The 118262-nt window shown below is 33.4% G+C and overlaps 1 protein-coding gene across 1 annotated transcript; it reads left to right on the top strand.

Moving 5' to 3' along the window:
* The first annotated feature begins 29099 nt into the window (after nucleotides 1-29099).
* LOC127725594 (cleavage stimulation factor subunit 3-like) lies at nucleotides 29100-94123 on the top strand. The gene is made up of 21 exons (XM_052232680.1): nucleotides 29100-29300; nucleotides 31430-31531; nucleotides 31901-31996; nucleotides 63646-63678; nucleotides 65231-65328; nucleotides 66498-66599; nucleotides 74367-74493; nucleotides 75237-75395; nucleotides 75754-75835; nucleotides 76660-76769; nucleotides 77920-78036; nucleotides 78589-78663; nucleotides 80252-80395; nucleotides 82948-83050; nucleotides 83483-83552; nucleotides 83759-83855; nucleotides 84103-84207; nucleotides 85253-85397; nucleotides 85664-85758; nucleotides 86251-86311; nucleotides 91770-94123. Exons 1-21 carry the CDS (start codon nucleotides 29280-29282, stop codon nucleotides 91958-91960), a joined length of 2133 nt encoding a protein of 710 aa, XP_052088640.1. The 5' UTR covers nucleotides 29100-29279; the 3' UTR covers nucleotides 91961-94123.
* Nucleotides 94124-118262: the final 24139 nt, after the last annotated feature.

Genomic DNA, 118262 nt, shown 5'->3' with positions numbered 1-118262 from the left:
TAAACAAATATGTATACTAGTTCAGTGATAATGGACGTCATACTAAACTCCAAATTATACACAAAAAACTAAAATTAAAAATGATACAAGACTAACAAAGGCCAGAGGCTCCTGACTTGGGACAGGCGCAAAAATGCGGCGGGGTTAAACATGTTTTTTGAGATCTCAACCCTCCCCCTATACCTCTAGCCAAGGCAGAAAAAACAAACGTACAACAGTACGCACAGTAAAACTCAGTTCAAGAGAAGTCCGAGTCCGATGTCAGAATAGGAAACAAAAGAAAATAAACAAAATGACAATAATACATAAATAACAACAGACTACTAGCAGTTACTGACATGCCAGCTCCAGACCTCAATTAAACTGATTGAAAGATTATGTCTTCATCATATGAATATCAGGCACAATCCCTCCTGTTAGGGGTTTAGTATTATTAATATACTATATAATAAAATATTAATTTTCGCGAACCATTTAGGTCACAGAAATTCCAAAAAATGGCATCAGTAAGGAGAGTTGTACAAATGATGTGAATACACAGAACCCCGATCCAAATTATCTTTTACTAAAAGTATTCATCATTTTCTATTTTGTATGTACTTACAACATTTCATTTTTCTACAATTTCGATTAAAATATTATAAAACCTGCAGTTCAATAGGTCACATGCCCCAAATAAACATTCCCCGATTGGTCGAACTACTGTGGCCTCGGTGTAAAGCAACGCAAGCCTCGATGTAAAGATCACGCTTCCAAAAATAGAGGTATGTCCCAACTTAACATTCCCCGATTGGTTGAATTGCTGCTCGATGTAAAGCAACGGAAGCCTTGATGCAATGAAGAAAAGGGGTTGACAGGATAAACGTAATCGTTATAAATTTTAACTTCATGGTTCTTATGCAAGCAAATTTAATAAACAATGATTTTATACAGTTGTGTTATTGTTTTCACCTTACATAGGGCTTTATTTCTGATCTTATTTCTGTGTACACAATTCTGATTCTACATATTTCACCTATATCAATATTAGGTAATCCGTTTGGACGATTCCATATACTATTATGTTTTAGGGTTTTTTAGCTTCAGTGTCGAGTTGGCATATCCAGAAATTAACGCCACTTTGCTTATTTGAATATTATACTAAAGAAATCGGATACGGGTCACGGAAATTATATTGAAATGATTGAGAATTTAGAAAAAAATGTCTGTTTTAACTTTGATTTAAGTGATAGACAGGTTGCCGGGGCAGAAAATAAATATACACAACAATATATACCATTTAAACGAAATATAATGACTGGCGTTGCAAAAATCAAGGTTCCTGAGCTATTTTAAAAATCGAAGCGAGAGGCTTTTAACATTGCAGTATAAAATACAGGCTAAAATGGCTGAAACGTCAAATTTGCAAACTTCGTGTTGAAAATTGGCTAACAAGGTCATTACAAAAACAGGTTGCCGGGGTGAAACTTGAAACTTGAATGTCCAAAGAATAAGCAAGTCCAAACCTTGTATGTGTGATAATGTGTATTTCTCATATTTTATAATACATTCATAGAATATGCTTTGTTACATATGAATATTTGATATTTGAATAAAATTATATTTAAAAGTTATTTGACTGATACAGTTCTCTTTTGTTTAAAAAGAATATATTTTATTGATCTACTTGACAAAGTATTGATTTTGTCTTCAGGCTATGATTGATCTTTATAGTACATGTATTGTTATATTTAACTATACATTGGAATTAGGAATTTTCCAGAGGTGTTATGGTCAAGTGAGTTGTGAGTAGTTTAAGGTGTGTCTTGTTTGAGTCTTTCTATTGGTTGGATATTTCTAGATTCCTTTGTTTTGTGGTTGGATATAGTTTTCCCGCCTAAATCTATATTGTGACCAGTGGGTTCTTTGTCTTCATATAGTTAAGACATATTTTCTATCATAGAGTTTGAGAATATTGCAGATTCTATATTCTTGTGACAGATATATATTTATAAGGTAGATATTCTTCCTTATAACCTTTTCCCCAGTTTTTACCCCTTTTTGTGTGATAGATTTATAAAAAAATGTGTGTCTTTTGGTATATTATGGTATTCATTGTTAGATAATTTTAAAGTAGTATTTTTGTAATTGTGATATCCTGCAAGTATAATAATCAGACCTTTTATTTGAATAACTGATAAAGCATATTGTGTTCTGTAGCTTCAACATATAGTTTGATGATTTTAAAGATTCAGACAGTTATAATATTTTCATTGTTCATAGAGGTAAAAATGTTATTACTTTATATTTTTCAGATATTATTTACTACTGAATAAGAATATAGTTACTGATACATATTACCAGTATAAAACCTGGTCCCATAGACAGGTAATTACATGTTCTTGTATTTGTCTTGTGTCATGTCAGTTTTGAATGTATTGTTCGACTGGTTGTATTTTATGTTATTTTTCAAATACACTAGTTTCATAATTAAGTACCAATCGTATTTAGCAGAGACTATTTTGATAAGCTAGATGTATTTTTGTATACTTGATTCAGTGTATTGTATTGTATTGTATTGTATTGTATCGTATTGTATTGTATTGTATTGTCTTACTAATAATGTGTATATGTCTATGTTTATTTGTGTATAACTTAACGTCTATTTATGTCTTTTTGTGTACTTGCAGGGTTGTTGTTTATACTGTCGTAATAAAAGTATTGACATAATCTAGTCTGCTCTACCGCCCACTGTACCCTACTACAAATTGGCGCCCAACGTAAATGGTATGATGTAAACTGTGAAGACCAGTGATTTTGAGGGCAAAATCATTTAGAGGCCAGAGGTGAGACTGTGAGTTCGGAATTTCGTCGACTATCGTGTTTTCTACAGTGCACAAAGTTGGAATTTACCTGTGTCTATTTATAGAATTGACAATCCGTAATTTGACCTTATAGAGCTTCCGGAACAGAAACAACGTGGAATGAAAACAGACAATTTATCAACAAACTTTGGTTAATAATTGGTAAACTTTTACACTTATTATAGTATTAACTGTTTATATTATTTGTAGATATAGTGTGCCAGTGTCACGAGTAACTTACTCGTGTATATTTATGTGTGTTTTGTAATTTACTTGTACTTTTGTGATTGGAAAATATTGTCCATTTTTGTATGTGTGTGTTTTCAGTCTCTATATTGTGTGATATTTGGTTAACAGTAATATTTGGAATTTTTGTGTATATGTTTACTTTATGTAGTGTCTAGGCAAAGTTGCTTAGACGTTAATATATTTTTTGTGATTGACACACATATAATACGAAGATAGATGTGAGATAGTCCTTACCCCCCTGGCCCGTCCCCCCTCATAGTCCACTTCTGGGTCATTATATAGGTCATTCAGGTCATAAGTTAGGACTTCATTGTGCTTTGTTGTTTTCATTTCTGGTTTACACAGTCATACTTTAGCATAGATTTGATTGATATTTTAGTTACTATACTAGTTTTGAGTTTAGTTTTACATTGATACAGTTTTTCTCAGGTTGACCCATTGTATTAATGTACTTTGTTACACTTAGTTATTTTTATATAACATATGTGTATTGTGATCCCTTGAGTGACTTCTACTATTGTCCGATATTTATTACTACCCTTGATATTTACATACATATATATATATATAGCATTCGTGTACATATATGTGACTTTTACTTTAGCGTGCGTTATTTTGTCGTGCGATTTTTGTGTCATATCTTTGCGTGCGCATAGTTTTGTCAACATTAGATGTCTGTCAATAAATTATTTAAATACATAAGAAGACCGTTGAAACATCCCTTATTTAAGACTTTATACTTAAAGCCTGTCATACTTGCTGACAGCAAAGGATCATACTTGCAATCAGAGATTGTTACTCAATACGAAAGAGAAATCAAATGGTATTTTAAAAAAGGAGCTTCAATAAAGGAAGCAAGAATCTTTCTTCAACAAAACATACAATCAATTATACAGGAATTTGGAGACATATCTTTATATGTATGGCTTGGAACATGCAATTTAACATCTAAATCTATTAAAGGACGCATAGCCATTACTACATTTAACCGCAACCAAGTCGTTGAAAACATTTTGCAAGAAGTTGAACTTATTATTAAACTTTTCAACAAATATCCGAAAAGTAAACTCACATTTTTGGAAACTCCTCTATACTCCATTGTTGAATGGAACAGGAATAAGAGACACCCTGATATTACTGAATTTTATGAACAGGATATTGAACTGGAGGAGCAAATAGTTCAACTTAATAAACAAATTAAGCTGATTAACAACCGCATTGGCAGCTATTCGCCAAAATTTTCATCAGATTTAGCTTGCAATACAAAATACAAGAAAGGATTGTGTCATAATAAGTTAACAAAACGTCATCATCATAATTTTAATTTATACAAGGACGGTATACACCCAAAGAAGTTATTAGCAGTAACTTGGCTCAAAAAAATAACTGAGCAGATACTAAAGGATTGTTGGCATTAGACAGACAAACATTATATTGCGTTAAAACTGTATAGTAGTCAGTTTGGGTTTCGCCAAGCTAAACTACATCCACAACTACAGTATAGTTAGTAGTAAGTTTGGGTTTCGCCAAGCTAAACTACATCGCATCACAATTTAAGCATTAAGTTATAATATATATGAGACTGCCTGATATTTGAAACATTTCTACTATTTTGAAATTTTGTTTTTGTGTTGTGGAGATCTTTGTACATTACAACTAGTAACATCAGCTATATATAAAGGGAGATAACTTGAAAATAACAATAGTAAAAGGTTGAAAACAAATCAAATAACAAAATTTAAAGGGAGATAATTTGTCCTTATCAGCTTTATTTTTTTCTATATAACATGGCTAGTCCATTAAAGAACTCCAAGGAAGATACACCTCAAAAAGAGGAAGAATTAACACTGGAAGAAAGAGCTGTGTTATTAAGTGCATTTGATAAACTTGGAGCTAAGCCAAAAACTACCTCCACCACTGGACTTAAGATATGGTTGGCACAAATGGCTGAAGCAAGTAAGCAAGTTGAGGAACTCAAGCAAGCTGAAGCAACCAAGCAAACTAAAACAACTAAACAAGCTGAAGCAACTAAGCAAGCTGAAGCAACTAAGCAGGCTGACACCACTAAGCAACCTGAAATAAAACCAAATATTGAAATATTAAATAAATTAGGAAATACTCAATCTATACCAGTAACTACTACAAATGTAACATCCTCAGTTACATCTAATCCAGATGTAATGTCATCTGGAAATGTTCAAACACTAACATCCTTACCGAATTATACACCAAGAATATCGACATTTTTTGGTGAACCGGGAAAAGGAGAAGCTAAATATGATTTATGGCGTTATGAAGTGGATTCTTTGCGAAAATCAACCTTTGCACCACTCATTGTTGATTTATTAATAAGGCGTTCTTTGCGAGGTGAAGCTGAAAAAGTAGCTATGCGATTAGGTCCAGAAGCTTCATTAGACCAACTTTTGACTAAACTTGAAGTAAATTATGGATTGTCTATACAACATGACAAATTAATGGAGGAGTTTTATAGTGCTAAACAAAAGCCAAATGAAGATATTACTGCTTGGGCTAACCGATTAGAAGATCTTTTATATAAAGCAAGTAAACAGAAACTAGTAAGGCCTGAAGACATTAATGATAAGCTATGTTCTATGTTTTGGAGTGGTTTAGATCCAAAACTCCGTGAAACTTCAGGACATCTTCATTTCATGATCAAAGATTTTGATAAACTTAAGTTGGCCATGCGTGAACAAGAAGTTGATTTTAAAAAGGAAGCTAGACCTCAGCCAGCCAAAATGATGACACAAACTGGAACTGATGATAATACCCAGTCAGAATTTACTTCAATGATACATCAATTAATTGCTGATGTAAAAGATCTTAAAGAGAGAGACACACAATACAGCAACAGATACCAAAACAACAATAGAGGTGGTTCAAATTTCAGGAATAGCAATACTAATTATAGAGGAAATAGATCAAACTATCATAATCAAGGTAATAGATCAAATTATCAGAACCAAGGAAATAGATCAAATTATCAGAATCAAGGACAAAGATCAAACTATCAAAATCAAGGACAAGGAGCAAATTACCAAAACTCATCATATGGAAATAATGCACCAAGTCAAAGCAAGAGAGAATTTACACAAGATGGCATACCTGTATGTTGGAGATGTGGACAAGAAGGTCACAAAGCATATGGATGCTTTGTTAGATTGGATAACAATAGAAGGGCAGGTTTAAACTCCAACAGGTCGGCATTGAGGGGCAAATAGTCGACCATAGACCACAACGTCCCAACCGATATAGTAGTACTTTGGTGGGATCTGCCAATGAGACAGATATTATTGTAGGAGGTATCCATACTCATGGATTATTAGATACAGGATCAACTGTTTCTACCATTTCTAAAAAGTTTTATCTAGAGAATTTGTCAGATATACAACTACAATCTATTCAAGAAGTACTTAGTATAGAATGTGCTGATGGTAATCAGTTACCTTATGAAGGATATATAGAGGTTGATCTTAACATACTAAGTAAGAAAGGCAAGACTAATACAGACACTACTTTACTCAATGGTATATTTCTTATTGTACCAGATAGTAAGTATAATTCAGTAGTACCAGTATTAGTAGGAACTAATATATTGGCGTCTTACATTGATCAGTTGGAGCATACTTATGGTGACAAATATTTACAAAGTGCACAGCTTTATACACCAGTGTACATGGCTTTACGTTGTCTTAACCTTAGAGAGAAACAACTTAAGAAGCAAAACCACAGATTGGCCATTATAAAATCAGCCGAGACAAAACGTATTCTGATTGAACCAAATACTGAAGTTAGAATAAGAGGGTATCTGGATAAGCAACTACCATACCACCCAGTTTGCTGTCTGGTCCAGTCAACCAAGGGTTCTTTAATCCCAGATGATATTGACATTGCACCAACTATAGTGCCATACACATATGGGCAAACCAAAAATGCTGATGTTCACTTATCCAATATCTCAACCAGAACTGTGACTATATCACCAAATGCAATTTTATGTGAGTTACACCCAGTCACTATAGAGAATTTGACAAGATTTGAGGAAGAAGAAAATGTTGATGCTGAAACGTCCAAGCTCATTACAGAAGAGGGAGTAACTATATGTACTGATGATTTAACACCTGAGGAAGTACAACGGGGAAAGAATTTAATAGGTAAGTATGTTGACATCATGTCCAAGGATGATTTGGATATAGGAACAACTAAGATAGTAAAGCACAGAATAGAATTAGTAGATGAGAGACCTTTTAAACAGAAACACCGGCGTATTCCACCTGCCATGTATGAGGAAGTAAGAAATCATATACATCAGTTGTTAGCTAGTGGTGTAATAAGGCAATCATTTTCTCCATGGGCATCGAATATTGTACTTTGTCGTAAGAAGGATGGGAAATTAAGAATGTGTGTGGACTACCGTCAATTAAATGAGAAAACTATAAAAGATTCCCATGCGATTCCGAGAATTGAGGAAATTCTAGAGGCCTTAGCTGGAAATAACTACTTCACCGTTATAGACATGAAGTCTGGTTACCATAATGTGGAGATAGAAGAACAACATAAAGAGAGAACAGCTTTCACATTGGGACCTTTAGGCTTTTATGAATACAATAAAATGCCATTTGGCCTTGCCAATAGTCCTGCCACATATCAGCGCCTTATGGAGACCATACTGATGGATTTGAATTTGAAAATCTGTTTTGTATACTTAGATGATGTCATTATATTTTCAGACACATACCAAGAGCATCTAAATAGAATAGACCTTGTATTCCAAAGACTTCGAGATGCTGGCCTGAAATTAGCTCCAAAGAAATGTTCATTTTTTATGCGGCGTGTGAAGTATGTTGGACATATTGTTTCAAAAGATGGAATAGAACCAGACCCTGACAAAATTGAAAAGGTTCGTTCTTGGCCTAAACCAACTTCACCGGAAGAAATAAGAAAATTTCTTGGATTTGTAGGATACTACAGGCGTTTCATTAAGGATTTTTCAAAAATAGCCCGTCCACTGACAAATTTAATGCCTGCACCTAATAAGAAGAAACATAATAAAAGAAATAAGGATAAAAACAATAAAATATCTTGGAATTGGACCAATGAGCAAAATAATGCATATGCAAGATTAAAACAGTGTCTCATGAAACCACCAATTTTAGGCTATCCGGATTTTACCAAACCGTTTGAATTGCATACTGATGCGTCATCACATGGATTAGGGGCCGTTTTATATCAGGATCAGGATAATCAGAAACGGGTAATAGCATATGCAAGCAGGAGTTTAACCAAATCTGAAAAACATTACCCTGCTCATCGATTAGAATTTTTGGCATTGAAATGGTCTATTACAGAAAAATTCAGTGATTATTTAAAACTACACAGATTTCTAGTTCTTACAGACAACAATCCATTAACATATGTACTAACATCTGCTAAATTAGATGCAACAACTCAACGATGGATTGCTGCTTTATCATCATATGATTTTGAGATAAAATATAGATCTGGAATAAATAATGCGGATGCTGATGCAATGTCTCGTTTACCGGAATTGTTACAAAAAGGGACGTCATGTAGTAAAATTTCATCAGAATCTGTAGAAGCGATATGCAATGCCATTCCTCCTATTCCAGCTATTGAAACTGTGTCATGTTCATCAGATACTTTGAACAATTTAGAGACCGAACCTTCAACTATACAGCAATTGAATGTTCCGTATATACAAAATCATGACAGGATACTGAGTTTTTGGATTGATAAAGTACAAACAGGTAGTAAACCATTAAAAGATAATATACCAAATACAGCTGAACATAGAGCTATACTGAACAACTTTGATAAGTTAGAAATCATAAACAACTGCCTTTATAGATCCACCACTGATACTGTATCTGGAGAAACCAGAAAACAGTTGTTAATACCAACAACCTATAGAAAATTTATACTTCAGAAGATACACAATGAAATGGGTCATCAAGGAAGAGACCGTACCATATCATTACTCCGTGATCGCTTTTACTGGCACGGTATGACAAAAGATGTAGAAAGCTGGATATCAAATTGTGACAGATGTCTTAGAAGGAAAACATCAACAAAACAGAGAGCTCCTATGGTAAGTATAGAGACATCTCAGCCACTTGAGCTAGTATGTATGGATTTTCTAGGACTTGAAACATCAAAAGGAGGCCAACAGTACATTTTAGTGATAACCGATCATTTCACTAAATATGCAATAGCAGTACCAACTAAGAACACCACTGCACGTACCACTGCTGAAGCCTTCATGAACAACTTTGTAGTCCATTATGGATTTCCCAAGACTATCCACAGTGACCAAGGTGCCAACTTTGAAGGTAAATTAATTAAGGAACTGTGTGAATTAACTGGTATGCAGAAATCTAGAACAACTCCATATCACCCGCAAGGAAATGGTGTTTGCGAAAGATTCAATAGAACTTTACTAAATATGCTAGGGACACTTAATCCAAATCAAAAGCATGATTGGAAATCACATGTTGCAACTATGGTGCATGCGTACAATTGCACAAGACATGATACAACAGGAATGTCACCATATTATCTTCTATTTGGTAGAGAACCACAAATACCGGTAGACATTATATTTGATTTGGACAAATCAGAGAAAATTCTGAACACCAAATATATAAAAGCTTTAAAAGAAAGAATGGAATCAGCATACAAACTTGCAATAGCATCATCAAGGAAACAACAAACACAACAAAAACTACATTATGATTTAAAATCAAGAAATGCTATTTTGGATATTGGAGATAAAGTTCTAGTTAAAATTGTTGCTTGGGATGGGAAACATAAATTATCTAATAAATGGGAGGAAGATGCATACATAATTATAGGACAACCAAATTCAGGAATTCCAGTTTTCGAAATTAAGAAAGAAAATGGTACTGGTCGGAAACGAACATTACATAGGAATTTGCTACTCCCAATAGGACACCTTTCTGAACATTCAAATACTGATCAAGGGCAAATTACTCTTGATTATAAAGAAGAGGACGATAATGATTCATTGATATTTGATCAAGTAGAGTACAATGTGAATGATACAGCAGATGTATCAATTAGTGATCCATTGCCTACACAGGATACTGGAAGTGTGGTAGCAAGGGACGCCTTGCATCCTGGTGATCAAAGTGAAGATGATGAACAGGAAAATTCTGTTAGTTTAGAGTCAGAAGTAGAAAGTGGTCAGGAATCAACAATTATTGTTGATGATGATATTGAGCATTCCAATACAGATATTAATCAGAGCTCTGAGACAAATGATATAGTTGTTAATAATCAAGAAGACATTGCTCCTACACCAGCTCCAAGGAGATCAAAGAGAACAACTACTCAGCCAAATTGGATGAAGTCAGGTGAATTTATCATGGCTCAACAGTCCAACTGGCTAGCAAAAGCTGAATTTCTTAAAGGACTAGCAATGTCTGGAATGTTTCCTTCTGCAGAAAAGGATATTGGGAGAGCACTTGTGAAAATAGTGACTGAGAATACATGAACTCTGTGAATTATTTTATCTTTGTGATTCTGATTGTACATTACTTTATTTATTTTTTTATTCTACTCTCTGGTATGTAAATGGTGGGGTCACCATTTCACAAGCTGGGGGAGTATGTGATAATGTGTATTTCTCATATTTTATAATACATTCATAGAATATGCTTTGTTACATATGAATATTTGATATTTGAATAAAATTATATTTTAAAGTTATTTGACTGATACAGTTCTCTTTTGTTTAAAAAGAATATATTTTATTGATCTACTTGACAAAGTATTGATTTTGTCTTCAGGCTATGATTGATCTTTATAGTACATGTATTGTTATATTTAACTATACATTGGAATTAGGAATTTTCCAGAGGTGTTATGGTCAAGTGAGTTGTGAGTAGTTTAAGGTGTGTCTTGTTTGAGTCTTTCTATTGGTTGGATATTTCTAGATTCCTTTGTTTTGTGGTTGGATATAGTTTTCCCGCCTAAATCTATATTGTGACCAGTGGGTTCTTTGTCTTCATATAGTTAAGACATATTTTCTATCATAGAGTTTGAGAATATTGCAGATTCTATATTCTTGTGACAGATATATATTTATAAGGTAGATATTCTTCCTTATAACCTTTTCCCCAGTTTTTACCCCTTTTTGTGTGAATGAGCATGAGTGATAGATTTATAAAAAAATGTGTGTCTTTTGGTATATTATGGTATTCATTGTTAGATAATTTTAAAGTAGTATTTTTGTAATTGTGATATCCTGCAAGTATAATAATCAGACCTTTTATTTGAATAACTGATAAAGCATATTGTGTTCTGTAGCTTCAACATATAGTTTGATGATTTTAAAGATTCAGACAGTTATAATATTTTCATTGTTCATAGAGGTAAAAATGTTATTACTTTATATTTTTCAGATATTATTTACTACTGAATAAGAATATAGTTACTGATACATATTACCAGTATAAAACCTGGTCCCATAGACAGGTAATTACATGTTCTTGTATTTGTCTTGTGTCATGTCAGTTTTGAATGTATTGTTCGACTGGTTGTATTTTATGTTATTTTTCAAATACACTAGTTTCATAATTAAGTACCAATCGTATTTAGCAGAGACTATTTTGATAAGCTAGATGTATTTTTGTATACTTGATTCAGTGTATTGTATTGTATTGTATTGTATTGTATCGTATTGTATTGTATTGTATTGTCTTACTAATAATGTGTATATGTCTATGTTTATTTGTGTATAACTTAACGTCTATTTATGTCTTTTTGTGTACTTGCAGGGTTGTTGTTTATACTGTCGTAATAAAAGTATTGACATAATCTAGTCTGCTCTACCGCCCACTGTACCCTACTACATATGTGTAGTCGTTGAACTCTAGGTTCCCACGTAAAGTTAAAATGCCTCTATTTCAAGAAGAATAAACTCACGAAAACACGAAAAATTCACTAAATTCGCGTTCATTGTTTTGATTTTGACCGCCTGACAACTTTACGGAAATATCAGAGTGATTATAAACAAGGACTCTGTGACGGGCAACTTATAATATCCGTGTTTTAAAGATTTTAATGATATCAAGCCAGTCCAGTTCAAACTATTATCACGTGGTACAATTCTTATTTACATATTATGAATATTAATTAGCAAAAGTACTACTAATTTCTGGCTATGGTGTATAGTATCAGATGTCTCTGATAGTATTGAGGGCTATCTGCGAGAAATAAATCTTTTTTTCTGATATATTAACTAAATTCAAAACCAATATAAAAATAGTTAACACATATATTTTATGTAACTGAGTAAATTTATCGGAATGTGAATGATACATAAACCTAAAATTCGTTTTGATCTATCCCAGTGATGACATTTGCGCGGGAATTTAGTCCATTGACATCGTAATATAATTTACTTTGGATTATAATTATCTTTAGATGTAATGTTACAGGATTTAATGTGAAATCATTTGTCTCTTCTTTTATAGTATACGGGTTTGACGTCAGGTTTGTACACATGGAGTCTCTAGTCTAAAAAAAGCCGGTGACAGAACGATAAACAGATATTGAGATAAGCAACTGTCTAGGGCCAAGTAAGGGAGGTGAAAAAGCCAGTATTACGCAGAACGATAAACAGTTACATAGACGGATCCAGGGGGTGGGGAAAATTTGGTTGATTTTATAGGGAAGCAGGGGCGGATCCAGCCATTTTATAAAAGGGGGTTCCCAACTCAGGACAATTAATGGGTGTGGGGGTTGTGTTCCAACTATGTGTCCCCATTCAAATGCATTGATCGTCCAAAAAAAAGGGGGGTTCCAACCCTTGGAACCCTCCCCCGGATCCGCCACTGGGGAAGCATGACGGGATTGGGCAACCCTTAGGTCAGTCAGCGGCCACCCCCCTTTTATGAAAAGTTGTGGATCTGCCACAGATTTATATAAGCAGGTTTTCTTTGTGTAGATACCTTAAAATATCACCAACTGTGACTGAGTACACAATTTGATTCATTTTAGCTCATTAGCTGGGCTCACTCGCTAAAAAGGTTCATTGCGGGCCTGCTCACTGGCTAACATTTTACGATATTCATGACTCATGTAGAAAAGCCGATAATCTATACATGTGTGTGAGGAGTAGTTATCAAGCTTCCTTTCGTCTGTAAAAACTGTCTAAGGCCAAGTTAGGGAGGTGAAAAAGCCAGTAATAGAACGATAAACAGATGATCAGGTTTTCTTCATATAGATCCCTTAAAATATCCCCCACTGAGGACACAATTTGATTCATTTTTAGCTCATTACCTGCGCTCACTCGCCATAATAGGTTCATTGCGGCTTACTGGCTAATATGTGTAGAAAAGCTGATAACCTATACATATATGTACATGTATATGGTCAGATCATATATTTTCGTACGTCATATGAATTTGTACTATGCATGCCTTTTCAATGGAAATTGTGACGACAGTATGCATTCTTAATAGCACGAAAAATGATGAGAAGAGGATACATATGTCAACCAAAATTTTTCAGCAACGTCAAAATATGTGAGGACACCCTATCAAGATCTATCAAGCTTGTGTTCATGTTGCGTTAAAACTGTTTTAGGAAGGTGAAAAATACCAACAACATAACAATAAATAGATAATCGATATTGTAAAATATCAATGTGTTGAAAAGCCAATGATCTACATATATACTTAAATATGTCAACCATAAAATAAAACTGATTTAATTTACACCACAACTGTTGAAAAAACCTTTATGTTTATATAACTTATCTCATTCTAGTCCATTCAACTGACAGAATTGGTGTACATTTCATGAACTCTTTAAGAACTCAATTTCCAGATCAAAGTTAACATTTTCTATATATTTTGCTGTGTCAAAAAGACCTAATAAATATAAAGAACAGTACCAATATAGACCCAAAAATGGTATATCACATTCTACACATGACATTTTAGCAGGAAAGACTGCCATTGGAGTATATAACTTTTAACCTGTGTATATATAATTAAAATACGATAATAAAATTCATGTCTTTTTCAGGACCTCTGATCCAACCATGTAGTATGGCATGTTTGTGAGATATGGTTTTGGTGGATAGGATGTTCATGAAGGACCTGTAGTACAAAGTATATCACTGGATTGAGCTCTTTGTCTAAGTGTATTATTAAAGTGCTTTGCTTTGAGCTCAGTTCATTGTTATGCAATTCATTCTTTGTGAAATAAAGATTTGATAGACAACTCTCATGTACAAGGATTTGTCAGGGTAGTATCCATTCTATGTACAATGTAAGTAATAAGGAGATAAAAGCATTTTATTATGATTTGAACCAAACATTTTTTGTCCATTAACCAAATTTAAAAAAAAGAACAAATTTACCCGACAATGCTACACTCGCTACTAGCAATATGATGCTAGGTTGTTTTAATACATCTGTACTGCCTACTGATGACTCGGTCCTGAGTGTAAATGGTCATTCAGTATGTTAAAAAAAAAGGGCAAAATTTATAAGGCCTATCTGGCCTAATTGATTTCTAAAACTATATTTCATTGTACATGTTCAACATTTTTCATTCATTTGTTTATCTCTTAATTTGTGTGAATTAACATTGTTACAGTAAATGTTAATTACTACACTTTCATACCACAACAAATACTGTATTGGTATCATTTATATTTGTATCCATATAACAAAAAAAAATTGAAAAGAGAATAATTTTGCAATACCTTTTTCATATCGAATACTATAACTTTTTTGATATTTAGACATATTAAGTAGATTTTCATAATACCCACTTGACATGCTTGAAATTCTATCAGATTACTTTTGGAGCAGTTATGAGTCTTTGAAGCATGCTCACAAAGGTTTTTTTGTTGATATCATTTTCATATTGGTCAAAACTTTTTTTTGCTTCTGCCAGCTTTGGAGGAGATGTTATCAAAGAATTGATAAAAAACAACACAGAAGTTTACTTTCTAGCTCTTCTAGCCCCAAGCATCATGTCAGGCATTGTCATTACTAAAAACCAATAAATGTCTTCTAATCTGAGAAACAATTTCGACATTTTAACAAAATATTTTACTAATGATACTTCAAATCCACCACAAAGTAATATAAATAGAACCATACAAATATTGAGCAAATACATATAAAAAAGATGTGGTATGATTGCCAATGAGACAATTCTCCACAACAGACCAAAATGACACAGAAATTAACAACTACGGGTCACCGTACAGCCTTCAACAATGAGCAAAGCCCATAACACATAGTCATTTATGTTATTTATGTACACAAAATAAACGAAAAACAAATATTATGTAACACATAGACAAACGACAACCACTGAATTACAGCCTCCTGATATCATGTTCTCAGATATCATCTCCCATTTAAAAAAAAATCACATGAAAAAATGAACCTATTATGTGTTGCTCTCCTAGCTACAAAATGTATCCAAAATCAAAGATGTGGAAAATATTCTATCATAATCATTTGGTAATTAATGCAATTAGTGTCTCTTCCATGCCTGTCTTGAACATAAAATCTAAATATTAAATAAACAACACTCCTCATGCTCAGGTTGGTTGTCATCGTGCCATACAGTTAATAACAACATGTAGGAAAAACATAGAACTCCTTTTGTCATATAAAACACTGTCAAACATCCAAACATACTATCCACATTCATCTGTGTCCACACTTGTACCATCATAAAATATATGAGAAGAACATAACCCGTGTCATGCCAACAACTGGTTTTAGAATAAATATGTTTAATTCCGATGCAAAGACCCTATAAGTGAATCAATATTAAATTAAAGCCAAAATATGCAATCTTTAATGACCTGACAACAGTATCGTAACTATATCCCTTCTTAATAAGTCTGTTTAAAGGTTTTGTTAGCTTTTGAGGTGAATACTGACATTTTTGTGCTTTGTAAAGAACATTACCATAAAAGATTGGATGTGAAATACCCGAACGTATAAGATGTCTGCATGTTGAGTTATATTTACGAATGATGTCCTTATATCGATGATAAAATTTAGTAAATGCTTTGACTAGTTTATGATATCGAAAACCCTGGTGTAGTAATTTTTCAGTAATACATAAATTTCTCTCGCTAAAATCTAATACGTTGTTACATACACGAGCGAATCGTACAAGTTGAGATATATAAACACCATAAGATGGTGACAAGGGAACGTCACCATCTAAAAATGGATAATTATAACGTCCCTTTCTTAACTTTAATGTTGATTAATTTAAGAATGTCTTAAAAAATGAAATTTTAAAGGGACTTTTTTTCATAGAAAAAAATGAGAATACAGATATATAAATTTTTTCTAGGAATTTAAACCATTGTTGTGACGTCATCTATTCAAGAAACAGTTGATTATTTTTCAAGGATCCACTGAAGTTTTGACCTATTTGTAATGTAACACTACTCACTATGGTTCATTGAATTAAAGAGATGAGTGAGTAGATTACATTACAAGCGAAGAAATGACTGATGTTTACCAATAAACAAATTTTGTTGACAATACAGAACACAGAAGAATTGTACGGAAGCGTATAAGCGCCACACAATTTATTAGGTCTTTCCACCTTTCCGTGGAAAGACCTATTGGTTTTCTTCTGATTATTTTTTTTTCTTCCGCCTAATTTTTTTCTTGCGGTGTATTTTTGTTTCAAAAGATGTCGCTTAGTTTTTTGGTATATGATATCATACAGTATATACGCTTTTGAAACTGACCCTGTTTAACCGAACACTTTTCTTTGTAAGAGTTATCTTCCCAAACACTGTTTTTCTTGTTATGAGATCTCCTCCGCAACCGTAAAAGAAAGCGACAAATTGATTTTTCCAAATTGCTCGTTATATCCTCAGGATGTTAGGTTTTATTTAGACCGAAGCTTTACGAAGACTCCATATGAGAGTTATTTCCCCTTTTGTATTTGATATATGTGAAATGTATTTGTAACTGGAAAACCATAAGTGATAGAGGCCTAGGGTCTTTTGATTTGAGGTCCTTGGTCCATAAAAATGAAAATGAGGTCAAGGTCAAAGGTCAAGGTCAAAGGTCAAGGTCATGTTAAAAATTTTGATTTTGGCTTGTTATCACTAATTTTCAGAAATCTTATAAGATATTGACAAATTTTTTTACAGAATTGTTAGTTGCGACATGTCGTTACACGTAAATTTGAGTTGAAAGGGTACGGAGACATTTAATGGGAATTTTCTCCCCTTTTATATTCAAAATTACTTGTATGGTGATATAACTTATTCATCTTATATAAATGAGACCTAGGGTCTTATGATTTGAGGCCCTTGTTTCATGACCTTTAAATTGGGGTCAAGGTCAAAGTTAAATTTGACGTTCTTTTTTTTTTTTTTTTTCTCCCCCTAATTTTTTTCTTGTGGTGTATTTTTGTTTCAAAAGTTGTCGCTTAGTTTTTTGGTATATGATATCATACAGTCTATACACTTTTGAAACTGACCCTGTTTAACCGAACATTTTTCTTTGTAAGAGTTATCTTCCCAAACACTGTTTTTCTTGTTATGAGATCTCCTCTGCAACCGTAAAAGAAAGCGACAATTTCATTTTTCCAAATTGCTCATTATATCCTCAGGATGTTAGGTTTTATTAAGACCGAAGCTTTACGAAGACTCCATATGAGAGTTATTTCCCCTTTTGTATTTGATATATGTGAAATGTATTTGTAACTGGAAAACCATAAGTGATAGAGGCCTAGGGTCTTTTGATTTGAGGTCCTTGGTCCATAAAAATGAAAATGAGGTCAAGGTCAAAGGTCAAGGTCATATTAAAAATTTTGATTTTGGCTTGTTATCACTAATTTTCAGAAATCTTATAAGATATCGACAAATTTTTTTACAGAATTGTTAGTTGCGACATGTCGTAACACGTAAATTTGAGTTGAAAGGGTACGGAGACATTTAATGGGAGTTTTCTCCCCTTTTACATTCAAAATTACATGTATGGTGATATAACTCATTCATCTTATATAATTGAGACCTAGGGTCTTATGATTTGAGGCCCTTGTTTCATGACCTTTAAATTGGGGTCAAGGTCAAAGTTTAATTTGACGTTCTATTTTTTTTTTTTTTTTTCTTCCGCCTAATTTTTTTCTTGCGGTGTATTTTTGTTTCAAAAGATGTCGCTTAGTTTTTTGGTATATGATATCATACAGTCTATACGCTTTTGAAACTGACCCTGTTTAACCGAACACTTTTCTTTGTAAGAGTTATCTCCCCAAACACTGTTTTTCTTGTTATGAGATCTCCTCCGCAACCGTTAAAGAAAGCGACAAATTTATATATTTTTCCAAATTGCTCGTTATATCCTCAGGATGTTAGGTTTTATTTAGACCGAAGCTTTACGAAGACTCCATATGAGAGTTATTTCCCCTTTTGTATTTGATATATGTGAAATGTATTTGTAACTGGAAAACCATAAGTGATAGAGGCCTAGGGTCTTTTGATTTGAGGTCCTTGGTCCATAAAAATGAAAATGAGGTCAAGGTCAAAGGTCAAGGTCATGTTAAAAATTTTGATTTTGGCTTGTTATCACTAATTTTCAGAAATCATATAAGATAACGACAATTTTTTTTACAGAATTGTTAGTTGCGACATGTCGTAACACGTAAATTTGAGTTGAAAGGGTATGGAGACATTTAATTGGAGTTTTCCCCCCTATTATATCTAATATTAGTTGTATGGTAATATAACTCATTAACAATATAAAGTAGAGGCCTAGAGTCTTTTGAGTTGAGGTCCTTGGTTGATGACCAAGAAATTGAACTCAAGGTCATAGGTAAATTTAACGTTCTAGATTTTGACCTTTGCTTTAATCTCATATGTGTACATGATAAAGACATGGGACTTTTTGCATTAGGTTGCAAGCAATGTGACCTTGAAAAAGACAACCGGAAGTGACCTTTTGTAAACCGGAAGTAGCTATTTTTTGTACTAAATTAATGTAAAAGTATATAGAACCAATGATTTTTGGAATCTGTGTCAAGTAAATTATCAAAAAATACCGGAAGTGACATTTTTCAAACCGGAAGTAAAAAAAAATCACCCTAATTTATATATTTTTGTGTAGAAACCATATATTTTTGGAATCACCGTACAATAAGCTGTATTTTGACGCTGGAATAGACATTCAAAACCAAATTTTAATATTTTCATATCAAAATAGCTCCTTTCTGGTGGAAAGACCTTCAATTGTTCTCTGAACAATTGGTTTTTAATTTTTTTTATGTTTTTTCTTATGTTTGCGTTGACGCAAACCTTTGTGGCGCTAATATGCTTCCGTAGAATTGATAACAAAAGCACCCAGAATTTGTTTGGTTTGAAACTCAATTGAATAAAATGCTTGTTTTCTGCTCTTTGGTCGGGTTGTTGTCTCTTTGACACATTTCCATTCTAAATTTTATTGTGTGTAGTAAAAAATGTGATTGATAACATTTTAACGGTTCACGGGCAACATCCAATGAAGGCATAAGCACTCATACCACATATTCTTATTCATAAGTAACTTTCAGATATTTGTACACGTACATAAATTTATTTCACATGATAGTTGGTCCACGACTCAGTTGTATCTTAAACAGCATTGAAATAAAAATCCTTTACACGTTACTTTGAATTCCCAAAGTTTACTTGAAGCGTTATGTTGATATTATTGCCATCCACTTGAAAGGTAGACGGTGCACTGTTTATTTGTAGTTCTGAACGGGGTTTCTTTTGTTCTGACGGCTTACTGTTGATCGTCTGGTTGGCCTTTCGTTTCATTTCGGTGTTTGTTCTTTTATATTCGCGAACTGCCTTACTTTTGTGGCCTGTTATTTCAGATATCAGCTGTTCGTCCTGACCATCTTCATATAACCTGGTAGCAGCCGTGGCACGAAGCGAGTGGTTCGACCTGAATCCCTTTAGTCCGGCTTCTTTGCATAACCTTGCAATTGTTGCTGTCAGCATATTTATACCCACGGGCATAGCAGCAAACCAAACTTGTCCAGTCGATTTTGGTATGGGTTTCAAGTAAAAGGCATTGTTTGGTCTTTTTTCTGGGGTGAAAAATACAAAACACTTTATAATATCTTTCAAGTATAATCCAAGGACTTACTAAACCTTCCCCTTTCTTGGTTTTTTATTTACTTTTATGTGCCTATCCCGTTAGGAGCCTATAGATCAGTGGTGGTCGTTGGTTCATGTCTGTCAATCAAATTCTTTTCTAAAATTGTTTTGTAATAAATTAAGACTTTAGTTTTCTTAATTGAATTGTTTCATATTTTTTCATGTTTAGGCCTTTAATAGCCAACTATACGGTATAGGATTTTCTCGTTCTTGAATGCTGTACGATTGTCTAATTGCTTACATCCACTTTATTTGAACTTTGGTGGATAATTGTCTCATTGGCATCATACAACATCTCCTTATTCTTATTGTATAGGTTCCTGTGTTTTTTTCAAGCTACAAGTTGTGCAAAATTTATTCATGAAAAATTACTTGTTTTGAGAATAGAACATGTAGGAAGAAATCTAAAAGCTAGCATTTTAAGGTAAATTGTTGACAATAAAAACAAGAGTGCACACGCGGAAATGTCTCACCTTCTTCACTAATCATTGATATTATGTTGATAGTCCTAAATATAAAGCTTTATTTCAACTGTCACATAAACTTAACATTAACCAAGTAAACTAAGCATTGACCAATGAACCATGAAAATGAGGTCAAGGTCAGATGAACCATGCTAGGCAGGCATGTGCAGCTAACAATTTCTTCCATACAACAAATATAGTTGACCTATTGCTTATAGTTTAAAAAAAACAGACCAAAACACAAAAACTGAGCAATGAACCTTGAAAATGAGGTCAAGGTCAAATAAAACCTGCGTGACTGACATATAGATCATAAAATATTTCCATACACCAAATATAGTTGAACTATTGCATATAGTATTAGAAAAAAAGACCAAAACTCAAAAACTTAACTTTGACCACTGAACCATGAAAATGAGGTCAAGGTCAGATGACACCTGCCAGCTAGACATGTACACCTTACAATCATTCCATACACCAAATATAGTAGACCTATTGCATACAGTATAAGAAAAACAGACCAAAACACAAAAACTTAACTATAGCCACTGAACCATGAAAATGAGGTCAAGGTCAGATGACACCTGCCAGTTGGATATGTACACCTTACAGTCCTTCTATACACCGAACATACTAGACCTATTGCTTATAGTATCTGAGATATGGACTTGACCACCAAAACTTAACCTTGTTCACTGATCCATGAAATGAGGTCGAGGTCAAGTGAAAACTGTCTGACGGGCATGAGGACCTCGCAAGGTACGCACAAATATAGTTAGCCTATTACTTATAATAAGAGAGAATTTAACATTACAAAAAATCTTAACTTTTTTTCAAGTAGTCACTGAACCATGAAAATGAGGTCAAGGACTTTGGACATGTGACTGACGGAGACTTCGTAACATGAGGCATCCATATACAAAGTATGAAGCATCCAGATCTTCCACCTTCTAAAATATAAAGCTTTTAAAAAGTTAGCTAACGCCGCCGCCGCCGCCGCCGTAGCCGCCGGATCACTATCCCTATGTCGAGCTTTCTGTGACAAAAGTCGCAGGCTCGACAAAATGTACACTGGCAATTTAATCTTTGTCGCTAAAGGAAACCTACCAATGAGATTTGTAGTCTCTATAAAATTGTACAATACATCTGTTAGGATTGTCTTTGTTCTCATAAGCAAAAACCACTTTTTGCTTGCACTTCCGAGATTTCAGTCCGCCTTGGTTTGACTTGGAAATATCCTCTCTGTATACAAGGTAGGAGTCACCATTTGTATCCGTGTGCTCTGATATTTGACTGTTTTCCCATCTAAGATCTCGATGCTCCTTTCCAGCACGAAGAGCGAAATTTAAACCAAATAAATAAATAGTCGTATCAAGGAGCTTTTGCGGAGTAGTATTTCCTAGAATTCCTTTCTCCCATAGCATGTTTTCTTCGTCGTAAGTAATTTCCTGTGCTTTTTTCTTGTGAGTTCCTAAACCAGATCTCGCTCGTTCTTTCATAGTGTGATCGAGTGTATTCTTTATTTGGATAAAACAATCTTCGTTTAGAAATTTGAAATATTTCCCCTTTCCCTCTAAATATAACTGTATGTTTATTAAAATTTCATAAAGGGTTTGACCGGGATATTCTTCTCCGTTTTCTTTTTTGATCTCACAGATGAACCTAGAAAGAGCAAAACACAATTCATCCTTTGTCATCACTTCTAGATCTGGTGAAATAATACTTATATTAAGACTGAGATCAGCTACGGCTATGGCATTTCTTTGTGTTTTCCATGTGTTGAAAAGGTCCAATTAATTTTCTTTTTAGTACTCTCAGCTAAACTGAAAATAAAATATTTTGATGGTGACATATTTATCTTATTAGATATTTTTATTATTATACATTTCATATTATACATTTTATATTCGAATTTCAATTTGAAGGGTGGTCGTTTCTTTTTTGTCGGGTATAATACTAGGTACAGTTAAAGTGATAATTATTATTCGAACACACCTACGATGTTCCAAAATTTTAAACAAGTGTATATTATGATACTATAACGTGGACTACATTGGTGAGTACGATTTTTCATATTAAACGATTAATCGTTTAAATATAATAATCATCATATTTTATTTCAAAAGTTTATTCGAACGTTCTATCGAAAAAAAAATATGACTAAACTTAAGCAGTTAAGAGCTCATGTTCCTTGTTATGTTATATAGATACAACGGATAAGCGTGGATTCTTGAAAAAGAAACCATGAGCCCGGAGGGCGAATGGTTTGTTTTTCATGAATCTACGCTTATCCATTGTATCTATAACTTAAACTATTGTGTTAATTTCTTTTCAAAATTAAAGCCTTTTCTTAATTAGAAGGTATTGTAAGTGAGTTTAAATAACCATGTTATCGTGTGCAACGATGCATTGATAAATCTCAGATCACAATTAATTGGTTAACAAAATACAAATATAACACTTCTACCTTTAAAGATCTTTATATTACCAGGCATATGAATATTATCTGTTTATACAAAATAAGACATATTCGAAATTATTTCTAATAAAATTGAAAATGGAAATGGGGAACGTGTCAAAGAGACAACAACCCGACCAAAAAGCATATATAAAGTATATATAATAAGTATGTTATCGAAACTTTTCTAACACTCTAGGCACATCACGATTTTCTCGCATAGGAATTTGCGAACAAACCTTTGTAAAATTATGTAGTAAAACAGATGAAATCATACTATATTTATAAAACAAAAATTGACAAATAGAATGTAATCATTTTTGTTTCAAACATGTGAAATAGCCGATAATAATATATAAAAAAACGGTAAAACTCGCTATTATTACAAAAATATCCGCTATAACTTGCAAAATTAGAAAAAAACAAGGATAGCTTAAGAATTGGAACAACAGAGAGAATACAGGGATTCGAACCTAAACCGACAAATCCCGATCTTTAACGCATTGATTTTAACCATGCTAACCTCGCGGCTACCAACTCATTCTATACGACTGCCTATTGTGTCTATATAAAGGTACAAGCCCTGTGTGTCCTATGAACCGATGTATATCAGGTGTTCATTTAAATATATAAAATAAACATCTATAGTGTAACCCATTGGTAGCCGAGAGGTTTCGTCGGTGTGTTGATGTCAGTCACACATAACAGATTTCAAGGAAGGGTTCGATTCCCAGTGAAGGCATATAAAAATTACAAAAATTAAAGGTAAGTTTTTAAATTAATTCCATTAGTTAGCAGAAATCAGTAAATTAGCCAATTCAAACTTAATGAAATTAAGCACACAAAGGAAACAATTGAATATAATTTGGTGAGTCAATTTCAGCGGCAGATTTAGGAAGCCTTGATTCTAGAAAAAGAATCCACGGTAAATGAATAGGCTGACGTCACCACAATGGTTTAATATGTATATATGCAACCCGACTTTAAATAAGATTACTTTTACTTTACTTTGCTTTACTTGCTTTGACTTATTGACCAGGGCTGATATGCATAAAACTACTTAAGTTTAGATTTATCCCGAACGAACGGATTTGGGTTTTTTTGGCATGTCATAAGATAAATTATTACTACGATTGGATATGTTAACTTGAGAGGTTTTATACATATCAGCCCAAAACTTTTAAAATCACAGACCTAGATTTGAATGTTTACAACGGATGCCTAATGAACGTTAGGGAAAACCATTTAACTCCAAAAAGGGGGGGGGGGGGGGTATGTTTTTTTTTTCTAAAAAAAAAAATATTCTGGTCCCCAATTTGATGAAAAAAATACTTTGGTCTAGCAGATGGCAAAGAAAATATTCTAAATCTAGATTTCCCCAATACCTTATGGTGTAATATATTAGAAAAAAACAATTTGATTGATAGCGTCGAAAATCTAGAAAAAACTGTTAACACAGAGATATGTCTCGCCTATTTGTTATTTTGATAATGCATATGTTGAAATTAAAATAGCAATACTTTAACATGTAAGTTATGCAAATATTTAAAGTCAATGAACCATGACTGAAGGTACAGGGCTAAACAATATCCATGGAAATCAGATGTGCCAATGCTAATACAACTGCATACCAAATACCATTGACTTTTCATGTGTCGTTCTCTTTAAACAAACCTAAACACAAACATTAACTTGTAAACTATGCAAAAGTTTCAAAGTAAATAAACCATAATGATGGGGTGGGGTTATATAATCTCAGTGGAAATGAAACTTGCAAATACCAATACCTTTGCATACCAAATATCATTGACTTAATATTAATGGTTCATCTTAAACTGACCTAATCACAAACTAATACATGTAAACTAAGCAAAAGTTTCAAAGTCAATAGACCGTGACTGAGGGGTAAGGACCAAATATACTCCATGGAAATGAAATCTGCTAATGATTATACAACTGCATACCAATTATCATTGACCTACCACTAACAGTTCCCCTTAAACTGATCTAATCACAAACTAATACATGAAAACTAAGCAAAAATTTAAAAGTCAATAGACCATGACAGAGGGGGTGTGGCCAAATAATCTTCATGGAAATGAGATATGCCAATGCTTATACAACTGCATACCAAATATCATTGACCTACCACTAGTGGTTAACCAGAAACTGACCTAATCATAAACTAATACATGAAAACTAAGCAAAAATGACAAAGTCAATAGACTATGACAGAGGGGGTGTGGCCAAATAATCTTCATGGAAATGAGATATGCCAATGCTTATACAACTGCATACCAAATATCATTGACCTACCACTAGTGGTTCCGCAGAAACTGACCTAATCACAAACTAATACATGTAAACTGGGCAAAGTTTCAAAGTCAATAAACCATGACTGAGGGGGCGGGGCCAATAATCTTCATGGTAATGAGATGTGCCAATGCTTATACATCTGCATACCAAATATCATTGACCTACCACTAGTGGTTCACCATAAACTAGACCTAATCACAAACTAATACATTGGTGACGCCGCCACCGACGCCGGAAACAGCATACCTATGTCTCGCATTTTGACTCCGTCAAGGCGAGACAATAAAAATGTTCTGACTCAGTAATTTCATTTACAGTTTCAGGAGCCAAAGGTGTATACAAAATTTTGAGAAAATTTGACAAATTTGTAGCTTTTGAATCATATCACATCTCCATCTTTTATATCTATTTTTTTTTTTAATTAATAAGAACTTTCTCGTTTTCGAATTTTTAAGCTATTTGATTCGACCGTGGCTTGCTAATATTATTGTTTAAAAATTAACATGTGAATATGGAAAGGGTCGGATTTCATGTCGGACCCTTTTATAATCAACTATACGGTATAGGTTCTTCTCATTGTTAAAGGTCTAACAGTTACCCATAATTTGCTTACATTCACTTCATTACATTTCTGGAAGATAGTTGTCTCATTGGCAATCATACCACATTTCCTTATTTTTTATACGGAACGGTGTTAGAATAACAAGTTGAATAGGGTAAATCTTTTTTCGTGTTAAATACAATCATGCATTTCCTTTTGGGCTCGGTTAATGTTACCAATACATTAATCTTGGTTAGAAGTAGTAAAGAATTTATAAGAAGTAGCTAGTGGATTCGGAAACGATAATCGAACAATCAAAATCTAATGTTTTGTTTTTTCAGTTATTTGTGGTACTTTGTTAAGTTTTTCTCATACTATATTTTCATATTTCTTTGTAATTGTTAAGTTAAAAGAAGAAAAAATACACGTTAAAAATTCAGTTTTAAACGGACTTTGTTTTAGCAAACTTATCAACCCGAACTTTTCATAACAGTCATGCAACTAGAAACTTATCGAGAGTTCTTTCTGTAACTTTTTTCATCCATTTTCCTTCATTTGTAGACATAAGTATCTTGATAATTTCCCTCAAAAAATGAATGCCAAACATATTTATTTCACTTACTCTGGACTCGTTTTCTCAAAAAAATTCAATCCTAATCAGGTTTAGTACTGAACGGGGTCTATCAAGCGTAATCTTGTAATTCTTTGTATAAAGGCAAAAAAAGGGGGGTGGTATTTAAAAATAATGTATATAACACAATAATATTTCGAATAAATATAATACTGACCTCCTAACAGAAAGTTCCTCTATTTTGTTGTCGGACACAATCTTGCTTAACCTTGCTGGTCCTGGCTTACAGCGTAAGTCAGAGTCTACACGATCTACTAAAGTACACATTAATTCTTCATCTGACGCAGACGACATATCTTCATAAATCGGCTTTTTGGGAAGAGTAGCTTCATTTTCAGAAGCAGATGATATATCCTCATACATAAGAAGAAAATTTCCACTTATATCCTCATCACTTTTCGTAGAATTATCACAAAACTTTGACTGAGTTATAAATATATCCTCATCGTCCGATTCCATTGTCATACAATTTTTGATGAGCTGTTTTTACTCAAACTTATACATTTATACATTTTCTTTTAAGGGGTGAGTTCAAAACTTTTTAATTCCAATTATCTTTACATAGTGATGAATATATTATTACATAGTGATGAATATAGCATCATTTTTAAATATATTTTTGATATATATGCTTATTATTTGTATCTTCAATAAAATAAATATGGTTAATATTCTGTTCTAGAAATTCGTATTTTTTTAATTCAGACCATAAAATTAATTTGTGAACAGTTTTTTATTTTCAGCTTTGAAATAATCCATCCATGAAAGAAAACAAATCAGTTCGAATAGTGAATATTTAATCACTTTATGTGAAAAATTGATTGAGAATTTGTGATTCGTAAGGGATACGTTTTACTAGGTTCCGAGTAAAGAAATGTTGAAATAATCGTAGGGGGAGGATACTGTTCTTAATCCTAAAAAAGAAATGTACAAAGAATCCATAGCAATGGTTTAAGTAAGAGAATTGATAAGAAGTAGTGGATTCGGAATCGATAATCAACCCGCGACTGACGTCGCTCGTTGATTATCGTTTCCGAATCCACTACTTCTTATCAATTCTCTACTACATAAGTGCCAGACATATTTTACTAGCTATGGACTTATTTTCCTAGGAAAATTTATTCTGGGACATATATTACTTGCCTAGTAAAATAATGGTCACGGACTTGATTACCTAGGAAAAAATGTCTGGCGGACAAATTTTACTACCGGACCGAATTTACTGTTAAAAAATCACATGTTTGCATGAACATGTATTGTTATGTCTTATTTTTTTGTCGATAAAAAGCTCTATAGAGCCAGAGACATATAAAACAATGTATTATATATCTCTGATAGAGCTTATTTTACATATTTTTGATGCACCGACTAACATGAAACTTTTATGCTTTTCACAAGCAGTGTGTCATACTTCTCCTTCGAACCCAAGTTACACAAAACTTGGTCAGAATGATCCGTAGGGTATCTTGTTTATAAGATGTAACTTGACGGTACCCAAATTGCACGTATTTTGACAGTTTTTTCACCTACGTTTATTTATGATCAAGACAAAGTTTCCATTCTGTTTTTATTTTGTAGATGTGTCATTATTTACTATATGGTTCCACCAATTTAAATTTGAATCCATGATGAATCATAGAAAAATGGGTTTGAACCCACCTCCAAATGGTCCATGATTCTGTAATGAGGAGTACCCAAATTGCATCCATGCTTAAACATGTCAAATTCACATCCTTAAAAATCGAATAACAGATGTTTTGTTTTATTTCTTCAAATATAGAACAATTTGACACTAGTCCATGCTTACTTTTCATTTTTTAAGAAATGGATGCTTGTAACATATTTAATTTGCTCATTTTTAAAAGATGACTTTTTGTGAACGTCGCATGGCGACGTTTTCGAAGATTTACTTTTTCCAGTGAATGCTTCATCTGTTGATATATACTGTGAACGTTTTGTGTATATTTAAATATACTTACCTTTGTTGATAGACGTGTATATATATATAATGTCAAATCATAAAAATACAAATTATTTAGTCTCAAAGAAAATTTGTAAGATTTCCGCAGCGATTTTTGTTGAATAGGTGCAATTTGGGTACTGTGACGTTATCAGGGGTACCAGTGAATCTCAAACGCGTGCTTTATGGTTTATGACATATATCAACTTGATATAGAGCAAATTTTATTCTGGTGATCGTTCAGATTTTTTATGTTCTAGTTGTTTTTATTTATTTTTTTGGGGGGGGGGGGTAAATAAAATTAGATAAATTTTGAAACTCACAGTGTAAATTATGGCTCTTCGCTCGCCCTGTCATTTATTCACGGGTATGAGATCGAAATGATGTCGTGTGTTCTATGTATTTCCTAAAAGTTTTCATAGCCAATCATATTGCAGCTTACATACCATCTGATGACGAGCAGCATGTCGACCGGTTAGCCAAGCACCATAGGAAAAACTGAATATGCATGGGAACTCGCGATGTCTACCACAAATAAATAATTAACATGATACCGTAGAAGTTTTCTTGTTATTTACGTGTTGTAGTTATTTATTTGAATCATGGCAGCAATGCCACCGGAGGTAAGAACGTCAATGCAACGCGACATTTTGTTTTGTTACTTACCCACGCTAGATGTGAAGCGAGATACGAATCGAAGGATTCTGCATTTAAAAATGGGAGTTTGGAAGGGTTTGACTAAAGATGAAACTTAGATATGCTTATGCGGTGGCAGAAATTCCTGCTGTATTTCAGAAGAAGATGGGAAAGAGCTAATTACAAGCAGATTATCTTTGTATTTCAACTAGTCATATTTTTAAATCAATGGCCAATGCTTAATATTTGCATATTTTAAATGTAAACGGCATCATTCAGTTAATGACAACCTTTCAGTTTGTTTGGAAAAAGCAGAAAATGCACCATTCCACATGTCTATTTTGTAATAAGTCAAAATTGTGGTCGAAGGGAAATAATTTGTATTTTTAAGCAGTCTGTTAAAGCACTTTTGAAGCCCCCTTCCACAAATCATATAATTTTCATATGACATCCCCACCCTACAAAAAAAACACCAGGATACCTTAAAGTTTATGTTTTTCAATTGCTGCTTTGTGAATTAACAGATTAACATAAGAAAATAAGTGTTGAAAAAATAAAATGTGTGGATAAAGTTTTGATAAGCCTAGGATACTATGGTTTACCTCTGTTTGTCTGTCTGTCCATTCATATATCCTACAAAAAGTAGAGAATGCTTTGATCAAGCATCTTGGAAGTTGTATGATTTATTAGAATTGGTCAAAGAAACCTCCTTGGTTGTGTTGTAACTTGTTCCAGAGTTACCCTAACCATCATATTTTAGGCAATTTTCACATATGAGGGTCTGGATGGTGGTTTACAGCACAGATACGAGACGAGATTTGAAAAAAATATATGAATTACATGCATATTGTATTTACTATTTAGAAAGTACATGTATGTCAGTCAGGGGTACTACTTGTACAAGTAATCTTTATTTACTTGAAGAAGTGAATAATAATATACTTGTATAAGTAAATTATAATGTTTGAATAATTTCCCCTTAATTTTCTAAAAAATTTACTTGTATAAGTAATTTTTTTTTACAATCCTGAAAATTCTCAAGTTTTGAGATGTAAAAACATGCCTTTTTTTCTCAGGTTAGCTCATAATTTTTATTAGAGTTCAATGTTTCATCTCATTAATTCAACAAAGAAACTAATTGTGCAAAGATCTAAAGTATTTGCGCAAGGCCTTCAAAAATTGCCTCTTGGGGGCTTGTAAATGAGCAGTGTTCTGAAGATAACAGACAAATGAGATTTTCATTGTTCATGAAATTACACTTAAATGAGTAGTAAAGACATCTGCAATGGACAGACAATTAAAAATTCTATTAGAGCAAAGAAGTCCTAAGAAATTCAAGAAAAGAAGATGGGATGAATTTTTTACTTGTATAAGTAAAAAAATCTGAATGTCTAAGGGACATAACTGAGCCAAAAAATAATTTACCTATACAAGTAAATAAAATACGCCTGTATAAGTATCCTACAAATTTACTTATATAAGTATATTAATATTTACTTCTTCAGGTAAATAAAAATTACTTGTACAAGTAGTACCCCTGACTGTATGTATCATCTCTTATCTGTAGTTCACAGAATAGAGAATAATGGGCCAAAATCTACAGAAAAGTGGAAAAAAAATAAAGAATAGAGAAAAATTACCTAAACAATTTAAGAGTACAGAAATGAAATATAATAATGATCAGCAAAAATGCCAGCATGAAAGAAATCCTCTAAAGAAAATGTTTTACTAACTTCTGAGTTGGGTAGAAATTGAAAACTATATATAATATGAGTTATTGTCCTTGAATGGTAATTTTTTACTATCACTTTTTGTCAAGCGAGTGATTTAGGCTCTTAGGAGCCTCCTTTTAGCGATAATGTTTAACTAAACTCTTATTCAGCTGATATTGAAAGTAATATTGTCAAATTACCTTAATTCCTGTTTATTTGTGCATTATTGTGCTTTCTACATTTGCAAGCCTTAAAAATTCAAGTTTTTTTCTGCTATTCATAATACATTGTACGTAAATTTGTATGTACAAGATGATCATGGAACCCATTTAATCTTTTTAATTGTTATACAAAAATACAGCAGTTAAATGATTAAATAAAATATTTTATTGAAAACTTTTCAGCAAGTGGGATATGTTCCTGACAAATTGAAGAAAGCAGAAAAGAGAATTCGTACACAATCTTACGATACAGAAGCATGGAGTGTGTTAATAAGAGACTCTCAGGTACCTACAATTATAATTAATATTTGGAAGCTGGAATTAACCATGTTTATTTCAGTAGAACTAATTTGGTCAATTCAATGAATTGGTCTCTGGTGGAGAGTTGTCTCATTGGCAATCATACCACATCCTCTTATTTTTATAATAAATATTTTCATGATTATCTTAATAAAATCTACCATTTAAAAGATATACATGCACTGACTACTTGAAACTTTTGTTGTAATACTTGCATACTACATAGTCAGCGTTTCCTTTCAATATCTAGACAACATTACCTCCAATCAGAAAATTAAGACTATACATTTGTATGTTTGTTTTTTTTTTACTTGTGAAAACTGTCCACATTTCTTTCAATTCTTTGTGTTTTAGATGAAACCAATAGAGAATGCAAGACCAGTTTATGAACAGCTTGTAGAACAGTTTCCGACTTCTGGAAAATATTGGAGGATTTACATAGAACAAGAGGTTATTTAAATTTTGTTTATATTTTTGAAGTCACATGACCTTAAGGTGCTGAAATTTATCCATATTTTTATTTTATTTTAAATCATATTACCTTTTTGAACATGATGTTTTATAATACATGTACTGGTACTGAAATTTATATGAGGTGCTTTTGACTTTTTGCAATCATTATGGTCATGTGATATCATTGTTACTGAGGGTACAAGGTCTGTTAAGTAACTTTACATTGTTACTGTTGAATATAAATCATTTACAAAGTCTTTATAGTTCTTGTTTTATATGTTGTTGACTTATTTACTTGTGAATGTGATTGAATGAGAGAGGTGATCAACCATCTGCTGAAATTTTCTACAGATCTATATAATATGAGATATAATGGACTTAGAACCCTATAGGTTGCACTTCTGTAAATATAAACAGTGCAATTTCCCTTAGAAACTCCTTTTATGGCTAAAACTGTGCCACTTTTACTATGAAGTTTCATAAAAAATTATATTCTAGAATGGAAAGTTCATTTGCACTACTATTTTTTTCAGAGTTCAAAATATAGGGAGGTGCTGCATATTTTCGACATTTATATGCCTCAAACTTCTAAGAGTTTAAACTTATACTAAAATTCTGTATTGCCCCTCCCTTCACTTTGGGTCTTCCTCAGAATTCAGTTTAGCCACTATCCATATGTATTTATACTTGTAACATTCCCAAGTCATGTCTCTACGAGATGAAACAAAGAGATCATATCCAGGAACCAGTGGGTAAACAAAACAAAATATCTATGAATATTATATATCTCCCCAAAAGAGGCGTGGTTTGTGAAACAGCTGTATTTACAAAGTGCAACCTATATAGTTGTTTTCATGGACTTTTATAATAGGCAATATGCCTCCCCTACAATACATTTATAGTTCTATTTCTTAAGACAATATCTTGTAGAAATAACACATGCTGGTGACTATTTTATAAGGTCTTTAAAAAAAGCCTTTGGACCAATTGGAACCAAACTTTTGACACACCAATCCCAAGAGTGTTTAGTTCTAAAATTGTGTTCAGTCATCTACCAAACAGTCAGGATTCTACTTCGTCAAAATTATCTCCCCATTATGCCACCTAACTTTAAAAAACGGAAGCCATTGAAGTGATGACGAGCTGTCAATTTAGCTCTTCAGTAAAAACCGATAAATATCCACATAGTATCATAACGATCCTTTTATGCCTGTTGTATTTTAAAAGACAAATGTATCTACTAGATATTAGGCATCATTAAATGTACTTTTATGCATTTGGTCAACTTAACACTAAAGTCTGATCGGTTGTCAGGGGGAATTTTCGAAAGTGCAAAAATATTTTAAAAAATACTAATTAAATATTTCTTGGAAGGGCAGGCTTAAAATATTCAAAGGTTAAAGACTAATTACCCTAGATAACACACACAAAAAAATGGAGTCTTTTTGAAGTTATGCATTTTTTAAGATCCACTTGAAAAGTCTGTAGTCAAGTACTTTTAGTAAAAAATTGTTATTCGAACACACCTACTCTGTTGTTATGACTCATTAGAAAGGTATTTCACTTGACCGATATATTTCATTTTTTAGTACTGTAAATTTTTTATGTTATTATATCAACCTAGAGCGTAAATATATTAAAAATGGTAGAATCTGAAGCAAGAAGATGTATCAAATATTTTTCTTTCATACGTTTTCAGGACAGAATTGTCAACTCAAACACGCCTGAACATGAAAAGGTGTACTCGACTTTCTCTTTTCCATGAAATTATTGCCTGTTTTGGGGATTTTTTCCCAAAAAACTGTTGCCTGGGGCAGAGATGCAAATTAATGCTCTAAAAAGATCAATCTATTATCTTTCTTTGGATTTTTTTCGGCGGAATTTATGCTTGTGCACAAAAAAGATCCATATGTATTTGCACCTACCAAATTCAACTGTTCTGTGAAAATTTGTCTATAATTTAAAAGTTTACAAATATCTCGAAGCTCCATACCATAATTTAAGTAAAAACACTTGCATAAGACGCATAAAATCCTAAATTAGGCACATCCATTAAACTTTTAAAGCACATAGAAACAGATGTAAACAATATAAATTTACCAACTTGGCCTTTTTACCTTCTCTAACAAAGAGTTCCATTTCTTTTGTTTAATTTCAACTGGGTTTCTGCCTGAAAGCTGAAAGGTATTACTTTTCTAGAAGCAGCAACTGCAAATACCTGAATCTCTTATCATTACTTTCAACCAGGATAACAAAATATTGTACAACATATTTTTTCTACTTTGATAGGTAAAATTTTCAGAATTATGTTTGGTCAATAATTTGTTTTTAGAGCCTAGAGGAACATAAGTCATATCAGTTGAGCAAAACGGTGTCTTTGGAGCCTCTTGGTTTTCGTTTCAGAATTTTTGAGCTCAAATAGTTGTAAGTCACACATCAATAGTTGTTACAAGATTGTTTTGTACATGTTTTTTTTTAAGGGAAATGCAAGTGCGACAGCTATTTCAAAGGAGCTCCCAAAAGGAACTAATTGTATTTTTGATCTTAAATAGTTACAACTGCATGTAAAGTACATGATCTTTTTGTTGCATGTTTGCATTACAGATGTATTATAAGTAATACATCCTCCTTGGAGCCTGGGTTCACAGGTATTAGAAAGAATGGGATGAGAGGATGTGTTTAATTGAAATCTTTATTTCAGCGTTGAACATAATATTTTTTTTTAAATATGATGTTAACACATACATTTTTTTTCACATGTATACATTTCAAATTGCATGATAACAAATAATCAATGTAGATATTTATTTACAATTTTATTAATTTATTCATAGACTTGAAAAAGAAGGTAATGTTTCTTGCATAAATAAACATTGCCAATGACATATTCAAATGGTTGTTTTTAATTGTGTTTTAACTTCCAGCTAAATGGGAAAATTTCACACAAGGCTGAATATATTTATAGGTACACAATGCACCCACTATTTGGAACACATGGATTGAACATGTATATTGTTAACTCAATATGAAAATTACTTTTTAGCTACAAGTCATAGTTTATGTTACATTTGTTCTTGTATGAAGCAAAATGTGTGAAATTTTCCACTACAAATGTAAATCCACAAATTGATAGCATCAAGCATTAGTAATTTTAAGGAAGCTTTAATTGGATTCCAAGTATAGCCAATATAATCTGAAGTTTTTATGGGTTTCAGCTCGCAAAGACAGAATTATCTTGATTGAAGTACAAATGTAGCTTGAGGCATATTTATTACACACACAAAAAAAAAGAGAAATATGATTTATGTAAAACATTGGAAAATGTCAATTTGAGGTTTCCATTCATAAAATTCAGATTAAATTCTGAAGTGTATCCTACATGATTAAGCCATTACACTACAAAAAGACCATTGACAGGACACGTATACAGCAAAAAAACCAACCAAAAGACATCATTAGGTCAAAATACTGTGTGAATTGAAACACACATGACTATGAAAATGGTCTAGCTATACTGTAGGTTGAAATTCTGCTTTATACTATAGCTGTCACTATTACTCAATCTGATAAAAATTATATCTTTCACTTTACTCCATTTTCAATCATTCATAGTGATTAGCTAATGATTGCAACAAATTTTATTTCAGTTAACTTGTTTTTGTCAAATATTTGTATATACCTTGTATGCAGATGCCTTATGTTAAGAAGTTTCTGCCGCTCATATGTTCATTGTCCATGACCTCATTTTCATGGTTCAGCAATTGCTTGAAAAAAGAACTTTTTGTCATGTGGAATACTCACTTGTATGTAATAAGGTAACTATATTTGGTACATGGGTTCCTTGCAAGGAGCTTCATGTCCATCAGACAGTGATCAGATGCAGATCCAGGATTTTGTAAAGGGGGGCCAGGGCCCCCAAACTAGACCTCTGGTGTTCTGATTTCACTTGACTTGACCTCATTTCATGGATCCCTTATCAAGGTGAAGTTTTCGTGATGAAGTCCATAGTTCAGATACTGAAAGCAATAGGTCAACTATATTTGGTATAGGGATTGATTGTAAAGTGTACATGTTCGTCTGGCAAGTTTCATCTGACCTTGACCTAATTTTCATGGTTTATTGGTCAATGTTAAGTTTTTACTAGTTTTGTCCTTTATCAGATTTTATAAGCAATTCGTCAACTATATTTGGTATATGGAATGATTGCTTGGTGTGCATGTTGTCTGGTATGATTCATCTGACCTTGATCTCATTTTTATGGTTCATTGGTCAATGTTCAATTTTTATACGCCCGTTTACGGGACGTATTATGGTATACCCTTGTCCGTCTGTCCGTCCGTCGTCAACATGTCGGACATTAATTCAAAAACGCTTTAACCAATATGCATGAAACTTTGGTGAATTGTTCATATCTATTGACATGAGCTCCCTTTCATTTTCTATAAATTTTGGATTTACCGTTTCCGAGTTTTGGGGTTTTATTCATTAAAAAAGGGGGGGATTTTCCAGTTTTCAGACAATAACTCAAAAACAATTTCACCAATTTGCATGAAACTTTTGTGAATTGTTTATTTCTATCGACATGAACTCCCTTTTGATTTTTATAAATTTCAGAATATACGTTTCGGATTTATGGGGTTTTATTCATTACAAAAAGGGGGATTTTCCAGTTTTCGGACATTAACTCAAAAATGCTTTCAACATTTTTTATGAAACTTTGGTAAATTGTTTATATCTATTTTTGTAAGCTCCCTTTTGATTTTTATAAATTTTCGATTTTATGTTTCCGAGTTATAAGATTTTATTTGTTTATAGTCTGACAACAGATTTACTAAGTATTGCGTAACAGCACAGTGTATTGCACAACAGCAAAATCTTTGATATAACCAATTTCAAGTTCTTTGACTACATTTATTCAGAAGCCTGTAATATATCAAATATTTAGTTACAATCCAAATTCAGACCTGTATCAAGCTTGAATATTGTGTCCATTTTTGCCCCAACTGTTCAGAGTTGGACCTCTGCGGGCGTATCCAGCTGCGCTCAGCGAAGCAGTTTATTGTAATTGGGTTGGTTTCCCAGATGTTTTAAATGATAGGCAAACTATATTTATTGTATTGTATGATTGTAAGGTGTTTATGTCTGTCCAGCTAGGTTCATCTGACCTTGACCTCATTTACATTGATCATTGATAATGTTAATTTTATGTGATACTTATAGTGAAACCTTCATATTACACACTTTCAACATAAATTCAATCATGATAAGTAAATCAGGCGAGACATTTTCAGGGTGTGCACTCTAAGATCAATATAAGTTATATTATTAATCTGATTTTGGTGTAGACTTTGTTTTACCCAAGACAATTGTTATAGAATGCCAGACATTTTTATGCTAATCAGGTGGTGACAACAGTGGTATAATTGTATAAAGCTAAACATTTCCAATGGTTAAATGAGCTAGACAATTCATAAATTTTAAATAGATTGCTCAGGGGCTAACATTTCTGGCTGTCATATTTCAATTATTATTTTGGTTAAGTAACTTGGAAGGCAGTGTTAGATTTTGAGTGATTATATCAGTTTCTATGGAATAAGTCAACTTTATTTGGTCATTGCAAGATGTAACTTCCTTTGACATAAGGACTCGTAGTGGCAACTTTATGTGTTTCAGTTTTTGTGCTGGATATAATAAAGGAGATATGGTATGATTGCCAATGAGAGAACTATCCTCCTAGTCACTTTGAGTAATATGTAAACTTTATTTTATCTACAGCATCATTATAAGGTCTCCAGGCTGGATCTCATTTACATGGTGTATTAATCAGTGTTGAAGTTTTCATGCTTAAGTCAGTTTCACAGTTACTCTGATTAATAAGTAAACTACCCTTTTATGGCAGTTTTCAACCCTATTGGTATATGCTTATATGCAGTATATATTTTTAAATCTTAGAATCTTGTAAGCCATACTATAAATTAAGTTCTTCTCATGACAAATTTACAAAAAGAAATATCTTTTACATTTTAAAGTGCATTTCAATAAAAAAAAAAGAGCGGCTTGAAACATAACAAAACAATCCAAAAAAACAATAATTAACAAATTATACAATTAAAAAGAAAACATCTGCCATGAAGAAAGTTGGCTCTAAACAGAAGAAAAATGATTTACTAGCAGAAAACACTGCTTTAAGAATTCAAACCGGTAAGTTTAAATGAAATGGGGGCAAATCAGTGTAAGAAGTTTTGTTCTTCCACAGTACCAGTTGCTAAATGAAAGGGTTACTTAAGCCAGACATAGCAGAGGCACTGGTAATCAACTTATTTTAGCTCACCTGAAACCCTGTACTTTGCAAAAGAAATAACAGGCTTCTGTGAGTCTGTCCATCCTTTTTAGCTCACCTGGCCCAAAGGGCCAAGTGAGCTTTTCTCATCACTTGGCATTCGTTGTCTGTTAACTTTTACAAAAATCTTCTCTTAAACTACTGGACCAAATTTAACCAAACTTGGCCACAATCATCATTGGGGTATCTAGTTTAAAAAATGTGTTGATGACCCAACCTGCCATCCAACATGGCTGACATGGCTACAAATAGAACATAGTGGTAAAGTTTTGCAATTTTTATACGACCTCAAAAATTAAAAAATTTTTGGTCGTATATTGGTATGACGTTGGTGTCGTCGTCGTCCGAAGACACATTGGTTTTCGCACTCTAACTTTAGTTTAAGTTAATGGATCTCCATAAAATTTTACCATAAGGTTCAATACCACATAAGGAAGGTTGGGATTGATTTTGGGGGTTATGGTACCAACAGTTAAGGAATTAGGGGCCAAAAATAAGCATTTTTGTAACTTCCAGACAATAACTTGTGTGTAAGTGTAAGGTTCCATATCACAAAGGGAAGGCTGTAATTGATTTTGGGGGTAATTGCCTCAAAATTGTAGGAATTAGGGGCCAAAAAAGGGGCAAAAAACAAGCATTTTTCTAGTTTCATGACAATAACTTGTGTGTAAGTGTTTGGACATTTCTGAAATTGTACTACAAGGTTCCATATCACAAAGGGAAAGCTGGAATTGAGTTTGGGGGTAATTGCCTGAAACGTTTAGGAATTGGGGGCCAAAAAGGGGCAAAAAATAAGCATTTTTCTAGTTTCCAGACAATAACTTGTGTTCAAGTGTATGGATCTCTCTGAAATTGTACTGCAAGGTACCATACCACAAAGGGAAGGCTGGGATTGAGTTTGGGGGTGATGAATCATAAGGGGGTTCAAAAAATTTGGGGGGGGATTTTTTTTTTTTTTTTTTTTCTTTTTTTCATTTTTTTTTTCTTTTAAAATTTTGCATTTTAAGTTGGTTATTTCTGATTTATATTTAAAAGCAAATAATAATGATATGGTAGGAGATACACACCAAACAGGATGTGTAAATTATTATATAATAAGTATTGTGCAATAGCAAGAAATTTTCAATTGCAGAGTATTGCACAATAGCAAGAAATCTTCAATTGCACAGTATTGCTCAATAGCAAGAAATCTTCAATTGCACAGTATTGCGCAATAGCAAGAAATATCCAATAGCACAATATTGCGCAATAGCAAGAAATTGTCAATTGTACAGTATTGCACAATAGCAAGAAATATTCAATTGCACAGTATTGTGCAAAAGAAGATACTTCGTATAAATTGCTTATTTCTTGATCAATTTCAATGGGGTTTTATTCTTGAAATCTTGGGGTTCTTTAATATGCTGAATCTAACCGTGTATTGAGTTTTTGGATTTTGGGCCCTGTTTTTAAATTGGTCCACATTGAGGTCCAAAGGGTCCAAAATTTAACTTTGTTTGATTTCATCAAAAACTGAATTATTGGGGTTCTTTGATATGCCGAATCTTATCGTGTATTTAGATTCTTAATTTTTGCTTCCGTTTTCAAATTGGTCTACATTAAGGTCCAAAGGGTCCAAAATTAAAGTTAGTTTGATTTTAACAAAAATTGAATTTTTAGGGTTCTTTGATATGCTGAATCTAAACATGTATTTAGATTTTTGATTATGGGCCCAGTTTTCAAGTTGGTCCAAATCGGGGTCCAAAATTAAACTTTGTTTGATTTAAAAAAAAATTGAATATATGGGGTTCTTTGATATGCTGAATCTAACCATGTATTTGGATTTTTGATTTTTGGGCCCCGTTATCAACTTTGTCCACATTGAGGTCAAAAGTGTCCAAAATTAAACTTTGTTTGATTTCATCAAAAATTGAATTCTTGGGGTTCTTTGATATGCTGAATCTAACCATGTATTTAGATTTTGGATATTTGACCATAATGGGTGAATGTCCAATTTAAAATTTTTAAGTTCTCAGACCACATTCATTCTGTGTCAGAAACCTATGCTGTGTCAAATATTTAATCACAATCCAAATTCAGAGCTGTATCAAGCTTGGATGTTGTGTCCATACTTTCCCCAACTGTTCAGGGTTCGACCTCTGCGGTCGTATCAAGCTGCGCCCTGCGGAGCATTTTATTGTCTATTATTTTGAAAACAGTTATAAATAGAAAAAATGTAAATAAGCAGAAATGTTCAGAATGTTGAGCTCTACCAATTGTCTTTATATGTCAAAACTGTCAGACGACTTCTTATATAAATTTTTCTATTTTTTATACGACCGCAAAAAAATTTTGTGGTCGTATATTGGTATGACGTTGGCGTCGTCGTCGTTATCGTCGTCCAAAGACACATTGGTTTTCACACTCTAACTTTAGTTTAAGTGAATGGATCTCTATGAAATTTTACCATAATGTTCAATACCACAAAAGGAAGGTTGGGATTGATTTTGGGGGGTATGGTACCAACAGTTAAGGAATTAGGGGCCAAAAATAAGCATTATTGTAACTTCCAGACATAACTTGTGTGTTAGTGTATGGATCTCTCTGACATTGTACCACAAGGTTCCATATCACAAAGGGAATGCTGGGATTGATTTTGGGGGTAATTGCCTCCAAATTTTAGGAATTAGGGGCCAAAAAAGGGGCATTTTTCTAGTTTCATGACAATAACTTGTGTGTTAGTGTATGGATCTTTCTGAAATTGTACTACAAGGTTCCATATCACAAAGGGAAAGCTGAAATTGAGTTTGGGGGTAATTGCTCAAAACGTTTAGGAATAAGTTGCCAAAAATAAGCATTTTTCTAGTTTCCAGACAATTACTTGTGTTCAAGTGTATTGATCTCTCTGACATTGTACTGCAAGGTACCATACCACAAAGGGAAGGCTCAGGGATTGATCTTGGGGGTAATTGCCTCATAATTTTAGGAATTAGGGGCCAAAAAGGGGCAAAAAAACAAGCATTTTTCTAGTTTCCAGACAATAACTTGTGTTCAAGTGTATGGATCTCTCTGAAATTGTACTGCAAGGTACCATACCACAAAGGGAAGGCTGGGATTGAGTTTGGGGGTGATGAATCATAAGGGGGTTCAAAAAATTTGAGGGGGGATTTTTTTTCCATTTTTATACGACCGCAAAAAAATTTTGTGGTCGTATAATGGTATGACGTTGGCGTCGTCGTCGTCGTCGTCGTCCGGCGTCGTCGTCCGAATACATATTGGTTTTCGCACTCTAACTTTAGTTTAAGTGAATGGATCTTTTTGAAATTTTACCATAAGGTTAAATACCACAAAAGGAAGGTTGGGATTGATTTTGGGGGTTATGGTACCAACAGTTAAGGAATTAGGGGCCAAAAAGGGGCCAAAAATGAGCATTTTCTAGTTTCCAGACAATAACTGTGGAACGGTGTATGGATCTCTCTGAAATTATACTACAAGTTTCCATACCACAAAGGGATGGTTAGGATTTGCTTTGGGGGGTTATGGCTCAAACCGTTTAGGAATTAGGGGCAAAAAAGGGGGAAAAACAAGGTTGTCCTGGTTAATGGACAAATACTTTAGTACAAAACATAATTTAAAGCAGTGTAAGGGAGATAAATCAAATACATCATTGAAATTATCTCCCTTACACTGCTTTTAAATTATGTATAAAGTAATGGTTAATGAACAATAAAGATAATCTAAAACAGTGTAAGGGAGGTAATCCAAATACAACGTTTTGGTTACTTCCCTTACACTGCTTTTAAATTATGTTTAAAGAAATGCATATTTATAAAGGAAGACCAGTAAAAATATCTGCAAATGTTTTCATCTTTTTTTTTTACAAAAAAATCCATATGAAAGATTTGACACTATATTTTTATTAATTCTATTATAAAATAGATTAAGTTAGCACTATGGTAAATTTAAATGGGTAATTATGGTTGCCAACTCCATTGGAAATTTGAATTGAGATTATGACCATATCTTGAGGGAAAGAATTTTTTGGGGGGAAAAAGGGGGGGGGGATAAAAAGAAATTGTGGGGGGCCAATTTTTTCTCATTTCAGATTTCAGAAATTAGAAAGAATTATTCTTCAAATATTTTTTTTTTTTCAAATTTCAAATATTGAAAAATTTCAAGAAGTAATCTTTAATTGCACAGTATGGCGCATTAGATTTGTAAAATCTTTGATCACATTTATTTATTTGTTATGCCGAATCTAACAGTGTATTTAGATTTTTAATTTTGGGTCCAGTTTTCAAATTGGTCTACATTAATGTCCAAAGGGTCCAAAATTAAACTTTGTTTGATTTTAGCAAAAATTGAATATATGAGGTTCTTTGATATGCTGAATCTAAACATGTATGTAGATTTTTGATTTTTGGCCCAGTTTTCAAGTTGGTCCAAATTGGGGTCCAAAATTAAACTTTGTTTGATTTCAACAAAAATTGAATATATGGGGTTCTTTGATATGCTGAATCTAACCATGTATTTAGATTTTTTATTTGTGGACCCCGTTATCTAATTGGTTCATATTGAGGTCAAAAGGGTCCAAAATTAAACTTTGTTTGATTTCATCTAAAATTGAATTATTGGGGTTCTTTGATATTCCAAATCTAACCGTGTATTTAGGTTTTTAATTTTGGGTCCTGTTTTTTAAATTGGTCTACATTGAGGTCCAAAGGGTCCAAAATTAAACTTAGTTTGATTTTAACAAAAATTGAATTCTTGGGGTTCTTTGATTTGCTGAATCTAAACATGTGTTTAGATTTTTGATTATGGGCCCAGTTTTCAAGTTGGTCCAAGATAGGGTCCAGTATTTAAACTTTGTTTGATTTCAACAAAAATTGAATATATGGGGTTCTTTGATATGCTGAATCTAAACATGTATTTAGATTTTTGATTATGGGCCCAGTTTTCAAGTTGGTCCAAATTGGGGTCCAAAATTAAACTTTGTTTGATTTCAACAAAAATTGAATATATGAGGTTCTTTTATATGCTGAATCTAGCCATGTATTTAGATATTTTATTTGTAGGCCCCGCTATCAAATTGGTTCATATTGAGGTCAAAAGGGTCCAAAATTAAACTTTGTTTGATTTCATCGAAAATTGAATTATTGGGGTTCTTTGATATGCCAAATCTAACCGTGTTTTTAGATTTTTAATTTGGGTCCCGTTTTTTAAATTGGTCTTCATTGAGGTCCAAAGGGTCCAAAATTAAACTTAGTTTGATTTTAACAAAAATTGAATTCTTGGGGTTCTTTGATATGCTGAATCTAAACATGTGTTTAGATTTTTGATTATGGGCCCAGTTTTCAAGTTGGTCCAAGTTGGGGTCCAAAATTAAACTTTTTTTGATTTCAACAAAAATTGAATATATGGGGTTCTTTGATATGCTGAATCTAACCATGAATTTAGATTTTTTATTTGTGGGCCCCGCTATCAAATTGGTTCATATTGAGGTCAAAAGGGTCCAAAATTAAACTTTGTTTGATTTCATCAAAAATTGAATTATTGGGGTTCTTTGATATTCCAAATCTAACCGTGTATTTAGATTTTTAATTTTAAGTCCCGTTTTTTAAATTGGTCTACATTAAGGTCCAAAGGGTCCAAAATTAAACTTAGTTTGATTTTAGCAAAAATTGAATTCTTGGGGTTCTTTGATATGCTGAATCTAAACATGTGTTTAGATTTTTGATTATGGGCCCAGTTTTCAAGTTTGTCCAAGTTGGGTTCCAAAATTAAACTTTGTTTGATTTTAACAAAAATTGAATATATGGGGTTCTTTGATATGCTGAATCTAACCATGTATTTTGATTTTGGACATTGGACCATAATAGGTAAATTAAAAAAATTCAAGTTCTTAGACCACATTCTTTCTGTGTCAGAAACCTATGCTGTGTCAAATATTTAATAACAATCCAAATTCAGAGCTGTATCAAGCTTGAATGTTGTGTCCATACTTGCCCCAACTGTTCAGGGTTCGACCTCTGCGGTCGTATCAAGCTGCGCCCCAGCGAAGCATTTTATTTTCTTTAAAAGTTTCCATTTTAAATTGGTTATTTCTGATTTACATATAAAAGCAAATAATAATGATATGGTTTGAATAGGTAAATTAAAATTTTTTAAGTTCTTAGAGCACATTCATTCTGTGTCAGAAACCTATGCTGTGTCAAATATTTAATCACAATCCAAATTCAGTGCTGTATCAAGCTTGAATGTTGTGTCCATATTTGACCCAACTGTTCAGGGTTCGACCTCTGCGGTCGTATCAAGCTGTGCCCAGCACAGCATTTTATTACCATTTTTTTTTGCGTTTTGTCTTATATGATAAAAATTATAATAGATAGACACTTTGAATCACAAAAATGATCAGCAAGGCAAAATCTAACAAGTCAATTTTTGACAATATAGTTAGTAGACTGTCACTCTTTATAGGAGTGATTGCCCTTAAATGAGGATTTGTTTACCCTCTTTTGTGTTTTGAGCAAAAACTAAAGAAGATAGAGAGAAACTAAACAGACTAAATGATCAGCAATATAAGATAGACAAAACAGATTTTTGTCATAAATTTTATTCTCCTCTACAACTGGTCTACAATATTTGGGAGTGTCCTTTGTTGAATATGCACACAGACCAAGGTGCGCCTCTAGTTTGTAAAAGCTCTCTCTTACAATTGATGCCAAATTTTCATAAAATTTATATCAGCAATTTCTGACAAGTGTCAAAATCAGTTCAAACATCATTAACCTGTAAATGCAAACAGCTGTTTTTATACGACCGACCGCAAAAAAATTTTGGACAGCTATACTTGGTATATATAATCATTACCAGGTATGCATGTCCCTCAGACAGGATTCACCTGACTGACCTTGATCTCATTTCTTGGTCAAGTTTTTGTAATAAGTTTGCTTTCAGATACCATAAGCAGTAGGTCTTGGGACAAGCAAATTTGGGACTCTATTCTAAATCAAACATTTCAATATACCATACAGGAACAAGAACTTTTTATGGAAACTTGATGTCATATTTTTTTTCTTGTAATTTTTAATGGAATTATTTATTATTTCACCACAAATTTAGAAGCAAACAATTTATTTGTTATAAAAGCACTCCCCTCCCCACAACTCCCCTCCCCACAATGGATGAATGAATGGTGTGTTGGGTTTGTAAAATAAGGTCTGGTTTACAGATACTATAAGCAGTTTTGTGTGTGGAATGATTTTCAGGTCTACATTCTACATGACTGTTTGCTAGGGTTCATCTGATCTTGACCTCATTTTCATGGTTCACATTTCTGAGATACATAAGCAGGAGGTCGACAATTGTTTTGTTGTCTCGCCTTAACAGAGTCAAAAAGCAAGACTAAGGTATACTAGGAACAGCGGTGGCAGAGCTGGCATCAACAATTTGTTCAAGGTTTTTGATTTTCATTTAAGTTTAAAGTGGTTTTGTGAACCACTAATGGTATATCAATAATATTTGGTATGCAGTTGTATAAGCATTGGCACATCTCATTTACATGGAGATTATTTGGCCCCTTCCCCTCAGTCATAGTCTGTTGACTTTTAAACTTATGAATAGTACCAAGTCAGGAATATGACAGTTGCTTTCCATTATTTGATGTGTGTGAGCTTCGATTTTGCCATTTAATAAGGGACTTTCCGTTTTGAATTTTCCTTAGAGTTTGGTATTTATTTCTAAGTATTGCTATTTTGTTTTCATCATTTTCTATCAAAATTACCTACAGGCGAGACATATATCTGTGTCAATAGTTTATGGAATAATTGTAAGATGTTCGTGTCCTTCAGGCAGGGTTCATTGATCAACGTTTGGTTTTCGTGCAATATTATAATCAGGGGTAAACTATATTTAGTGTATGGGTTGGTTATAAAGTGTACACGTCCATCTGACCTCATTTTTCATGGTTCTTCGTGAACATTTGGTTTTCATGATTAGATCCAGTTCTGGGATGCTATTAGCAATAGATCAACTTTATTTGGCTAATAGAATTATTGTAAAGGTACATCTTTGTCTGATAGGATTCCTCTGATCTTGACTTCATTTTCATGGTCCATTCATTGGTCAACAATAATTTTTTAGTTACATCTTTTTCTCAGATACTTTAAACTATAAGTCAACTATATTGATAAAATTGAGAATGGAAACAAGGGAATGTGTCAAAAAGACAACAACCAGACCAAAGAGCAGAAAACAGCCCAAGGCCACCAATGGGTCTTCAACACATCGAGAAAATCCAGCACCCGAAAGGCATAAGTGTATGGAATGATTGTAACATGTTTATATGACCATTTAGCAGTGTTAATGTGATTTTGACCTCATTTTCCTGGTACATTGATTTTATTTTTTACTTTTAACATATATCATTCAATCATGAATAATAAAGCAGATGAGATATCTTATGGTATGCAATTTTGTTCAAGGTTTCTTCTCTATTCATTAGAGCATCTAGAAGTTTAGAGTTTTGATTGATGTTAGATTTTTTAAAAGTCAATCTTTGCATTGACAACTTGGATACATGGACAAGTTTACATGGAAATGTATGCTACTATCACGTTTTTAAACATTTATAAGTGACGCATAGTCTAAATTGAAATGATTTGATTGGTTTGCTCTGTAAGAAAAATCCTTATTTCATGCTGCTTTAAGGTGGCTGGGGTGTCTTCATCTTAGATTTTGAAGTAGCAGATGACAATTGATCTAGATCTTTAATGAAATGTGCAAATTTGTAGAGTAGTATGTAGTTCATGTGTAAGACTTTTCATGGTAATATAGAAAATTATGTGTTTTGTCATATTTACAGCTGTATTTTCTAAAAAACACAATATTTGTGTTTGATTCATTATTTTTCAACTTTGCCATGTAAGGGGAGATAACTCAGATAAAGTAATTCTTACAATAGAAAGTGTTGTGAATTTACCTATTTCAATATGTAGCAAGGAAACAAGTCCGTTGACCGCATTTTTTTCTTTTTCTTATCTGAAAGCATGTTATAAGAGCTATCTTCTCACATTTTATCTTAAAATTCTATGATGTAGTTTTCTTTTTATCACACAAAATTGGATTTTCCATGCATAATCTATACAAAATCTGACAATTTTGCACAACCTGTAGCTTGAAAAATAGTCCGGTGACCCATACTTTTTATTATATTTTTGGAAAAAGCATGATAAAAACTACTTTTTGACAAATTATTAAAAAAATTATATCAATTTTAATTAAGACCCACCCATCCACCTTAAATTGCCAGTCTTTGTAAGAATCAGGCAATTTAGAAAAATTTCAAAACATGGAAGAAAAAACCTGACCTAACCACCCTATTTTGAAGGTACCCTCATCCTGAGTTCGAAATGATAGGTCTTTCGTTTCTGTGTGTCTGGTAATTTGAGAAATATCTAGATAAATTTTGGCTAGAATGATAGCAAATTACAGAGTTATCTCCCCTTAATTGTTAATTTCTAGTGTATTTCAACCAAATTATATCTTGAATTACCAGAATAGTGAAAGGAAACGAATGTTATATGCATGCACCATTATACATTCTGAACCTAAATTAATGTAAAGCTGAGTGGGTTTTTGTTTGTCATGTTTTCACCACTGCCTCATTCTTGGGCAGATTGGCACTTAATACACAGGAGCAATATGTGTGGTTCCATTTTACCTAATGAAAAATTAAATTTTCATCTCAGTATCTGTGATCCAAAGTTTTAAAGGTGACCCATTATTTCTTTGACATGACTGCTAGTTTTTTTTCTCTCCAGTAGCATTCATAAAAAACTAAATTTTTTGCCTTCGCCTCTATGCAAAGGGAGCATAAAGACATTATTAAAGTGTTACCAATGACCTTCTGTCCACCCCATTATCGTTTTGGAACTAACTTAAGTTTGCCTCATGCAGATTTTATGAAACTCATACACAAATGCTAAGAAACAAACTTGGCAGACAGAGTTTGAACTTGGGTAGTGAGTCACTTACTGTTCTAGAGTTATGCCCCTTTATAACTTGGAAAATTGCAAATTTTTTCTTTTCTGCACTAATTTAAGTTTGCCTCATGCAAATTTTATGGAACTCGTACACAATGCTAAGTACTTGACCAATAAAACTCTTTAAAAACTTACAGTGACATGATGTCAAAAAGTAGTTTCACATATTATAAGCAAGCTTTAGCAGGGCATTCTTGTCCTCAGACACATTCTTCTTTTATTTTTATTAAATCGTACTACAAAATTCAGAAATTACACCAAACTACTTACCACAGTCTGGTCATCATTGTTAGTAGTGCAATTGCAAAAGAAAGCTTACTTTGAATCCATTTAGATTGGATTTAAACTTCATCTTTACTATCATGGTACAGCTTAATTTCTTACCAAGTTGTCAATTTGTAAGGCATTTGAATGATGAGAAAGTCACATTTTAATGCTTTAGCTGTCATATTTAAGGTTTCATGAATATCATCTATTTTTATTAGAAACAGACCTCAATTTTAATAAAATCCTGAAATATTTAGTAAAAAATTTATTATGAATTAGAATATGTTGTCTCTATGGAGGATAATCATATATCATGTATCCCCTCTTTTGTTCGCTCCTCTGTTTCAAAATAACAAGCTTTTTAAAAGACTGTTATAAATTGATAGAATATAAATAAGGGAACTTAAAAATTAAAAAACAATGATAAGTCCGTGTCCTTGTTATTGAGATATAATCAATTGAAAATTTGGCGGGAAATGATTCTCTCTAGATTTTTCATACATTAAACATAAGAACATTTTTTCTTTCAAAAACAAATAAAAAATTACAAGGATTTCATACGATTTCAAAAATGGGGTTTTAAACTATATGATATAAAATTATGAAAAGAAAAGTAGGGGTTAGCGGTCAAAATTTTTATTGGCACTACATGGATAAAACTAGAGGATTCCGAATATCTGACAAAAAGTCAAAAACAAGAGAAGCAATCATCCTTAAAAGAAATTCAGACTGTCTGTCGTATTACTGAAACTTGATTGAAACATGTTTAGCTAATAGTACTTTTTTGTGAATATATATATGAAAAGTTAACAAACAGTACCTTAAAACAAGACCAAAGAAGATGGAGAAAATGTTTTTTTTCTAAATATGCATTAAAATTTGACAAACAGAAAAAGTTTTAAATGAATAATAGGTTATTTCCCTTTGAAGCATTTAAGTTTATTAAAATATTTTTCATTTAATTTTGAGTATTTTACATTTTAGAGTACAGAAAACTCCTTTTGCTAGTATAGAAAGACTAACTTTAGAAGGGATACTTATAAAAGCTTGAATTTATACATTTTAATTGCAATTAGAAAATTACTACCTTAGTCAGCCTGCCTTACAAATATTGTTCAAAGGACTTGACAATTGTTTTGGTAATACATTCTGCTGAACAGTAAATTACAGCAATTGTAAAGATGAAGTAGAATTAAAATCTACGGTAATAGGATTGTAAGGGATATTTTAATTTAGAACTTGATCTACTTGCGTTGGTGATTTGACTGTGGCTCTCTTCAAGCAATTTGGTAAAATTTCTGACCAGTTAACTTATTGTTTGATTATTTTAAAATAATTGTGATTGTGTCAGAATTTTTAATGATTTGCATAAATGTAGTGAACACTTATGGTCCAAGTAACAGTAAAATACTATCATTTGTTCCAATCTGACAGGGGCCTAGGTCCAAGCCTGTCAACACTGAGGTTGTGAGTTAGAGTCCTGCATGTGGCAGATGCATTTTGACTCCATCTTAATTGACTAGGATTGTCAGTTTTCCTACCTTAGGTCTGTTGTTCCCTCTGGGCACTTGTGCTTCCTCCACGAATAAATAGTGCCTCCACAAAAATAACCAACAATGCTGAAAGTTGGCATTAAACCTCAATCAGTTCTTCAATCCAATCTGACAATTTATCACTATAGCTTAATTTCTAAAGGATGAGACAAAATGTTCCATTGCATTGGACATTCTGACAGGACAATGTTGGAATATTTTTCTGAAACTACAGACCTTGCTGAACTACAGTCAATATCTGAACTACAGTCAATATATAGCAGTAAATTTGGTCTCTCTGTCTCATTGGCAATCATACCACATCTTCTTTATTTTATATGACCTCCATACTCATATGTGGGCTGTCATTTCTGTTTTAAACTAAATAGGAACAGTTTGGAAACCCTTAAACAGATACTTACATTTCATAGAGTTCCAGTAAGGTACTCTTCTTAGGTCACAAGGTCATGTTTCAAAAATGCCTCAAGTCACCAGGTCACTTTTAAGCATTTAAATTGTTTAAATAAAACGATTTGGAACATTTTTAAAGTTCACAGGTAATTTTAAGGGTGGCAAGGTCGCCCACCAATCACATAAGGATTATGTAAGATTTGACTATGTTGGCAATATTTTGAATGGTTGTGGCTTATAAAGAGTTAATAGAATACAAGGATGGGCCACATCGTTATGCACTGTTTCTGTCTCAAACTTGTGGCTTATCTGAACCAAACGTTGGAGCAATGATGTATATAAGGTATATATTTTAATCACCGATTTCCATTCCATATTAGAATATTAAATGCTACCCCAAGTCCATTATAATTTGTCAAATTATTTTGTTTTGAAAAAACTTTCAAAATTTTCAAAAGGGGATAGGTGATTTGAAGACTGAAGACCCTGTACAATGCATAATCATTATAATGGGTGCTGATTACATTTAAAGCTTGGCAGGAATGATCCATTGAACTTTATGGCAAATCACATGTTTAGCTCACCTGCTCCAAAGCGGCCAGTATGAGCTGTTCCCATCACTTGGCATCAGTTGTACGCCGAAGATGTCTTGTTAAACTTAAACAAAAGTCTTCTCTGAAACTACAGGACCAATTTGAACCAAATTTGGCCACAATCATCATTGGGTATCTAGTTAAAAAGTTGTGTTCGATGACCCTGCTGACTGGGTTAAACATAGAACATAGGGATAAAATGCTAGTTGTGCCTATTATCTTGAAAGCTGCTGTAGATAGAAAAATCTTGACTGGGTAGATATGTCAAGAATGTTGAGATCAACTTAAATAAAAAACTTTTTATACAGTTATTGCCCTTTAATGACAAAATTGATCATTTTTTTCCATTTCTGCACATTAATGTCTTGAAAACTATGAAAGATGGAAACAAACTTTTAAAAGCAAAAATGATCAACAAGACAAGATCTACAAATAAGTCAACATGGCCAAAATCGCAGTTGACTCCTTACAATTTGTTTTGTGTATTTGCCTATTATCTTGAAAACTATAACAGATGGATAGAAATTTGCAAAAATGATCAGCAAGATGAGATCTACAAATATGTTATCCACTTATGTTAACATTGCTGAGATTGTCAGTCAAATCTTTATAGGAGTTATTGCCACCTTAATAATGGTCTTTTATGGCTGAGATTGTAAGTCAACTCTTTATATGAGTTATTGCCCCTTTGATGATATTTCCAATTTTTTTGAATTTTTTGTGAAATCTTTGGTGCATACACATAGATCAAGGTGAGCAACACTGGCCCTTTAAAGCCTCTAGTTGTTGTTTATGAAGCTTTGCCTCTTGTTCTTTAAACCTTAATTGGGAAGTGTGAATGTTCTTTCGTAAAATTTCCCAATTTCAATCTAGCTAGATGAAAACAGAGTTGCTGAAGCAAATCTTTATATTAATTCTGAACAATTACAAAATTTGAAGAAGAAAAAAAATACAAATCAAAATGCTGAAATATTGTGTAAGTATACAAGACAATATCTTGTCTGTTAACCTCTTGTGAATCTCTATGATATGAATGAGGCAAAGAAGTTCTGCATGAAGCATGAAAGTTCTTATAAGATTTTTTGAAGAAAAAATGGATAGCTTTAAAACATGTCCAAATATATTTATATGTGGTTTTATTTATTAACCTTTTAAGATTTGTCACTAGTATCACAGCACAAAACAATTCTGATTATTAAAAGTTGGGGTATAACTAACAAACAAGTAACTTTCAAAATTACCAAAGTTATGTTAAAATCAAGGCTCTTTTAAATATCACTGATATATAGTAGTTTTGTAAATTTCATGTTAAATGGTGTATATTCATACAGAGTTTACTAGCTTAGTGATTCAGTGGCCCAAGTAGTTCATTTACAGTGATCACTAGCCCATCAATACTCAGAAGTTGCAATTTTAAACCCTGTTCATAGAATACCTAAGTTGAACTCCAATTTTAATTGCTTTGGATTGTCATTTTTTCCTGCCAAATGTTGGTGGTTCTCTCCTAGTACTCTGGCTTCGTCCACAAATAAAAACTAGCTGCATGATTTACCAAAGTGTGCTGAAAGTGGAGTAAACATCAACAATCAATCAATACTCTTTAGAGCCTCTAGTTTAGTATTTTTGCCTATTATCTTGAAAATAATAATAGATAGATAGAATTTTGAATAGCAAAAATGATCTACAAATAAGCAACTAGCTGAAATCTTCATTTGAGTTGTTACTGTAGTTATTGCCCATTAAAGATGATTTTTACCATTTTTAGCTCACCTGGCCCGAAGGGCCAAGTGAGCTTTTCTCATCACTTAGCGTCCGTCGTCGTCGTCGTTAGCTTTTTACAAAAATCTTCTCCTCTGAAAACACAGGGCCAAATTTAACCATACTTGGCCATAATCATTATTAGGGTATCTAGTTTAAAAAATTTGTCTGATGACCCCGCCTTCCAACCATCATGGCCGACTTGGTTAAAAATAGAACATAGGGGTAAAATGCAGTTTTTGGTTTATATCTCTGAAACTACAGCATTTAGAGCAAATCTGACAGGTGGCAAAATGTTCATCAGATTTAGATTTATCTGCCCTGAAATTTTCAGAAGAATCTGGCAACCTGTTGTTGGTTGCTGCCCCTGAGTTAGTAATTTTAAAAAAATTTTGCAGTTTTTTGTTATTATCTTAGATATCATTATAATATCTAACTTCTAATACTATTAATTATGATTTTAACCTTATTTTACATGATTTCCAAAGCATCAGTAAATACAGGTGAGCGACACAGGCTTTTGAGAGCCTCTAGTTTTATTTTTTTGTCTATTATCTTGAAAAGTATAATATACATGTACATAGAAACTTTAAAAAGCAAAAATGATCAGCAGGACAAGATTTACAACTACGTCAACATGACTGAAATTGTCAGTTAATGCTTTATAGCGTTATGCATCCCTTTCATAATGATTTTTACCAAAAAGTGGCCATTTTTGAAGATGCAGGTGAGCATTACAGGAGAGCCTTCAGTTTTGATGGTGTTATGAAAGTTGAATCATGAAAATATGTTGCATATTTACGTCCTTTTTAGCTCACCTGACCCGTGAGCTTTTCTCATCACTTGGCATTCGTCATACGTTGTCATCGTCTGTTAACTTTTTAAAAAATCTTCTCTGAAACTACTGGGCCAAATTTAACAAAACTTGGCCACAATCATCATTGGGGTATCTAGTTTAAGATGGCCGACATGGCTAAAAATAGAACATAGAGGTAAAATGCAAGTTTTGTCTAATATTTTGAAAACTGTTATAAATAGAGAAAATCTGACGGAGCAGAAATGTTCAGAATGTTGAGCTCTACCAATTGTCCGTATACGTCAAAATTGTCAGACGACTTCTTATAGGAGTTATTGTCCCTTAAATGACAAATTTTACCATTTTTTTTCGTTTTTGCGTGTTATCTTGAAAAGCTTAATAGATAGAGGGAAACTTTAAATTGCAAAAATGATCAGCAAGACAAGTTCTACAGATAAGTCAAATGGTCGACTCCTTATAGAGTTATTGTCCTTTCATGACGATTTTTACCAATTTTTTGCGTTTTTGCCTTATATCTTGAAAATTATAATAGATAGATAGAAACTTAAATAAGCAAAAATAATCAGCAAGGCAGGATCTTCAATTAAGACAATATGGAGGAAATCGTCTGTTGACTCCTTATTGGAGTAATTGCCCTTAAATGACAAATTTTACCATTTTTTTTAAAATTTTTGCCTATTATCTTGAACACTATAATAGAAAGAGAGAAATTTTAAATACCAAAAATGATCAGCAAGACAAGTTCTATAAATAAGTCTAACATGGTCGAAATCGTCAGTCGACTCCTTATAAGAGTTATTGCTCTTTGATGACGATTTTTACCAATTTTTTGCGTTTTTGCCTTATATCTTAAAAATTATAATAGATAGATAAACTTAAATAAGCAAAAATGATCAGCAAGACAAGATCTACTATTAAGACAATATGGAGGAAATCATCTGACGATTCCTTATTGGAGTTATTGCCCTTTAATGACGCTTTTTACCTTTTTTTTTTGCGTTTTGCCTTAAATGATAAAAATTATAATAGATAAATAGACACTTTAAATCACAAAAATGATCAGCAAGGCAAGATCTACTAACAAGTCAAATTTTGCCTATATAGTTAGTAGACTGTCACTCTTTATAGGAGTGATTGCCCTTAAATGAGGATTTGTTTACCCTCTTTTGTGTTTTGAGCAAAAACTAAAGAAGATAGAGAGGAATTAAACAGACTAAATGATCAGCAATACAAGATCAACAAAACAGAGATTTTTGTCACGAATTCTATTCTCGCCTTCAATGTAGGAGAGTGTTCTTTGTTGATTGCACATAGACCAAGGTGAGCGACACAGGCTCTTTAGATCCTCTAGTTTGAAATTGCATTGGATATTCCAGCTTCTATTTTAACTAAGTGATGCGATAAAGATTAACACGAGCAAGTATTATATAGCTTTTTTTTATTCTAACAAGAAACATGGTATATCCAAATATATCAATAAATTAACAACTTTTGAAGAAAAAAACCATTAAAAGTTTAATTCATTAACCTATTGCATCCATGTATGTTATTATTGAGATTCAAGGCATGGTTACATTTCTCTCTTTTCGAAGGAATTCTTCAGAATTTTTTCGGGGAAAGAGTTTTGAAGTCACTCCTTGACCACGTGGAACAATTATTTTCCAAATATTTCCTTGTCAATGAAATATTTTATTGATCAAAATTATTTTAAAAGGCCAAGTGAGCTAATTTTATCACTTGGCGTCCGGCGTCTTCTGTTGTCGTCATTTAAACTTTAACATGTTCAAAAATCTTCTCTGAAACTACTTGGCAAATTGGAACTAAAGTTTATAGCCACAATTATCCTTGGAGTATCAAATTGTAAACCAAAATAGATACAGAAAATCTGACATGAGCAGAAATGTTCAGAATGGTGAGATCTATCTAATGTTTGTTTACCTCAAACCTGTTGGACAACTTATAGTAATTTTTGCCCTTAAAATTGTATTTTACAAATAAAAAAATAATATTTACCTATAAACTTAAAAACTACTACAGATAGAGGTATAATAGATATAAATAGAGAGAAAATTTGTTTTGCCCTTTAATGATGATTTTTACCTATTTTTGTATGTTTGACTGATATTGTTGAATAAAAAAAACTGTGAACATCTAATATGATCAGCAAGACAAGATATACAAATATGTCAACATAACCGAAATTCAGACAACTACTTGAAGGCGTTATTGCCCTTTGTTGATGATTTTTACTTTTTTTGCATTTTTGATCAGCAACTGTCAGTCCGCTACTTATTAAAAGATAACTGTATTGTATTTTAAGCTTGGCCTTCGTAAAACGTAGATTTTACTGTCGTAAATTGAGTTTACCTAGCAGAGTGTAGCGGCGCTAGGTAAGCAAATATTTGTGACAGTTAAATCAAGTTTTTACGAAGGCCAAGCTTCTCCATTCTAATATGCCACATATTAAAATAAATTCCATTTTATTAAATAATTTGTCTTAAAAAAGCCATAAATGAAAAAGTCTGTGAAACTGTTACATCGTCTTTGGCATCTAAACAATCAGATGTCATAGGTATACTACTTGTGTCAAACGTATTTATACTTTTCATATGCTGCTGAATGGTTTAAATATTGACACGAAGAAGATTTTGAGGCACAAAATGTGACTTTTTTGTTTATTTTTTGAGAAGCACACACCATACAAAGGAGTAGGGGCCTTAAGGCCCGGTTTTGGCCCAAGAAAATAAAGTTTTTGAGAACTGGTTCAAAGTTGCACTTAATATTTTGAAATGCATAAAAACAAGAAATATACTGGTTCATGAATTACATGACGTCACAGTTACATCATGATATGCACCATTTTAATGAAAACAAAAAAAAATGCAGAGTTTATGCAGTTTTCCATCAATATTTCATTTATGAGCAGTGTGAAACAGTGTGCGCAGGCAAGAAACAACAAATTTATTTAAGATTAGCTTTATTATAACTATTAACATATTCTAACCAAATATAAAGTTGTTTCTTGGGTGCGCACATACTTTTTCAATCAAATATACATTAAAAAATTGATGTAAAACTAGGAAAACCTAGACATTTTACAAAATATACAAATTTTGTCATCGTTTTTTGCCATGGTTACCTGATAAATGTTTTTCTGAACATTTTGTACTTTAGTGTAGTTAGGACAAATTTAAGAATATGTATGGTAACTTTTTAATTTGCACTAATATTTGGGCTGAATAAGGGCCTTATTGCCCCGACTCCTTTGGAATTCAAAATGGTGGCTTTCCTTAGTAACGGACTGGTAGAAAGTGGAATCTAAGTTATCTAACCCTTCAAAATATTTGTCAATGTCCAATGAAAATTATTGTTCTAAACAAATTGCATTAGAATGAGAGTTTATTGCCCTTGAAAGATGATTTTTAACTATTTTTGTTTTTGTTTGTCAAAATCTATAGTAGAGAAACTGTAAATAGAAAACAAATCAGCAATAGAAGATCAACAAAAACGAATTTTTATTAAATTCTAGTCTACTAATGTAAGAGAGTGGCCATTTTTGAAGAATATATACATTTTTGCAGGTGAGCATTTAACACAGGTTCCTTGGAGCCTCAAATTGTACTGGTACAAAAATTGTACTTTAAACTTATTAAAAAATGGTTATGACATCATTGGTGAAATCAGTACCTTAAAAGTATATGTAACATTATGAAATGTCAATAGTTTATGATGTTCCATTTCATGACTTTTATAGACAGCAGTTAACAGATTGATGTAAAAAATGGGTAAATGTCTTGACATTCAGTTTCATATTTACCATAAAAATAAAAAAAATAAAAAAAACAAAATCCTGTACTGGTCAAGAACCAGTTACTGTCATAAATTAATGTTTTTTTGTCGTCCCTTCTGTCGCAGAAAGCTCGACATAGGGATAGTGACCCGGCGGCGTTGTTAACTAACTACTTAAAAGCTTTATATTTTAGAAGGTGGAAGACCTAGATGCTTCATACTTTGTATATAGATACCTTATGTTATGAAGTTTCTGTCTGTCATATGTTCATTGTCCTTGACCTCATTTTCATTGTTCAGTGACTACTTGAAAAAAAAGTTAAGATTTTTTATAATGTTAATTTCACTGTTATTATGAGAAATAGGATAACTATATTTAGTATGTGTGTACCTTGCAAGGTCCTCATGCCTGTCAGACAGTTTTCATCTGACCTCGACCTCATTTCATGGATCAGTGAACAAGGTTAAGTTTACGTGGTCAAGTCCATATATCAGATAATATAAGCAATAGGTCTACTGTATTTGGTGTATGGAATGATTGTAAGGTGTCCAACTGGCAGGTGTCATCTGACCTTGACCTCATTTTCATGGTTCAGTGGTTAAAGTTAAGTTTTTGTCGAGCCTGCGACTTTTGTCGCAGAAAACTCGACAGGGATAGTGATCCGGCGGCTGCAACGGCATCGGCGGCTTTAGCTTACTTCTTAAAAGCTTTATATTTTAGAAGGTGGAAGATCTGGATGCTTCATACTTTGTATATGGATGCCCCATGTTACGAAGTTTCAGTAAGTCACATGTCCAATGTTCTTGACCTCATTTTCATGGTTCAGTGACTACTTGAAAAAAAAGTTAAGATTTTTTGTAATGTTAAATTCTCTTTTATTATAAGTAATAGGATAACTATATTTGGTATGTGCGTACCTTGCAAGGTCCTCATGCCCGTCAGATAGTTTTCACTTGACCTCGACCTCATTTCATGGATCAGTGAACAAGGTTAAGTTTTGGTGGTCAAGTCCATATCTCAGATACTATAAGCAATAGGTCTCGTATATTCGGTGTATGGAATGATTGTAAGGTGTACATGTCCAACTGGCAGGTGTCATCTGACCTTGACCTCATTTTCATGGTTCAGTGGTTATAGTTAAGTTTTTGTGTTTTGGTTTGTTTTTCTTATACTGTATGCAATAGGTCTACTATATTTGGTGTATGGAATGATTGTAAGGTGTACATGTCTAGCTGGCAGGTGTCATCTGACCTTGACCTCAGTTTCATGGTTCAGTGGTCAAAGTTAAGTTTTTGAGTTTTGGTCTTTTTTTCTAATACTGTATGCAATAGGTCTACTTTATTTGGTGTATGGAATGATTGTAAGGTGTACATGACTAGCTGGCAGGTGTCATCTGGCCTTGACCTCATTTTCATGGTTCAGTGGTCAAAGTTAAGTTTTGAGTTTTGGTCTTTTTTTCTAATACTATATGCAATAGTTCAACTATATTTGGTGTATGGAAATATTTTATGATCTAAATGTCAGTCACACAGGTTTTATTTGACCTTGACCTCATTTTCAAGGTTCATTGCTCAGTGTTAAGTTTTTGTGTTTTGGTCTGTTTTTCTTAAACTATAAGCAATAGGTCAACTATATTTGTTGTATGGAAGAATTGTTAGCTGTACATGCCTGCCTAACATGGTTCATCTGACCTTGACCTCATTTTCATGGTTCATTGGTCAATGTTTAGTTTACTTGGTTAATGTTAAGTTTATGTGACAGTTGTAATAAAGCTTTATATTTAGGACTATCAACATAATATCAATGATTAGTAAAGAAGGCGAGACATTTCAGCATGTGCACTCTTGTTGTATTTTGGTCATTTTTAGCTCTTCTCATCACTTGGTGTCCGTCTTCCGTCGTCCGTCGTCGTTAGCTTTTTACAAAAATCTTCTCCTCTGAAACCACTGGGCCAAATTAAACCAAACTTAGCCACAATCATTATTAGGGTAACTAGTTTAAAAAATGTGTCCGATGACCCCGCCAACCAACCAAGATGGCCGCCATGGCTAAAAATTAGAACATATGGGTAAAATGTAGATTTTGGCTTATATCTCTGAAACCAAAGCATTTAGAGTAAATCTGACATAGGGTAAAACTGATTATCAGGTCAAGATCTATCTGCCCTGAAATTTTCAGACAAATCTGACAACCAGTTGTTGGGTTGCTGCCCTTGAATTGGTAATTTTAAGGAAATTTTGCAGTTTTTGGTTATTATCTTGAATATTATTATAGATAGAGATAAACTGTAAACAGCAATAATGTTCAGCAAAGTAAGATCTACAAATAAGTTGTCATGACCAAAATTGTCAGTCGACCCCTTTAGGAGTTATTGCCCTTAATAGTCAATTTTTAACAATTTTTCGTAATTTTTGTAATCTTTTACAAGAGTCTTCTTCTCTGAAACTACTGAGACAAATTTAACCATACTTGGCCATAATCATTATTAGGGTATCTAGTTTAAAAAATTTGTCCAATGACCCCGCCTTCCAACCATCATGGCCGACTTGGTTAAAAATAGAACATAGGGGTAAAATGCAGTTTTTGGTTTATATCTCTGAAACTAAAGCATTTAGAGCAAATCTGACAGGTGGCAAAAATGTTCATCAGATTTAGATTTATCTGCCCTGAAATATTCTGACGAATCTGACAACCCGCTGTTGGGTTGCTGCCCCTGAGTTAGTAATTTTACAAAAATTTTGCAGTTTTTTGTTATTATCTTAGATTTAATTATAATATCTAATATCTAAAACTATTAATTATGATTTCAACCTTATTAAGTCTCCCAAACTTAAGTCTCCCAAACGAAGTTTGAGAAGACATTGGTTTTGCTCAGTTCTTCTTATTATTATTCTTCTTCTTCTTCTTCCTCTTCCTCTTCCGCCGCTTTTAGATTAGAACTTGTTTGCACCCGTTCTCCAAAACTGCTTGTCAGGTTAACTTAGTGTTTCACAATATGTTAGACTAACATGTCTAGTGGTGCAAACAGGGTTTTGTTTGTGCAATAGGGTTTATAAAGGGGTACTTTGAGGGGCAAAAAGAAAGGAAGGTTTTACTATAGAACCCTATGGGATTTTATTTTTTTAAATTTTCAAATGATTATAAATTGAAAACCGTTTGTGATAGAAACAATCTTTTTAATTGAAAATGTCCTAAATGATAAAGCACATTAAATGAAATACAGGGTTAGTCCCCAGGGGTCACCCCCACCCCCTGCCATTTAAGAAAGTTCTAATACCTTGTAAGTGGTCAAGATCCCCACCCCTAAACCATATATATTCTGGTTTGTCATGCTAAGATGGTTTGAATGATATACAGGGTTAGTCCCCAGGGGTCATCCCGACCCCCTGCCATTTGAGAAAGTTCTAATATCTTGTAAATGGTCAAGATCCCCACCCCTAAACCATATATATTCTGGTTTGTCATGATAAAGCACATCAAATGAAATACAGGTTTAGTCCCCAGGGGTCACCCCCACCCCCTGCCATTTAAGAAAGTTCTAATATCTTGTAAGTAGTCAAGATGCCCACCCCTAAACCATATATATTCTGGTTTTTCATGCTTAGATAGTTTGAATGATATACAGGGTTAGTCCCTACCCCTGCCATTTTAGAAAGTTCTAATATCTTGTAAATGGTCCAGATCCCCACCCCTAAACCATATATATTCTGGTTTGTCATGATAAAGCACATCAAATGAAATACAGGGTTAGTCCCCAGGGGTCACCCCCACCCCCTGCCATTTTATGATTTAAGAAAGTTCTAATATCTTGTAAATGGTCAAGATCCCCACCCCTAAACCATATATATTCCTGTTTTGTCATGTCTCAAACATTTGAATGAGGTATAGGGTCAGTCCCCAGGGGTTCCCCCCCCCCCCCCCCCCTATGTTCTAGTATCTTGTAAATGGTCGAGATCCCCACCCCTAAACCATATATATTCAGGTTTGTCATGCAAAGATGGTTTGAATGATACACAGGGTTAGTCCCCAGGGGTCATCCTGACCCCCCGCCATTTGAGAAAGTTCTAATATCTTGTAAATGGTCAAGATCCCCACCCCTAAACCATATATATTCCTGTTCATCATTTCTCGAAACATTTGAATGACGTTTAGGGTCAGTCCCCAGGGTTCCCCCCACCCCCTATGTTCTAGTATCTTGTAAATGGTCAAGATCCCCACCCCAAAACCATATATATTCTGGTTTGTCATGCGAAGATGGTTTGAATGATATACAGGGTTAGTCCCCAGGGGTCATCCTGACCCCCTGCCATTTGAGAAAGTTCTAATATCTTGTAAATGGTCAAGATCCCCACCCCTAAACCATATATATTCCTGTTCATCATGTCTCGAACATTTGAATGACGTATAGGGTCAGTCCCCAAGGGTTCCCCCCACCCCCAATATTCTAGTATCTTGTAAATGGTCGAGATCCCCACCCCTTAACCATATATTCAGGTTTGTCATGCCAAGATGATTTGAATGATATACAGGGTTAGTCCCCAGGCATCACTAATGCATATAACTTTCTGGACCAAACCAATTTTTACTGGACTTTGCCCAATGTCAGGCGACCCTGGAAATTAAGAATTATGGGAGCTTAGTTTGGGAGACTTTTTGGTTTCTAATACTTTATGCAATAGGTCAACTATATTTGGTGTATGGAAATATTTTATGATGTACATGTCAGTCTGGCAGATTTTATTTGACCTTGACCTCATTTTCACGGTTCATTGATCAGTGTTATTTTTTGTGTTTTGGTCTGTTTTTCTTAAACTGAAAGCAATAGGTCGACTATATTTGGTGTTTGGAATGATTGTAAGGTGTATATGTCTGTCTGGCAGGTATCATCTGACCTTGACCTCATTTTCATGGTTCATTGGTCAATGTTAAGTTTTCATGGTTAAGTTTGTTTCTAAGATACTATAAGCAATAGGTCAATTATATTTAATGCATAGATTGATTGTAAGGTGTACATGTCTGTCTGGCATGGTTCATCTGACCTTGACCTCATTTTCATGGTTCATTGGTCAATGTTAAGTTTTCTTGGTTAAGTTTGTTTCTTAGAAACTATAAGCAATAGGTCAACTATATTTGGTGTATGGAATGATTGTAAGATGTACATGAATTTCTGGTTTGGTTTATCTAACCTTGACCTCACTTCCTTGGATCATGTTAAGTTTATGTGATACTTGTAGTAAAGCTTTTTATTTAGGACTATCAACATAAACACAATGGTCAGTAAAGCAGCGATACATTTCAGCGTGTGCACTCTTGTTCTATTCTGTTCAAGTTTATTTTAAATTTGTCACATTTAATGAATGTTAACCCTAACCATGCTGAGCCCCTCATATGACGGGATGACCCAGACCACCGTTATTTGGCTCTAATGGCTCTCCATACTTTTAGAGGTCAACTTTATGATACTTATTTCGAAATTTGATGCATGTTCCCTCATGTTTCTCATGTTTAAGTAGCATTTTGAGCTCAAATACGAACTTGGAAAATTGAAATCGGATAAAACTGGTTTTTCTGGAGGTGTGGGCTTCCCTTCTGTGTCTTACACAGGAAGTTCAGAGGCCTAAAACTTTCAAAAATAGTGTAAACCCGCAGGCATATATCTACTGATCAGAATTATTATTGAAATACGCAGAGGAAACGACTACTTCCGGTTTCAGGTCCAGTTGAAGTCCAAAATCGGAAAAAATCGTGAAATTCCGTATTTTTTGTCCAAATGACCTTCTTTAGACTGGTGTTCCCAGATCAGTTTCACTCTAACCTAAGAACTGTTGGGGTTAATGTGTTTACTGGGGTCCACTGTACATGCAGACTACAGCTGGATACCTATATCAGCATCCTCGGTCTTTGGGGGTCAAGAAATAGGATGAAAAATCGTCAAAAATCACGCTTTTTGCACCTGATGACCAACTTTGGGGCAAATCAAATTATACAGTTGGAAAGGAGCTTTACAAATAAATCCAGATCAAGCTCTTATTTTAGTTATATAAATGTTATAAACAGAAGAAATACAACTGCTTGAAAATGACATTTTTACGTAAATGCACCTCTTTATTTTACAGCTAAAGGCAAAGAATTTTGAAAGAGTAGAAAAGGTAGGAAAATAGGAAATGTATATGTAAAGGAAATGTTAAATCTCATTGATTTTATGAAATTTTGATTGCAAATTAACCATATAGAGCATCTATAAATATAAAACAAACTAGCTCCAAATAAGTAAAAAGATGTGGGAACTTCTCATGGAGAGCTACAATCAAATCATGGATGTTTTAGAAGTACTTTGAAGGAATATATGGCATACATACAATCCTATAGACTTGATACCCACTGTCTGTTGACTGTTGCGATTGATGGTTTACCATGATTGATCATGATTCAGGTACAGAGGGAAAGTAATATTTCTCTAAAATTGCCAAGGTTTTAGTTTTTACTGTAATTTTTTTTTGATAATATCTACTCCTTAAAAGGAAAACTAATCTAAGACTTTATTTTGTATTGAGAATTTTTATCTAAATTATTACTTTATTACCCAAGTGTCAATGGGAGATAATCCAATATACTCTCCTTTTTTCCCATGTAGAAAATCAGCAATATTAAAGATGTGTAAATGATTACTCACATTTTGCTACAAATAAAAACCTTATTTACACAGAACAGGTGATTGGTGGGTCGCCCCATTTAAAGAAAAATTATGTTCCCCCTTTTTATCCAAAAACATTAAAAGAGAGTTAAAGAACTTGATATTAGATGATGAAGAATAATATAGATTTTCCTTTCTCATTGGACTTAACAAGTGGTGTAATGGTTGGAAAAGAAAGCATATAGTTTATGTATTAGTTCATTGTATAAAATCTTGATTAAACACAAAGATGACAGTGCTTTTATTACTGTTCTTCATATTAAAGTCACAGTGAGGCTTTGTGGTATCTTTCACTTTTCTATTTAATGTTGTATTGACTATGGATGTCATGTCTGTAGTAAGTTAGCTTTATACCTACATGCCTTGCCTACATGTATATTGAATATAGAATAAGAAGATGTTGTATGATTGCCAATGAGACAACTCTCTACAAGAGATCAAATGACACAGAAATTAACAACTATAGGTCACCGTACAGCCTTCAACAATGAGCAAAACCATACCACAGTCAGCTATAAAAGGCCCCGAAATGACAAATGTAAAACAATTCAAATGAGAAACTTAATGGGCTAATTTATGTACAAAATAATGAACGAAAAACACATATGATACACTGCATCAAACAACAACCACTGAAATATAGGCTGCTGACTATGGACAGGAGACTTCGTTGTAGCCTTGTCTGGATAGTTTTGCCACATTTCTTCCCAATTAAACTGGTTTTTAATATTTCTTATGAATTAAACAGTTTGGGTTTTTAATGTTTTTTACCAATTAAACAGTTTGGTTTTTGATATTTGAAACCAATTAAACTTCAATTGGCTCAGGTGTTATATTGACAGTTTAACAGAGAGAAAAACAGTCAAATCAGTGTGTAAAAAAAACCCCAAACAGTTAAAGATTCATCATGTCATGGTAAAATGACATGTCCTTGTAAGTCCAATATGAGCGTTACATTTTTTTTCAAAATTTATGATGACCTTTTATATGCTTTTGTTATTTTTCAGTTATTTCAAAGATGTTTAGTAAAAGTATTAAACATAGACCTTTGGAAGCTGTATCTGAACTACATCAAAGATACCAAGGGTTCACTTCCATCTTACAGGTAATTCATCATAATTAATTTTATCCTTCTTTCTGTAAGAATGTTCTGAGATAATTAGAATTCATGTTATAGGTTAAAAACATATTCTTTATTTTGGCATACAGTTGAAATAAAATATCTGGAAAAAGCCTTTTATTGCCTGATTGTCATTACTTAACAGCTGTTTTTATTAGTATGCATTTGAATCATCAATCAATAGTTTAAGCACATGAGTAGGCAGAGCTTATAGCCTGATAGTCAGTACAACAGTTGTTTATAGTATATGTTCAGGCCCGTAGCCAGGGGAGTTCGAGGGGTTCGTACGAACTTTACTTTGAAAACAAATAAGAACTATTAATGTCGATGTTCTGTTTTAATTGTGACTATTAAAGTTGAGATTTTGTTTTGCATATTCAATGTTAAACACAACATGTTTCTATAACTAGTGAAAAGTTAAAAAGAAACAGACAAAAGGTGAAAATTGCAAACAGTTAACAAGAACACATTTTTATGCCCCCGCCGTAGTGGAGGGAGCATAAAGTTTTACCCTTGTCTGTCTGTACGTTAATACGTACGCCCCGTACAGACGTCCCAAAATTGGTTTCCGTTCTCTAACTTAAGTTTGCCTCAACCAAATGTTATGAATTTTATACACAATGCTTATTACCACAAAACACAGATCAAACCGAATTTTGGTGGCGTCATTTTGACCATTCTAGAGTTATGACCCTTTACAAATGGAAAAATTGCTGAAATATTTGTTTCTGTTCTCTAACTTTAGTTTGCCTCAACTAAATGTTATGAAACTTGTGCATAATGCTAATTACCACAAAACACAGATCAAATTCGAATTTTGGTGGCGTCACTTTTACCGTTCTAGAGTAATGCCCCTTTACATATGGAAAAATTGCATTTCCGTTCTCTAACTTAAGTTTGCCTCAACTAAATGTTATGAAACAAATACACAATGCTTATTACCACAAAACTCAGATCAAGTACAAATTTGGGTAGCGTCACTTTTACAGTTCATGAGTTATGTCCCTTTTTAACGGTATATGCAAGCGGGGGTATCATCTGTGTCCCGTGGACACATTCCCCATTTATTCTAAAATAAATCCGTCAACAATACATTGGATATTGTGTTTTGATTATATTCTGTTATGAATTTTGTGATATATTACTTATTTCAGAGAAAAGATGGCCCAGGCATACGACTTTGCTTTAGACAAGATGGGAATGGATATTATGTCCTATCAGATATGGGCTGACTATGTTAATTTTCTTAAATCTGTGTAAGTATATATTTGTACAAAAGTTAACAATTAGCATTTTTATTCTAGCTTATTTTTACACTCCTATTGAAATCTGATGCTTAAAGATACCTATGGTGCATTCTTTAGTGATAGCCCCTCAAAAATCCTGCAGTAATGTGCATGTTTCAAGTAATGGAGATCATTGGTCTGGTATTTGACCTTGTGTGACCAAAAAACTTTAGAAGTGGCATTTGCTGCTTCTTTACAAAGTATGTAACATTTAGGAGTAACAACAAAAACTGGTCCTATCCAAAACCAGTGTATTTGAGAAGAGCGACATGTCATCCTCTAAATACAGCCTGTTAAATATCAGGTTGAGGGTCTACAACAAAGTATTTCACTATCAAGCTCACATCCAGAATATATATATGTACATGTGATAATCACTGCTGGATGATGCCTGACAATTAATCAACCAAGCAGTCATTCTACTGAGGTGCTATATTGTTAAGATTTACCTCCTTGAAAGTCATAACAACTTTTCGAAGGAAATATCGGTTATTGATTTGGGGATGTACGGCGGGCGGGCAGCTGCCAAACAGTGTCTCTTCAATAACATGAAAACGCTGTGATGATTTTTTTTCAAATTTAGATGTGTTGTTTCTCGTGACTAAATGAAGGTCAAGTTCAATTTTCACGATTGTAGTATTTCTCCTTTTTGAGTTATTGCCATTTTTGTCTCGCCTTGACGGAGTCAAAAAGCGAGACATAGGTATGCTATTTCCGGCGGCTGCTGCGGCGTCAACAATGTATTAGTTTGTGATTAGGTCTAGTTCATGGTGAACCACTAGTTGTGGGTCAATGATATTTGGTATGCAGTTGTATTAGCATTGGCACATCTCATTACCATGGAGATTATTTGGCCCCACCCCCTCAGTCAAGGTCTATTGACTTTGAAACTTTGCTTAGTTTACATGTATTAGTTTGTGATTAAGTCTAGTTCATGGTGAACCACTAGTGGTAGGTCAATGATACTTGGTATGCAGTTGTATTAGCATTGGCACATCTCATTACCATGGAGATTATTTGGCCCCACCCCCTCAGTCAAGGTCTATTGACTTTGAAACTTTTGCTTAGTTTACATGTATTAGTTTGTCAGTTTAAGGGGAACCGTTAGTGGTAGGTCAATGATAATTGGTATGCAGTTGTAGAAGCATTAGCACATCTTATTTCCATGGAGAATATTTGGTCCTTACTTCTCAGTCATGGTCTATTGACTTTGAAACTTTTGCTTAGTTTACATGTATTAGTTTGTGATTAGGTCAGTTTAAGATGAACCACTAATGTTAAGTCAATGATATTCGGTATGCAAATGTATTGGCATTTGCAAGTTTCATTTCCATGGAGATTATATAACCCTACCCCCTAATCATGGTTCATTGACTTTGAAACTTTTACATAGTTTACAAGTTAATGTTTGTGTTTAGGTTTGTTTAAAGGGAACGACTTATGAAAAGTCAATGGTATTTGGTTTGCAGTTGCATTAGCATTGGCACATCTCATTTCCATGGAGACTGTTTAGCCCTGTACATTCAGTCATGGTTCATTGACTTTGAATATTTGCATAACTTACATGTTAAAGTATTGTAATTTTAATTTCAACATTTGCATTATCAAAATAACAAATAGGCGAGACATATCTCTGTGTTAACAGTTTATTAATATCCAAAAGTTGTATTTTTAAATATTTTTCTCTTGTAATCATAAGAATATGGTAAATGTCTTATCTCACAATTATAATTGGAGTGACAGATTTATTTGAAAATTTTCTATTTCCTAAGTGGTGATGATTATAAGCTATATTATTAGACATTTTGAAGTTAATTACATTACTAATTATTATATATGTAATGTTAGAATACTATGTTAAACCATAGTTCTGTTCAAAGGGAAATAACCCTTCAGATTTGCAAGTATTATTTTCATTATTAATTAGATCTGGGAAATATCTTAGCATGATAATAATTGGAGTGACAGATTTATTTGAAAATTTTCTGTTTCCTGATAAGATCTGTAGGACTGTATATATAAAGTTTGAAATTTACTAGTAGGACTATAAATGAAGTTTGAAATTTACTGTTCATTATTAGACACTTTGAAGATAATTACATTACTAATAATTATATATATAATGTTAGAGTTCTATGTTAAACCATAATTCTGTTCAAAGGGAAATAACCCTTCAGATTTGCAAGTATGATTTTCATTATTAACTAACCGGATTTTCGAAGGAAATATCGGTTATTGATTTGGGGATGTACGATGGGTGCTGCCAAACAGTGTCTCTTCAATAACATGAAAAGGCTGTGATGATTTTTTTTCAAATTTAGATATGTTGTTTCTTGTGACTAAATGAAGGTCAAGTTCAATTTTCATGATTTTAGTATTTCTCCTTTTTGAGTTATCACCATTTTTAATATCCAAAAGTGGTATTTTAAAATATTTTTCTCTTGTTATCATATTATGGTAAATTTCTTATCTCACAATAAAAATTGGAGTGACAGATTTATTTGAAAATTTTCTATTTCCTAAGTGGTGATGATTATAAGATATATATGTAATGTTAGAGTACTATGTTAAACCATAGTTCTTTTCAAAGGGAAATAACCCTTCAGATTTGCAAGTATGATTTCATTATAATTAGATCTGGGAAATATCTAAGCATATGATAATCATTGGAGTGACAGATTTATTTGAAAATTTTCTGTTTCCTGATAAGATCTGTAGGACTGTATATATAAAGTTTGAAATTTTCTAGTAGGACTGTATAAATGAAGTTTGAAATTTACTGTTCATTATTAGAAATTTTGTAGATAATTAAGTCTCCCTAAACCATATATATTCCTACCCCTACCCCCCTTCAATTTGAGAAAGTGCTTTCATCTTCTAAACGGTCGAGATCCCCACCCCTAAACCATATATCTTCTTCTATGGGACAATAAAAAAAATCAAATGAAATATTAGGGGAGACCCCGGGTTCACCCCCACCCCCCCTTCTTTTTGAGAACTTGTAAACGGTCGAGATCCCCACCCTGAAACCATATTTATTCTTGTATGGGACAATAAAACAAATCAAATGAAATATAGGGGAAGTCCAGGGGGGTCACCCCCACCCCCCTTCTTTTTGAAAACTTGTAAACGGTCAAGATCCCAACCCCGAAACCCATATATATTCTTGTATGGGACAATAAAACAAATCAAATGAAATTTAGGGGAAGTCCCCTTGGGTAACCCCCACCCCCCCTTCTTTTTGAAAACTTGTAAACGGTCAAGATCCTCACCCTGAAACCATATATATTCTTGTATGGGACAATAAAACAAATCAAATGAAATATAGGGGAATTCCATAGGGGTAACCCCCACCCCCCTTCTTTTTGTTAACTTGTAAACTGTCAAGATCCCCACCCCGAAACCATATATATTCTTGTATGGGACAATAAAACAAATTAAATGATGTAGGGGAAGTCCACGGAGGTAACCCTCACCCCCCTTCTTTTTGAAAACTTGTAAACAGTCGAGATCCCCACCCCTAAACCATATATATTCTTGTATGGGACAATAAAACAACTCAAATGAAATTTAGGGGAAGTCCAGGGGGGTCAACCCCACCTCCTTCTATTTGAAAACTTATAAACGGTCAAGATCCCCACCCCGAAACCATATATATTCTTGTATGGGACAATAAAACAAATCAAATGAAATAAAAGGTGAGTCCCCTGGGGTCACCCCCACCCCTCCTGTTTGAGAACTTGTAAACTGTCGAGATCCCCACCCCTAAACCATATATATTCTTGTATGGGAAAATAAAACAAATCAAATGAAATATAGGGGAAGTCCATGGGGGTAACCCCCACCCCCCCCCTTCTTTTTGAAAACTTGTAAACGGTCAAGATCCTCACCCTGAAACCATATATATTCTTGTATGAGACAATAAAACAAATCAAATGAAATATAGGGGAATTCCATAGGGGTAACCCCCACCCCCCTTCTTTTTGTTAACTTGTAAACTGTCAAGATCCCCACCCCGAAACCATATATATTCTTGTATGGGACAATAAAACAAATCAAATGAAATATAGGGGAAGTCCAGGGGGGTCACCCCCACCCCCCTTCTTTTTGAAAACTTGTAAACGGTCAAGATCCCAACCCCAAAACCCATATATATTCTTGTATGGGACAATAAAACAAATCAAATGAAATTTAGGGGAAGTCCCCTTGGGTAACCCCCACCCCCTTCTATTTGAAAACTTGTAAACGGTCAAGATCCTCACCCTGAAACCATATATATTCTTGTATGGGACAATAAAACAAATCAAATGAAATATAGGGGAATTCCATAGGGGTAACCCCCACCCCCCTTCTTTTTGTTAACTTGTAAACTGTCAAGATCCCCACCCCGAAACCATATATATTCTTGTATGGGACAATAAAACAAATTAAATGAAATATAGGGGAAGTCCACGGAGGTAACCCTCACCCCCCTTCTTTTTGAAAACTTGTAAACAGTCAAGATCCCCACCCCTAAACCATATATATACTTGTATGGGACAATAAAACAACTCAAATGAAATTTAGGGGAAGTCCAGGGGGGTCAACCCCACCTCCTTCTATTTGAAAACTTGTAAACGGTCAAGATTCCCACCCCGAAACCATATATATTCTTGTATGGGACAATAAAACAAATCAAATGAAATAAAAGGCGAGTCCCCTGGGGTCACCCCCACCCCTCCTGTTTGAGAACTTGTAAACTGTCGAGATCCCCACCCCTAAACCATATATATTCTTGTATGGGAAAATAAAACAAATCAAATGAAATATAGGGGAAGTCCATGGGGGTAACCCCCACCCCCTTCTTTTTGATAACTTGTAAACTGTCAAGATCCCCACCCTGAAACCATATATATTCTTGTATGGCACAATAAAAAAAATCAAATGAAATATAGGGGAAGTCCAGGGGGGTCACCCCCACCCCCCTTCTTTTTGAAAACTTGTAAACGGTCAAGATCCCAACTTCGAAACCCATATATATTCTTGTATGGGACAATAAAACAAATCAAATGAAATTTAGGGGAAGTCCCCTTGGGTAACCCCCACCCCCCCTTCTTTTTGAAAACTTGTAAACGGTCAAGATCCTCACCCTGAAACCATATATATTCTTGTATGAGACAATAAAACAAATCAAATGAAATATAGGGGAATTCCATAGGGGTAACCCCCACCCCCCTTCTTTTTGTTAACTTGTAAACTGTCAAGATCCCCACCCCGAAACCATATATATTCTTGTATGGGACAATAAAACAAATCAAATGAAATATAGGGGAAGTCCAGGGGGGCCACCCCCACCCCCCTTCTTTTTGAAAACTTGTAAACGGTCAAGATCCCAACCCCGAAACCCATATATATTCTTGTATGGGACAATAAAACAAATCAAATGAAATTTAGGGGAAGTCCCCTTGGGTAACCCCCACCCCCTTCTATTTGAAAACTTGTAAACGGTCAAGATCCTCACCCTGAAACCATATATATTCTTGTATGGGACAATAAAACAAATCAAATGAAATATAGGGGAATTCCATAGGGGTAACCCCCACCCCCCTTCTTTTTGTTAACTTGTAAACTGTCAAGATCCCCACCCCGAAACCATATATATTCTTGTATGGGACAATAAAACAAATTAAATGAAATATAGGGGAAGTCCACGGAGGTAACCCTCACCCCCTTCTTTTTGAAAACTTGTAAACAGTCGAGATCCCCACCCCTAAACCATATATATTCTTGTATGGGACAATAAAACAACTCAAATGAAATTTAGGGGAAGTCCAGGGGGTCACCCCCACCCCCTTCTATTTGAAAACTTGTAAATGGTCAAGATCCCCACCCCGAAACCATATATATTCTTGTATGGGACAATAAAACAAATCAAATGAAATAAAAGGCGAGTCCCCTGGGGTCACCCCCACCCCTCCTGTTTGAGAACTTGTAAACGGTCGAGATCCCCACCCCTAAACCATATATATTCTTGTATGGGAAAATAAAACAAATCAAATGAAATATAGGGGAAGTCCATGGGGGTAACCCCCACCCCCCTTCTTTTTGAAAACTTGTAAACTGTCAAGATCCCCACCCTGAAACCATATATATTCTTGTATGGGACAATAAAACAAATTAAATGAAATACAGGGGAAGTCCACGGGGGTATACCCCACCCCCTTCTTTTTGAAAACTTGTAAACAGACGAGATCCCCACCCCTAAACCATATATATTCTTGTATGGGACAATAAAACAAATCAAATGAAATTTAGGGGAAGTCCCCTTGGGTAACCCCCACCCCCCCTTCTTTTTGAAAACTTGTAAACGGTCAAGATCCTCTCCCTGAAACCATATATATTCTTGTATGGGACAATAAAACAAATCAAATGAAATAAAAGGCGAGTCCCCTGGGGTCACCCCCACCCCCTCCTGTTTAAGAACTTGTAAATGGTTGAGATCCCCACCCCTAAATCATATATATTCTTGTATGGGACAGAAAAACAAATCATATGAAATAAAGGGCGAGTATAGATTTTGAAAAGACATTGTATTAATGATAAATGAAATTTCAGATTTTTTTCTTCTTGTCTTTGGTAAATTGTTTGAAGAATTTTGTGGCAAGTTTGTTTGTTATTCTGTAAAAACTTAATTTTCTGAATGCTATATATTTTTTTTTGATATATTTAGATTTCTGATTTTGTGCCCAGTTTTCAAGTTTCTTTTCATTATTAATAAGATAATACCGCATTGGGGTCCAAAGGGGCCTAAATTAAACTTTTGTTTAATTTCATCAAAAATTGAATTCTTTGGTTCTTTGATATGCTGATTCTAACAATGTTTGAGTGTTAAACCATATCTAATTTTAGAGAACTTAGTCATCACTGATTGTTGTTATTATATTATTGATTATAATTTGAAAAATTGCATCATATCTTATTTTAGAAAACTATTTATCCAGTTTGAGTTATTTCCCTTTGCACAGAAAATATTATGGATAAAATTAACCTGTGTTTCATTTCAACATAAGTTAAATATATATAGGGTTCTTTCAAATGCTGATATCTAAACCTGTATTTAAATATTAGATTTTTGGGCCCAGTTTTCAAGTTGGTCCAAATCAGGGTCCAAAATTAAACTTTGTTTGATTCAACAAAAATTGAATTTATGGGGTTCTTTGAAATGCTGAATCTAACCATGTATTGAGAGATTTTGGGTTGTGGGCTCCTTTATCAAATTGGTCCACATTGAGGTCCAAATTAAACTTTTGTCTGATTTCATCAAAAATTGAATTCTTGGGTTTCTTTGATATGCTGATTCTAATATGTACTTAGATTTTGGATATTGGACCATAATAGGTAAATGTTCAATTTCAAATTTTTCAGTTCTTTGACCACATTTATTTTGTGTCACAAACCCATGCTGTATCAAATATTCAATCACAATCAAAATTCAGAGCTGTTTTAAGCTTAAATGTTGTGTCCATACTTGCTCAACTGTTCAGGGTTCGATCTCTTCTGGAAAATCCAGTTTGCTGTTTCTCTGACAGCCTCTTGTCCATTCTAAATAAATTACTGCATGAATATGAACCAAACAAGCGTGTATAAATCAGCTTTAACTTAGTCAGCAATTATGGTAAGAATTGTCTTATATATCAGTCTGACAATCATTCCACATTTCCTTATTTATAAATTGATGATAATTTTCTTGTTTTACAGGGAAGCAGTTGGATCATATGCAGAAAACCAGAGAATAACAGCTGTACGGAAGGTCTACCAGAGAGGAGTTGTCAATCCAATGATTAATATAGAAATATTCTGGAAGGAATATTGTGCTTATGAAAACGTATGGCAATTTATTACAGATATTGTTTTAAGAAGCAGCATATGGGGTGGTTTTACATGACACAACTAATCCATGAAATACTAGAAAACTACTATAAAATATATGAAAGGAACAATGCTTTCAGTACTGTTCTCTATCTTAACTGTTGCTAGATGTAGGAATTCAATCCTGTTATTTGCAGAGGGATGATGAGGTGCAGTCGGTTTATCATTTACAATAGAATTTGTTAAAGTTATATGTTGAAAGTTATAGTTCATTCTGGATACTTACGTTTACTTTGGGAATAAAACTGACTTCCATGAAAAATTGATGTATATTGAAATAAAGAAGTGAACAAGAAAAACATGAAAATAGAACCTCAAGGACAGGTTGGGACATAGAAATTTAAACTCAGTGAAAATAAACCACTTTACAGTAATAAATTACATTGAATCCAATCAAATACTGTAAATTCAGAAATTATTGCGTGCATTTATTATTGCGATTTTGTCATTTTAGACTAAAATGCGATTTTAATTTCTGCGATATTGAGAAAACTCCTGTTAAATTCATATAAAAAATTTCAAAATGCGAGTTCAAATTATTGCGATTATAACTCTGTCGCATTTTTCGCAATAATAAAAACATCGCAATAATTTCTGAATTTACAGTAACCAAATTTCTATTTATGCAAGGCAGAAAGTTCATAAACATCTCAATGTTCTTTATATGGAATGATGAAAGTCTTCATTTTCTATTTTCAGAGTATTAATCCTCTGATTGCCAAGAAAATGACAGAAGATAGAGGTAGAGAATATATGAATTCTAGACGTGTTGCTAAAGAATATGAGGCAGTGACGAGAGGAATAAATAAAAATATGCCATCCATACCTCCAATGAATATACCTGAAGAAGCTACACAGGTGGGTCTTGAAAAGATCTCCCCCCTAATCATGAACTAAATTGATTGGAACTTTAATATGTCATACAAATTATAATCTTCAAATTGTACTTCTTGGTAATGATTTCTGTCATAATTGAAATCAAGGCTCATTGAAGTTGAATTAAAGTGTTACATTATTTTATTATGTTAATAAGTTTTTGCTTATTTAATAAAAAGTTGTGACTAAAAATATAATTATATATATAAATATGTTATCATAAATGAAAAAAAGCAGTGGATAAAGAAATACAAAGTTCAAAATCTAATAGTTTGGTTGTGAAGTTTTAAGTTCCAAGTAGTTAAATTGTTGTTGAAAGATGTAAAAACCTAATTTTCAGGTGGATTTGTGGAAGAAGTATATTTCATGGGAAAAAAGTAATCCTTTGAAGACAGAGGACCATGCTCTTATAACCAGAAGAGGTAATTTATCTTTCTTTATTATTTTATATTCAGTTATAAAAAAATCCTACTTCAAAATGAATCAAAGGAACTTGTACTAGAACTTTTGTATTCTAATGAAATGAAATGAAGTTTATTATTTTCGACACCTTTCTAATTGACATATAAAACATGTTTTATTATTGTATCGGTCCTTGTTTTATGTACAGCAAAAACAAGCTCACTTTCAGTACAAAACAGTCTGAAAATGGTTTAAAAAATATGGCCCTCAATCAAACCTCGCTTTCAGTACTAAACAGTCTGAAAATGATATAAAAAATGGCTGTCATTCAACCTCACTTTCAGTGCCAAACAGTCTGAAAATGGTATAAAAACTGTGGCTGTCAATCAACCTCATTTCAGTACAAAACAGTCTGAAAATGATATAAAAAATCTATGGCTGTCAATCAAACCTCACTTTCAGTATCAAACAGTCTGAAAATTGTATAAAAAACTATGGCTGTCAATCAACCACATTTTCAGTGCCAAACATTCTGAGAATGATATAAAAAATCTATGGCTGTCAATCAAACCTCACTTTCAGTACCAAACATTGTGAGAATGGTATAAAACACTATGACTGTCAATCAAACCGAATTCTACTGTTTTCCTACCTTCAAAATTAAAAAAAAACGAAGTAAAAATAATGGAGTGTAATTTTCATATTTGATACATGGACATACTGACTGATACTTGAGTATTTTAATTTTTCATTGACATCCCTAATAAAAATCAAAGCAAGATAATTTTTGTCCACTCTTTGAGTGTTACCCCTGAAGTGAAATGATCTGTATAATATATTTCAGTAATGTTTGCTTATGAACAGTGTTTACTCTGTCTGGGACATCATCCTGACATCTGGTATGAAGCAGCATCATATTTGGAACATTCAAGTAGGATTTTAACAGAAAAAGGGGTAAGGTTTGCCAATACTTTTATTATTCATGAGGGAAAAAAAATCTTTGTCAAAACTTAAAGTAATTATGATTGATATTTAGATAAAAGGATTGTCATAATAACTTAAAAATTTAATTCACACATGTATGATATTTCCATTTTTGTATTGAAATTATTCACACATTTTTACATTTTGATATGTCTATTTTTATATTGAGAAAGTTTTGAATGATAGTTTTACAAATGTTCTAACATGTGAGACAAAAACCATTATGTCATGGCCACCTATTGACCTTTCATTTAGATTTGTTTGAAGGTTTCTTAACTTTTAGGTTAACACTTTCCCATCTTATTGTTTGTAACTGTTAGTCATAATCCAAGTTATATTATTGCTGAAAACATGTGCACACAAAGGTTCTTTAAAGTATAAGATAAAATTGTCCATTTCATGTAACTTCTTATAAATCAATTGAAACAATTGCTGCAATTAATTGTAGTTTTGCAAATTTGAAATGATACTAAATATAGAATATAAGTCAGCATGCTAATTTCGTCTGATGTAACAGAAATTTCTGTTTGCTGTTTTTTGAACCATGGAAACAAATTTTAGTTTTATATTACAATTTCAGGAAATGCTGCTTACAATTATTGTTATCGAATTTAAAATGTGAATTTAAATTTTTGTGAAACCTATCGAGTAATAAAAACATGTAAGAATTTCTGAATTTACAGTATATGAAACTAACATAATATAAGTTTTATAAGAAAGAAATCTTTTGTTTATTCTAAATCAGTGCTATGGAATGGACTACCACACATAATGTGTAAAGCCCAAAACACTTTTATAAGATTCTGTTTTTCTACAATGTATTATTATTATTTCTATATATTTTAGTTTTTTTTTATTATTTACTACATGTACCTCTTGAACAGTTTTATATCTTATCATGTTAATAATGATACATTGAACTACTTGACTGTAAATTAACTATGTGTAAATATCTGTTTTTGATTGTATTGTAATTTGTATGTGAGGGCCTCAGGGCAGATTAGTTTGTTGTAATTAACTGTATTTACCCTCTTTAAATAAAGAATTTATTATCATTATCATTATTATTATTATTATTAAGATATAACATTATTTTGAAGTTACTAAATACATTTTGCAGGACCAAAATGCTGGGAAAATGTTTGCAGATGAAGCTGCTGCCATCTATGAAAGGTCAATTACTACATTGATGAAAAGTAATATGTTGCTGTTCTTTGCTTATGCTGATTTTGAAGAAGTGAGTGAAATGACTGTTGAATGTATGGCTCTGATAATTATAATATAAAAAAGAAGATGTGGTATGATTGCCAATGAGACAACTCTTCACAAGAGACCAAATGACACAGAAATTAACAACTTTAGGTCACCGCTCAGCCTTCAACAATGAGCAAAGCCCATACGCCTTTTAATTCAATCACATATGAATAACAGGAGATTTGGGGTATATAGGTCATTGAGAAAACAACCCAAAGACAAAAAAAACTGAACAGAGGTCAACATACAGTCTTCAATAAAATTTGCGTATCTGAGCAACGTTTCAAGCTATAATTCACCCATGTCTAGAAAAATAGTAAATGAATTAAATAGAGACTATCAAAGATCTTTCAAAACAACAAGGTATCACAAAGGACACTTATTGATGCCAACATTTGAGAATGGGTGTTCATTAGAAAAGAAATTCAAAAAGTCAATTTCAGGAAAGGAAAAATACCGGGTAAGTATTTAACGTACATATATTGTGCAATACTTTATTCCAAATTAAACTTTTTATGCCTATTTTTTTTAACAGGGAAGAATGAAGTATGAAAAGGTGCACACCATTTATAAAAGATTTCTTGCCATGCAGGATACGGATCCCACTTTGGTAAATACATTATATATTTATTAAAATTCCAGCCTCAGACTGTTCCAAAATCAGCTACATAGTGTTTTGGTCTTTGATGAATAGTTGTCTCATCAGCAATCTCCCAAAGGGAGGGGAAAACTGATTTTACATCTGTCTGCCTGTCTGTCTGTCTGTCTGTCTGCATCTACAAGTCATGACTTCTAGACACCAGTCCAGACATCATCTGACTATGCCATACCATGTGACACATTTTCTGTACCTTTCAATGTTCTACTTCCTCTTTGCTGAAAACTTATAAAATGTCATGCAGGTTTATGACATTTTTGTCACAACTTTCTCAGCAACTGCATCATACCTTCTTGAAATATATGTGGAAATATAATAAATCAGGAACATGCTGTTTTTGAAAGTAGTAATTGTACTTATGGTTGAGAATTTTTAAAGTTGTCCCTCGTATTATTATACCCTATATAAGAAAGTTCTTCTTTATGGTAATTAGCAGTTCATGCCTTTTTTCCTTAAAGGCTGTTATCACCATGTGTCCATGTCTATGGATGCCATGTGTCACCATGTGTCCATGTCTATTGATGCCATGTCATTTTGACCTACAGACTGTTTGCACCATACAGTTTGTAAATTGACAACATTCTAATTAATTTCCAGAAATATAATCATACCATTCTAAATTATTGTCCATTTGATACTTTAAAGGTTTCCTTCTAGAGTCAATTTCATGGGATCTAACGCGTATATTTCTTTTAAGACTTTATAGACCTTATCGCTATTTGAAAATCAGCTGCTTGTTACCCAATAACAAAATTGTAATGAACTGTCAAATTCAGATCTAGAGAGGGGATGCTGACTGCTTATAACTAAAACAGTAAAAATTGATACTCTCATTTTCTTGCCTGTAGCTGCTTTATTTCAAACACAAATATTTGCTTTCATTGAATAAAGGTACTGATTATCTTTTTTAAAAATGATTTCTGCATTAACTGCTGAAAACGACTATTGCTGGGCATTGCTCTATGGACTGCTTCCTTACATTTGATTTTAACTCTGTACCACTAGTTTGTTAACTGCTTTCAATTAACTGTTAATTTTACGTTTAAACAAAAAAGTATTTGGACAACAGTTCTTTTGTTTTACTTCTAGATTTGAATTGTGTTGTCAAACAAAATAACAGATTTGTACTCTTAACAAATTCCTGCCCCTACCCCATTTCCTGCCTTTTATCAACCTACCTAATTGATTTGTTTGATTTCCTCTTGTCCTTACTATGCATCAAATATTTCCAAGTAGAAACAAATGTCAACCAGTAGACAAAAAATTGTATAGATTTTCAAATACACGTATAAACCTTGGGCACTTTGTCATGAAATAGAATTTCCTTCATAATATAATTTACAAGTGAAAGAAATATTCTGTAATATTATTTCCACTGGAACAAATATTATAGTATTTGTTTCTTACGAAATAATGGATATAGAATATTTGTTCTAATTGGAACAGATATTATATCATTGTTTAAAACAGAGTTCCCAGGGGAACTTATGTTAGGCCGTGTAATTATATGTTGACAAATTAATAACTAAATTTCTTTCAGGGCTATATACAATATATGAAATTTGCCAGAAGAGCAGAAGGGATAAAGTCAGCACGTCTTGTATTCAAAATGGCGAGAGAAAACAATAAAACAAAATATCAAGTTTATGTGGCAGCAGCATTGATGGAATATTACTGCAGCAAGGTCAGTGAAAGATTAGATTATTAAAATGAATGTGTACTTGTAGCGGTTGAGTATTTAGTAAAAACCTACTGACAGCAATCAAGTCATCAATTGACAGCAGTAAATAATTAAATTGTTGTTGTTATTGCTATGATAATGCAGCAGTAGAAATGTTGATTAGATATTGGACATTATGTTGAGGAAATAGATCCATTTACTCTTATTTATTTGAGAAAATAAATTGTCTGCTCAGACTAGAGATTTGTACCCATTTTTTTTTTTAATTCTGGTATATTAACTACTTAAATTACGATTTATGTATCCCCATTAAATAGAAACTTACTTTGATTGCAATATGTTGACTGTTAAGTCCTACACATGCAGCTCATGATTTTGTAGACCTCCTGTATTTGTAAGCATGCATTTTTTTCCGTTTGTATAATTTCCATGACATGAAATGTCCTAGTGTGTATCTTTTTTAACACTAGCGTGTTTATTCTAATTGAAATAAAACCCTAGGGAAAAGTTTTCATGGAATTTTACACTTGTGAATTTATTCCAAAAGGTTGGAGTACACTGCCGGAAAAGATTCATTATAGCATATATATATGTTGTTTTAGAACCATGCCATATTTGAAAATTCATTGGAGAGTGAACTCATAGTTTCCTTTTAGATTAAACTATGTTCCTTCTGGAATTGTTATATGTTATCATGACTTTTTATAAAACTACTGGTATAATGCATATAAGCAAGAATAGTTTATGAACAAATTGAAAGTCTATGTCTATATGAACATGTATAATTTAATCCCAAATAAAAGTATCATTGGCAGACTTTGGTATCTATGCCTATATGAACATGTATAATTTAATCCCAAATAAAAGTATCATTGGCAGACTTTGGTATCTATGCCTATATGAACATGTATAATTTAATCCCAAATAAAAGTATCATTGGCAGACATTGGCAGACTTTGGTATCTATGCCTATATGAACATGTATAATTTAATCCCAAATAAAAGTATCATTGGCAGACTTTGGTATCTATGCCTATATGAACATGTATAATTTAATCCCAAATAAAAGTATCATTGGCAGACTTTGGTATCTATACCTATATGAACATGTATAATTTAATCCCAAATAAAAGTATCATTGGCAGACTTTGGTATCTATGTCTATATGAACATGTATAATTTAATCCCAAATAAAAGTATCATTGGCAGACTTTGGTATCTATGTCTATATGAACATGTATAATTTAATCCCAAATAAAAGTATCATTGGCAGACTTTGGTATCTATGCCTATATGAACATGTATAATTTAATCCCAAATAAAAGTATCATTGGCAGACTTTGGTATCTATGCCTATATGAACATGTATAATTTAATCCCAAATAAAAGTATCATTGGCAGACTTTGGTATCTATGTCTATATGAACATGTATAATTTAATCCCAAATAAAAGTATCATTGGCAGACTTTGGTATCTATGTCTATATGAACATGTATAATTTAATCCCAAATAAAAGTATCATTGGCAGACTTTGGTATCTATGCCTATATGAACATGTATAATTTAATCCCAAATAAAAGTATCATTGGCAGACTTTGGTATTTTGTTTAATTATTTACAGTTTTATTCCAAAATTACAAAAAATTCTGCCAAATTAGAGTTTTGACCCAGATTTCACAGTCCACTGAACATGGAAATGTGATAGTGCTAGCAGGGCATGGTGTCCTATGGACATGTATTCTTGTTTGCTTCTAATAAGCAGTTAAAGTTTCAATGAATGGTGCTAAACATAATTTTTTAGTACCTTTCATTCCTTGGATTGTCTATTAACTATATTCAAGACAAACTGAATTTCTGACTGTTACTGGTACCTGATCAATAGTGCATTCATATTAGTTACTACAAAGATAAAATTGAGAATGGAAATGGGGAATATGTCAAAGAGACAACAACCCGACCAAAGAGCAGATAACAGCCGAAGGCCACCAATGGGTCTTCAACGCAGCGAGAAAATCCTGCACCCTGAGGTGGTCCTCAGCTGGCCCTCAAATAAAATTGTGTGCTGGTTCAGTGAAAATGGACGTCACACTAAACTCCAAAAACATATAAAGGAACTAAAATTAAAAAAACATACAAGACTAACAAAGGCCAGAGGCACCTAGATTTAAAGTTCTTCTTGTCTATTTGTGTTGTTAAAATTACCCTGAATTTAAGTGGTTAGCCTTGTCCCTTGTTTCACCATGCATCATTTAGAAATGAACAGTTGTTTAGACATTTTTCTTACACCTCAGCTGTTGACAGATTATTATGTACATGTATGTACTGGTACAATTATAAGTTACATGACAAGTTTACATTGTGAGTCACATAAACAACTCTTCATTTTGTTCCAGTTCCTCATTTCACTGTGTTACAGCCTGTAGAATGTTTGATGGGGTTGGGGGATATGTGCTGTGTCAGCACATCTTCTTGTCTTGTCTATGTTGATGAAATATGTTATTTCAATAAACTTATTAATAAAACTTCTTAAAATATTGTTATTCAAACCTAACAGGAGAAAAACGTGGCCCTGAAGATTTTTGAACTCGGATTGAAAAAATACGGAGGACATCCTGAATACGCTCTTTGTTACATGGATTTTATGTCACATTTGAACGGTAAGTCAGACAAAATGCTATGATTACGTATTAGAGTACATATTCCTCAAAAGCTCGTTTATTTGCAGATTTATGATTTCTATTTCCGTTCACTTTTACTAAGGAAGTCAGATTGTATGTTATAGACTTAGGTTTTTTGAAATTTACATTTTACTCCAGTTACAGAATATTTATTAAAAGGAAATATTAAATGAGATATCTTTCTGCATGTTACAGTTATTTCAAATTAACAAAGCTAACATTACTAGAGTTTGTACAATAAAAAGGTTTGGGTACTGTAATATGTTTATATGATTCAAAGAAATGTGAGAAACAGTCTCTTTTCTTAAATAGTTGATGTTGATAAGGAGGCAGAAGAATTTTTTTTGTATGTCTATTTTTAACTACATGTTGTATTACTATTAACTTAAATGTTGATTTTTTTTCTTTCAGAGGATAATAACACAAGAGTACTGTATGAGCGGGTATTATCTTCTGGACAAATACTTCCTGAAAAATCTATGTAAGTATGAGAAAATAGGAAAAAAATTCTCACTTGAATAATTGATTGTTAATTGGTTTATGTCCAGCACCTTCTCACTTGGTAATACAAACTTAGATGTATGGTACTATATAGTTGTAAATCAATTTTTGATAAATTCACAGAGTAACTGTTCGTTTGATTCACATACTGTGTTCCATGTTTTGTAAACTTATTTTTGTTTTCAGAGAAATATGGAGTAGATTTCTGGCCTTTGAATCTGAAGTTGGAGATTTAGCCTGTATACAGAAAGTAGAAAAGAGAAGAGCGCAGGCAATAGAAAAGGTATGTTGAACAATATAATTGAAATTACTTTGAATCAAATCATTAATTGTTTTGTTCCAGGAGTTAAATGACATGTATAAATCAGAATTGAATAGTAATTAAAGTAAAAAAGAGATTTAAAAAAATTGTAATTAATCAAAAAAGAAAATACCTTTATTGCTTTTCTGGACGGATTTTCATCAGAACCCTAAGAGCCAACAGACATGAATATTTCTGTTAGTAAATATGTCTGTTTAATGAATTCCAGGTTCAAGAATTTGAAGACAAAGACACAGCTCTGTTGATAGATAGATATAAATACATAGATTTGTATCCTTGTACACAGACAGAATTAAAAGCTATTGGCTATTATGTAAGTATCCATACTTCAGATCTTGTTCTTTGTACTTATAATTGTCTGTTCCATTCTTCAATTATCTTTTTAAATATGAAGTTGGCGTAACTTTGTAAATTAACTCTGCAATGAAAGAAAATTGTTATTATGTTCTTTACTTTAAATTATCCCATTTGCCAATAGTTTTGCTAGGTAAATGAAATATGTGGCAATTTTTCTTATAATTGAAATATTTGTGTAGCTTTCCGCTCACTTTGGGCCATGTAAGCTAATACCATCACTTGGGGTCCATTGTTGTTGTCATAGTAAACTTTAAAACAAAATGTTCTCTCCCACTGGTTCAATTTCAACCTAACATAGACTGAATGATCCTATAGAGTATCTAGTAAAATGCAAGTAAATGTCTAATATCTTGAAAATCATATTAGATAGAGAAAATCTGTCGAGATGTACTTACTTTCCATTTCACATGAAAATTATCAGACAACTCATTATAGAAGATATTGCCCTTAAATGATGATTTTCATTTATCAATGTTCATATTTTCCAAATGATCTGGAAAATTATAATAGATATAATGAAAATTTAACAGCAAAAACTATCAGCATTGCAAGATCTACAAAAATGCCAATATTACTAAAACCTTCACATGATCTCCTTGTTGGTGTTAAATGATGATTTTAGACCAATCTTTATGTTTTTTCGTGTTATTGTCCCTCATTATTATGCCAATTTATTAGGAGGAAAATAGCCTAGTTTAGTTTTTTTTCCATAACATAAGATAGGCTGATTCAAGTGAAATAACATTCAGAAATATTCAATGTAAAGGACTATTTAACACATATAAAGGGAGGTGTGACTTCTTCGAATTTTTTGTTTGTAGTTACTGTGTTGTGTAAAAAACCGTAAAATTCATTTGAGATTTCCAATCAATATCTTAAATTTGAACACATATTATTGCTTTTATATACTTGTATGTGCATGATCTACTCAAACAGCAAGTACTTCAGGCTCCATCCAGTTCTAAGTTGTCACTATAGGTATAATATGTATATACTTTCAGGATCTAGTTAAACAACAGGTAGTTCAGGCTCCATCCAGCTCTGTGACTAAGGCTGTAATGATTGAGGAGGATAATAAAAGACAACCAGAGTACCCAAAGCCTGACATAGAACAGATGTTGCCATTTAAACCAAAGGCTGTTGTTTGTAAGACTTTATTTGAATTCTTATCAATGTTTTTACAGTCTAAAATAAAAACTATAGCCATTTACATTAATAATGATTAAAGCTACCTGTTGAGTAAATCAAAGAAAAATGGATTAGGCAAAAGATTAATTAATATGGGAAATTCAGTTTGCATTGGTGAAATCTGGTTTTTTTCATAGCGTGTTTTAAAGTATATGAAAAAGCTACATTGAATTTTCTTTAGAAATTTTCCGTTGTGATGTTACTTGTACCCATTTCTGTTTCAGTGCCTGGTTCCCATCCTGTCTCTGGTGGAGAATTCCCTCCACCTCCAGCAGCTGGTAGCCTTATGACAGTGTTACCACCTCCAGAATGTTTCCATGTAAGTGTAAACTTCACAGAAAGCAATCTTAATCTAGAGAACAGTATACAAACAATACTAATTAAAAGTAACAAGACAGGCGTTAACCTAGATCATGACGGAAGACGAATAAAAAACGTAAAACATTTAAATCTACTAATCGTTTTGGCAATACAAAATACTGTTTTAAAAAAAATGCAGTGGCATCAGGCACTACAGAAGGGTAAGCATTCCTGTTTTGAGACAAGCCCGAAATGGGTTAAATTTGATAATAGTCATATTTGGTAAAAGGATGTGAAGCACTTGAGGAAGTGTGTCCTAAGATCAGCTGTTTTTAATATTTTCCCACCTATATTGAACTCTTACCATTGCTGCTCATCTCTCAATAAATAAATCTTCAGTGAAAACAGTGGCTAATTTCAAGTCAAGATCAAAATAATTATACTTTATGTGTTGATACTGTAACTATATATGACTACTGAGGAATTTTTTCATGAACATTTTTTTTTACAGGGACCATTTGTTTTAATGGATAAATTTATAGAACATATGAAGAATCTGACTCTACCAGAAGGTATAGTTTAAAATCTATTTCTCACATTCTAAAAGTAACACTATAAAAACATAGGAGGTCTGACAAAAGTGCCTTTTTTTCCTTGAAATTTGATAAGAAAATTAACACCTTGTAGAGTTATGTCAATTTTTTTGAAAATGACTAAGATGATATAATCTGGTCAGAAATGTCATGGACATGTCAAAATAGACATTTTTGGTTATTTATGCCTAGTTGTTGGTAAATCTAAATATGAACAATAGCCTTACCCAAAATGATATTTCGCTCCCATCTCATGTAAGTATAGATATTAGTCGCAAAACGTTTTATTGGGCAAGGGTGTTGCTCATGTCTAAAAATATTAAAGACAAGGTCTCAAAAAGAGGCTATTAATGGCAGTTTTTCATTAAATGCAAGAAGTTTTAAAGCCTAAAGCAAATAAGTAAGAACATTTTCAAAAATACAAATACTGATTTCTAACAGATTAAAATATATAGATGTTATTTTATATACTTATAATTCTTTTTTGATTTTTATACGACCGCAAAAAAATTTTGTGGTCGTATATTGGTATGACGTTGGCGTCGTCGTCTCCGGCCTCGTCGTCGTCGTCCGAAGACACATTGGTTTTCGCACTCTAATTTTAGTTTAAGTGAATGGATCTTTTTGAAATTTTACCATAAGGTTAAATACCACAAAAGGAAGGTTGGGATTGATTTTGGGGGTTATGGTACCAACAGTTAAGGAATTAGGGGCCAAAAAGGGGCCAAAAATAAGCATTTTCTAGTTTCCAGACAATAACTGTGGAACAGTGTATGGATCTCTCTGAAATTATACTACAAGTTTCCATACCACAAAGGGATGGTTAGGATTTGCTTTGGGGGGTTATGGCTCAAACCGTTTAGGAATTAGGGGCAAAAAAGGGGGAAAAACAAGGTTGTCCTGGTTAATGGACAAATACTTTAGTACAAAACATAATTTAAAGCAGTGTAAGGGAGATAAATCAAATACATCATTGAAATTATCTCCCTTACACTGCTTTTAAATTATGTATACAGTAATGATTAATGAACAATAAAGATAATTTAAAACAGTGTAACCTTTTATTTAAAAAAACTGATATGTACCCCACTTGAATAACTTGAAGTATACTGGTTTACCTATGTATTTATACCCCACTCACAAAGGGGGTGGTATATTGCAATGACCTTGTCTGTCTCCTCATCTGTCTATTTGTCTGTTCTTCTGTTTGTTTGTCTATACGTGTCTTTCCTTTGTCACATATATAGAATGTGGTGGAGTTAAACATGTCTATTCGTATCTTTCCTTTGTCACATATATAGAATGTGGTGGAGTTAAACATGTCTATGGGAGCTATACCCTCCCCTTACTTAGGGCAGTGGTGTAACAGCACAACATTCGAAGAACAAACTAAAAATCTGTTGAAAATGGCTTGTCTAGTCAGATCAGCACAAATCACAAAAAAACATAAGGATAAATGACACAAAGTATTGATCTAAGAGTACTCACAATTACTGAAAGGTAATTCAAAGCCATTAACAACTAATAAATAAATCATGCTCTCCCAGACTAAAGTATCAACCAGTACACATCCAACAGATTTAGTAAAGACATCATAAACAGTCGGAGAAAAAGCATGATCATATTCAATGCCAAAATATAAGAACATAACAGGATGTAGGACCATAAGTTTTCATAAATGAATACTACTGTGGATTAATTTATTTTCGTGGATACTAATTTTCCCTGAACGAGGAAAATTTTTTTGTTTCTTTGTTTTAACACTTGATAATAGATTTTTTGCACTAAAGCTGTTTACAATGAGGAACTTGTATTTTCGTGGATATTTGATTTCTTGGTTTAGGCAATGTTTGCATACAAGCCTTTAGAAAATTTGAACTTCGTTGAACATTTAAACTCATGGTTTACCTGTACCAACGTCATGTGTTATTTATTTTCTGTATTAAGGAGGGATTTTCATATAGTCTGAAACTGTAATTTTGAGTTTTACCATGCAAGAGATTTTCAGATCTGCTAGGCAATCATTTTCAGTTTGTTATATCATCTGAGCATGGAATTTTTTGTTTTAATCTATGAGCAGGGCTTACTTTGCAGGATGTTGTGTAAAACTTCCTTGTTTTTTGCAGGTTAGGTTCAGATCATTGATGTAGTTTCAGAGATAAAAAAAATATGAAAATATATTTCCTTATTAAGTTCAGAGGAAAGTATGTGCCATCTTTGCTCATGTTTGAGAAGTCTGATATTGCTCTAAAGTCTGATTGCCATTTTGGTAACTTAGCTAAGTCCATCATGTCCATATAGAAAACATGAAAATTGCCGACCCAGAATTGTGGTGGCAAGTTTCTGTTTAAAAATCATAAAAGATTCATTATCCGGCAGATTAAAATACATCATTGGCTTCCTCATTCATTTTTCTCAACCAATATTTACCTTTATTTCACTATCTATCCCCTAGTTGCAAAAACTAAAGCTTTTTTCCCCTAAACCCTCCATTTTCTGGTACATACTTTGACTATGAACAAGTTGACGCACCACTGTGTTATTTCCTTTTGTGAGAATAGAAATGTGGTTGTAAAGTTATGCATATGACCCTGATATCCTGCATATATTTACAAGTATTGCCTCATCTATATAAGTCATCATTGTATTCTGCTGTATGCAAATAAAACAGGTGCCAACCTACTTGCAAAAAATCGCAGCCTTGATTCAAAATTCTGTGGGGTAATATCACAAGATATCAATATCTTAGTGAAAGCTATTCATTGCCAAAAATTGAGGGTTGAGGAGAATTAAAAAAACATTTTGTGCTACAGGGGGGTTGGGGTGAATAAAAGTAAATACTGGTGAAGAATAATGAATGATGTATGAATTATTTGCTCAACATTGGAGCTATTACTAACGGATCATAATAAAACTATGCAGTATAACTTGGTTTTGCCAATCTTTTGTTGGTGGACAGATGCTATGTTGCATATTTTATTTCTTTGCTACTTCTAAAATTGCATCACAATTTACTTATTTACAAGCGACAGGCAACTCTATGACGACTCCCCTTACTATCCTCTAGTTGGTCAACATGTTTATGCTGTCACAGTGACATCACATTATTTTTTAGCTCACCTGGCCCAAAGGGCCAAGTGAGCTTTTCTCATCACTTAGCAGCCGTCGTCGTCGTTAACTTTTTACATTTTGAACTTCTTCTAGAGAACCACTGAATGGAATGAAACCAAACATGGCATGAATGTTCCTTATGAGGTGCTGACCAAGTGTTGTTACTTTGAAGCCGATCCATCATCCAAGATGGCCGCCAGCGTGGGACTTGGTTTAACATAGGACCCTATGGGAAATACATACAAATGTCTTCTTTTAGAGAACCAGTGAATGGAATGAAACCAAATATTGCATGAATGCTCCTTATGAGGTTCTGACCAAGTGTTGTTACTTTGAAGCCGATCCATCATCCAAGATGGCCGCCAGCAGGGGACTTAGTTTAACATAGGACCCTATGGGAAATACATACAAATGTCTTCTTTTAGAGAACCACTGAATGGAATGAAACCAAATATGGCACGAATGTTCCTTATGAGGTGCTGACCAAGTGTTGTTACTTTAAAGCCGATCCATATTCCAAAATGGCCACCAGCAGGGGACTTAGTTTAACATAGGACCCTATGGGAAATACATACAAATGTCTTCTTTTAGAGAACCACTGAATGGAATGAAACAAAACATGGCATGAATGTTCCTTATGAGGTGCTAACCATTGTTGTTACTTTGAAGCCGATTCATCATCCAAGATGGCCGCCAGTGGGGGACTTAGTTTAACGTAGGACCCTATGGGAAATGCATACAAAAGTCTTCTTCTAGAGAAAAACTGAATGAAATGAAACAAAACATGGCATGAATGTTCCTTATGAGGTGCTGACCAAGTGTTGTTACTTTGCAGTCGGTCCATCATCCAAGATGGCCGCCAGCGGATGACTTAGTTTAACATAGGACCCAATGGGAAATACATACAAATGTCTTCTTTTAGAGAAGCACTGAATGGAATGAAACCAAATATGGCATGAATGTTCCTTATGAGGTGCCGACTAAGTGTTGTTACTTTGCAACCAATCCATCATCCAAGATGGCAGCCAGTGGGTGACTTAGTTTAACATAGGACCCTATGGGAAATACTTACAAATGTCTTCTTTTAGAGAACAACTGAATGGAATGAAACCAAACATGGCATGAATGTTCCTCATGAGGTGCTGACCAAGTGTTGTTTCTTTGCAGGCAATCCATCATCCAAGATTGCTGCCAGAGGGGGACTAAGTTTAACATAGGACTCTATGGGAAATACATACAAATGTCTTCTTTTAGAGTACCACTGAATGGAATGAAACCAAACATGGCATGAATGCTCCTTATGAGGTGCTGACCAAGTGTTGCTTCTTTGTTGCTAATTTACTGTTCGAGATGGCCACCAGGATATTTTATTAAATAACGGGACCAATATTAAACCAAATTTGGCCTCAATCATTATTTTGGTATCTGTTATGATTTTTATCTATCTTTACATGATATCTAAAACCAAAGTAGAGTCAGGTGAGCGACACAGGCTCTTGAGAGCCTCTAGTTTTATTAATGAATAAACAAATACTTCAATTTTTTACATGAAGATATTATGTGTCAAATCCTTAGGCCCATTGTTCACTTTCCTTCCTTTTATCATGACAACGCCTCAGTGTTCTTGTTGTAGAATGCTCAAGTTTGAAAGCCAAAGGTTTGATCACTGAACCTGGCAGGGTCAAACCAAAGACTTGAAAATTGGTTTTTGCTGCTTCTCCACTTCGCATGCAGTATTTAGGAGTAAGAGCGAAGGCTGATAGTCAGAACAATGTGTCCTGGCAGGATGACATATCTTCCTGTGGACTATTAGCTTGTGAAATAGCATGCTAAAAATCTGGCTCAGCATGTATATCTAGTGCAATGCAGGGTGCATAAAATTTATTCCTATTGCATCAATATGTTCTAAACCAAATATGCATGTAATATTTGCCACTTGATGTTGAGCACCAATTCATTTTCATCATCGTCTTATAATTGCACTTTCACAGAAGTTAGTCTAATTCCACAAAAATTTAGAGACTGAAAAAAGTTTCATAAAAAGACCAAGATTTATGAAAAGGAAATTGGTTGAAAATTATTCCATGCCATATATGTGGCATATTGCAAGTCTACCTTCAAAGATTGTGCTTAACATTGTGTGTTGATATAATGCAAAGATTTTGAAAGTGCAAGAATGCTGTCCTGCAGTATTTTAAAAGCAGAAAAAACTAAAATAAAGTACTGGGGAAGTAAATGTTAGTATTGTCTGATTTGCTATTTTTCTCTACTCTGATATACCACTTGTATGTAAGAAGTACATTTAAATATTTTCTTTTTTTGACAGCTCCAATCATTATAGAAAATGGAGTTGAAGGACTTCTCAGACCAGATTCTGGTACTCAGTACTCAATTGACATTGCACTTGGCAGAAAACGAAGGATAACAGAAGGAGAAGATAGTGATGATGAAAACTCAGAAACAGCGCCACCTTTACATGACATTTATAGAAGTCGACAACAGAAACGTATAAAATAAGAGATTTTATTGTTTTAATGTATTTAAATGTAGTTACATCCATTCAGAAAGTAAATACTGTTAGCAAACAATTATATTGTCTGTATTTATTAGTACTGACATAAAATAAGAGGTTTCACTCTACTCATATATTTATGTTTGTGGTCTTGTCAAAATGATGCAACAAATCTGATATATATCGGAGAAGTGTGATTTATCCATCCAATTAATGTTAGATTGTAACAATGTGTTTATTCAATATTGCATGAACCTTGTTTTTTTACATGATAGACTAACTGATATTCACAGAATTTCCATATAAAACTACATTGAAGTGGCTTACAAAGTAAAATGAATTTAGATATAACTTTTTGGTTAAATATATCAGATTTGATGCCAACTTCAAATGTACAAACAGCTATAGAAGGTTACCCGATTGCTGAAATGTTTATTTATGAATGACATTGGCATTTTGTATTCTGGTTTCCATCCAAACTGGTTAATTTGACCACTAGGCTCAAAACTCAATTTAATTGGCTGGTTTAAAAAGTTTCCATTTGCCATTAAAATAGGATGTATTATTATATACATGTACCATGATTGATCTACTGATTACATCCATCCTGAGGACATGTTACAATGAATAATTTTTTGTCTCCCCATTAACAAAATACAATACCTATAAGTGCAAATCTGGCAACAGCGGCATTAGCTCTTTGTATGAATCTTTATATTTTAGAAAGTATTATATAAACAAATAGACCCTGAATGTTAAGCTGAGTACCTGACAAAGTATTTATGATCTCTGTTCCTGGATGTGACAAGAAAAATAAAAAGAGTTTGTTTCTGGTTTACTTGACTTATCTGGAAAACTCTGTAAGGCAAATACATGATTATTACCTCAGTCATGTTTGTTCATTCAGAGTTGTTACAAAACAGTGAAACTTTTATTCAAATATCTAATACTTAAGTATCTGCACAATGTTCACAATAAGGATACAAATTTGTGTAAAGATTTTGAGTATTTTGACTATTTTCATTGCATAGAAAAAGTCCTGGTAGGGTCAAAGAAAGGTTCAAACATATATAAATACATTTTTTTTTGTAATAGATTTGTTACCTTGTTTAATTTTCTAGAAAAATCGGTTACATCCATTTGAGCAGAATGTCAGTGTTTTGTAATGTATTTGTACACTAAATTTAGAGTTTGAGAACTTCACATTATATCTGACCTTAATTTTGCATTGGTTGACACAATGACGTTTGCAAAACAATTGGATGTGTTGACAAATAATTTCACTAGCAAACAAACTGAAATACATTATTCCATTACTATGGAGGAGAAAAATAAGTAATAGATAAAATATTCCTTTATGAAATGTCTAGCTCTTTCCTTTGGGTTTTCACAACTTTTAAGATTTACTATAAAAAAACGAAATAGCATTTGGTACTTGTATTTCAGAAACTTTATATCATATGAGTGGAAATTTTGATATGCCAGAAATAAAGTACAAAAGCAGGTAAAAAATTGATGAAGTTAGATTTCACTATTTGGACTATATTCTCTTCATAATGATAAAATTTCTGACTGCTCTTATGTCCAGCATTTGATGCTCTGGGTTTGCGAGAAAAGAGAAATTAACTTGTAGATGTAAGAGTGCACTCAATTTAACTATAATATGTAGTAATTACTTTTAGTGAAGATTATATCCTCACTGAAAGAAGTCAATGAATTGGGTATCGTTGTGAACTACAGTAAATGAATTGATTACCATTGTTGTTAGCATACAATGTGATTTGTAGTATCATGCATTGTCTTTTTTGGGGGAAAAAATTTCTTGGGCTGTACGTTTCCTTTTACTTGTACTATAATACTGTTCTTATTTCTGTATGGATCATTGTTTTAAGATGAATTAAACTTTGAATTTGTGACTTTCATTTGAAAGATAATGTGACTTTTGATGTTTTGAATATGAATCATTTAAAGTTCTGACACTGAAAGTTGATCTGATGCATATGGTATCTAGAAAAGTTGGAAATAATGTGTTCTTTTGAGTTAATCAATTGTGTTATACTATCCTCATGTCAACAATTCATTAATGTATACATTTATATATGTAGAAAGAATATCATTTTGTCAAATTTCACAGAAGACAGAAAAATAATAAAAAGGATTTAAAAGACTGTGTTTTATTGATGTTCACCTCTCTCTGTGAGAAACAAAGTCCTGACTTCCCTTGTCCATCTGACAGTTGAGTTTTCCAACCCTACAATCAAGTCAGCTGGTATATTCATCGTTTCAACGAAGTCACAAAGGCAAGACTTTGGCATATTTTTTCGGCTGAGTCAACAATTTGTTTAAGTTTGTGATTAGGTCAGTTTAAGGGTAACCAGTAATTGTAAGTCAATGATTTGGTATGCTGTTATTTTATCATTGGCATATCTCATTTCCATGGAGAATATTTGGACCTGGCCTCTCAATTATGGTCTATTGACTTTTAAACTTTTGCTTAATTTAAATGTTGAAGTACATGTATTTCCATGTTAATTTCAACATTTGCATTTCACTATCAAAATAACATGCATGGGGACATATCTCTATGTCAACAGTTTATTTTATTATTTAACTTTTTCCTTCTAGCTGAAAGTATCATCAATTACCAATGCAGTTCAAATTTACCACCCTTTATCTTTGTCAATCTGCTTTGAAGCACTTACCTATTAATGACTGGGGAAAAGTGGTTCAAGCCCTTATGAATGTTAAAATTGGGAATTCAGTTTAAGTATTTTTTGAACCTAGAAAATGTTTAAAACAGCATGAAATGTGCCAGTCTAAACTCAGTAAATGTCAATTCTTTAGACCATTTACAGTACCTGTATGACCATATATAGTATTTCCCAAACAGAACGATTCTTTAACATGTTGTTATTTAGTATGGGACAGGTTATTAGAGAGAAAGAGGTCAGATAGCTAAACAAATATCATATTTTATTATTTAAAAGAGAATAACAGTGATTGGCGAAATGATCTTGCGTTTGCTTAACATCCGTTGTCTCCTACCTATTCACATTCATAATACATTAATTTAAATACATGTTCAGCGAATTGTTGCAAGGATTTTGTAACATACACAATGTGGCACTCTCCAAACATGGGTCATTAGATTTAACATACACATTCTGCTTACACATGTCTGTATATTTATACATCACACACATTTTGGTGTTTTTATACATCTCACACATGAGTGTATATTTATATAATACCAACCAATGTACCTTTTTATTACTGAAAAACTATCTCTTTTATTAAAAAAAAGAAAAACTATGTCTCACACTCTCACATTCTTTTATATACTTTTCTCTTGACGGTGCCTTGGCGGTTCCCGATAATATCGTTCTTAGTAGACACTGGGATGTATCCACACACAAGGATAAATGCGATATTTTCGAAACCTAACCTAGCACTTGAAATTTCTATTCCAAATTTTATTAATAAAATATGATGACAATGTATTCTTTAAAATTTCAACGGATTTACTACATTCTTCTGTCCAATTCCATTAACATTCGATTTATCAAGTTTTAGTTGTAGACGAAAAGTTTTTAATGAATTTCCTGTAATACGAAACCGAACCTAAGAATGATCTAAAGTCTTTCCTATTTTACGGAGATGCCATCTTGGCAACAGCTTCAAATTTCTTTCATTCGTTCGTATATCATCTCTTTAAACTGTGTGTCCTAAATATTGTACTTCATGACGAAAGTATACAAAGCTCGTCTGTTTCAGTATCAGTTCAGCAGTTTTAAGTCTCCATAATTTTACAAAGGTCTTGCAAATGATTTCCCATAAACAATAATATCGTCAAGATATACCACTGAAATGTTCCACTGAAGTCCACTATTTTGGGGTTGGAAACGCACTCTTTTCCTTGGTTTCATCGGTATTCGAAGATGAGCCAAATCAAAGTCCATTGATGAGATCCGCACAAAGTATCCAAGTTATCTTCAATCCTTGGTATCGGATACTCATCTTTTATGGTCATTTCATTTAATTTCCGGTAATCCACACATAGCCACCATGTACTAAGACAATGGGAGCGAACCATGGACTACATGTTTTCTAGGATACTTTTCATCTTGAAATTCTCTATTTCATTTTTCCAAATATGCCTCTTGAATAATAGTACTCTTCTCGGTGGTTCTTTGATTTGTGTTTCATCATGTAATTTTATGGAATACATCCCTGAAAAAGTTTTTCCAGTTTTCCATTATGATTTGCATATACCGCTTGGTATTGCATTAACACCTTCAAAAATTGATCGCTCTCTTGTGTTAATAACTTCTTTCCACCAAGAAACAACTAGTCTATATATTGAGGTAACTATGCGTCAATATTGTATCTTTTCGCGTCAATGTGACAAACGTCAACATTAGCAATATCTTCCTCAACATTGACACCGATATCCACAACTGGATCAAACAAAGCCGTATGTGTTCCAATATACAGTACTATATCTGTATTGGTTGCATTAAATAATCTAGCATACATTATTCCCTTAGATGCATTCACAAGAACTCTTGCTAGCGCTTGTCCATTTTTTCTTCTTCGTAAAACTGCTACCAGGAGACAGAACACCATACATATTCAATGAAATATATCCTACCTTTCTTGTCAGTCCTGATTTTACTACTATTCATGTATAGCAGGTACCATTATTATCAAAAAAGCAATTACTTTACTTGATCGAGTGTCTATACTGTTTTCCTGAAACGGTATGTTTTTATTGTTTTCTTGTACATATATCTATTTAAAAAAGAAGTATTCCAACCCCAATGGCAATGAAACACTTTATACAGTCTTCCCCTAACAAATTTGATTTCACCCATCTAACAATTATAGGAAAATGGACACAAAATTCATTAAAAGACCTGCAGTTCCTAACACATTTAGGACACATCGACACATCTTCGTAAACACTCCTACGACACATCTTCGTAAACATTTCTACGAACCATCTTACTAGCATTTCGTTCATGCGTATGCATTCTTCCTGCACTGCACTTGGCACTGCCTCCTGGAGTGTCATTTCCTTAGTACGTCGTATGACCATGCTAAAATCTTCAGATTCACCACAAGCATCAAGAAATGTTCGAATACTGTTTTCCTGCACAACATTTTGGTTAGAAGGATATTCACGTCTACTAGTATACAAATCTTCTATTGCTTGCCCCAAATAATGAAATATTCTCCTGGTGTTAATCTCAACCTCACTTTAATGAGATAACTTTCTTTCATGTAAGAATGTCCAAATCGTTATTCTTTATTATTGATTAAAATATCATGTTTGTACATGAATGTCTCTGCTTGGTCTCTTAGCGTTGTCATGAACACCAGTCGTTTCCTGTCAACATTCCAATTATTTTATTTCGAAATGTTTTCAAAATAACACAGACAATCTGCCGTAATGTCTTTCCCTTTACCACCAAATTTTCGCTTTGCTTGGGTTTGATAACTTCTAGGTTGTGTAAATGTCGGGATTAATTCAACAGTCCCGGGTTGCATGTGTTCTATCGTGCAAATGCTTACATGATTTTTTAAGTTCAATTTTTGACGTACCCGATTTGATTCCTGAAACTCTTCCACATGATTTTTTCCGTGTATTAACACATGTGGACGTCCCGTCCATCAGGATTTTGAAGATCAGTGAAATTAACAATGTTATCAGTGTCCGAGTTAGTAGAATCAAGGTGCAACAAGATCGTGATATGGAAATGTGAAAGCAAATCCCATAAATGCTAGCGAAACAATTAAAACTAACCAAGTCCATCCAAGAATTAATCTTTTCCAACAACATCAATTACGAACACTATTAGTTTTTAAATTATACACCACGGAACTTGGACTACTAGCAACTAAGTGTTCATCTTACAATTCATCGGGGAAGTTTGAGTCTAAACACCGGTTAGTACCTGACGGTGTTAACTTTCTTGTCACGGGAATCGTCGGACCACCGAAACGGGGTTCCGACCACACGTTGTTCCGCTCTTCTGGCTGAAAATTGCCACGAGTCTTCTGTTGAGGATGCACATTTCCTTCATTATCTTTTTGGAAGAATAATAATGTTCGTCTTGGATCACGTGTTCCAACATTAGTGAAATCCATTGGATATGTTTCATAATTGGTTCTATTTGAATTCATGTCGTCTTTTATTTCATATAAAATTTTCGTTTAAATAAACTGCACTTGCACACTAGTTTCCAAACTTCATTTTCAATTTAGCCATTCCACTGCTGTCGCCATTTGTAGCGTGTCCATTTTATAGGGTTTGCTGGTGAGTATGACATGATTGTTAATTAGTAATATATCTATGTAAAAACGATTTTGAATATAAACAGCTAACACAATATTAAGTTATAATGTTATAATTATTTTATAACTTCCAACTACTGTTATGACTTCCAACTAGTGTAACAATATGTACATATTCATATACTTTCACTCACATTAGTAAACAAAAGAAAACCTATCTTTTGTAAAATTACTACAATGTTTATAATGTAATCCATACCACAATTTTGTAAAAGACTTGCTATACAAATCATTGGTACTATGGAATTATTATATTGTCAACATAGAACTAACCATTATGTGTTGCAATAATAAGAGCAGAACTGACTCGGTGGTTCTTAAATCCCGCTTATTTGTATTTTTTCCCATTTTCTACTTTTTGCTTTCCTTTTCTCAGATCCTACCTTTTTTTGCCCCTATATCCCTCATTCTCACTTGTTTACACCCTATATCCCACATCCCAAAAGCGTATCACCCCCTCATGTGCGTATATTCAAATGGTCCTACCATACACATATGGTCAACCAACATATGGGTATTTAGAAATATAATTGGTTAAAAGCGTACATCTGGAAACCGCGTATATTTAATATTAGGTCAGCAGGCGTGTTTTATTTTAAATGCATCATCAGTGGGCATAGTTTATTTTAAATACACGGTTAGTAGTAGAGTTACGTTCGTTTTAAGAAAACGGTGCAAAAGAATTAGCATACATTGTAAACAAACATAATTATATTTTTTCCTGGTTTTAGACAAAACATGTTTTGTTAAAATTGTGACGACCATATGTGTATTTAGACCATATGTAGGTATTTTTCGAAATTACATCAAAAAACGATGCGTCCAGGCCACACCACAGGGAATAAGTATAATCTGGAAACAAAACATAACTAAAAAGTATGTATATATATATATATATGTAGGACTCTGAACCGCAATTCACGCTGATGTGCGATGGTTTAACGCTGAAGTGCGTTTTTGATCACGCGGAAGTGTGATTGTGGCATTGTGACACTATCTTGTTGATAGCTACGCAGAAGTGCGATGGTGGTTACGCTGTAATATGATGGATCATATTTTCAATGTTTTTCATGTTCACATGTCGATGTAGAAGTTAATTTGTTTGTTAGAATGTACCTTTTCGGTTTTTTTATGTAAAATATCGAGAGCATAACCCGTTTAATTCAAAACAGTCAAGAAAAATAGTCAATGGATTTTCAGTCCTCATTGTGACGGTGTAGTGTACATTATACTTTGTAAATAGCTTAGACAAACAAAAAAACAGTCGTTCATACAATCGTTCAGAAATTTACACTACATACAAAAAGCTATTGTCCTTTAAAACTAGTACCAACTGCAATGACAGAAAAAATGTGGTACTTGTTTGAAATGCAAATAATTCTTGGTTAGTCAGACAAAATAAGCGAAAAATCTATACGGCTGCTGTGAATGAAAACAAAGAATAAGATAGATCACCGATGGTTTTTTTTACTGCAACTGGAAAAAAAGTTGAACGTTTGGTTTTAAATACCAACTTATAAAAAAAATCAAGCTCTCATAATAATTGAACATCTGTAAATTCTAAACTATCCATCACGCGTCTTCTAGACCATCGCACATCAGCAAAAGGACCATCGCACTTCGGCGCAGACCATCGCACTTCGGCGCAGACCATCGCACTTCAGCATATCGCACTTCAGCGTCCCAATCGCACCTCCGAGTCCTACAAATATTTATATAATGAAAAGTTATAAAATGTGATTATTCATATAGAATACAAATATTTAGTGCATTTTCAGCCTAATTTTTTTTCCTATATATATATTGCTGGACACAGTTTCTCGATATCCCAAAAGCATGAGTTCGAATTCCGGCGAGGGAAGAACAAAAATCTGCTTCCGCAAATTTGCAGATTTAACATTGTTGTGCTGATATTTAGAGTAATTATGTATATATTTATATATACTAGAAGATGCCCGCGAAATCGCGGTACAATTGGGCAAGTGTTGAAATAAAGAGTGTCAAGGGTGTCTGTGTTTACACATAAAAAGGGGAGGGGTTCAGACGTCGGGTGCCTGTTTTTTCACATAAAAAGGGGGAGGATCACTTCGACACGTTCAACGCCCATTTCATTTTTGGACAGTTCTGCACCTGAGTGAAAAGGGTGGATGTCGTTTAATTTAGCAAAATGATGCACTTACAATACAATACAGGATCCTTATACGCCTAACCGTCCTATTTTCTATCCTTTCTTCTTACTTTCACTTGGATTTCGCGGGCAGTACGTCGACTGAGCATGTGCGAAGGCGTATAAGACACGGATCGATAACGGTCTCCGAATTTGGATATTTTCTTAAAAATTGGCGTATTCTGTGGAAAAAAGAAATTTAGGAAGTACAAATTAAAACACTTCATTTATACGTCATATCACAAATATTTCCGACTTTGTATGGTTTCAGAGGAGTTGCGGCTCGATGAAATCGGTCTCTTCCTTTAGTAGTATAGATATATATATATTTATTACATCGGTGATCCGTTTATTTGGCAATCGCCAATGGCAGCCAGCAGGGTTTAAGAATATTTGTTGTTCGACCTGCTAGTCAAATGCGTTTTGTTAAAATATACTTTTTTACTTTTTTGGTCTTTTGGAAAATGTTGTGTGTGCTGTATTTAGACCCCTCTAACAAGAAATTTGTTTTGCATGCACACGTATAAAAATTGCGGTTTTTATCCAACGCAATCATAGGTTTGAACGTTGTTTTCAATTTAGACTTGTGTAAGTAACAGACGATGTCTGACTTGCCAACAAATACTGAATACTCAAACATTTACTTGCCACTCCACTGGGTCTGTGTACACTATATTTTGTAATGTAACTTGCAAAACACAGAATGTTGTATACCTTCTTCAGTGTCGATGTAGCATGCAGTATATTGGCGAGACAGAACAGCCATTCAACAAACGCATGAATGGTCATCGAAGTGACTACACCTGCAAGCCCGACCTCCCCGTAAGTCGTCATTTGAGATCACCTGGGCACGCCCAAGCTGATCTCAAAAACCTTACAATCACAATCATAGACCACAACGAGGGTTGGTCAAGGGCCGAAAGACTTGCTCGGGAAAGGTTTTGGATAAGAAAGCTAAGGACAGTTTCCCCTGAGGGCATAAATGAAAAAAACATAGAATAAGTCACTCGTTTTGCCTACCATCACTCATTTTCCTGACATCATTTGTTTCCAGTTACTCCGGCTTCATTACTTGACTCTTACAGTTTTAAGGATTCTTTTGGAATTTTTTGAATTTTACTAGTTTAAATTTCAGGGTTCTTTTCATTTGGTAGGGATGTACAAGTACGCATCCACGTCCAATTATTTAACCTTATCCCAAATTTACTATTATTTTTTCTTTTCATTATAAAACTGCTATTTATTTGGGATGATAGATACGCAGCCTCTGTTTGACATATTTTACCAGCTTATATCGATCAGTGCTGTTTTTTTGGGAATGTATTTACACGCAGTTGTTGTAACATCTTAACTGACGTCATTTTGGAATTTAGAGTTGTGCCAGTTCATATCTCTAATTACTATTTTCATTTTAGGCAGGTCTTTGAGTCGTTTTTGGGAAATTTTAAAAATTTATTTGCGTCTCTACATATGATGTTCGGGTGAAACTGTTTCACATTTTTTATTGTATAGAATTCAAGATTGCTATAGTTTAATAATCAGAATAGATTGATCTGATTCATTTTACATCGTGCTCATTCTTATGAAGGATATCTGTTATCCGAAATATTTATAGTTACATTTGTTCGTTTATTGTCATTTTTTGGTGATGTTGTACCCTTTTAGACTTGTTATATATTATATTTTGTAGTGTACTGTATTATATTTATATGATCCATCGCCCCGTAAGATTTATCGTTGGCTATTATTCAGTCATTTAATATATATATATACAATATATATAGAAATCTATAAAAAACACCAACCAGCAAATTTCATATGTACCGGATCGTCTAGAATAGACGATACTGCGCAGATAAGGTAAAAAATATACAAGTCTAAAGATATGCAGAACGCTACTAATATAAGATGATAATATACGAAGATGATGTTATAAATCGTGTTGACAAATATTTCGGCTTAACAAATAGCCTTCGTCAGTGTCAATATATATATATGTAAGATGCGAAGACAGCTAGTAAGAAACAAATGGTCGGAGACTGAATTATAGATTTCTTCGCAAGTCGACATGTTGTCATTCGTGAGAACAAACCGATAATGACCATGTATAAATGTGTTAACTATAATTAAAAAAAGTGTAAAATTCACTGGGTTATTCATGGTCACTTTATTTAATTAATCATGTAGCCTTGATAACCATATGATTCAAAACATTAAAAAAAATCCTTTTTATAAACCCTTTTTATGATGATTGAAAGATTATACCTTATGAAATAAGAGTATTAAAGGTTAACGTTTTAACATTAATCGTGTTTTCGCGTATGGTAGTATCGTATGAATATGTCTACGCAGATTGTCATTACCATATGCCACACTTATAGTCCAAATACTCGTATGATCCGAACATATTCACAGCCCCAAAATTTGAGAAACATAGCGTTAAATGTTAGACAAATATCTGTTCGTAAATACGTGTACACGAAAGATAGCTTATGTAGTGAGTGGTGCTATAAGTAGTGCTGTTATATGACATACGACATGTACTTATGTAGTAATGTTACTGTAAATTCAATATCATTCGTTGGATACCAATTTTCGGGGAATTCGTCGGTAAAGACTAACCACAAGTTTAAATGTTCAACGGAGAACATAATTTCTTTAGGCTGATATGTCACGTTGACAATACCACGAAATGAAATATCCTCGAAAATACAATTTTTCCTCAATCCACTCAAATTGGTATCCTAAAAAATAAACGAATCGACAGTGTTTGAAAATCTGCATCATATTATTATTTCTTATAATCACCTGGGACTAATATGAATTAATCAATTGGCTTCAGTTATGACACAGATCACAATTTCTTCATTTGAAAAGTGCCATTCTCAACAGAAAAGTGTATGCTTCATTTATATAAATAAGAAACACGATTTCATTTAAAAAAGAATTACATTATCATTTTCGTCTGCTGTAAATTCGGTTTCATTACTATCGGCAATGGAAGGTATTGTAGAAATGATTAGTCGAAACACGTAGAACCAGAGACATGATATATTTGTGTCTGTAGTGTCACGGTTGTGAAAGATTTCGAGACATTGACGCAATAACGTACGTAACATAAAGACCAAGGAGGTAATATTGGTCTGACCACGGAAGTACTTTGTTGAAGAACTACAGCGATTTATTATCACTTATTTAAAACCATGAGGAGCTCTGTAAAAGTAAGGAATTGTTAATCATTAAATTAACGTTGATAGCTTAACAGTGTGACTCAGTGTGATTCCGAGGTCGTAAACTAACAAGAGATACTTCTGGCACGTGTTTTTAACGAGATAGGTTGACGCATATACCTATTGGGTAACACCTATTTGTACTATAAGCGCAGTCTTTAAACAATGTATGAAAGAAAACTAATGGATTGATGCAACAACCTTAGGACCAGAGTATGAATGCTACAGATGACTATGCGGTATGTGGGTTTTTCTCATAGTTGAAGGCCGCACGGTGACCTATAGTTGTTGTCTATGTCAATTGGTCTCGGAGTTGTCTCATTAGCAGTCATACCACATCTTCTTATGTTTATATACACAACCCTTTGAAAAGGATGTGCGACAATATTATGGTTGTCTAAGTGTTCGGTCTATGACCTATTAAATGCAATATGAGGTCCAAGCCTCGGTTCAGTTGAATATCTTTCGCTATCTTTCGAATAAGTTCCTATTTTCGTAATAAGCACTTACAGACTGGGCCAATTTGAACCAAAGTTGGCCACAGTCATCCTTCGGGTATGAAGTAATAAATAATCCAACGATCCCGTCTGCCAAGTAACATGACTGCCAAGGCTAAGCATGTAGCCTGGCAGTTGCTTAAATGTTCAAATTGTCAAGACTAAACTACACCTACAAAATTGTCAGACGACTCTTAAATGGAGTTGTCCATTGTTTTCCCATTTTTTTTCGATTATGGCTTTTATCTTTTAAGTATAATAGATAGAGAGAAGCTGTTAAAACGTGCAAATAATCTGCTGGACATATGATCTACAAATAAATAACATTTAAATCGTACAATCAATTAGTAAAAGACTTTATATTCAAATCCTACGTAACATTAAAGTATTATATTGTAAAAAAAAAAGTAAAATAACAAAAAACCGAACTGCAAGGAAAATTCAAAACGGAAAGTCCCTTGTCAACATAGTGCTTCCATGACCGTGCTGACAATTATTTGTTGCAGAACTGACCCAGTGATTTCATACTGAGTTTCAACTTAAAATTTTACGAAAAAAAGGAGGGAAGGGGAACAATCTACACAATAAAAATTTGTTAAATATGAAGTATTCTTATTGTCTCGCCTCGACGAAGTTTGTGATTAGTTCAGTTTATGGAAAACCACTAGTGGTAGATCAAAGATATTTGATATGCAGATGTTTTAACATTGGCACATCTCATTTCCATGGAGATTATTTGAGTTCGTCTCCTCAATGATGGTCTATTGACTTTGAAACTTTTGCTTAGTTTACATTTATTAGTTTGTGATAAGGTCAGTTTAAGGAGATTCACTAGTGAATTTGGTATGCAAATGTATTAGTATTGGTACATCTCATTTCCCTGGCAATTATTTGGCTCCGCGCCCTCAGTCATGGTCAAATGATTTTGAATGTTACGCATAGTTTACATGTTAAAGTTTTTGATCAGATCAGTTTAAGATGAACCACTAATGTTAAGTCAATGGTAATTGGTATGCAATTATTGTAATAGCATTGCAAGTCTCATTTCCATGGAGCTTTATATGACCCTGTCCCCTCATCATGGTTCATTGAATTTGAAACTTTTGCATAGTTTACAAGTTAAAATTTGTGTTTAGGTTGGAGTAAGGGAACCACTTATAATAAGTCGATGGTTTTTGGTATGCAGTTTTATAAGCATTGACATTTCTCATTACCATTGAGATTATGTGGCCCTGCACCTTCATTCATGGTTCATTGGCTTTGAATGTTTGGATAGTTTACATATTTAAATATTGTCGTTTTTTAATTTCAACATTTGCATTATACTATCTTAATTACAAAAAAGGCGAGACATATATCTGTGTCAACAGTTAATCAATACAATCACGGTGCAATCTGTCATCCATATAAAACGTGACATGGCTTTAACTGATATGTGCAAGACATCAAATAAGAAACCAATGGTCGAAGATTGAATTGTATATATTTCTTGAAGATATCTTCGCAAGTTGAAATATTGTCCTTCGTAAGGACAAACCGATAATGTCCATGTAATAAAGTGTCAATCTAATTAAAATATAGCTCTCGGATTTCGTTACACTCATACGAGCTTCGACGCAAGTTACGATAGATCTATATTTTAATTGAATATAACGAAATCAGGGATCTATATTTTGATTAGATTGCAAGTTACGATAGATCTATATTTTAATTAGGTTGACAAAGTGTTAACTATAATTTAAAAAAAAGTGTAAAATTCATTTGTTTGTTCATGGTCACTGCTAAATGTTTCATTTTTATTAACCCTTTTTTATTACAATTGAAAGATTATACTTATGATATTAACAGTATAAAAAGGTTAACGTTTCAACATTCATCGTGTTTTAAGATTAGTCGACCGTACGCGTATTGTCGTACCGTATGAATATATATATTAAACCAGTTCAAATCGGTCAGTGCTGTTCATTGGGAATGTATTTGTACGCAGTCTTTGTTGTAATATCTTAACTGTCATCATCTTTGAAATTTTAGAAATGTACCAGTTCATATCGCACATTACTATTTTTATTAGAAGCATATCTATGCAGTTGTAAATACCTATATATATAGTACGTGTTTTTTGAAATTTTAGAATTGTAGAAGCGTTGTGTTCGGTTTTAATTGTATAAATTTCAAGATTGTTATAGTTAAATCAGAATACATTGACATGATTCATTTTACATTATAATCATACTGATGAAGGATATCTGTTATATGAACTATTTATAGACACTTACATTTATTGTTTCCTTTTTTCAATATTGGTGTTGTTTTGTACACTTTTTAGGCGTTTGTATATATATATATATATATATATATATATATATAAAATGACTGAATAATAGCCAACGATAAATCTTACGGGGCGATGGATCATATAGATATGATACAGTACACTACAAAATATAATATATAACCAGTGTAAAAGGGTACAACATCACCAAAAAATGACAATAAACGAACAAATGTAACTATAAATATTTCGGATAACAGATATCCTTCATCAGTATGAGCACGATGTAAAATGAATCAGATCAATCTATTCTGATTATTAAACTATAGCAATCTTGAATTCTATACAATAAAAAAAGTGAAACAGTTTCACCCGAACATCATATGTAGAGACGCTAATAAACTTTTAAAATTTCCAAAAAACGACTCAAAGACATGCCTAAAATGAAAATAGTAATTAAAGATATGAACTGGCACAACTCTAAAATTCCAAAATGACGTCAGTTAAGATGTTACAACAACTGCGTGTAAATACATTCCCAAAAAAAAATAGCACTGATCGATATAAGCTGGTAAAATATGTCAAACAGAGGCTTTTATCATCCCAAATAAATAGCAGTTTTATAATGAAAAGAAAAAATAATAGTAAATTTGGGATAAGGTTAAAAAAATGGACGTGGATGCGTACTTGTACATCCCTACCAAATGAAAAGAACCCTGGTATTTAAACTAGTAAAATTCAAAAAATTCCAAAAGAATCCTTAAAACTGTAAGGGTCAAGTAAGGAAGCCGGAGTAACTGGAAACAAATGATGTCAGGAAAATGAGTGATGGTAGGGAAAATGAGTGACTCATTCTATGTTTTTTCATTTATGCCCTCTGGGGAAACTGTCCTTAGCTTTCTTATCCAAAACCTTTCTCGAGCAAGTCTTTCGGCCCTTGACCAACCCTTGTTGTGGTCTATGATTGTGATTGTATGGTTTTTGATTGTGATTGTATGGCACGCCCAAGCTGATCTCAAATGACGACTTACGGGGAGGTCGGGCTTGCAGGTGTAGTCACTTCGATGACCATTCATGCGTTTGTTGAATGGCTGTTCTGTCTCGCCAATATACTGCATGCCACATCGACACTGAAGAAGGTATACAACATTCTGTGTTTTGCAAGTTACATTACAAAATATAGTGTACACAGACCCAGTGGAGTGGCAAGTAAATGTTTGAGTATTCAGTATTTGTTGGCAAGTCAGACATCGTCTGTTACCACACGACTTGCACCATCCTGCAGTTGAACAGCTTTTATTAGAAGAGACGTCAGCTTTCACAAATAAGTCTTTCAGACTTGCTGGTCTCCGAAAAGCTAAGACAGGATGATTGGGAAAGATCTTGGACAATTTTGGGTGCTTGGCAATAGTTTGCCAATTGGCACGGATCAAACGTGAAAGGTTAGTAAAGGCGGGATTGTATGTTAAAACAAACGGAACTATTTTGCTGCGCCTCTTCTGTTTGTACTGTAATAGGTCATTGCGGCTGTTGTTATTAGCACGCGCGAATCCCTTATCTATGTCCAATTTCTTATAACCTCGTTTGGTCAAAAAACCGCGAAGATCCTGTAACCGTTTAGTGACAGCCTCCTCAGAGGAGCAAATCCGCTTTACTCTGAGAGCTTGACTGTACGGGATACTTTTTGTGCAGTGTTTGGGGTGACAGCTTTGGGGAGAAAGGTATTATCCCTGTCTTAGCTTTTCGGAGACCAGCAAGTCTGAAAGACTTATTTGTGAAAGCTGACGTCTCTTCTAATAAAAGCTGTTCAACTGCAGGATGGTGCAAGTCGTGTGGTAACAGACGATGTCTGACTTGCCAACAAATACTGAATACTCAAACATTTACTTGCCACTCCACTGGGTCTGTGTACACTATATTTTGTAATGTAACTTGCAAAACACAGAATGTTGTATACCTTCTTCAGTGTCGATGTGGCATGCAGTATATTGGCGAGACAGAACAGCCATTCAACAAACGCATGAATGGTCATCGAAGTGACTACACCTGCAAGCCCGACCTCCCCGTAAGTCCTCATTTGAGATCACCTGGGCACGCCCAAGCTGATCTCAAAAACCATACAATCACAATCATAGACCACAACGAGGGTTGGTCAAGGGCCGAAAGACTTGCTCGGGAAAGGTTTTGGATAAGAAAGCTAAGGACAGTTTCCCCAGAGGGCATAAATGAAAAAACATAGAATGAGTCACTCATTTTCCCTACCATCACTCATTTTCCTGACATCATTTGTTTCCAGTTACTCCGGCTTCCTTACTTGACCCTTACAGTTTTAAGGATTCTTTTGGAATTTTTTGAATTTTACTAGTTTAAATACCAGGGTTCTTTTCATTTGGTAGGGATGTACAAGTACGCATCCACGTCCATTTTTTTAACCTTATCCCAAATTTACTATTATTTTTTCTTTTCATTATAAAACTGCTATTTATTTGGGATGATAAAAGCCTCTGTTTGACATATTTTACCAGCTTATATCGATCAGTGCTATTTTTTTTGGGGGGGGAATGTATTTACACGCAGTTGTTGTAACATCTTAACTGACGTCATTTTGGAATTTTAGAGTTGTGGCAGTTCATATCTCTAATTACTATTTACATTTTAGGCATGTCTTTGAGTCGTTTTTTGGAAATTTTAAAAGTTTATTAGCGTCTCTACATATGTTGTTCGGGTGAAACTGTTTCACTTTTTTATTGTATAGAATTCAAGATTGCTATATTTTAATAATCAGAATAGATTGATCTGATTCATTTTACATCGTGCTCATACTGATGAAGGATATCTGTTATCCGAAATATTTATAGCTACATTTGTTCGTTTATTGTCATTTTTTGGTGATGGTGTACTCTTTTAGACTGGTTTTATATATATATATATATTTACAAGTCTAAATTGAAAACAACGTTCAAACCTATGATTGCGTTGGATAAAAACCGCAATTGTTATACGTGTGCATGCAAAACAAATTTCTTGGTAGAGTGGTCTAAATACAGCACAAACAACATTTTCCAAAAGACCAAAAAAAGTGAAAAAGTATATTTTAATAAAACGCATTTGACTAGCAGGTCGAACAACGGATGTTCTTAAACCCTGCTGACTGCCATGGCGATTGCCAAATAAACGGATCACCAGATGTAAAAATGGATCTTATTAATTAAATACCAAACAGAAAACAATAAACTTGCTATATATATATATATATATATATATATATATATAAACAAGTCTAAATTGAAAACAACGTTCAAACCTATGATTGCGTTGGATAAAAACCGCAATTTTTATACGTGTGCATGCAAAACAAATTTCTTGTTAGAGGGGTCTAAATACAGCACAAACAACATATATAAACAAGTCTAAATTGAAAACAACATTCAAATCTATGATTGCGTTGGATAAAAACCGCAATTTTTATACGTGTGCATGCAAAACAAATTTCTTGGTAAAGAGGTCTAAATACAGCACAAACGACATTTTCCAAAAGACCAAAAAAGTGAAAAAGTATATTTTAACAAAACGCATTTGACTAGCAGGTCGAACAACGGATGTTCTTAAACCCGGCTGACTGCCATTGGCGATTGCCAAAAAAACGGATCACCAGATGTAACAAAATGGATCTTAACTATTAATTTAATACCAAACAGAAAACAATAAACTTGCGGAAAAGATGGTATACCGCAAACAAAAGGTGCAAAAATTAGTACACCATATCCGGATTTCGATAATTAATGTCTCTTCAGTGATGTTTGGAAGGCCATAATTACTCTAAATATCAGCACAACAATGTTAAATCTGCAAATTTGCGGAAACAATTTTTTTTTCTTCCCTCGCCGGGATTCGAACTCATGACACTGGGATATCGAGATAACACCGCCTGCACTGTCTCTAGCGCTCTAGACCACACGGCCACCTAGACTGAACTAAAAATTCAGCTTTCGGTGGCCTAGTGTTACCTTTCTTCGTCAGTAGAATCTAGAGTTGTAACACAGTACATGATATATTAGGATCAGATCCATCCATTGGATGACCAGTGAAGGTGATACACTGCTGAAAACACATATTATATTCATAATTACTGTAAATATCAGCACAACAATGTTAAATCTGCAAATTTGCGGAATTTTTGTTCTTCCCTCGCCGGGATTCGAACTCATGCTATTATATATATATATATATATATGCAATAAAATTAGTCGGACCATGCACATTTGGTCATAACCATACGTGTATGGTCCAAATATAGTATTATCCAGAACATAATCATAGTCCCTAAATTTGAGAAACATAGCGTAAAATGTTGGAAATTACATTGTCTCTTTCCTCTGCTGTAAATTCATTTTCATGTGTATCGGCAATGGAAGGCAATGTTAAAATGGCTCGTTGAATAACACTAAAAACTAAAAAAGGTCGTAGAACCAGAAACATAAAATACTTGTGTCTCTAGTAGAACTAAAGATGTATAAGTGTAGCTCTAAGGTAGATCTTTAACGAGGATAACCAAATCCCAAGGGTGACAGGGGAAGAAAAATATGGTCACCATGGTCTTCTTCTGACCAGCAGTAAAACCCTTTCCAAAGTGGGGCGTTCGCAGCCACGTCCGGTCAGAATAAGGACGTTGAAAATGATGCCTCGTGTAGAGAGCGTGCCACGTTCTCTGCATGTTAAGATCTTTAAGGATCGAGTCCGTATGTGGCCTGTTGCAAGGCTTTTTAATTGTCTGTCCCTATCCAATTTATCATCTTTTTTCCACTCAGTATTGTTCAAAATCCAGTAAGTTTCAAAAGCGCTGATGTTTTGGATAACTTTAGCATGTATATTTTGTTTACATCTGGGACCAATAGATCAATAAAGAGTTGCTTGTCATGTCACAGAGGTGTTAGATTTCGAGACATTGACGCAATAACATACGTAACATAATGTCCAAGGAGGTAATATTGCCACGGTCTGACCACGAAAATACTTTATTGGCAGTAACTATTTATTATCACTTATTAAAAAGAAAATGTTTTATTATTACATTATCGTTGATAGCTGATCAGTGTGACTAACTGCGATTCCGATGTCGTATTAAAAGTTACAAGAGATACTTCAGGCACGTGTTTATTTAACGAGATAGATTGACGCATATACCTGTTGGGTAACACCTATTTGTATTCCAAGTGCGTTCCTGGAATCTATGATGAGTTTATTTATCAAAACGTTTGAAAACAAATGGATTGATACTACAACGATCTACAACCTTAGGACCAGAATATGAATGCTACAACCCATTGAAAAGGTTGTCTAAGGATTCGGTCTGTGACCTATTAAATGAATTATTATAGGACCGTGCCGCGGATCAGTTGAATATCTTTCGCAAGTTCCTATTTTCGTATTTAGCACTTACTGAGATGGCGACAATTTCAACTAAAGTTGGCCACAGTCATCCTTGGGGTATGAAGTATTAATAGTCCGACGATCCCGTCTGCCAACTAACATGGCCGCCAAGGCTGAACATGTAGCCTGGCAGGTGCAGAAATGTTCAAAATGTCAAGTTTCAACTACACGTACAAAATTGTCAGACGACTCCTAAATGGAGTTGTTGTCCTTTGTTTTTCCGTTTTGTTTCAATTTCGGCTATTGTCTTTTAAGTTTAATAGATAGAGAGAAGCTATTAATTTGTAATTTATTTAGGCTAGTTTATAGGGAGCCATTAGTAGTAGGTCAATTGTCCTTGGTATGCAGTTCTATAAGCATTGGCACATCTCATTGCCTTAGAGATTGGATGGTCCCATCCCCTATATCATGGTCTATTGACTTTGCAACTTTTGCTTAGTTTGCATGTTAAAGTTTGTGATTATGTCAGATTAAGGGAACCACTAGTGGTAGGTCACAGATATCTGGTATGCAGATGTATTAGCATTGGCACATCTCAATTCCATGGCTCAATCCCCTCAGATTTGAATGTTTTGCCTCGTTTACATGTATTAGATTTTGATTAAGTCAATTTATGGAGAACTACTAGTGGTAGGTCATGCAATGATATTTGATATGCAGTTGTATTAACATTGGCACATCTCATTTCAGTGGAAATTATTTGGCCCGCCCCCTTAATCATGTGATTATGTCATTTTAAGGAGAATCACTCAAAAAGTGGTAAGTCGGTGATATTTGGTATGCAGATGTATTTTTATTGATACATCTTATTTCACTGGCGATTATTTGGTTTCGACCCCTCAGTCATAATCTAAATGTTTTGCATAGTTTACATGTTATAAAGTTTTTGATCATATCAGTTTAAGATGAACCACTTATGTTAAGTAAACGGTATTCAGCAGTGTATTCGTACCATGCCCTACACACGTCAAGAACTTTGAGGAGTCCGTATGTGGCCTGTTGCAAGGCTTTTTAAATTAAACTAATTCGAATTAGTTAATGCGAATCGAATTCGAATTACGTGTGAACGCAGCATTAGGCATTGACGCAATAACGTGCGTAACGTCTGACAGGATATATTATAGTTACCTCCTTGGTCGGTCCACGGAAGTACTACATTGGCAGGAACTACAGCGATTAATGCTGCGTTCACACGTAATTCGAATTCGATTCGCATTAACTAATTCGAATTAGTTTAATTCGCATTCGAAACGTTTTACGTCCGAACGGCAATTTTAATACGAATTGCAATGCGCGTCAAATTCGCTCTGCTGTCCGAACGACGTTAAATTTTAATTCGCATTATCAATTAATTATAATTATAATTTAATTCGAATTACAATTTAGAAAGTGTCTACACCATAGTTTAATTCGAATTAAAGCGAATTAACTAAATCGCATTAACGAAAACGCATTTCTAAAGCGAATTGGATAATGCGAATTAGCCAATTCGAATTAGGTTCGAATTAAAAAAAGAATAGTGTGTGAACGCGATTTGCGAATTCGATTCGCATTCGATTCGAATTCAATTCGAATTAAATGTACGTGTGAACGAGGCATCATTATCACATATGAATAACCCGTGGAGCTCTGTAGAAAGATTTAATTGTTATATTATTCTTGATAGCGTATCAGTGTGACTAACTGCAATTCCGATGCCGTCAATTACCGAGATACTTCAGGCACGTGTTTTAACGAGATATGTTGACGCTAACACTTACATGTATTTGTATTCCAGGAGCAGTCTTTTAACAACACATGAAAACAAATGAAGTTATGCAAAAAAACCTTAGGGCCAGAGTATGAATGCCGCAACCTATTGAAAGGATATGTGCGACAATATATATTATGGTTTTCTAAGGATTATGTCTGGGACCGTTTGAATATAATTTAAGGTCCTAGCCTTGGTTCAGTTGAATATTTTCACAACTTCCTATTTTTGTATTTAGCACTTGCAGACTGGGTCAATTGGAACCAAAGTTGTCCACAGTCATCCGTGGGGGTTTGAAGTAATAAATAGTTCGACGATCCCATCTGCCAACTAACTCAACCTCCTAGACTTAAGTGCAAGTTTTGTCTTTTTCCTTGAAAACCGTTAAAGATCGAGAAAATCTGACAGGTGTCGAAGATCGACTACACCTACATAATTGTTAGACGACTCCCTAAAGGAGTTATTGCCCTTAAATGACGAGTTTTTCCCCATTTTTATGACCCCGTCGTAGCGGAGGGGGCATTAAGTTTTACCCTTGTCGGTCCGTCCGTCCGTACGTCCGTCCCAAAATTGGTTTCCGTTCTTTTACTTTAGTTTGCCTCAACCGAATGTTATGAAACTTATACACAATGCTTATTACCACGATGGTCACAAGCACTTGCTCAGAAAAAAAATCACATCTTTATACCTGAATGTGAGGTTAATGTACAGAGATATATTTTTTTCTGAGACAAGTTCGTGCGTGGATGATGAATAAATGACAGGGAATTCAACCTCACCGTAATAACTATTATATTATAGTGATACAAATCAGTATACTCTGATTTGTTATTATATATTATATTAATATTTGTATATAACAGTTACATGTATATATAATTTTCATCCATTTGTATATCATTCTATTCTGCTACTCTAATAATAGTGCAGTGTATGGTGGACACTCTTCTGTAATAATTCGATTTTTCTAATAGATTGGATTTGAGTAGGCATTCATATTTTCCCGCAAAGCGTTCTTGAGATATCCTTCCGCATGCGTTAAAACAATTTTTCTGTACGTGTGCATAGATATTAATTATTTTTTACTTATATATATATTTCTAACGACAAAACAGTTTCATATTATTAATTTATGTTCTAAAAAAAATATTTTTATGAGTATTCATTGAAGAAATGAATTTATAACAAGCGATAAGGAATGTTATTTTGCACTCGATAATGTCCGCGTATTTATAGATCGGTCATAAACCAGTACCAGTCAAAAACGAAAGTTACATAAGTAAAAATCTATGTGGCAACAATACATCGGAATGCCCTCACGGTCATCGCGATGTAAAAATTGCTGAATTTTCGTTTTTGTTCTCTAACTTTAGTTTGCCTCAAACAAATGTTATGACACTTATGTGCAATGCTTATTACCACAAAACACAGATCAAGTTTGAATTTTGGTGGCCTCACTTTTACTGTTCTATAGTTATGCCCCTTTACAAATGAAAAAAATGTCGAATTTTTCGTTTTTTGTCGAGCCTGCGACTTTAGTCGCAGAAAGCTCGACATAGGGATAGTGATCCGGCGGCGGCGTTGGCTAACATCTTAAAAACTTTATATTTTAGAAGCTAGAAGACCTGGATGCTTCATACTTTGTATATAGATGCCTTATGTTACGAAGTTTACGTCTGTCATATGTCCATTGTCCTTGACCTGATTGTCATGGTTCAGTGACTACTTGAAAAAAATCAACATGTTTTGTAATGTTAATTTCTTTCTTATTATGAGTAATAGGATAACCATATTTAGTATGTGCGTACCTTGCAAGGTCCTCATGCCCGTCAGACAATTTTCATTTGACCTCGACCTCATTTCATGGATCAGTGAACAAGGTTAAGTTTTCGTGGTCAAGTCCATATATCAGATACTATAAGCAGTAGGTCTACTATATTTGGTATATGGAATGATTGTAAGTTGTACATGTTCAACTTGTAGGTGTCATCTGACCTTGTCCTCATTTTCATGGTTCAGTGGTCAAAGTTAAGTTTTTGAGTTTTGGTCTTTTTTTCTAATACTATATGCAATAGGTCAACTATATTTGGTGTATGGAAATATTTTATGATGTACATGTCAGTCTCGCAGGTTTTATTTGACCTTGACCTCATTTTCACGGTTCATTTCACAGTGTTAAGTTTATGTGTTTTGGTCTGTTTTTCTTCAACTATAAGCAATAGATCGACTATATTTGTTGTAAGGATTGTAAGGTGTATATGTCTGTCTGGCAGGTATCATCTGACCTTGACTTCATTTTCATGGTTCATTGGTCAATGTTAAGTTTTCATGGTTAAGTTTGTTTCTTGGATACTGTAAGCAATAGGTCAACTATATTTAATGCATGCATTGATTGTAAGGTGTACATGTCTGTCTGGCATAGTTCATCTGACCTTGACTTCATTTTCATGGTTCATTGGTCAATGTTAAGTTTTCATGGTTAAGTTTGTTTCTTAGATACTGTAAGCAATAGGTCAACTATATTTAATGCATACATTGATTGTAAGGTGTACATGTCTGTCTGGCATGGTTCATCTAACCTTGACCTCATTTTCATGGTTCATTGGTCAATGTTAAGTTTTCTTGGTTAAGACTGTTTCTTAGAAACTATAAGCAATAGGTCAAATATGTTTGGTTTATTGAATGATTGTAAGGTGTACATGTATTTCTCGTTTTGGTTTATCTGACCTTGACCGCATTTTCTTGGATCATGTTAAGTTTATGTGTTACTTGTAGTAAAGCTTTATATTTAGGACTATCAACATAAAATCAATGGTTAGTAAAGAAGGCGAGACATTTCAGCGTGTGCACTCTTGTGTTCTCTTACTTTAGTCTGCTTCAACCAAATGTTATGAAACTTATACACAATGCTTATTACCACAAAACTGACCGTATAGCAATCCAAAAAAGACCACGGGATAACAAAATGTATATAATAACCAATTCAAAAGACAAAACCAGCGGTCTATTTGATACCATAACAATAAATGAACAACAATTATGACAGACAGCAACCAAACGACAACCATTGGCTTAGGACAGGCAGACAAAGAATGTCCAGGGAGGGGTTAAACATGTTTGTGATCGCTAAACCCTCTCCTCTTTTAATCTGGCACAAAAACAGATGGCAAAATGACAAAACACGCAAAGTAGTGTTCTAAGAGTACTCGCAGCTACACAAGATAAGTCTACAAATAATTAAGTCAATATGAATATAATTTTCGACCTCTGTAGTTTCTCTTAAATCACATATTTTACCCATTCTTTTTATTTTTTGCTTATCAAGATAAGATTTTGACCCACACAGATTCCATTCTTGGTATATTGTTTCAATGTTGTGCAATAATAGATTGCGATCGATACAGACTCCGTGGAGCCTCTAGTTTTAATTTTGCTGGGGCCGAAATTATGGCTCATAAACTTTATTTTGACATGTAAAACAACATCACATTTCATTCCAAAAAACTATAAATGGTATACACTATAAAACATGTAAAAGGTCTATGACCGAATAAAAATCGACAATTTTGCACCATTTACCGTTTGAAATTTTGTAATAATCTAAGTAATCAGCACTTGTAAATTTTTATAAAATATATACAGTAAAGGAGATACGAAGCAAATAATAAAACAAAGACAATATTGAATCTATTGATTCTTCAGTTTGCAGTTAAGGTAGCACAATACAAAGATTTTTTCACCCCCAATCAGACAACTTTAAACTGATGTAATTTCTTTCATCCAGCTTTAAATTTTATAAATGAGGTACCAAAAGAAAGAAGAAGATTAATCTTTCAAATGGTGATTATTTCATTATGACATGATTATTACATAATTAATTATTATGTAATTAGTTGCTATATTGTGATGTCCACACTTGAATGAAATTAGCTTCTTTGTTATTCATACCATCCCAAAATATTTTATAGATTCTTGTGCAACACAGTTTGACCTCCAAAAGGGTGTCTCAGATTTTTCCTATTGTATTTCATTCTCTCATAAACCTTCAATGAAGTTTGCAACCTCAATTCATAAGAGATCACTAAATTAAATTGGGTATAAAATTTGTTCTATTGATGTTTTTGGAAATCTGAGACACCCTTTTGAAGATAACTGGTCAAGGAACAACATGTGTAAAAATCAAGCATATAGAGGCACCCATCTAGGAGCTAATTTCATTTAAAACTACATTTTCATGACAAAAATGAATGTGTCACAATTGAATAAATAAGGATCTTCCTACTTGTACCCCTTTAACTTCAATATAATTCACACATGTATCATGGGAATACTTCAGGATTGGCCTTTAATCATAAATCAATTAGGTTTTGACCAGTAAGAAAGCATTCCAATTCAGCAATTCTAAATATATAAAGAAAATGCACACCCTATGCATCAACAATCAGATCTGGCGGGAGATGTTATATCATTATTGACCTTGCTGTAAGTCAGTTGCTACTGATATGGTCAAAACTCCGCCCACCATGATAAACCTTTACTATTGATGATCTCAGAAGTTTAATTACACATTGCATTTACTTTTTTCAATATGGATTTTATTCTTT

This window comes from Mytilus californianus, unplaced genomic scaffold (assembly GCF_021869535.1).
Source record: "Mytilus californianus isolate M0D057914Y unplaced genomic scaffold, xbMytCali1.0.p SCAF_15, whole genome shotgun sequence".
NCBI lineage: Eukaryota > Metazoa > Mollusca > Bivalvia > Mytilida > Mytilidae > Mytilus > Mytilus californianus.
The sequence above is the reverse complement of the archived record's forward strand: the minus strand, read 5'-3'. Positions and strand labels throughout refer to the sequence as shown.

Coding starts and splice junctions, on each gene's coding strand:
- LOC127725594 (XM_052232680.1), top strand. CDS start 29,280: ATGGCAGCAATGCCACCGGAG. Junction 75,396..75,753: donor TACCTGAAGAAGCTACACAG/GTGGGTCTTGAA, acceptor CCTAATTTTCAG/GTGGATTTGTGGAAGAAGTA. Junction 83,553..83,758: donor ATACTTCCTGAAAAATCTAT/GTAAGTATGAGA, acceptor TTTTGTTTTCAG/AGAAATATGGAGTAGATTTC.